Source organism: Stegodyphus dumicola, chromosome X1 (assembly GCF_044657685.1).
Source record: "Stegodyphus dumicola isolate Sdum_Otavi_A_Nest chromosome X1, ASM4465768v1".
Classification (NCBI taxonomy): Eukaryota; Metazoa; Arthropoda; class Arachnida; order Araneae; family Eresidae; genus Stegodyphus; species Stegodyphus dumicola.
In genome coordinates, this window is record NC_140780.1 from 110032922 (window position 1) to 110177100 (window position 144179).

Genomic DNA, 144179 nt, shown 5'->3' on the forward strand with positions numbered 1-144179 from the left:
AACCTTAATATTGGTCCGAATGGCCATTATCTTAAATGCCGCATACGTATATGCCAGTCATATATAACAGTCAATCTAATATAATTTCATTCAATTATCTTTGCTACGGATATCAGAAATACGAAATAAAAGCGAATTTAAGACTTAAAAGGATACCAGTAAACTGACAAATAACACATAATTCATGTCGAAATGCAAGATGTTTTTTCACATGAAATAGCATCAGCTTCCACTGCTATTTGTTTAATTTTTTGGGCAACGTAATTCACATTTCCAGGTGTTATGAAACGATTTTTCTTTAATTTAGAGTAGGCATGGCATAAAAAATGTCTATAACACAAGAGTAAACACAAATTCAAATTATTGGGGATAAACCTGTTGAGGAAAACTGTCAAAAAGGAATGAATTGATATTACTGCTTCGAACGTATTAGAAGTAGTCAAAAACATAAACTCTAGATCCATTTCAGAGATTCAATTTATCACTATAATTGCATATCAATAAACGTTTGAAAGAAAGCGAGCAAGACATGCGTGCGACTGTATATTTCATTCAAGTAATACGAACTTGACGACCTCTGCTGTCAACCAATGTTAATAAATCAAAATTATCATATTTTTTTTTCCATACAACAGAAAAAAGTGTATTTTTAATTTGTATTATGCAAAAGAAATCAATCAGGAGAGAAAAGTATGCGAAAACTGAAATTAATACGTGTGTATCAGAAGATGAAAAATTAATTCCTATTGCCCATATTTTTCGCGTTCTATTCTTTTTCAATGCACATTAAAAGAAACTTTCATCTCTTATGATAAAAATAAAAGGGCAGCGTATTTTTTTTTATTTTTTTTTTATTTTATTTTCCTTTTTTTTTTTTTTTTTTTTTTTTTTTTTTAAAGAATTTGAAAGAACAAGTGGTACTTTCAGTTTTACGTTAGTATAAATAAATGTGTTTTTTTTTTTCCCTAAAGTCCTGACATTATTTTGTAAAAGGCTCAGTTTTGATATCGTCCGTACTATTGTTCTCAAAATTTCATATTAAATTAACGTTCTTCTGAGCGTATGCGTATAATAGCTAATCTTTAACAGATTTCTTTAGCTCTTATAACGAGCGTCTTAAGTTTTACTGGAGACAAAATAAGGCTATTCATCTTAAAATAATTACTTGATTTACAAACACGTAGAAATAGGTTGGTTCAAAGTAAAGAAAATAAGAAATTTCTTTCATAAATAAAATAATGTAACAAAAAGACTGGTGTTAAACTAAGTTTTAAAACTTTAAACAAAACAGTGATATATATACGCACAGAATACGGGATGATTTTTTACAGACATTTCATAATTTGCACAGTTTCGTGGACTGCTTTCAGACACTGCCTAGTATGGAAGCGAGTAGATCTGTAGATCACATAACTGCCTTTATTCATATCCATAATGGGCCAGATTCCTCCATCTCGATGATCTGATTTATTGCAACAGATGATTTCCCCATGTTGTCTTCTTGAATGCAAATAATGAATCAGTTCCTGCGCAAAGTAATTTATTATAAGGGTTTAATTTTACATTTTTATGTGCACAATTTATTCAATTGTTACTATTAAAATATTTGAACAAAGTTTCTCATTGAAAGAAATGGGTATCAAATAGAATTGAAGCAATTGCATGGTCAAAAATGAACTTTGAAAAATTTGTAAAAATAATCTATAAAATGAAGTCTGCAAAAAATTTCAGTTACGATATAAGATATTTCTCCCGCCTTCTTAGCATGCCTTCCTGGTGTAATGGTCAGCACTCTCGGCTCGAATTCGAGAGGTCCGTGGTTCGAATCCCGGCGAGCGCATTACTCATTTTTCATCTCTCCTGCTTCAAAATAACCTAATGTCTCTACAACGAAATAATTCATACGTTTAAAATTTTTTTTAAAAAAGTACGCTCCTTCTTCTCTTATAAACAATAAAAGAACAGAGCAGCAAACCTGGAGAGAAAAACATAATAAATTATGGAATTCAAAAGTAGAATTTGAGTTAAAAGAAGAGCTTAAAATTTTCTTGTCGCGTTTTGAACGGAATGCTGTTTTACTTCTTTTGACTGAAAATTCTTCTATGTGTATTAAAAAAGGACAGACATCAAGTTTAGATATCCCTTATGTGATGTCCTAAGGTACCTTAGAGTACTTCATATCTTTTCACTAATTTCTTTTAAATCTCTACCACCTCAGGCCAGTTAATGATTTAAGTAACGGAAAAGAATGAGCGGTGGGTTCGGTATGCTTCCTTTAAAATTAGTATATAGTCCTCTTTCTTTTATATTTACACAGAAATCTAAGGCTAAAACCTTCAAGAACCATACAAAGGAGAACTTAGAGAAAAAAAAAATTGTTATATGACATTTTTCATTTTTGAGAGTAACAGAAAAGGTTTTTTTGAACAAACAATAGGATCATAGACAAAGAATTACGATTAGCATGTTCTTTTAGTTTTAGCAAAACATTTTTCATACTTACAGAAATAAAAACCTCCATGCTTGTAATTTGAAGACTTTAATTAAGTGTATACAAAACATGTTTCACTTACCTTTAACCTTAAAAAAAAAATTATGCTTTTCACCCTAGTTACATATGGAAAGTATTTAAACAACATGTAAAAAAAGATGCGAATTTTGTAGTTGAGGAACTCAAATTTAATCTGACCTGAGCTCTCTGTTCTCACTAAATATTCACATATTGTTAGCGGTGCTACACATTTCACTTATTGAAAAGTTTAGTTATTTGCCACACATTTCACTTAAGATAGCACACTGGGCTATGAACAGCTAGACTGTTTAAATTATTATACCTTAACATAATGTCTGAGAGTAAAATTTTGTAAACAATCACTTCCCTTTCAAAAGCCTTTCCCTTTCCTCTGTTAATTTAAAAGTACATTTTTTCTAAACAATTAAACTTTATGCTAAGACGAATCAAAAACTGAACTACAATGAAGACTTTTTATGTGTTGTAAGCAAGCCTCACGTTTAAACCGCTTGATTTTAATCCAATTTTGAATCTGTAGTGATTTTATCTCATTGAAGATTTAAAAAAAAAAAAAAAAAAAAAAAAACTATTCTTTCTCTAATTTTAATGGATATTTAAAAGTATTTTCCTTCAGAATCAAATTATAACTTTATATCACCATTATCATTTCTTGAAAACCGAAAAATATACAAGGTATAAATTGTCTACTAGGCTATTAAGCAATGAAAAAATTAGGCAATTAATTAGGCAATAAATACTAGCTTTTATTAAGATATGTATTATGTTGGAAGGAAAAAATACCTCTTTTTCATTACTGTTTTGCATTTAAGCCACCTAATTAACAAATTGGTAAAAGCGGATTCTGATTTAGAACAATTATCCAACTTTCACATCTAAACGTTCTATTTTCAATTAGAATAATTATGAAAATATTTAATCCTGTATTATAAGCTGCATACGAGTTTTACTAAATATACTAATAATTTTTAAAAGATTTTAAAAGATAAAATTTATCTATCTCTAAATTATTTCAATATGTATTCAGTTTTTCCTTCGCGATTTATTTGAATACATTTTCATACCGGGATTGGATGTAATTACACAAATGAACTGCAGTACAATATTTTTCATATGACGTTTATTACTGATATTTGAGTAATTTCTGAATTTTACACTTGATATGTACACACTGATTTCATATTTACACTCACTTCAGGTTAGAAATCAGAATATTCTTTTTAATCTTTATAAAAACGTTTAAGAAATAAAAATTTAGATGTAATACATTATATACTCACGAATTAATTTCATTGAAAACATCAAATGGTACACAATTCTTTTTAAACTCAAAATATTACACTTTAAATTATCTGATTTAAAAAACAATGTGCTTTTTATATGGGTACTCATGATTCTTTAATATCCAATATAAAGAATTTTTAATATCCAATATATGGATGGGTTTCACACCGAGAACATTTCTCGGTGGCATCTTGAATGTTTGGAGTGAAATCCAGGCTTAACCCGTCAGGGTATCATGGTAAATGTCGATATCGATAATTGCCAATGGTTTTTCAAAGGCAGCACCTTCTCTTAAAATCTGTAGAATAGGCATTGAATTGAAAGTTGAGATGTGGTAGTATTTACTTTTTTTTTTTTTTTTTCAACTTTGAAGACATCGACATAATTGCAATTAACACATTGCTCCGTATGGTCGGGTCGGGGAGGATAGAGTTGAGAACACTTACAATTAACAGAATTGCAAAAACGAACGTTTATGTATTTGGCTCCAGAGTGACGAAATATTACTGGCCAATGTAGCCCGCATGAGATGGACGATGAAATCGTGGCTTTTTCTTGAGAAAAGTTTGAGTTCACTGCACTCTCTGACGATAGATTCCCCGGCCACTTTCTGCCGAATTTCGGAGAAAGTATGTGGAAGGTAATACTGAAGAATCTCCTCTGCCCAGCACACCTTCTTGGGGAGGGGGTTATGAGACGATGGTATAAGAACACAAACATGTTGATCACACCGTCCGACAAGACAAAGGGACCACTCATGTTGTTTGGTAACGATTAAGTGAGAATTTGTTGATTCATCGAAGGGTCCGTCTGGTGATACCAGGAGTATTGGGGCATGTACGTGTTCGTGACGTTCATGGCTTTGGACGAGGCCATGTCCCACGAGGAGATGGGCGGGCTCATGGCCGGAGGGCTGACGGTAGCATTCGGCATTCCCTGGGCCGATGGAGGCGGAGGCAGGATGGCAACCGACGGCGGGCTGTGAGCGTCGTGGGACTCGGGTGGGGTCTGCGGCGTCGACGCTGGATTCGGCGGCTGCTGCATGTTCGGAGTGCTCCCCGGCGTTTGTTGATTCGGCTGTTGGTTGTTTTGTTGCTGTTGCTGAGCTTTAAGCATCTTCTTGTACTTAGAGCGACGATTTTGGAACCAGATTTTCACCTGAAATCAAACAAAATATCAGCAAGCTCTCAATTGAATTAAATTGTTTCTTCAGATATCCTCTACCCAATATACAGATTTTAGGGCAGGATTACAAAAAGTCCCCTTAAGAAATATAATACTTATCTTGATAACATTAGTTTTGTTTTGAATTAAAAAGTTCATATAAACACGTTTATTAGCAAGAACTTACGGCGATATGCTTTACAACATTATTTTTATAATATATAAATACACTATTATTAATTGTGCACTAAGAGGACAGGATCTTGAAATAAGTCTTCACTAAATCTTCATAAACGGGGATATAACGAGCAAATCCGAAAATGAAATTTCATTGTTCAGTGAAACAATGAATCATTAACCTTTCTCATTAGCTTTTTCTGAAATAGTTCCCATTTTGCGTCGATCGTATGCAACTTTCTGCAGCATGAAGATGAAAGGAAAGGAAAAAAAAAAAGATAACATATGATCGTTAATAACAGAAATATATTTTTTTTAATTCGGTTAAATGTTCTTCTTCTGTAACAACAACAACAACAAAAAAAAAAAAAAAAAAAAAAAAAAATAGTTGAGATTAAGTAATGACTTAAATTTAAACTTTTCAGAAGCTTCAGAAAATTACGCATCTTCAGATTTAAATAAATTATTACTTAAGGAAGTTTCATGTCTGCTCTAATGAGCTGTAAACAATTAATCCATTTTTAAACTCTATATCAAAAATTTAATCAGTAGAATCCCTTCATACTGAGATATGTTTCAATTCGATTGATTACCTGATGCTTCGATTAAATATCGGCGATAGTAGTATCACGTTTTGTCAAAATTGTTCTGGTTATGTTTATATTATAGTAATAATTTTAATAAAGAACCTAACTTAGAGAAACATGGATCCTTCTATAATTCTAGTCATTTATAATTTTACGCATTCCGAGTCTAATTCCTGATATAAGAGTCTAAGGTTGTCTAAAAATTGCTCAAAAATTACCTTTATTTGTATTTAAATTTATTTATAAATGAATATTCTTATATACATATAAACACGACTTCATCTATATTCATTGAATGCTTAAATAATGCCTATCTATATTTAAATATGTGTAAAGGCCTTATTTAAAATGTGAAGTAAAACCAAGGAATTCACTTATTAATTCAATTTAAAAAGTTGAAAACAAGATCAAAATATTCTCCATTTCTTATTTTTGGGAAAAAAAATTGCATTAATTATGCCGAAGAGCTGGGAGTTTCTTTGAAAGAGCTTATCTTATGAGTAATTTTCCTCCGTCATGAGAAATTCGAGCGTTCAACAATGGAACTATTTTTAATGCATAAAGACTACTAAAGATCAAAAAGCGATAAAAAGCATTACACGTGTAACTACATTCTTTCTAATGCTCTTTAAACTATCATATATTTAAGGCTTCTTTTATCCCAATATGTATCTCTTCATTTTACTTCTGCCTTTTTCCGCAAATGCTTCACATTTATAGTTTAATCTACAAATTCATTTGAATCCCGAAAGACATCCTCAGTTATTTCTAAGGTGAAAGGGAAGTCGAAGCTCTTTTCTTTATGTAATCTTTTAAGCTGCTATCCATCACCGGGGAAAGAATCTTCGATACAAGTCAGTGCCTTTCCAAGTTATTCGTTCCTCTTCGTGGTTCGAGAAAATCCATTCCACTTCGTCACTAAACACCGTAAATGAATGGCAAAAAGTTTAACGTTCCGCTGTATTTCATGCTTTCATCCAACGCTTTGCTACGCAAAATGAGGCTTGCCGGCCAACACAGTTGATTATTTCATTTAACACAGTGCTTTTCATATGCGAGATCACAGCGTGCGAAAATTACCTCATTCGCTCAGTTTCAAAAGAAAGGGATTTTAAGACACAGACATTTTCAGTATTCTCAAAGAGTTTTACAAAGAATACTTATTTGATAAAAATATGTTAGATTTTCCTAAAGCAGAAACCGAACTATAGGTATTACTAAAACACCCATATAACAAACGGAACCTCTCATTTAATAATTCTCTCTATTTTATCCGTATTTTAATGCTTTATTCTTTTATTTCTCTGCTTGCACAGAACAGAAATTAAGCTTTTAATGGGTTCCTTTTTAAAATCTTTTCTATTATCCGTCAGCCACCTGAAGCAGTCCGACAAACTAAATGAATCTTGCAAAACGTCTGAAATCCAGGAGCGAGACCAATTTCTAGTCATAACCAGATTTATAAACGGAAAATAATGTAATTGTTATCTAGTAATGGTGGTGGGAGGACATACTGTTATTTGCCTGTTCTCTTATTCGTTTCGACTAAGGCTTTGAGGGTGATGAATGATCGAGATTCCACTATGTATGTGTTCTAAGAGAAAACATAAAAGCAAATCAAACGGAGAAAATATTTTTATACTGCGATAAATAATTAAGCATGCTGAAAGCATGCTATACTTCTAAAAAATGATTTAAAACTTTATTCTATAAAAAGAAATATTAAACTAATTGGGTATAAAATTTTGCTCGATTTTAGTTTCTTTGATAGCATAGACAACTGTAAAATCCTCTTAAATATTGCTTTTAAAATATTAATTGTCGCTGTTTCGGGAAAAAAAAATTAAGATTTTGTTTTATAAAGAGTACTTTGTCTTCTCTAAAGTAAATACGCAAAGCCAATTAATAAAAAGAATCTAATATTTTTATAATATTCTGGAGTAGACTTTAACTCCTACGATGTCATAAAATTTCCTTCTTTTGTACATGTAACCCAAACAATGATATCAAAAAGATATCAAATGTCATATCTTAAAATTTTGTTTCTATAACTCTCAATTAATATAATAAAGAAGGTAATTTGATGTTCTGTGTGGTTGAATCTCACATATCAAAAATAAGATAATAATTCGAAGTTTCAAGTAGGGATAAGGTTTTTAAATATGAAATTCACAAAAAGACAAACAGAAGTTCTTAACGTAGTTCGAAGATATCAGTACAGGCACCCTATTAAGAAATTATCCAATATTTATTATTTTTTAATAGTAGAAATTTACTTTCTTTACTACCCTTAACATATATTTTCAGGGTTGGAAATACAAATACTCCTGAGATATAATGTCTCGTCAATTATTTATGGAAAACTATGCCTTAGAGGTATGACAGAACGAAAAAGGAAGAAATGTCCATGCCATATTTGGATATATTTAAGTTTATAAATATACATACATGTGGTGTGTGTGTAGGGGCAGTTTGAGCTTAAATCGTCAGAATGCTCTTTTTCTTCATCATCCCTTTAAAATATATTTAAAAAAAATAACTATTCTATTAATTTCCTCTCTACGGTCTTATTTTGTTAACTAAGAAGGAAAGCCTTTTTTTTTTTTTTTTTTTTTTTTCCTGAATTTAAATTACCCTCCCTCATCATGAAATTTAAAAGATTTACCTGAAGAATTTTTATGTGCAAAGATATAGAAGTTGGTACCTTTCCAGCATAACTTAAACGGCCATTTAAATCCGTTCATTTTGCTTACATTAAAGCCTAGTTTAACGTATAATTCTCTGTTAGCCTTCAAAATTCTCTCCCAAATCCTATTTTATGATCAAGTGGCTTCATGTTTGCACGATTTTCTATGAAAACGGTCTATCCGTGTGGATCAATTAATGAATATCCGAATCCAGCTGAAAGATGGAATGCTCAAAGATTTCCAAGCGTCTGCACAAAGCCGAAATATGTTTGAATGTATTTCAGCAGTTAAATTTATTCTTCTCTACAAAATATTTTATTTGCAATAATGCAAGTCTTCGTGCAATGTTCATGTACTAAGATGTTAAATTTGTAAATATGTGAATTCACTTTTTTCGCTTAAAAATATAGACATTAAAAAAAAAAAAAAAATAAAAATAAAAAAATAAAAAAATAAAAAAAAGAAATGCACTGCATTGATGCAAGATATATTGCTTCTTTTAAAAAGCAACTAACTAAATATTAGCATAAATGTAACGGACATAAACATGCACCTATAAATGCATATATATGTATATAATATATGTCCTGTGCTATTTGATGTCAAACTCTTTTATGGTAAGCGAATTTTACGACCAACATATATCATTTAAAATAGTTTTTAAGATTGATTTTTTGTTTATTTTTAAACTAATTTAAAGCGCAATTTCATCAAACTGGCAGTGATAATGGTCAAATATTCTGCATTATTATGCATAAAAAAATTAACGTTTTAACACTACATTATTAAAACAGTCCCCTTGCTTTTCGGATCCCTTTTTATTTTTATTTGATAAATCGCTAAATGCGATCACAGTATTTGACTTATCATGAAGAATTAATTAACAGTATTTTAGCATAATACTTTAATTATTATTAAATCAGCAAATTTTACTTTCTGTGCTTAAAAATTCTGTTAAAACTTCTTAGAAATCGTCAAAATATTTTTACTTTATTTTAACAATTGTTACTGAAAATTTATTGATAATTCCTACAAAGCCTTAACTCTCCTGTAGTCGTTGTCATCGATCTGAGCATCAGATCAGAATCTGAATATCGACTGCATATCACTGTATATGGGGGAGTACATGCATACACAGCTGCATCTTTAGTTTGGGAGGAGTAGTAGTCAAACACAGTTTGACAAGTGGACACTGGGTAGGAACCTACGTAGTTGATGTGCGGAGTTTGAGCGAAATGCTTATAACATTGCCAAGAGATAGGAAGCCGAAATTCAGGCATTGTTTCACAATAGTAAGATGTGGATTGAATAAGTTGGAAGAAACTGCCCTGGAAGTCAATTACCGATTTCTTTAACTGAATTGTGTCAGTCGATTAAAATTTTGAAAAAAAAAAATAATTAACATATTACACAATTTGTCTTTTATTCACTTTAAAAATTCCATGTAAAATTCTTTCTTTTTCTCTCTATATATAATAGAATATATACGTATATGCTTTTACACTGACAGAATTTAGGCAAATCTTTTGATGTCATATGGAGAAACCGCGAATGCACATCCGTTCTGGGACTGATGAAAAAAACTGAAGTGTAATGAATATTATTGAAATTGAATTTGAATCACTATTATGATGTTTTCGAATACGGGAACGATGCTGATTTTTGCTTGCTTAAACCAATAAAATTAGTTATGTTTCTATTTCATTGAAATTCAGTGGGTTAATTTCACTTTTTTTTTTTTTTTTTCTTCTTCTTCTTTCCATTTTGTCCTTTGTGACGAGAAGGGAAAAGCTTGGGATGTTTTCTTATTTTGACCAAGTCTGCATTTTGTAAACTTCCACTTACATGAAGGATAGCATTCTCATCCAAAAAGAGGGGAGGGGGGCAGATTACTAAATTTACTGCTCTTAATATCTTTGTTCCTTTTTAAAGAAGAAATTCCTTCACAAAATTCATTCCTTTGCACTAATCTTATCAATATATCGTTTTTCATAATCATTATCTATCTTTGACTTCCCTCCCCTCAGTATCTCTCCTGTAATAGCATTAAGTAATTTTTCATAGCTATATATAATATTTATCATGTTCCCAATGTTTAAGGCAGAAAAATTTATATAAAATTAAATAAAGTGTTTAAAGCTTAAACCACTATTGAATTGCATTTTCCTTCACAGTAGGTAAGGAAGGGTAAAAACATCACCAAATCGTTCTTAAACTTAAAAGTCTAAGCCTGTTTCTGAAATAATTTGAATGGTAATACTTCTGTTAAAACAATGAGAACTAGAACAATGTAGATGTCTTAGCATCAAAGAATTCTAAGAAAAATCTAACATTTTTCGAAAGAGAAATAAATTTAATTCTTAAAAATGAAATTAGACGACAGTTACATATGATGTTTCAGGAGAAGGTTTTGATTTGGTTTAGTTGATTATGACGAAGCACACCAGGGTTATCTGCCTAAGGGAGGGATGCCTTCGTGGAGGTTTTTCTGAGGGAAACTGGCTCGTATACACGTTACTCATAGAAAAAACCATGAAAGCGCCCATGCAGCTGGGCCTTTCGCCTGGAATTGATCGTAGGTCGGAACTAACGGTGACCAGCGATTTTACCGCTTGGCTGCTGGTGGGCCTCAAAAGGAGAAACAGGGGACCAGGATGTTGGCATTGTCTCTTATCTTTTCGATACCTATTGGATAAATAGATTCCAGAAGCTGAACAATTTCGTTACAAAAGATGATGATAATAATGGAATAACACTACAAATTCAGAATAATGTAATAAACATATTTCCACTTTGAACAATGTCCGGGACAACAGAGCAAGTTACACGGAATTCAGAAATTTGAGGATATTAATTTGTATATTACTCATTTAAGACATAAAAAGTGACAAGCAGGAGTATTTTCCAAAAGATGGTTTAAAGAAATTTGACTATCGTGAATATTATTCTGCACAGATCCTTGGCTAGAAAAGAAATTATATTTTATTTAATGCTTTAAATTTCTTAAATAGAATTCAGACTTTAAAAATTGACTGTCAAAAGAACGTAACCGCTAAATGATGCAAAATTTATTCTTAAAGCAACCCCAGCTTCAGCTAAAAACAGCAGTAAAATAATCAGTAGGGGTGGAATAGACACTGAAATATCGGTTTCCTATTGCAGAAGCATTGTCAAAGCCCAATTCAAAAAGACTGCAATTGATTGGTCGCATGAATATGTTTCTCACCGTACCAGATACTTTGGTACCTGGTGTCAAAAATATAAAAATTGTGTCGTTTTGTCGATTGCTAAAGACACTAAATATGACACGAAAGCACGATTCTTCCCCTTCCCCTTCTTCAGCTTGCTGCTATAAAGAATAATATTGAGCAGTCTTTAGATGATTAGGCAAAACTCCTGATTTTCGAAGATCTTCTTTACACAAGCAAAAATGTTTCAATTTTAACTAGTTTCAGTAACGTAAGATTTTTTAGTTCATCTTTTTGTAATTATATTGTAAGTATTATATAAGTAAGCTCCCATTTTTCCGTACAACAAAAGTTAAAAAAAGTCAAAATCCTGTATTCAGCGATTTTCAGTTAAATTATGGAGAAGTTAGTAAGTAGCGGGAAAACTGGTGCATTTTTTTAAACTCATTTTAAAATGGTTAAAAAAGTATAAAAACATTTAAACCATAGCCATTTATATCTTTAGCGATGATTATTTTACTAAATAACATACTCTAATAATGGTTTTGATTAACCTAATATGACATTTCGGTTTCAAATACGACTGCCATTTTGTTTATTTTTTAACAAATATTTGCTTCGAATTTATCGGCCTTAGAAACGAAAGCTTTAACTTTTTCAAAACCATGTGCAATGCCTATTTGTACTGTACGGGCCGAATAACCGATCCGCATAAACAACGAAAAGTCTGATTCCTACTTCTAGCGATGAATGTTCTATGTATGCTCTATGTATTGTAAAACTGTTGACTCAACTCAGTTCAGTAATAGTATGCCAAAAAACTCAGTTCAGTAATAGTATGCTGAGAAATCGCCTAACTTCTAACAGTCTTTTAAAAGTGATTTGAAATAAAAAAAAGAAATCCTTTTCACATTTATAATTATTTTATAATTAGTCGAAACCTTTTCCTTTGTCATAACCATATTCCTTTGTCTCTGCATTAGTTTTAAAGAATGCGTTTCACAAATTTTTAGCCTGAAAGTTAGAAAATGACTAAAGGGTTCTTAATTTCTCTTAGCTCAAGATATTAAATATATTGGTTAGTAGGAATAAGAGGACTGCGCGAGAGTTTAGCGTCACTTAATACTACTATGATATTACATATTTCTCATAAAAAAATCCAGTGGGCCAAGGATAGCTATGCTGTAGTAAAAAATTTTTACAGAAGCCATACAGTGGTACTCAGGCAATATTAGGGAAGATAACACTTAAGGAACTTAAACAAGAAACTTTCCAAATTTTTCCATTTTTCTCAATTCCAAAATTAAGGGGACTAATAGTAATTAATATATATATATATAAAACTCAGTGGCGCAAACAGCCCTAATGGGCCAAGGCCTGCAGTGCCCCGAAATCTGCTTTCTTGACCATGGACCCCTGGGTGCGTAAGCATATGCCCTGAATAAGTGGTCAGCTTGTCGCAGGACCCCCAGTGTTTAGTCCCCAAGCGAACTTGGTACTTATTTTATCGACTCAAGGGATGGAAATCAAGGAATGAAAGGCTGAGTCGACCTTGCCCAGCCCGAGAATCGAACCCCGGACCTGTGGTGCTGCTGCGCGATGCGCTAGCCACTGTGCCACTGGGCCTAATATGTATATTATATATAATGTAAGAAAAGCTATATGTATATATATTATATATATATATATATATATATTAATATATTATATATAATATATTAATATAAATATTGTAATATTACCTTTAAAGCAGTTTATCCTGTGTTTCCTGTGTTTTAAGAAAGTAACTAAATCATATTTTATAATATGGAATTTGACGCAATATTTATTTTTGAAAGCATAGGATAACGCAGAGCAATATTCTTTTTCTTTTTTTCCCCGAGGAATGCAGCAAATTGACGATATAAGTTAGAAAACAGATGTAAGTGGTTTTAGAGAATTTCTCAGTAATCGACTTCAATAAAATGAAAGGAAACTTACTGAGGATTTTTGGAAGCAAGACATTATTAGGTTCTCTCTCCTTAATGACGAATTAATTTTGCACAGGAATATGGAAGGTGTTGTTATATTAAGGGTAATATTGTATTGATGAATCAAAATAATGAAGTTCATACAACACAGATTTTACCTAAAAAACAGGAAAAGTCATTTCGTATTCTGTAGAGATTTACAATCGACAGCTCTTAGTTCTTATTTACATTAAGATTATTAATGTAATATGACAGTAGAAGAAGAATATGTGTCGAAATCAAAATCATACGAGTAGTTTAACAAAGAGAGGACTGCAAGAATTTTCGATAGAATATGGATAAAGTTTTCAAATGAATCAAAATACTGGAATACATTTAAGTTCTTCAAAATGCAACATTTACATTTAACTCACACTTATTTCTAGTTTTCTAGCGCTTATTGGTGCAAATGCTTGAAATCATTAAAGCTAGGAATAATTTACAGGGAGTTGATTTGTTTGGTTTGGTTTATTGAAATTACGGAAAAGCACGTAGGGCTATCTGCCTAAGAGGAGGGATTCCTCCTTTCTAAAGGAAACTGGTTCGTATACACGTTACACATAAGGAAAACCATGAAAGCGCCGCTGCAGCCAGCCCGTTTGCCTGAATTTGAACCCGGGTCGGAACTACCAGTGCTCAGCGACTTTACCGCTCGGCCGCTGGTGGGTCTACAGGAAGCTGAATTACTCCTTGTAGAGCTGGAAATCTGTTATCGAAGGTTGTGAGAGGTTTGTCCGCTGCAGTATATAATAAGCAGGTCAATATGAATTTGTTCTGTAAAATTTGAAACACATTTGTACCTTTGAAATTTGTCTTAACATACTGGTTTGTTCAACTTTTTAAATCTCAAGTGAAATGCACTGTACAGTTTTTAAGTTTTCTGCTAAAAAAAAATGAAGTTATGGGTGTGAAAGTGGGTTCGGAGAGTCACGAAAGCGATCTTCGTAATTAAATCATTGAAGAAATGATAGATTAACTTCATTAAAAGAGTTTTCACTTTTAGAAAAACTTGTGCTGTGAAGCAATTGATACAAATGCTTAAAACAGCCATGGTTTAGTTGATGAAACTAGAGGAAATGTTTGTTTGAGACAACATAGATAGAACAAGGTAGCCATGGTTACAAATTCTGCAAACAGAAAACTCAAATACCTCAACGAATCTTAAATATGACACTTTAAATATGCTATTGTTCATTTAGGAAATGAATTACTCGGAGACCTTCCGATACTAAACTCGTTGGTAGTTTCAAGTAACGTTTAAATAATTAAATGCGTTTAAACAATATAAACGATAAATAATTAAACAAGTAACGTAAATAAGTTAAATAATTAATTAATAAATATTCTCATAAATTGTGCTATAATTTTGCATCAGCTGTCTTTTTTTTTCGTATCCAGATATTTCAGCCCCTTTTTATCTATTATATCAAATCTTACGTCACAGTTTCGTTTTTATGTTTTCAAACTTAGAATTTTCAGTTCATAGTGATAAAATTACGTTACTAAGCAATGGTAACATAATCATTATCAAACGATAAGTTTTAGGTTTTCATATAATAAATAATATTTACTCTACCAAAATATTGAATTTTAAACTATAATGCAAAATTAATTTTTAAAATGTCTAAAGCAACTCTAGTCGTATCCAAAACCTTAATACCATCATATTAAAGATTTAAGTTAAAAATTTCGAATATTACATGCCAAAATAAAATACTGCAAAATATGGTGTCTGCTCAACACTTTAATGCCAACCACTCTTCTCCCGCCAAGCTGAAATCTCAGTGGCCGCCCTCTTTGTGTGGAAAATGGGTACCCAGGTGACGTTTTTATCTCGGGTTAACTTCGTGCATATGCGTTAATCCTGCATGAAGGGAGGTGTAGTGCACACAGATAAGGATAATGAGGGGATACTTAAGGAAAATTGAGATATCCAGGGAGAGAGCGGAAAAAAATTGTATCTTGTAAAACTTTAATGGCGTGAAGGAGTAGAGGTTGCACTTTTACGTTCCTGTCTATTCACTGATTACCTTTATATTTCCATTTAAAACACTGACAAGTAAAAATCCGTTGGCTTGAGGATAGAATATAAATTGTACAGCTATAATGTTGTTTAACTGACATGTTGTGAAGATAATATCAACTTTTACAGCTAAAACTCACATATAACATACAATTGTTCAAATTTTAAACGCTAAGAATCATGTTGAATGTATACGAACTTTTTTTATTATTGTTGTTGTCATTATTGCTTAGTGGGCAAGACCTGAGCTTAGTCTCAGATTCGAGACAGGTGACAAATCATCCTATAATTCTTTATTATCCTTCTTTTGTGTGATAAAAGCTGGAAAAGAAGGCATTACATATCGTATAAAAACTGTATCTAGGGTCTCAAACTATCTGAATCAGGTCTTTTTTTTTTTTTTTTTTTTTTTTTTTTTTTTTTTTTTTTTTTTTTGTTATCAGTTTTTATAGGACACTAATTTACACCACCAGTTCGAAAATTAAAGGGATAAAACACTGAAACACTTTTCCCATTCTCTTGATATTTCTCAGATAATTGCGGGAAAGCTAACACATGTTTTTCTAGAAAATTTCAAAAGTCAAATGCGAATTGCTGTTTACTTTCGTAAGAATGGTCAAGAACATCATTTAAAAATAATACGACTATTAAAAAAAGAAGAGGAAGAAGGTGTTATTATGTTTCAGACGCTTTCTTTCATTTAAAGATGAATTCAAAATTCACGAAAACTTATTTTACACAGTTTCCATATTTATTTTGAAAGAACACTTTCTTGTAATATACGGCAACGTTGGATATAGTTCGTGAACAGCTTGAAAGCCAGAGAGATGGTTAGGGTATCTTGGATACTGCAAAGAAATTGAGGACCTATTTGCCTAAAGAGAATCTTAGCGGAGAATATTTTCTGCGAAGCTGGCTGGCATTAACTTTCCAGGTGGGGAAAACCACAAAAAATACCTGGGCAAAAAGAAAGCAAAAGAAGATCATATGTAAAAATACAGTTTTTTATAAGTTGATTTACATGACTTGTAACTTTCAAGAAGAGAAAAAAAAAATTATACATCTATTGCAGTTGCTACCAATCTCACTTGCCTGACAGTGGTAAGCACAAGCCCATGACATCCATCGGGGCAAGAGGTCAAATGCGCCTGTCTTTGGCAAGAGCGTTAAACACCAAACGGGTGACAGCCGATTTTTATCTCAGTTCTGCCCTTCCCCCATTTTTGAGACAGACAACCACGGATGACCGGTCCTAGGGCCTATCGTTCCTCTTCCTCTATCAGCAACCTCTCAAGAGAACGTTCGGCTCGCCGCATATTTAGAGTGCCCCCATGCCGCACAAACAGTATGCATAAACAATCCATGCCTTCTCCGGAATTCGAACCTATACCCTTCGGTACGGCAGTCAAAGTCACTAACCACTATCACGGATGGGAAGATTAATATAAGGTATTTCAGAGTAACATGACCAGTTGACAACACGCTTGATCTTAAAATTTTTAGACACTTACTAATCTCGACCCATAGTGTACTCTGGAAAACGTAGTTTCCAAAAATTCAATAACTTCAGGTTTATATTGCGAAAGAAAATTGCACTGCGTCTTTCATTAGAAGAATCGGTAGCAAACTCATTCTGTAAACAGCAATAATTATCTCAAAATGAGAAAAGAACTAGGGGGATAACACAAATAACGCGCACCCTTCTTCGAAACCATGCGTATTTTACATTTTTATGAGCAGCGTATTTTGTTTATTGCTTTCATTTTCACGAACGTATCATGCAAATCATATTTTTCTCCAATTTGTTTGCTCTAATCGTTATGATAGTTAATACTATGTCATCGTCTGCAGCCAGCAAACATCACAGTTAAAAGGACTGTTTTGAGGGGGGGGTTATTATTATTACTACCGTTTTTCCTCCTAAAAGTGTATTTTAAACGAAAAAAAAAATCATTTGCGCTTTATTTTAACGGAACAGGGAAACTGCTATCATGACAATAGACGTAATTTTCAAACATCATATTATTTTATATTTTATTTAAGCTTCATTACTCATGAAACAAGTTTTGAAAAAAGATGGTTTATGCAAACTTTTCTGGAATTTCAAGTACCTGATTATTAAAAGGGGGTTTCTTCTTTCTCTTTCTCTCTCTTTCTCTTTCTTTTCCTGTGGGCGCATTGTGTGTACGCGTAAAGACACACATACACATATCAATAAAATGTTTCATGCAATTTAAGATTTTTAACATTAGTTTTATTGAATTCAATTCAATTCAGTAGTATTTAGTAACTTTTAAATTAATTGAAAATCCGCATTGCTTGTCTTTTAGTTGAGTTTCATCATACACAGTATATATTTTCGCTAACATTAAGCACAGAAAGTAAAAAATATTACTCCATGTCAGATCTAAATTCTGGGTAGTACTCTGATATCTATGTATCAACCAATACTATATGAATTCCTTAATAATTCAATAAAGAATGGTAATCTTATTTATCTTGTCTATCTTAGTCATCATTATTATTATGGATTTTCAACATCATTAATCTATACTTCCTAGACTGATTTTGTTTGATAAGAATCCTGTACTCTTATTTTTTTCACGGTTTGAAAGGAAAACTTTGTAAATGTCTTTCAGGTTTAAAATTAAAAACTCAGCATATTTAATCATTTAATTTACTTTATCCGAAATATTTTTGATTTATTAATAAATAATTTTCCTAATTCAGTCCACAAACAATATCTTACAAATGAAGCAGAATATTTATATTTTGAAAGCTTTACGTTATTTTTTGTGTTTAGGGAATCAAATGTTTTCTGAACATAGGAATTTTGCTTTCATTCATATTTAAATATTAAACTGATGATATCAATGTAATTATGCTTCACAACTTAACCGCCTGATGTAGCTCAACGATTGGCTTTCCATTATCCAATTATGTTTCTCGAATTAATAAATAACTATGTTTTACACTTAACTAACCGCTATGCGGCCAGCTTCGTCTGGCTTTTAAATGTACCGGAAAACAAAAGGCCTCTCGACAAACGTCCTATCCAAGTACCTCTCGACAAATGTTCAGTATCCGACAGAAACATTAAACTTAAGAACTGCACAGAATTATCGCCCTCATTTTTCCGAGTGACAACAGTGCTGATATCAGCAACAACGGCAACTGGGATATATCAGTAACAATGGCTGGCGAGCCATTATTGCTGATATAATGAGAGAGAATTGTCGATTTGATGCGATTTCATAAGAAAAAAAAAAAAAAAATCTCTTTCGAATTTTCAAAAACCGCTTCGAGATGCACTGGCTCTTGTCTCGATGCACCCTATGTACCAAATTTCGTAGCCCTGGGACTATTAGCTTACGCGCAGCACGAACGAAAGACTCTTCCTTTTATTATATGTAGAGATATGATATTTTTAAAAGTGGACAAAATTTCACATGCTTTATATTAAAAAAAAATGACGGGGGAGACAGAGGGAGAGAAAGGAGAAAAAGAGAAAGAAATCACGATTTGTTGAGTTTTAGACATTCTGCTTATTAACCCGTTCAACAATATATGCTTATAGTAAAACAAGAGAACAAAACGCTAATATAAAACTTTCCTGTTTCAAGTCAAACTTCCTAAAAAATTAATACTTTTGAGTAAATTTTGCTTTGTACTGTTTTTATCTGACTCATTCTGAATTTAGCTGTTTTTCTATCGGAAGCTTAAATTTTTTCTTCCTGCCCATATCTCTGAACATATAAGTATACAAAATTTTACGTTCACATCTGAATAATTAAACATAAAGAAAATCACTAACTGTGATTTGAAAATAAGTTTCCCTGCATGAAAATTTATATTTGTCTCTAGCGACTACGCTGTTAAACATTACATTTAGTCGAAAGGTCTTATGTTATTTATTCCATGAAAAAAGGCAATCAATGAATGTTTTATTGAAAACTGATATTCTTGTAAAGCATGCTATACTACGCCATCTCTTTACCTCATAATTAAGATGTCTTCCTTAACAAAGTAAATTTTCCAACGAATGCATAGAAATTAATTTAACTGTTCTCATTCTTAGAGTTAGAATTCGTAAATTTTATGTTCTAAAAATAATTATGAATTTAAATAACCGAAAGGAAAAAAGTCGCAGCAATAGAAGCTCTTGGATATTTAAACAAGTTATGTAACAATAATAAGCTTTAGTTTAAACTTAAATGCGATCCCATGTACAATACAGCCAAAAGAGGCGTAAAAGCAAAGATATCTGAAATTAAATCTGTCGAAAATGGCTCACAAAAAGTAATGTAAAATCCCATTATCTTTCAGGGAGGAATTTCCTTGCAGTAATAAACTGGAAAAATAAAGCCCGATTATTAATAATTTAGAAAAGGTTAAAGATACTTTCCATTGTCATTTTAATTTTAAACATACAATAAAGACTGTAGGTTTGAAATTGTGGGACTTTGGGTAGTTTTAAGTTAGAAAGGAACTCACACTTACTTTTCAAGAACACCTTTTTTTTTTATCATGTACCTGTATTAATATTATTATTTAAACAAAATTTTAGAATTTGATACTGCAGGAGGGAAAAATCATTTTTCTTAAACATGTGCATTCGCAATCTTTTCACTTTGAGTAATTTAAAGTCTCCAGAATTATAGGATATATTAATTACTCTCTTGAAAGATAGCTGAGATTTCTCACACTGAATGGAAAATCCGCTTATCTCCAAAAAAAAGTTACAAAATGCAGATTTTGGATTACGTGATAGCTTAGTCATGCGCATGATTTCGGCAGGGATGCGACGGACCGCGTGCCACAGGGTTTTATTTTTTCCCGTGTATGTTTGAGATTCACTTTTCCAAGATGCATATTGCCAAGAGGAATCTTCAAGATTAGACTTCCTGATAAATAACTAAACCTGAATTAAAGCAAACACTGGATGAAGAAAACTGGTTTATACGCTACTAAGGGATTAAGCGGTGTGTTTAGTCACCAGCTCATAATATCATCCTGTTAATCTGCAGCTAATACTGAACACGTTTAATAACTGGATTTTGTAATTATTTTATTTGCTGCTCGCTGTATTCTGTGAAAAATCTCTTCGTTCTTTGTTGTTGTTTTTCAAAGAAAAAAGCTTTTTCTTTTGCCATTTGTTATCTTAAATGAGTCTTGTTTCGAATTCCAAAACATAATAGCATGTTGTAGGCACGTGTAATCGTCCAATCTGTGCAGAGCTAACAACAGTATTTATTAACAATAAAAATGAGCAAGTTGGTTAAATATTGTGTTACCTCAAGACTGGCATATTCTTCAATTTTAAATATGCCTTCTAAAATATTTGACAATGAAGTTTTGAAATAATATTTTGCATTATTAGTGGCTTTCATTAGCTGCGATGAAGTTAATTTAAAATAATTTTACAAAAAGAACTAAAAATGGAAATGAGCAGCATCTCAAGACACGCTTTAGGCAAATGGCTGTTCACCCAACCATTTAAATTTCGCTGTTGCTTTTCCCGTCTTCTCACCCTACCTGCGGTTTATGATCGCAATTACACAAGTCTATAGATAGATGACACACACATACTTATAATTTTCCTTGTATGCGCATTAGCATAAATATAAAATACGTTACCTTTTAACGATGTTAACAACACTAAAGTTTTCAGAAAATTTTATTATTCAAGAAGCTTCATACTTCATATTTTTCAGTTTAATATAGAAAAATTTGCATCACTAGTCTTTATGATTGGAAAAAAAAAAGGAAGGAAAATATTTATTGTAGCTGAAGTTTTGTATCCTTATAAAGTACTTTAGCAGGGTTTTAATCCTGCTGGAAAATAAATATCGAAGGCAATTAATTATCTTAAACAAACCTTGGGAAATTTAAACATTTGGCTTAGTTTTAAAAAAGAAATACTGCTTACGGTTCGATTAGGCTAGGCAGTATTAGAATGGTTAACCAAAAAGAATTGATTTGAAGTCTACAGTTCTGAAGAGATTTTCTTACGCAGAATATTTCTTATAATAAACCCCTTAATTTGCAACCAGTCCCCTTCAGCTGAAGGTTGCGGCTAACTAAAAATACGCTGTTCATTAGCCTACTTACTTACTCCAGTGTTTTTAAACTTCGCGATAATCGCGTAGAACGGTAGCTTTAAACTCTTACCGGAAAGGCGTAAACCTAGCTATCACACTTTCTGCTTTACATGAAACTAAGAAAGGGAGGGGGGTATAAGTACATAAATAAAATAAATATAAAAGCCAGCGGAAGCAAAACTCGTAAATATTCGAGCTGAGGGGATTTTTTTTCCATACCGTCTTTCTGTCCATTTCCTTCCGGTCTGCAGTTTTTGTAAGTTTTTTGATGATGCCCTTAGGCGCAAAACGGTTGAGGATTTTTGCTTAAAAGGGAAACTCAAAACGGACTGAAAAATTCTTCTTTATGTCATAACTGACCGTTTATATCAGATCATTAGCTCATAGGCGTGTTGTTTTCAGTATTTTCTAAAAGAGCCTAATCTTGATTTGCTTGTTTCTGATGCCTAATGACAGTTAAATATCAGAGATGTACTTTTCACAATCACATATTTCTCTTCCGGCGTTGAAGCAAAAAATGTTAAGGCGGATTAGATTATTTAATTGTGGTAAATCGCGTTAGACCTGTCTGTCTAGAAGAAGACGTGACATCGTGGAGGACTTTTATAAGTGAAACTGACTCACATTTATAATACACAAAGCCCTAAAAATGCCATTTTTTAAGTTTATGGTGAATAATGTTATTAAATGAACAATCTTAGGCACCTGTTTCTCGAATCCTGTATTTAATTGTCTTAACCAGCTTTACTGAACAAAATCCTCAAATTAAATAATGCGTCTTTAAGTTATGTGGGAAAAGCCATTCAGTAAGCTTTCTAACTAAACGCATAATCTTGTTAGCCAATGTCTCGCAGTTTGTGAGAAAATTTGGAAATTTTTCTTGTGCTACAGTAATTTATTTTCAGAAATGAAAGAACTCAGTATTAACGAAATTTCCTTTGCTTAGAATTTATGTTTTGCTCATTCACCTGCCAAATTATTTTATACGTTATTTAAAAAGCCTGGTACAAGTTCAGAGTTAATTTCGTATTTAAGTACGGGCTATAAAGCAAAATCCTGAAGATTTTATTTATGCCTTTGCATTTTAAATTAGGGAAATTATGTAAAATTAAAAACTATAATTTATAGTAAGAATTCTGTTGTGCGTAGGATTATTTACGGCAATTTCAAGTCAAAGCATACGGGATTTACATCATTATAAACTCAAGCTGTATTTTTCAAAACACGTCTCTCTACTTTCTTATGCAAACAAGTTAATCAGGAAGATCCTTGAAGTGAACTAATATTCATATCTTAGCTAGTACCGAACATACGTAGTTCCATAGTTCGCATACAGCATAAGTATCGGAGCTCTGTTGATGCACGGGTGAGCAGTAAACAATAAAAATATAAACCAAAAGAATAACTCCAATTGTAAAATCAATCAATTTTATTTGCACTAATCTTTTAATTCATATCTAAAATTTCTAATTATTTTCTTTCTCTCTTCATAAAAAATGAAGTTCTAAGGAGAGAATGAAAATGTACTTTAAAAAAGTTGCCATGTACTATTTTAGCAGTACCAAAATACTCTTTCTAATTGGAAGTCATTCGCATGTTCCATTTACCTCAAAACAGTTCATAATAATTTTCTGCTGGTTCGTGAATATCTCTGAACGATGAGTTCATGTCCTTCTTCATGCAGTTTAATTTTTAAATACAGTCCGAAAATCATAAAATTTGTAAAATTCTAGCAAAGGTTTATTAATTGGGACAACTTATTAGCAAAAAACGATAAGATAGTTAAGGTGCAAAAGAAGATTTTCTCTTTGTATTTACTTGCTGGTTTCACAGCATTAAAGAAAGCTCACTAGCACTTTTTTGTGATATTTTCATTTTGAGTCGCATTCTGTTTTGAAAGGGAAAGTAAAGTTTAATTTCAAATTCTTTATAAAAATACATATAAAGAAGAAAAAAGGGGGAAGAAAAAGAAGGAAATTTTAATTATTTTTTGTATTCAAGTAGCTAAAATGATAATGAACTAACTACCTCTACATAGGCTTCAGAATTTTCAACAATCCTGTTATTTTGCTACTGCTAATTTTCATTTTAATTAGGCACTTATATTACTCTCTGTTCTAAATAAAGTCACATAAAAATAATATAAGGGTAATTAATTTGAAGTTTATCTTAAGGATAAAAATTTGTGAAATTTGGATGGTATGGCCATTTTATAACTTAATGAAAGCTATTTTTATATAGAATATTTCATAATTATTCCTAAATCTGAGGTAAAGTGCGAATTCTTGTTGTCAAGTGTATTTTTATGATGTTATTTTTTATTAAGTATTTTAAAAGAACTTTTTAATATCTATCTGCTTTAGAGAAATGAATTGTGATACATAATCCGGGGCAAATGTGTAGATGCTAATAAATATAAGTGACAATGGTTGAAGCTGCAGTCATGATAAAAAGTTTCTTCCTTCATTTTTCAATTTCCTTTTTGATTATACTGCATGAAACTGTAAAAGTAACTACATTGTAAAGATCTTTGTTTTGTTATTTATGGTTTTGAAGCGAATTAAGAAAATGAAAGAGCTTTCAAAATGTAGAGCGTTAAGCTGAAAAGTTATTTTTTTAGTAGAATATTTTTCAATATCTTGAGTGTGAGTCACAACTTTAACATCTTTCCTAAAATCGCTTTCGACAGAGCAGATTTCGAATTACATGCTCTATGGAAAAAATAGAGATTTGAGGTAAACAAATAAGGGAAAAAAGATAAACGAGAACATCCAACTTCAAAGCGTGAGAATGCTCCAGATAACTCTAGTGTGACGATGAAATGTACTTTACTTCCGTATTCTCGAGAAAGTGAAGGAAAACTTGTTCTTCGCTGTTTTATTAAACGATCTGTGGTCCAGTTCCTTGAAGTGAGTTTTATTCATTCTCAAAACGTATGGCTGCGAATCTGGAATCGCCACGATTTAAAAATAAAAATTAGCCCTTTCTTCTTTTCCTTGTTTATTTTCTACGCTCAATTTAAGATACGATGCGGATTTTCAAATTCTGACGAGCATGTTTTTTCTTTTTCCGTATGCGAGAAGACTTTTTAACGCAGGTACCGGAAATCAAAAAAAAAAAAAAAAAAAAAGCAAGAAACTTACAACAAATATTCGAAAACTCCCGAAATTTGCATTTAAATATAAATATACAACGGTTAAATTTTCTTTACTGGTTTACTTTCCTATGCATCATGAGGGTAAAAAGTTCTGGTTCCTTTTGCTTTAAGATATTGAAATATTCATTTATTAGTATGAGGGTTTCAAAGAGAGATAAAAAGAAAAAAAAGAGTGTTTTATAATTTCTCCAAATACTTTTAAACGAATTAATCATGCATGTTCATTCAAAATGCTATAAATATGTTATAAATATTCAAACAAGATTATTCACAAAATCTTTTTAGAGACGTTTTAAAATATGATGAAATTACTATCATATGTAAAATAGCATGTTAGCAAAGAAACGAAAAACTAAATGAGATTTCAGGTGATAAACAGATACCAATGCCATATTTTGAAAAAAATTCCTCTTTTGGAAAATGCCGAGGGTGCAAACTTAAAATACTAACAGCATTAGCAGAATTTAATAGAGACATTAGGTATTTTTTGGAAACAGGCAAGATGAAAAATTAGCAACCACTTTCGAATCGAACTGCGGACCTCTCTATTACACGCTGAGCGGGCAGACAACTACACTACGAAGGCTCGTTAAGAAGTCGGGAGAAATACCTTATACACTCCACCTTTTAAAGGGCGACTTGGGCTTTCAGGGGACCCATTCGCCAAATCCTGGGTGAGGAGAATCATCATCCAACACCCTTTTATTTCGGGCGCCACTGTAGAGACATTCGGTATTTTTTGGAAGCAGGCAAGATGAAAAATTAGCAACTGCCTTCGCTGGGAATCTAACCGCTGACCTCTCAATTAAGTGCTGAGCGTGCAGACCACTACACCACGAAGGTTCACTAAGAAGGCGGGAGAAATACCTTATAACTTTCCCTAATCAAAACTAATGTTAACCTTTGGACTTGTAATATACAAGACAGTCACATTACAGTATTTTAAAATGCCGTATAGGTCTGCGCACGTATGTTATGTGTATAAATACCATTAGTATAAAAATTTTGTAGTGTTATTATTATTTTAATTAACCAGTTAATCTAATTTTGACCTTTACTATAACATCTCTTTCCCATTTCTTCACCAGAAATGTAAAGGAATTAGAGAGTATTTAAATCGAAGGTTTTGAATTGTAAGACAGAGCGTGTTTCTGACTCTCGAAGCCACGTTAGTAGGTTTCGCCAGTTCTCATAAGATTTGTAACTCTTCGGCTTTGCGTTATTGACGCCGACGTTGAATTGTTACGATGGTAAGACGTTCTGAGCCAAATTAGAATTAAAAATTGTGTAGTCCTTGAGTACTAGGCTTAGTTTAACGTACAAATTTGCACGCAGAGAATGAAGACTTCCTTGCTAAAGCTGTAGCTACTACTCCTAATTGCCAAAATACACTACCCGACGATGAATATGCAACACCAAGAAGGAGAGGCCAGAAATTTATGCAAATTTCAAGGTAGACGCGTTATGCGAATCACGTGAAACGCGCAGCTCTCCAGGGCACTTTGAAGAAGATATAAAGGAAGGAACCTGCAAAATGTTCAATTTTCGTGCTGTTATTTCTACTAGGGATATCATCGTAGAAAATTTGTTCTTGTCTCACAGGACACGTGTAATAGCAGAGAATGCCAGGCCGTCGTCAACGGAAGGCAGTTCCAGCAGACAGTCGGTTTTACGAGGGGCATGGTGACCGGACTGAGAAGGGCAGATATGTTCATACGGCAAATCTCAGCTGACAACACATGGACACGTCCACAGTGCACCGGATGTGGTAACTATGGTTGGAACAAGGAAATGTGGCAAGTTCGAGGGCTGCCGGTGCAGCCAGAGTGACTTCAGCATGCGCGGATGGACGCAGCTGCCCACAAGCGGTGGCAAACCCGCAAGCCACTTCTATCTTCATCCTGCAGTGTATTCAAGACACCGTTTGGATGTTCTCATATCGACCAGAACCATTTGCTGTCAATTGGCTGCTAGTGATATGCACTCATGGCGTCCGTTAAGAAGACTGTCATTGAGCCCACATCATAGACGCCAATGCAATGGTGCCGGGCTAGAGAACCATTGCAAACCATTCTTAGAGGAGTCACGCTTTTCTGTTTCTCAAATGATAGTCGCCGCGTACGAGTGTGGCGTCGATGTGGAGATAGGCCCAATCCGGCGGCAATAGTGGAACGCCCCACCGCGCAACAACGCGGCTTCATAGTTTGAGGCGCAATCGCATAAGATTCCAGGTCACCTCTAGTTCGTACTCAGGATCATGTGCTGCGGCCGGTGACACTCCCCTTTCTTCAGGAAGTGCCCAGTGTCCTTTATCAGCAAGATAACGCCCGATCACACACACTGCTTGCATCAGCCAACTTGCTTTGCAGTGTGTACAGATACTTCCCTGGTAGCCGTTTTCTCCTTATCCCTCACCAGTTGAATGCATTTTGAGATGTGACTGGACGCCATTTTCAGACCTTACTATTGCCGCGTTCAGAAGACTAACTGTGGCAAATGGTTGACAGCGAACGACAGGAATGACAGAACCATTTCTTAGGACATTGTAACCGTAACATCATTGTTTCTTTACCTAGATGTGTTGCTTCATGTATCGCTGTCCAAGGTGGTCCTACAACCTATTGAGCCGACCCTGTTCTCGCTCTGTATTAAGCATATTATTTCGAAATAAAGATCACTTATTGTTCGTTGCTGTCTCTCTCTGTTTACTGAGTTTCGCCACTTTCTGGCCAATCCTTCTTGGTGCAGCATTTTTAATGTCTGGTAGTATATGAACTTAAAATGGCTAAGCGCACAAGAAAATAAATCAGATCTGGCAGAGCGAATGAAACCCTGTTTCCCCATGGCAGAAGAATGCATGAACTAATCAATGTAACAAACGGAAAAGATGTCTCAGTAACACCCATATAAATCAATTCAAATCTAGACACGGACCCTTCCTACTTAGTGCTACAAGAGAAATATCTCGGCCTCCGACAGCTATGTTTGTTGCGTCAAGGAAGATTTCCAGAGCATTACTCTTCCCATGCCCATTATCACAAGAACATCACAGCGTTAGACCAACTTCAAACGAACTCGAGTTTGGAAATATATAATAAATAATCCAAAATTCATCACAAAATCAAAAATATTGCAAAATACCTTCCGGAGCAAGGGCAAAATATTTGTGAGCAATAACTTTCGCGAAAATGGCTTCATATTAGTATAGAAATTCCTTTAAATAACAACTTCTAGAAAGAGCGTGCAAAGCATTTTTAAGGCTCCGCGTATGAACCTATTTAAGCAATTTTTTTTAATAAATAAACTTAATTTTTTCTTAAATCGAAATATTCCTTAACTGGAAATTTTAAGCAAGTTCTACTATGTAAGCACATATCATATACATACATACACTCACATATATATATATATATATATATATACTCAGTACACAAAACTGGTTTTCATTCGGAAAAGAAACATAAGTTAATATTTAAAATTAATATAGTTTTGTTATTTAGTTACCTTATAATGTAACTGGAAATTTTTTGAAATCGTACTTCCAATGACATATATGGAATCAGAGAATAATTTTTCAGGAACATAGTATACATTAACTGCATAAGTAATGATACAAGGTGCAAGTAAATAATAAGAAAGAATTACAAAGAAATGTAGCAGATTTATTTGTTTTCTTTAAACTAATGAACTCAGTAAGTCTATTTTTTAGGCGAACATTTGCTTTAGATTAGATTGTTTAATATAGCCATTCACTCATCAAGAGTTGTTTCAGAAATGATGACGTTGCAAACTGGTCCAAGAGGTTCCAAAGTGGTTGTAGTAACGTCTTTGCTACGTCATGTGCTATTTAGGATAACTTGGTTTAATACATTCTAAAGAGAACTGGTTATTATTCAAATTGCACATTAACCGCTATAACCGCTATTGGGGAAAGCTCATAAACTCCTAGCAGCTACTCACTTCAGTCGCCAGAGACGTTCGGTTTGGTTTGGTTTATTTGATTAAGACAAACGACTCAAGGGATTCCTGCCTAAAGGAAGGCAGGCCTTCATGGAGGACTTTCTAAGGGAAACTGGCTCATATATATATATTCGTTACACATAGGAGAAACCACGAAAACGTCCATGCTGCAGCCTGCTGGCGAGATTCAAGCCTTGAACCGAACTACCAGTGTTCAACAACTTTAACGCTCGGCCACTCGTGGACGTCGTCAGAGACGAGCCAATAGCTAATTACTAGTGTTCCTTGGCTTATCCATCTGGCGATTCATTAAGTCCCTAGTCGAAAACAGTGGATAAAAATTTGCGATATTAGGCTTTTTGGAGAGCTCCGTGGATTAGTATTAAAATTAAGAAAATAAGCTTGAAATAAATATCCTCAAGAATGAGAAAAAATATAAAGTCGGGCTTAGGGGAAAAATTCCTAAAAATTAACATAACGAGAGCTTATGTTCTATGTTAAAGGCGCAATAGTTTACTGCACTAAAGATTTAAAGAAAATGTGCGATCAGTGGTTGAGTTTGTTGAAGGTATAACGAGTTTGCATTCAGAAAAGAAACGTAAATTTATTCTTAAAATTAAATAATTTTACTATCATTTGCCTTATAATGAGACGGAATATCTTTTGAATGCTTATTTTAAATAACATATATGTCCTTAGAGAATTATAATAGTGATTATCTCATGAATGAAACATTTGAAGATGCTAGTTAAAATTTAAAATGATCGTTAATAAAAATGTAAGTGAATGCGCAAAATATGTGCCAAAATATCTTATTACTCGAGCAACTAGATGGTCGGTTGATTTAATTACGGCAAAGCACACTAGGGCTATCTGCCTAAGGGGAGGGATGCCTTCGTGGAGGACTTTCTAAGGGAAACTGGCTCGTATACACGTTACACGTGGGGAAAACCACGAAAACGCCCATGCAGCCAGCCAGTTCGCGGGATTCGAACCTCGGACCGAACTACCAGTGTTCAGCGACTTTACCGTTCGGCCGCTGGTGGGCCCCCGAGCAACTAGAAAAATTATAATATTTATGAAAAGGTCTCATTGGAAAATATGTGACAAAAAAAAATACGATTTTCCAAGAAACAATTGCGAAATAAAAGTCTGCTTAAATTAATTTCTTGAAAATATAATTCTGTTAAACACAGTCAAAAATTTTCCTACTATGCTAATAAATGATGTAACGTGTGCGGTTTCACTAATACTCCTGAAATATGAAATATCATTACTTACAAGATATTTGATTATCTTTTTATTCCAAAGGCCGTTAGCTCAGAAGGGTAACGCACAAAACGTTAAAAAAAGTCCCTTTGAGCGTAATATAAAATCTGAAAACTGAGATTTTTTTTTTTTTTTTTTTTTTTTTTTTTCATTTTACATTTAATGGACATATGTGTTTTATTAGTGAGTACCATACTGAGTATTTTTTACATTACAGCCCGTAGTCAAAATTTTCGTAAGGTATCGATAAGAGCCTCCGCATTCATTTCAATAGATCATCTAGTCAGAAGATGTAACGAGAGTTTTCCTGTTTTTCGTTTCTTCCTTGCTTCCAAGCATACATGATTCGCATTTAAAAATTATTTTGGAAATGTTTCGTCATTAAAAGGTATTTTATAATATTTGGAACGCAAAACATATTTTTACTTGTCATGTAGCAAAAAATTTGGAAATATGTTTTTCAATGTAAGCACGTAGTAAGATATGTTATACTACGACACCACGACTGAAATAACGCTATTTCGCTATAACGCTATCAAAGGACATCGTGCTGAACTACACGAAGCATCTGTTCATATCCAAGATCAAATGTTAGAGCTAAGATATATAAGAAAATATTTTAAATAGATGACGACAATAAATATTTTGTGAATAAATACTTGATCGTAAAAGTCATCGTGTTTAGCGGTAAAATCCATAAAATTATTTATAACCATAATTTCGCTGCTATATACTGTCTCCGCCCGCCTAGGAGAAAAAGATAAAAAAAAAAAAAAAAGAGAGGCGATTTTTCCCATCACAAGCAATTTGATAACTGCTTTGACTTTAAGAAAGGTGACGAGCCTTTTTTGATTGGCAGGGAAAAATTTGTATTATTCGCCTTAAAGCTATCTAATTTGTCAAAAGGAAAATGAGACCTGATTTTAATCTGACGATAGGTTATTTACAGAGAGTTTTCTTGCAATAAGGATTATTTTAGAACACCTATATAGTTAATTTAATAAACTGATTTTTTTTTTCTTCTAGCACAGCAACGCAATATATCAAGCTCGAATTTAATTGTGAATTTTTCACAATTAAATTCGAGCATTAAAATACCCAGTTTAAATTCCCAGTCGAATTTAATTGTGTCTTTTTTTTTTTTTTTTTTTTTTGATTTGCAAAGTATCCCCTCGGGTGCAGCCCATTTTTTGCTCTAAAGGGATTTTACATTCACAAGGTGGGACGGGCTGCGCCCAGATTTTAACTATCTAACTAACCCCCCCCCCCGCTTTCCCCTTAAATTCTGTTCATTAAAAGAACAGAAATCAACGTCGGGAAAATAAAATGCATAATTTTCTCTTTATTTCTTTCCGAGAACCATCACTCAAAACATCAATGAAAAATATGTTATATTTTTTATACATTTCGGAATATTTTCCATTGTTGCGCGCTTTAGAAAATTCGTGTATAAAGTATTAACTTTCACACAAGACTTAGAGACTTAGACCAAAATTTAAATTCTGGTAAATAGTACGAACTACGAAGTACTGGTTTACAAAGTATCGCATTATTCATTAAAATCGTGGTTAGTGAGTTAATGTAATTCGTGAAGCGAAATAAAAGCATAAATCATTAATCATGTGGAAATTGTTCTTAGAAAGTGAATAAAAATTAAAATTCTTTATTAACTCAAAAAGTGTTTTGATTCTCAATAGCTAACGCATAAACAAGAGGTGTTTCATGTGGTCTTCTGATAAATTTGATTCTTTGTCTTATTGTTATAGATCCTGTTGTTCGCACTGTTATTCAATATTTTGTATTCTTTTTCAAACAGATCTTGCATGGCAACAAACAAAAGTAGTTTGCGTTACCCAATGTTTTCATCTTTTATATAAGCATTGTGTTAGTGCATTGTTAAATACATTGTTATATGAAAATTAAATCAACTGAAACATAGTTTTCGTTTTATTAAAATGAAATGCAGTTAGAAATTTGTGACAAATAACAGAGAAGTTACACTATACTACAGAATTTTAAGTATGGTTAATGACTGGATTAAGACAGAAAAATATTGTTTACGAAAAGGTGAATAATTCTAGATTGGATTTTACTTGTCTATATTATAATCCGATGCGTATTATTTAAGTAAATGTTTCAAATTTATAGCACTTGTTCCGTTCCGGATAAGACTAGCAGAGGCTGCTGTATAATGGTTTTCTGTTGTAAAGGTGTCAGCACCTTTATGCAAGTCGGACGCTGTTTACAATGACAGAAACCTTTTTATGCATGCCCCGGCAAAGAGATCATTGCTCTCTTTCGAAGATCAATTTGTAACTTGCAAAAAGGCCCGTTTATACCGGAATAATGCTACGCAAGTATGGATTTAATTTTGTAATCTTCAAATGAAAATTCGATTTGCATAGTAAACCCTGTCATAAATGTCTCCGCAACTTTACGAAGTTCTCTTTTTCAAATCAGAAATAGGAATTTACTAAATTTCGGGCAGTTTTATGAAAGAGCTTTCTGTTGAAGGTTTCCGTTGTTTCAAAGAAGAATAAAAGTTAACTGGAATAAAGGTGCCGGCATATTTATGATGGAACACCGTTATGAAGGAGTCTCTACAAGAAAGTGTTGGCTAGCCTGCCGGCGGACTTAGTTTTGAAATCCAGAAAAGGCACGGATATTTGCGACTGTAATGTCTCTGTAAAATGAGGTCACCTAAAGTACTTCGATATGAAGCCGTATAGAAATTTTGTGGTATTAGAAAAGGGGTACAAGCCGCTCGAATTCCACCCTCCATGGTACACTAGATAAAAAAAAAATGAGATATAAATGAGCATTCGTGCACACTTTGCCGTAGCTGAAAATTCCAATCCGATTCAAAATAACGCAGTGGACATTTTTTAAAGAAAAACATTTGGGGATTTGAGTCAAGGGTCTAAATCTGAGCTTTGTAGGAAAATAATGACATGTATAAAGTCTCGAAAAAGACGTTTATTAAGTCTCGTATAATATCATGGATGTTTTCTAAAGAATTATGTATTTCTAAGCACCTTCAACTACGCTTTCAAAACCACGCAAATGGATCTTCTTTGATTGCTATCGGACTTCAGTCTTAAATTCCACTTCTTATACAAATTTGAAACCAAAACAATAAATTGTCTGTCAGCTCGAATCCAGAATCTTGTAATCGATATAACTTAAAGTAGAATGAGTACTACATTTGGAAATACAGGACAGCATGGAAACAGCTTTGTTTTTCTCTTCTCTAAAGCCTCTAAAAATTTAATTAATATACCAAAAGCTCTTGTCTTTTATCTTTGAAAGATGATAACTGATGGGTGCAGCCTTGAAATTTTTGACAAGTTCAAGCCTCGATGAAATTTCATTGGTTCCCAATCATCGATGCCAAAATTAAAAACATGACATAAAATTATAATATGTGAATAGAGCTTCCCGTATATGTTTCTGTTAACCACATTTTCTCGAAACTTTGATTACAGCAATCTAACCAAACACGAAATCAAAGTTTTCTCTTTACTAAAATTTAACCATACGCCTCTACAAAACCATTGGCGTGGAGACTCATCAAATCATTGTGGGAGAATTTCTGTGGCAGCTTATCCATTGTCAAGAATAGTAATGAGAATAAAAAGTGAATTTGGAGCTGGTGTACTGCATGAGGACATATTCATTGATCATGCTTGGCTGGATGGTAAGAAAAAGCAATTGATATCTGAAACGATGCGGGGATTCTTACCCATTTATCGAGATTGTCGACTGAGAGTGGGATGATGAACATGCGTCAATGTGATGGCATCAGGAAAACTATTGTGCTTGTATATTATTATTATTATTTAATACGTGTTTCTCCGTTAGACACAACACAGCAAGGGAGGGATGCCCCGTGGATGACTTTATAAAGAAACTGTCTCGTATCCATGTTACACATGAGGAAAACCATGAAAATGCCCTTGCTGTCAGCCTGTTCTCTAGGACACAAAACAGGGACCGAGCTACCAGTGTTCAGCGGCTTTTACCGCTCGGCCATCGGTGGGTCATAGCGATTGTATGGTGCTGTTATTTTTAAGAAGGGCTAAGTGCTTATAAATATATACATATGTATATGAAAATATCCTAGAGATTGAAGCGAAGTTAAATATAAAAAGAAGAAAGAATGGCCAAAAAATTTACGCATTTGTTCCATTAAAAGGAGGCATACGCGCAACTCCATTGGCTGCGTATCTGATATCGCCACTCCACTCATGCCAGTTTCTTCAGTTTTATGCACATTATATAAACATGTACGCTTTATTATCTTTTCTTTTAACTGAAACTAGATAACAGTGTAAATATAAGCAACATCAAAACAAATAAGGTAAATAACATATCTAGGTCGATAGGATTGAATAAACATTTATATTAAAATTTGTGCATTCTATCCGCTGATCAGTCAAATTTGAGATGCTCGTAATATTCAATGGAGAACGCAGATGATACAAATGTTTCTTCTTCGCCAGAATAGCACATACATTTCACATTTTAATTCCCTTGTACGAAGTAAAGGAAGTATTGTAATCGCGAAAACTTTTGAGTGTCATATTTCAAAGGAAATGTCCATTTTGATCGTTCCCAAATTCATTTGGACAATTTTTTTTTTCGTGATTTTGTACGTACGGATAGAATGAAGGGCATATTTTTCCCAAAGGAATTTAAAATCAAAAGGATTCTTTTATGACGTCTTTACGTACGTATGTATGTACGTATCTTGCATAACTCAACCGATTAGCCGTAGAATGTTGAAATTTTGTATATGGGCCTGCTTGGTCTAAGGTACCCGACACAGCAGAATTTCCAGCATCACTTTTTGATCTTTCTCATGATTTTCTCTTATCATCCTGTTCTATGGCTTTTATATATGAAGATGGAAAAGGAGAAATAAGAGTCCAATTTTGGAAATTTAAGCTTTCTAGAAAAATTCGGTTGCAACTTGATTTCTGAAATTTTGAGCTCAATTTTGACTATATGGGAGTGCTATTAGCATCTAGTTCTGCACCTTCTTTTTTTATTGCAACAGGCAGTACCCAAACGCATATATATATATTTATATACCTACTGCCTTATCCAGCTTAAAAAGCACTTCCCTAGCCTTTATTTTCGCAATTGCTGGTCGTAGTTATATATATATATATGTGTTCAATCACAGAAATGTTTTAAACGACTAAAAGATTCATGTTTTGGTAATATCAAATTAAAAAAAAAAAAAAAAAAAATCAGGCAAATTGTGAAATCTAGCTACATACATAATAACAGTTTATATATTATATAGTTATAGTTAGTCTAACAAACAGTTTATAGTTAGTCTAACAAATAAATATTTAATAATATTTAATATCAGTTTATTGTTGTAAATATCCAGCAATATTTAATATCAGCTTATTGTTGTAAATATCTAGCAATATTTATTATTAGTTTATTGTTGCAATGAAAAATGTGTATAAATTAATAAACCATACAAGGAAGATAATGTGATGTCCACATCATATTTTTTTTAGATTTACAAAGGTAATAAAATATTTATTTTGCTATAAATTTAATATAAAATTTATATATATTTAATTAATACATTTCGTTTCAATTGTACATCGAGATAAGTGATAACACGTAAATGCTTTTTCATAAAAACCTTTCCGCTTGTATCAGTTTGAATTTTTCGATATCAAAGTAATAATAGCATTCATATGTGATATAGTAATCTGGATTCGTTGAAAATAAATGTAGCAGCATCGTGTATCAAAACTCTGCATCAGCCCTGTTAATAATAATAAAACGATTTATATCTATCTAGCGGTTCCTTCTTACAATAAAATGAGGAATCCACATTTGAAGCGTCCATTTTATCATTTGCAAAAATGGAATTTAAAGAAAACATGTGACTTAGCTTATATGATAAGCAAATCCTAGTCACTTTTTCCGTAACCAATATTTGATATTATAAGTGGTCACAGGTATACAAACAAAGCATTATTGTTATGCGTAATTATTGCAATGAAACCGATAATATCATGCACATGAAGATGAAAGTACTTCTTTCATTCCGGAAGATATCCAGAGAACCCATTTCTTATCGCTGAAATAGCTGATGAGGATGCTCAAATACTTTCAAGAGAGAGAGAGGGGGTCTTTTATAAAATATTGGCTGTCTCGCAGTTAATGGGAGCAAAGAAATAACTCTTCGCTATGTTGTTATCGGCACGGAAAATTAGAAGACAAATGCTTCTACGCTTCGATTCACTCTCCTGCCATTTCAAAAAAGCGGAACGCCAATTTCTAAAATACGAAACCGTATCGAAATCTTTTGCTTGCTAATCATAGATGACGCTTTGTGTAATGAAACTGTTTATTTTATATTCTATTTTACCAGGTAATTTTTTCTTTTAAATATGCATCCTCACTGTTTTGGAAGGATCAAAGAAGATTATCCCAATGGTAATAGTCAGAATAAAATGATTCTTTACACAAACATAAACTTATATTTTTCACGTTCTTCAAAAAACTACGATAATTTTTTCATATTTTCCTTGAACATTTTGTTGAGTGTAATGGAAATCCGTTTTGAAAGTTAGCGTAAGTGATGCAGGAAGGAGGAGTGGCTGTTTCCCAAATTTTTATCCTCTGGAGAAAATAGGCCAATATTTTCAGAAACAAAAGGCACAGGAACTGGGGAAAAGACAAGAAAAAATATTATAAATTCAAAAATGTCCGTTAACGTTTTCAAAAATATGTTTTGTCTGGACACTTTTCTTTAAGATGAAATGTTTCGCTACAGTGATTCGTGTAAATATGTAAAAATGTATTCATGCATTATTATGCTTAAAATGGTAAACTCCTTGGCAAAGCAATACAAACAGAATATTCGTACTGATTTTATTTTGCGAATTCAGATGAATCTTATGTACGATTAAAAACTGAAAAACAAAGAACTTTAATGACCACAATCAAGACAAGTAGGCATAACTTAATTTTCCATTCTATAAGTACAAAAGGGGCTTGTTTAGGATCATTAGCTGAGGAACAATATTTAAACAAACAAAAAATTGAAAAAATAAATAAAAATAAAAACACTCTTAGCGTCCTCTTTTTTTTAATAATAAAGTGAAATATAACATGTATATTGAGAGGAATGACTAGTTGGAGCAAAAGCATAATTTACAGAAGGTGCAACATGATTCAACCCATCCGTATTAATCTCGTAAATAAATTAATCTCTCGAATGAATAAATAAATTCATTCATTCTGATAACTCATCAAACATGAACAAGTGGTAAAAGCTTTGTGTTTTAATTTATTTCACACTGAATCATACTTTAAATAAATAATTTCTTAATTTTTTGCCCATATCACTAAATTTTATCTGATTACTATCTTTACAATTTTTGCCCTATAGAGTATCATAATATTTATGAGAATTTTCCTTTTATTAAAATTTTCATTACGTAGCGAATTAAAATTGTATGTTTAATATTTTCAGGCATCTTGTGCGTTTTTATTATTTTAGCCAAATCTAAAAATCTGTTAGTGTTTTTCCAAAATAACCACAATGAACATACTTGAAATATGGGTCAAAAGCGATATGAGGTTCAAATTTGATGATGAGCTTCAGTTTATTCTGCGGAAAATAGGAGATGAAGATCTGAACATCATTTGAGTGCAGTTACGTTTGCATTGAGAGTTGCAGACTTGAAGGTAACGGTTTGCGAACGGTTTCTAAGCGTCAGTTCTACATAGCTTGAGTGAACCCTCATATTTCGGATAATCTAAGACTTTATATTTGTATTTCCGCCAGACGGTATATTGGTTAGGGGAGAGCCTACTGCAATATTCAATTGGCCCAAGTTCGAATCCCGGAGAAGGCATAGCTGTAATTGTAGGAGGTAACGGCGACCTACCTATCAGGTGCTTCTACAATAAACTAGCCACCACTTTCGCTCTTAGTTGTAGCTAAGCCTAAGTCAGCTGATTGCCCGCCAGTGGGGGGGGGGTGTATATTTCCTATTAACTTTAATAAGACTGTGAGCTTCCAAAATATTCTGCATTTGTTTTTTTTATTTGTTTATTTACTACATTTTTAATATTTCAAAGTTTAATGTTTGCCATCCTGTTTATTTCTGAAGAAGCATCCTAAGCACTTATGTTTGGGGAAGCTGAAAAATGGGGCTCGCACTCTTGCAGCATTTCGTAATTTTGATATTCTAGACAGTCAGAACATCGTACTTTGCGCAGAAGTGCAACTGTGAATCGCTCTTATGCATTAGAAATGTCTGAAAGATCCTTTAAAAAAAAAAAAAAAAAAAAAAAAAAAAAAAAAAAAAAAAAATGGGGTCTAGACACTAACTTAATATAAACTCCAAATTTGAAGGACGTAATGAAGCTTTTAAACAGACTGATCAATAAGTCGGACACATCACAGTAAGCAAATAAATTTTTCTGATTTAATACACAAGTTATAAGACATACTATCATTTTTACTAGTGTTTCTTGCTTTGCATTTTACAAACGCAACATTAAATGATGTTTTTACAACACATACTCGAAACTGCAGCTCTGTTCAGTAATGGATGAGCGCTCTTTATTTATATTATACTTAAGACCTCTTTATGAAGTATAGATCCACGAGCGGCCGAGCGGTAAAATCGTCGAACACTGGTAGTTCGGTCTGAGGTTCGAATCCCGCGAACGGGCTGGCTACATGGGTGTTTTCGTGGTTTTCCCCGCATGTGACGTGTATACGAGCCAGTTTCCCTTAGAAAGTCATCCCTCCCCTTAGGCAGATAGCCCTCGAGACTTTGCCATAATTAAATAACCTAACCTAACCTTTATGAAGTATACGTATTCTGATGTTTTTAACTGCTGTTAATGTTTCATTTTAGGCTCTTCAACGTTATGCGGATTATTTATATAAACATTTCGTTTACTCGGGTACTCCTTCAGGAAAAATTCTGCGGCTGAGCCAAAAAATCTGGTGAATGCGGTGATCATAATCCTCTTTGGTAATCATAATTTGATTGCCGAAAAATATGTGTAAGAACTGTACGGTCTCATAGGATGTGTGGTAAGCGGCACATCTTGTTGGAACCAAAACTCATCGTCATCGAGTTAGAGAAGTGCAATAAAATACGTAATGATACCTTGGTACATTTCATGTTCACTGTAGTTTCAAATACTGTTCAACAAGGCAAACTACAATAAAATACTTTCCAACAATGAAAATTCACTACTTTTATTAAACTAACATGTCCTCAAATGTATACACCATATGCCCATTAGACGGCAGATGACGTGTATGCGCCTTGTTACTACACTTAAAACTCCATAACGTTAGACGATACAATTTATACAAATGCTGTTCAATTTACGTATAATAAGACATTCACTTTATGGGCTCGACTTTTCCATCTCTCTGTAGTCTCTGTATATTAATAAGAGTATTGCTTTTGATGAGTAATTATTTTTTATGTGAAAGTTTTACGGATAATTCAGCAGAATTAGCCCTTTCACAGTTTTCTGGAAAGGCTGTTTAATACTACAAAAGGTTTCTCCTCAGATTATTATTATTACATAAAATTCAGGTATCAGTATAATGCCTTTCCATGTGAACAAATTCTATTGAACATACTAATATTATATTTTTCGTAAAATAAAAAGGAAATATATGAACAGGTCAGAAATTCAGTCTTACATTTTCTTCTCAATAATATGTTATCATTTACTTTTATTTATTGGAGTTATATATCTACACTCCTTAAGTTTGGACTTTAAAATTTCGTCGTAAGAGAACCAACGGAGGCGGTATCGATTAAAATTTTTGGAAAGGAGTAGACGTGATTCTTCGAATGACAAACGTCAACTCATTATTACCATTTTTCAATAAAATGTTAAGCAAAATGAATAGTGGCAATTATTTTTCTGCTCTTGCGGCTTACATTGAAAGCTCGGAAGCAATTTATTTACTGGTCCAAACATAATGTAGAAATACTGCGCATATTAGTGATAGCTAAGAATTAAATAAATAAAAGGAAAAACGCGAATACAACAAATATAAAAGCAAATTGTCTTGGTTAAAATCGTTCGAAGCAAATAATTCAAAGAAGCTGTTGTACTAATCGTAAATTATTGCTGTTTTATTATGTGTGTTAACAATGCAAGAAAAATTTTCTTTACCTCAGTGAAACTAGCATTCACATTCCCGCTTTTATTACCTCGCCAGTAGCCCTGTAATTAAGATTGCTGCACACGAGTATCATTTCGTTTCAATTTTTTATTCCTGTGGGAACGGGCTGGTTCCATAGGCATGCATAACATAAATACGAAGGAATTTTCCTTAAAAGTTCTATTCTTAGTAAACCCAGAAGACTTATAAAGGAAGCTCTGAATAAGACTCATTTTACAATGAGAATAGTCCTCATGGACTTTTCCACAATCAAACACCCTTCTTCAGGAATAACTTCACAGGTCTTAGAAGTCTATGCTTGAATTCGATCATTTAAATCACTTGCTAGATGTATTTTCACGTTTGAATTTATTTCTTTTATTTTAATTATATCTAAGTTCCCCCCCCTGTTGGAGGCAAAGAAATTAACATCCAAATTAAGAAATCGATGGCATTATTAATGAATCAATGGCATCTTAGAATCCTAGTATGTGGGTCGAGATAAATTGCGAATTCATATATGAGGGTCGCGAAGTTAAGCAAATTTTGGAAAACTGGCTTAAATATTCATGGCTTAGTAGTTTTCCAACCTTTTCATTTTGATTAGTGTGAATAGAAATGTTAGTTATTTTATGTGAACAACAAAAATTCTAATCTCCGCATGAAAAGCTTCATCTGTAATGGCCTAATAAAAGTCTATGTTTAATAATAAAGTAAGAATTTATGGCATGCATTTTCAATCTTTTTTTATTGGTTTATAATAAAAGGTGTGAAAGATACTGTAAAATGAATTTGAATATCACATAAGAATAAAAATTTTATCATATCAAACAAGTAAACTTTTCAACAGCAAATTATTATGAAATATCAAGAGAAAGTAGCATATTAATTTGTAGAAATTCAGCATAAAAATCGCTCCATATATCCATAAGAAATTATCAGATTTCAAATATTTTTTCATTTTCTAATTCAATTACCTAAATTCGAATAAATGCTAGTTTTAATAATGGAAATGTTATTTAAAAAATGGCGAACTAAAACACGAGCCTTTTGGTGAGGTGATATGGTTGATTATCAGATACCTGTTATTGTTGATTCTGGAACTAATTTCAAGTTTGGAACAGAGCCTCTTCAACGTTGCGTAATGAAATATACGTTTAACTAGCATAGTAGTCTCCCCCACTTTTTGTTTTTGCTTTTTAATGTGGCAACAAATAATACTTCAGCGTTATTTGTACATTTGAAACTCATCTAATGTCTGTTCTAGTTTCTTGTTTCTACGGGGAAAATGAAGAAAAGTAAGAAATTCGTTTCCATTACGATTGTTGCGACATTTATGTGGCCTGAAATCGCAAATATATGTCACTATCGACAGCGGAAAAGGAAACATGGCACTTAATCAAAATTCAAAATCAAATAATTCTTCCGTGCATCGAATTTAATTACGGTTGCGAAGAAGGATTCCTTTTTTATCGAACTAAGTAGGACTATCAAAAGAATAATTTTTACCGATCTTGAATTTTCCATATTTAGGCAGCACTGCCTACAGTGTAGGTCCCCCTTTTTTTTTGTTTTTGTTTTTGTTTCTGTTCTGTTTTGTTTTATTTATATTTTTGTTTTGTATGAAAAGTAAAATCTCTTAAAGTTTAACAATTCCTCTAAGAATTAATTGTCTTTCGTGCAGAATATTTCATTTAATAATCTGGTCTTCTAAACTACCTAAAATTTACATTTTATCAGCTGTCAGAGTTACCATAATTTACCTCAGCTCAACTAAAAGATTCGAAATGGATCTGTAAAACACTGGTAATGCAAAATATGGTTAAAAGTGTGCTTACAAATGTTACACTGATAATAAGTTGCCACACGACATTTTTGATAAAATCGGAATAATGGTTTACAAACGCAAATGTATGAATTTCAATCTGATCGATGAAGAAAAAAAAAATCTGATTTCACTTTTGTAATTTAATTTTATCAATATACTATATTATATAAACCCCAGCATATTTATTTTTTTATCTTTTTTGATTCCAAAATATCTAGCCCTTTCAGTAAATCGTATTAACTTTTTTAAATACTTTTTTATACCTTAATAGTCTTGTGATTAGCAAATATTTGAATTTTAATGTAGTCAAAAATAATTTGTACGATGCATAAAAAGTTCTTTAAATAATATTTTATTAACTTTAATTTGGACTTTTTTTCATTAAAATTTACAAATGTTTCTTACTAAAAATTCTTTTGAATGTAGCGTTATAACCTTGTAATTTTTTATGCATATTTCTCTTTAGGTAACAGTTAAATTAAAACTTTGATATTATCCCAATCTAACAAAACTAGAAGCTGCAAAATGTAAAGAACTTAAAGTTGCATTAGAAATGGTAAATTAGGATGTTGAACGAGAGTATGCCCTCTTTTCATTCGAATTATAGATTCGTTGATTTAAAAACATGAGTTCTTCAATTTATGTTTACTTAAGCAAATACAGCTCTGATGCAAATAACAATTCCGCACGCACAAGCCATAAAATGTACATAACTCAAGGATTTAGAGCTTCCCTCTACGTAAGGAAATAATGTTTTAAGTGACATCTTGTGGTCTATCTCCGAATTACTTTTGCTAGGCCATTGACATTGTTCTACGGATAGTTTTCGGTAACTGTACTTTCAGGTTGTCATTCAATGTACAGTGCCTTTACTCCAAAACTCAGTTCCTGGCAAATAATGTCATTTCGTGAATAAACCTGAGAAAAAAATAAGCGCAACGCTTTCATCGAAAAAGAGAAAATTCTGTAGAAGTTTTCTGACTTACACAGGTTCAAATTCTTCAGAATAATCCCTTTAAATAAGGGCACTGAACTGAAGTAATTTCATCCACGAAGGTAAATTTCATTCAGCCATTAAAAAGATTAACAAAAAAAAAAAAAAAAAAAAAAAAAAAAAAAAAAAAAAAAACACCTCCTCCCATCCCCATATTCCGATGTTAATACTATACATTTGTACTTAAATGAGGAAAAAATGAATGCAGACTGCTGCTCATTAATACGCAATTCCTTTCAAATCATCGCCTTTTAATGAAATTATTATCTAACCTACTGGAAACCAATGACTGTGAGGAATTAATACTCTTTATTTTAATAAATCTGTTTTTAATAAATAAAACTCCATATTTTTAACTTCCCCCTCCCTCATCCCCCAAAATTTATTTATGCAGGACTCGTTGAGCTTCTTAAACTCGAAGTTATACAGACTAAATGTACAACTCTTTCAAACAGAATTTAGATTTTAAAAAATACGAAATCAATTTTTAAATAAATTAAAACTGAATACAACCTCTAAATGCGCAGAGTTTTCTGTACGCTTAATTTTAGTCTTAATTTTGTCAACTTAATTTTGATTGCATTTAATTGTTTTAAACTGACGTGCTTTTCTTTTCAACAACCAGGTGATATGTTTAGTATGCCGTTAGAAGAATTATTTACATGCACACATGCGCCCTGAGTTAGTCATATTTAGGTACATAATAAAACAAAAAATACATGCCACAATTTATTTAACAACAGTTTTGATTGTAATGTGCTCTTCATGCAAAAGTTGTTTTAAATGTAAGATGTGTATGTGCTCAATATATACATACAAAAGATAATAATATTATAAATCTAATGATAATTATAAAGCAATTATTTAAGCCAAAATACAAAGTAAATTATTTAAGCCAAAAGATCAAATTGCTCTGACAGTAGATATTAATTGCTGTACGATTCTTATAAAAAGCTTCCTTTCACAAACTACCCACTTCTGAATTACTGAATTTAATTTAATATTTTGACACTGGAGACGTATTTAGCTAAATCTTTCAAAATTTTTTGGGCAGTTACATTACGTTACGTTACGCTACCATGATAATTTTCGTCTACGAAAAGCATTACTATTGCAGAGAAATTTCTTTAATTCATTTTACTGTCTTTGGAAATGGCAAGTAATCTACTGCCATTCAACATTAGTCGAGGTCTGTAGTTTATCTCACATCTTATAAATGTGTAGCTTAACAAACACGCTAACACGCTAATGAGAGTAACACGTTAATGATATTAAACGCAAATGGTTTTAAAACGGACTACTCTGTTGTCTAATTTTTGTGTACTGTAGTTTTTGTAAATTCAGATCCTCTCTGTTTTGTATTTTACAAGCGTTCTTAAAATAACATGTGTCTAAACTGCTAAAAGCAAATTTCATTTGCAATAAACTTAGAGTTTTAGTTTATTTTTCATCTTTGCGCATTGTATGCTAGTGTTAGAATATAAGCATGAGTTAATTTTGAAAAATTTAATTAACTATCTCCGCTCTATGTACTACCACATTTCATAAATTTAAAATTTTAGGAAAAAGAAATTAATTATCTTCGTTTTCCTTATATCCATGTACAGTTAATTGTTTAAATTATTATTAAAACTGAGAGAGGAAATACCCTATTTTTAATAGAATGAACTGGATTCAAATTTATCAATCTTAATAGCAGAGTTATTGGTATTTTGCCTATTTATTTATTTATTTTTTTTTGTACTTTTCATAATCATGCTATATTAATTCAAGGCCAGAAAAATGCTTTGAAAATATCTATTCGATAGGTTAAATTCGTTTTTCGTGTAAGGAAGGGGGAAGTTCTTTTTTTCAGATAGATAGCAACCACAATTCATTAAATCGAACATAAAAAAATTGAAGATTTTTCTTTAAGACGAAAAACTTTCGTGTTAAAGAGTCATGATTTTATCTGTGGAATCGAATGAAATCTAAGGAGTTTGAGGAGCTGAGCTTGATCTGATTCTTTGAGTTCGAGGAGCTGTACTTTCAGAAACAGTAAAGATATCGTAAATAATATAGCAAAAATAGCTTGTTTCAGGCATTATATGGTCACTTTACTTAGCATGTTCTGCCAAACTAAGTTAATGGCACTACATGCTTAGAAAGCCATCCTAGTCGTTGCTAGCAATCTGACGGTCAGGCCGCCTTTCTACATTTTACATTAATCTTCAGTTTATTGGATATAATTCTTTTCATTCACTTGCTTCATTATCTCTAAGATGCACTTGTTGCAGTATTAGTCCGTGATTCGTACATTTAGCGAAACTAAGTGCTATGTTGGAAAATACTTCAATAATATGTAAATTTCAAGTTGTTTTTAATTGTTTCATCTATATCAACCTCACAACTAATAAGACCTTAGAAAGGTTATAGCAGTATGCTTGAAGTATATTTGCACAGTTGTTTCTTGAATGCAAACTTCAGGATATAATGCACAAATTATAGAATTTATTGATATAATTGTGTGCTATGAAATGAGAAAAAATTATCCTTCTTTTCAATTTTGATACAGTTGTTCACTTTCAGTGTTCGCTTTTATTAATATGCATTTTTTTTTTTTTTTCATTGGTTTACAATTTTTTTTTTTTTTTTTTTTTTTTTTTTTTTTTTTTATGTGCTTAGTTTTATTTTGTTTATATTTTGCACCCAACTTTTCTTGACAAACGAAATATGTTAGTCAAAGAAGCTGTTAGTGGTCAAACCAGCAAAACAATAAAGAATTATACTAAATTTGCTCAAGCAAATTTAAAATAATCCTTCATTGTTTCGATGGTTCACTCTAGTAGTCCTACATTTCTCCTTGATAGGATAAATATATAAATAAGGCAATGCACCCAAACAATAAAGACATGTTTTAAATGTGTTTATTTAACTGATATCAGTTTTATTAACATGTTACCTCATTTCAAAAAGAAGTTATATATTTATTAAAGCATTACATCAGCTTTGTTAAAACGTTGTTATTTTTCGTTCGATTTATTTGATATCTTTTTCTTAACCTAATGTTTCTATATTTGAATTAATTTAAAAGGAATCAAGTTTAACGAAAACAGTATTGAGCTGGAATTTTTTTTTTTTTTTTTTTTTTTTGATAATTGTTTAATTCAATAGTACAGTTATTGCAATAAGTTTTTTAAATACTAAGCCACCAAATTTTCTTTTAAGTTTTGTTGGCTTAATGTGTTTGTTCTGTGAGGGATGCCAATAAAAGAACATTAATAATTGATTGTTTAAAACTTTAAGCATTGATTTCAAATGAAAAACTATCAATGCATTTTCCTCCTTTCACGATTATTTTTTTTAATGTTTATAATTACGAATTTGGAGTTTTATTGAATTTTTAATAATTCTTCATTAACTACACTCGTTTATTAGACGAATATGTAATTATTTTGTTTAATAAACTGTTTGCTACAGAGGATAATGTAAATACTAGATTTTTGTTTTCAGCTATTTATTATTTTTGTATTAGCTGTTTAGTTTTTCCCCTTTCTTATTTAGCGGAGTGTATTCCGACTTTTAGGAATTATATTTTTGATTTATAACAAACTTAATATTCCGTGTCGTGCTGCAAAGTAAAATAGAGAAATTTTGAAGAGGGGGGGATGGATTAAATAGCAAAATATATGTTATATGTTTCATATTTTAATTTGTACAATGCAAAGTGCGGTTTGGAGTAATAACCAACAGCAATAAAAAGGATTGCCATAAATTATATTCATAACAGGAAACTGCCTATCCCTAATTCCTAATTTTATGTGTTTCAATAAGTATCAGATAAAGAAGTATGCAAAAAGTTATTCATTGTAACATTAACAGTAATATATTAATCAATTCTCCATAATCCTTTTCTTATAGTTAACCGGAATGAAAATTTTAACTGTGCAGGCATGCATGGTGGATTGTATTTAGGAACGTTTTGAATATTTTATGCTGTGCGCGGAAAGCAAAGCACTAATGTGCTCACAGAACTAAAATAAAGATTTGTAACTTTTATTTCTATTTACAGAGGAAAACGCACGGCTTTCATCTCAACGATTTCTGACAAATTTCGTATAATTATAGACAACCATAAGCTGAATATGTTTGTGAAGGAGCGCATTGCTCAAAAAGAAGCAAGAAAATTCAAGGTTAAATTTGAGTAATATATGAATTACGTAAGTCCCCTTCTCTGTTGAAAGCCCCAATAGTCCAGTGCGGAGGAGTCATGCATGCTGTGACTTTAGTCCGAACCCCATTTCCGGCAGCACTCTGCTTTGTCGGTATCATTAATTAACTAACCGTTATCTTATCTAAAAATATTCGTGAGAAATAGTGTTAAAGTTACAATACAACTCCGTAAAAACTCCGTAAAAAAAGCGTATAATACAAAAATTTCATTCAAAATTAAATTTTTCATTATTATTATTATTATTATTTTTTTTAATTTACTGCAATTTTCTGTTACTTCATTTACAACTAATGGGATGGTATTTTTCGTCAAATCATTCAAAATGTGAATTGTTTCAACATCGAGCGCTTTAGATAAATGTTGAATTAACACAGTTCAGTAGCATCTACAAGAATTTCTTTATCTTTCTCTGATCCTGCTATAAAAGAGAACATTTAGGCATGGCTCAAACAGCATAGCAGTCTGTTGAAGGTGTATCAAAACATAATTTCTGAATGCATCTTCTTGTGAAGATGTATCTTTCACAGTTCTGAGTTATAAAAAAATTACAATAGTACTTACTCAATGAACGACGCGAAAATTACGTGACTGAAACAGTCATAAAAAGTTATTTTCATTTTTTGATTTTCATTTTCCCCTCAAAAATACTTTTCATAAACATTCTTTTCAAATAATTTTAAAAGAACAAATAATGCGACTGAAACGAGAGCTATCAGTAGCAGAACTCGAATTGAAGGACCTTCATCAACATTAACCATGCCACCACTCTTGTTTCCGATAGCAAGTGGCAATTAAATAATAGTATATATGTTACTCAGAACTTAAAGTTCAGTTTTCTTGTTTGTTTCTTAAAGGAGTGCAAAGCACCTTCACAAATGTATCCACTTAAATGCTTTCTATAATTATGCAAGTTTGGGCCAATCTATTAATTCAAGGTCGTGCCCTGTCTTATTAAAAGTTTTTACCATATACGAAAATTACCAAAAGAGAGCTGCCGGTAGTGAGGTTCGAAGAGTTTACTCGAATGTACGGTATACTGTGAGAGGGCAGCAAAAAATACTAACGTAAATTTCAGGTATTTGTATCACGGTAAGTATAATAAATGAACTCCAATGAAAATAATAAATGAACTCCTATAAATTTATCAGTTGCTTAACTGGATGATCATTTATGAAAGTATAGCATATACAAATATATTCATATATGCAGAAAGAAACTGCAAAAATATTTCCTATTACTGCCCATTTACGCTGCATAGTGCAAATACCAAAGTATATGGCTTCATATTTTGCAATAATTTGAAGTTTTTATACTTTTTGTTACATACACAAAGAAAAGACTAGGCGCTGCTATTATCTTGAAATTTTACATTTTCTGCACTAATGTTAAATAAAAGCAAGTAATATACTTTTGTTCACTATATGTGCTTCAAATTCTGTTAAAGCTGATGTCTTCGTAAGCAATATTATGTTTTCAGTCGAAAGAAGAGTGAAGTATAACAAAAGAAGTATAACTATCGATCGCTAGTTTTGTATTTTGAAGTGGATAACTGACAACTTCGTTATTAGTTTAACGTAATTCTTAATTTCCCTAATTTAAATCAGAAGAGTTTGCGAGAACTTGTTCAGGAACAAGCAAATACAGCTAACCATTTTTACAAATTTTTCTCCAAGATTCTATTAAAAGAAGTTAATGTTCGTGTATGATTTTTAATGCTTAGCTCCAGTTTGAAAAGTGTTATAAATTATTTGAGAACTGATTTGAGTGACAATCTTTAAATATGTATTTGCCCTCTCTTTGTAATAACAATTTAAATGCATAGAAAGAGAGCTGAAACTTTGCATCATAAATTCATATATCAAAATATAACCGGAAGGGTAAAATTCAAATGATGTTTTATCTCTTAATAATCATAATGAAGTGGAAAGTAGATATTAATCATTTTGAGCATGACAACGAAAACTGAAATGAACTAATGTCAGTTTTAGTTTACACTTAATGGCTTTCAACAATCGCATATTTAGTAATACTAACGCTATACCACATTTAGTGAATAATATCACGTGCATTACTTCTGGGAATCCCCGATGGTTACTTGTAAAAAAGTAATTTATAATTTTTGACCTAAAGTTAATCTTGCAGCTCATTTAAAATTTTTAATTATTTTCTGTTAATTCCTTTTAAGTATTTTCGGTTTTATATGATGAATTTTCATTATCAATGTCTTCAATATGTACATTATAGGTTCCCCATGTGAAGTAATTGAAATTGCAGAAAGTAATTTAATCTATCTATGCATAGTGCCATTAGAGATGTCTTCAGGCAAATAATTCTGACCTTCAATTTATCCCGATTTATTAGCATTACTGTTAACCGCGAGTTGATAATACATATGACAGGAGAACTGAGCCATTCAGAAATAAATTGTTAATATTTTAATAATTTTCGTTGCCAACAAAAGAATATTTTTAAAAAGATTAGGTATTTTGTATGTATTTAAACTATAAACATAGTCAATAAAAAAACTTGACTAACTCAATACTTTACCTATCTCGGTTATGAAATTATTTTGACTCAGTGTTCATCTGCACGCACCTCAGCAATGCATTTCTATACATAATTTCGCGTAATAGTCTTTGTTAAAACGCTTCTGTATTTCTTTACACATAATATTCCTGAATTAGTCAATGTTTCATGGAAAAAAGGAAAAACTTTATAGTAAATTACGAAATTAATTGTCCTTTATCTAAAAGGAATGGGAATTAGTTAATGCTTATAAGTTTTTAACTTGCTCAATATCATTTGCGTTCGACTATCAGTCGTTTGAAAACAATGATCTTAAGTTTCAAAATATTGCTTTTTTATGAAATACTGAAAATACCGGAATTAGATTAAATAATCTTTTTTTTTTTTTTACTGCCTTGAATGAAGTAAAAGAAGAATTGCAATACCGAAAAATTTTGGCTATCATATTTCAGCGGAAATATCTATTTCGACCGTTCGCGAAACCATTTGAACGATTCTTTTGCGTGACTTCTGTACGTACAGAGAGAATAAAGGACTCTTTTTTTTTTTCCCAAAACGCATTGTAAAGTGAATTTAAAATGGATTCGAAAGGGACTTTTTTGTGTACGAACGTACTTATATATGTATGTATGTATCTCGCATAACTCAAAAACGATTTGCCGTAGAACGCTGTAATTTTGTATATGGGATTTCTATAATATCTAGTTGTGAATTATTTTTCATTTCGCTTCATCTTATTTTTCGTTTATTGCAATCAGCAGTGATTAACGGTCACCCCCTTCCCTGCTTAAAAGTCCTTATCCGGACTTTATTTTCGCAACCGTTAGTGGTAATCATGAACTTCTAACTACAGATGCGTTTTAAATTATGAAAATACTCATGTTTGGAAATGTCACATTTAAAAAAAATTAAGTTTCGACAAATCACGAAATCTAACTTTAAATGCGATCTCCAGGTTTCTGTACTTATATTTCGGAAAGTTTTATACTCGTTATTTGAAAAAATAAAATTATAAAAAGTTTGACTCCCATACGACAAAAATTTACCAAGATATTTAATTTCAAAATTTACAGTTTTTGATGTCATTTTCAACTTATCCTGAAAGACGGGTAAGTTAGAATAAATGGAAATAAGTTAAATGAAGCGCACCAAAAAATGCGCATAATTTAATAGAACGTACAAGAAAGTCATGTGGTGTCCACGTCATATTTTTTTTTTTTTTCAAATAAATGAATATATTTCGAATCTGAAAATTTTGGATTGAGATATAACACCTTGAAGGTAAGTTAAAAATTAAAACTTTTAAACATTAAAAAATAAAAAACTATACTAATATTTCGCTTATTCCCTTAAGTAAGAATATAGTACAATATTGCTAGATCGTAAAAATAAATCTTTACAGTATTAAATAAAATAAAATCAGGAAAAATTTAAATTTTAAAGCTCCGACGTTTGTTTCTGCTTTTCTTTTTGATCGTAAAATAATATAAGCAGGAAAATATTAAAATGTTATAAAAAGTGTAAAGTTTTTATTTTACATACAGTTTTCCCACCAATCTAGATTTAGGAGTGGTTCGACTATTTTTTCCAAAAGAAATAATAGAAATCATGAGATTTCCTGCTTGCTTATATAGCTTAGTACTTCATTTACAGCAGTTAAATCCAGTTTCCCGAAACGTTGTACCAAGTTATGACGGATGAGCAATGTTAGTTGTTATTTTTTCTCTAATGTGATACTTTCTGCCCTCACCGGTGCTTCTGCAGCCAAAAAAGAAAAGAAAAACTTTTTAGCTCCTCTATTGATTATTTATTACTGAATATAAATTATCTTTAAGCAGCTTAATTTTGACGTGCAAGAGTATATGAAGTTTACTCACAAAAGCTCAAATTTCTGACAGATCAATTTTCGTCTAAATGCCTAATCTAAATTTAAAGTACACTCAAGAATTTATCTTTTGATTTAACCAGTATATGATTAAAGGAAAGGAAAGTTAAAGATTTTGCCAATGACAATGGCATTCTACTAGAACAAGTGCTCTTTTGCGTTGTATTCCATAAAAATGCACATAGATTGAGCCGCCTTTCTGTAAAGTTGGTTTCTTGATTGAACTTCTCCATGTTCAATATCATGACTGGAAGATTATTCTTAGTACTGGCTTTAAAGCCTTCTTTCTAGAGAAGTTAGATAAGTCATCTCCATCTGTGTGGATAACAAACTTTTAAATAATAAAATGGAATAATTTAGATAAATAATTAAAATCTTTCGAAGAATACTTTTCAGCATTTTCATCATACAAATTTGTTTTGCAGTTAATTTATTTTTATTTATTTACAATATTTTTAACCGCAGTTATTTTAGCTCGGCTACTTTTTGTATAATTCATTTGTATATTTCTGCTGGTCGTATTATCTGTCACTGGATGACTGTTTCTAACATCGTTTTCGAAATGTCCGAATGCAGTTTTAAATCATTTCTTGTCTAAGAGCACTGAAAGGAGTTACTGCTCTAGTTCCTGAATTAATATTTATGTACCATTCCTAGTACCTAACCTCAAATATTAAATATTTAATATTAAATTCAAAATTATCAACCTTATTTCAAATATTCAGAAACACTGAGAAACGAATATTACATAAAGCACGAAAAAAAAAGGAAAACCTAGCCAAGTCTGATGGACTTTTGCGTAATTTCATTTAGTTAAACTAATAATGAAAAGGCCGTAAGCATATTCTTGCCATATTTCCTCTAGCATATCTTTTATAATTGTCTCTGTAATAAGAACAATGCGAATTTTGAGGTCATGTAAATTGTGGATAAATTCAGCAAAGAACAATGTAACATCTTTCTAAAAAAGAACAAGTCGAAAGATGTACCATGATGTGGTGCCGTAGAAAATTTATTATGAAATAATTTAGTGCAATTTAAGGCAGGGCCATTTTTATATGTTATTGAATTTGACATTTCAGAATCTTATCGAACAAAATCTTAGCGCATCCATATAGGAAAATTTGGAGCAAAAGTAATTTTTAATATTTCTACCATATCCTATTTAGCTATTATTTAAGCTCTTTTCGGGTTTTTTAAATAAACTTTTTATGACGGTTTTTGTAATACGTTTAACTTCTATTCACAATGCCTCATACATTACGGAATCAGTATTTTAAAGATGTATATATATGTATTTTTCACTATAATTATATATATATATATATGAGAAGAGAAATTGTAGTTTGCTCGCTAAAATGTTACCAGGAACTGTGGCTCCAAGAAAAAGTTCAACACAGTTTTTAAAAAACAATGACATTGAATGAGGTGAAATATTAGGCTACATGCGAAATAAAATGTAAATTATAAAACACAGTAAAATACTAATCGTTAGAAACAAGTTAAAGGCAAAAAAAAAAAAAAAAAAAAAAAAAAAAAAACAGTAAAAAACCAATCGATAGAACAAATTAAAAACAATTTATATATATATATATTGTATTGTGTTGAATTATTGAATTTTTGGTATTGTGTTGAATTATTGAATTTTTGGTATTGTGTGTGCCAATATTCACTTTATGACTGCATTAAACGTTTGCTTACCACACAGCTTAAGACTAGAATTTTAATAATTTCAAATTTTTTCTGTATTAAAGGAAGAAAAAATGCAATTGTTTGGCAAAAGAAGCCATGCAATAAACTTGTAAATATATTTATCGGAAACTGTTGCAAAACATATTATGTTTAGCAGTATTTCAGAACCAATCTACGCAATTAAAATTTCTGTAAATAATTTTCATGTTAAATCTGTATTATAACGGAAAAATTCGAAAATCGTGAATACGAATGTTTCCTTTTTATAGAGGTACTACATGTCCACTAACCATATTAAGTATTTCTTTATTCAATTTTAAAAGTTTTAATTGTTATTTTATGATAATTAAATTACGAAAAATAATGCATTAATTAATATATCAATTATACTTAAATAGTAAGGATTAATTACTATTATACTAAGGATTGATTAATATTTTTCCTAGAACTCTGTATGTTATAGGAACATAAAAATGTCTTTTAACAAAAATTACTTAAGTTTAAAATCAAAATTATGTATTAAATCGTTTCTGCATAAAAATTTAACAAATTATGTTATCAGTTTTTACATTTATTGACCTTCATGAGAAATCCATTTAATTGTTGAAGTCGCAGGCCTCTTTTACAGCGAACAAATAAGGAATTTTTCTCTTTCCTTATGCCTTTGATGGTGTAATTAGAAGCATGCCCGGGTTGCAGAAGTTAGCTTTCGGAAATAAATTTGGGTCTTATATAATTCTGTAAACATTTGCAATTTTTAAGCTAATAGTAAGTAGTTGCTGATGAACATGTAACGATCGTAAAATTTTATTTAAACTCCGACGTTAAATATTTTAAATATATATCCTAAAAATATGAGATACAATTGCAGCATATTTAATCAAAAATCTTTTTTTTTAATGTTTGATTTCGAAATTCAAATAAAGTTTAGTGCTTAAAAATTAACAAAGTGATTTATAACTTTTTTTCCGAAATACTTCTGATTTAATTTTTCATAATATACATATACATCCCAATTGAAGAAAAATCAGTTGATCTATCTCTCCTTATATCTCTCACTATCCGGAATGAAAAGCATACATTTATTACATCTGTATGTTTGAATGTCCTCGCTGAGTGGATTTCATAAGAAGTACCATTTTGGCAAAACTATTTATATTACTAGCATAGAAAAATTCTAAATTTGCTTTCAATGTTCCCACTCCAAACTATTTTAAATTCGATTTTCACTCGTTTTGCGCGAAGGTTTAAACAAATTAGCTCATTTTATATACTGTTTGACAACTGCTAATTTTGGGATTATTAGTGGCCTATTAGTGGATTAGACCGCTAAGCAATCTTAGATCGCCAAGAGCTCACAGTTTTTTTTTTTTTTTTTTTTTTTTTTTTTTTGTATGTAAGATAAATAAATGTGAGCCAGTTCTCTTTAAAAAAATAATAAATAAAAACCTCTACGAGAGTATTTTTCTTCTCTTAGACGTACTTTGCTTCCATTAATTAGCCAAGTATTAATTTTGTGTAGTGGTAGTTAAATATTTATAACACATAACATTTTGCGTAAATGACATGACTGCACTTATTCCATTAATGCAAAGGTTTTAATAAATAGGAAGATTCAAGAGGAATCAATACTTTTCTTTACGAAGTAAAGAAACTGATAACGTTTTCTTTATACAGGCTTTTGGCAATACTCAGTTAAATATCTTTCTTATAAATCAGTGCGCTTAGAATGAATAAATCCAAAAAAGAGGTTATAAAAGCATGCATTTCCTCTATAAAAATACATGTCCATTAGTAGCAAGATACTGTTAAAAAAGCGCAATATTTATAAACTTATAGGGTTATAAGAACAATCTTGAGGCTTATCAAAACAAGGTAATTAAAAAAAACACCAGTTTTGCTTGTTAAAAGTGAACATAGTTAGAAAATTTTGATCTCAAGCATATGGTGAAACAAAGCTTTTTTCAATTGTGTTCTAGATCAGAAGCATCAATCACATAATTTCGCGTTTTTAAAAATACTCCTCACAAATAGATATCAGAAAATTGTGGTGTTAGTGACTCTTTAAAGAATTCAGCTGATAATGTAGTTTCAGTTCTTTCTCTACTATAAATCTGGGCGTACACTGCTCGAAAATTGAAATCCCTCACTGCATCGTAGTTTGACTTATATTAATTATCCTTGTCTTAATGTCAATTCCATCTGTCTTTCGTGCCAATCATTTGCTGTGATGTCTACCTGTCGCGACACCGTCCGCTGCATCAACCTTTCAGCTTTTGCCCTTCAATCTGCCTAATTGCACGACTAACATGGGCAAGGGGTAATTAGTCTTTTTATAGGTTACGCTTAATTAAGTCTACTTTCCATCTTCATTTCAAATGGAGTCTGTCGTTTTTGATTCTCCAAAGTTGCTCCAACGCACAATAGAATGAACTTCCTGGAAAAATGAATTAAGTCAGTTGATAATTTCTCCGTATATATTGTGTGACTGGGAAACACACAAAGGAATGCATATCTTATTCCGAACCATCGTTCTTCCAGATTTTCATGTTCCGTTTCTTATATTGGACCTGTTTATAACTTAAACCATAAGCAGCGAATTTGATCTGCTCTTAATCTCGCTTTATTCCGTAAAAGAAAAGCATTAATCTTATTCAAATATATGGTCTAACTATTAATATTCATGATAATTATTTTTTTTTCGCATTGGCTAACTTATGCCAAGCTTAAAGAGAAAAGCAATTTTCCCCCCAACTGCTCTAATTTATGGTAATATTTAAATCCTCTTTAAGCTTGTTGAAACTTTCTTAAGGCATGTCCGTTTTCCATAACAGTATATGTGTATTAATACATAGACCCGTTAACGAAGATTAGAACCGGCAATTTTATTAATTTTTTTCTCAGAATCTCTATGAAAATTTGACTGCAATTTTATTAACGGTGGCCCGCGTAGTTTCAGTGGTATCCTGTATTACAGTGAATTATCACACATGCACGCAATATGAAAATGAAAACTGATTATTTGATATATTTTTCGAAAAAGAAAAAATTGCTCTACTGAGCATTTCAAGTTGACCGCGAAAAATACGCAAGTGTGACCAGCTGGTAGTCAGCGAATGCTGTTTGGGACAAACCAAGGGGAGCGTGTTTCCGGAGCTGTATCTGAAATTTCCGCTTTTGCTGGTCCTCTATGGTTGTGCAACGGTTGTTGCAAGTGAGACAGCTGCCATCCACGGGTGATATGCACGATATCATTTTTGGACACAAAGTGGCCATTCTACAGTTCCATTTGTATTATTTAGTACCGCTTTCTATCTCTGCTTGATTTTTTTATCTTCATTCCTCCCCCTCTCTTCTCTTTCTGTTCGGATTGCTCTTGGGAGCAGTCACGCTCGAAATAATAGCGTGCGTTTCTGAGCAGCGCTCTTATAAAAGAAAAAAATTGTTCATTTGAATCCATTTAACACTTACCCAAGATAAACAAAATCAACGCTTCAATTGCATTTGGAAAATATTTATGTAATTTACATTATAATTAGTACAAATTTATAATTTGCAAATGTAGAAGAATATGAATAATAGACAAAGATTAAAAAAAAAGGAAACAAAGAAAAGGAAAAGAAACTTGGAATTTGGGGCTGAATATATATGAAATTCTGAGGAACAGGGCACACATATACATATATAAACGTCTTGTTTCTGAGAATTTTTTTTTTTCAGTGGAATTAATTACATCTATTAGTGTTAGATTCGTATCTTGAAATAAGAAATATTTTTCTCTAAAAACAACGCGTGTGAAATTAGTATTTCTTAATTTGTAACTGCATTTTAAATGACAAAGATGCAATATTATAACATTTTCCCCTTGTCACATAAAATTCTGTAATATGTAAAAATAGCGCAATAGTGTCAACAGATGTGCTCGTCTTCGTGTATTGACTCAAGAATTTTCTCCACTTGCACCTTATTGCGAAGTCTCTTCAGTTACTTAAAATTGGAAAAATGAAGCTCTAGGGGGATTTTACTTAAAACGGATAGTAAAGGGATTTATGTACTGTTTAATAAAGATAAATGATCGAATTAAACTTTTCTTGCTTAAGAAATTCTGCTGTTACAGCAACATTTAACGCATGCTAGCCTGAACAATAAGGAGTTGAAAAATTCGATTTTTACCTGACGTTATGTTTAAATAAAAAGGCTCAGTGCATTTCAGGAGATAAATGACGCATTTTTCCTACTTCAAATCAGTTCCGAGTAGGCTCATTAGTTCACTGGTTTTTAAACAAATAATACATAACGCTTAGGATCATGTGGCAGACAGAAGTAAAAACAAATTTATTAGCTTTTCTCTTATTTAATTTCTATTATTTTACTCAAAATATTTTTCTCAAAAAATACTAATTGTGTGTGTGTGTGTGTGTGTGTTTTTTTTTTTTTCTGTTGTTTTGTTTATTTAATGCGACTGAATTAATACACGAAATAATTTTCTTTCGTAAAAGTAAAATTGCCTTGTTTATCCTTGGGTTCATTCATGTTCAAGACCTTGATTTGAAATCAATTCCCAAATTATTATTTTCTCAGTTATAAGCTGTGTAAACTCATAAATGTCAGACAAGTATCATATCAAACAGATATATAGCAAAGAGGCATTCATTACGAAAACGCTGCTTATATTTATTAAAGTATTACGGAGATGTTATTTGTTAAAGTATATACTTAAGCGTTTAAATGTGTTGAAATTTCACCATAGTTTCATACTTCACCACCACTACCATTTACAAACGAATTTTTAACATCCTTTTACCTTTTACAAGCAACGAATCTTTTTTTTTTTTTTTTTTTGCCTTTCTCATTCACCTTACGGGACATAATCAAATTTTCTTCCGTATTACTTTTCGTATTTTTGTTATTCTTACGGTGCGCTAAGATGTATAAACACTGTTCTTTTGATTCGCAAAGACATACAGCGTCGTTAACTGATCTTTGGGCTAAGTTTTTGCTTCAATCAGCAAAACTGACCGCTTGAAACGCAACCCAGAATTCGAATGAAACCTCTTCCGATTTACGATCAAGATCTGTGGGTTATAAATATTCGCACGTGTAGGGAGTATAAAAGAACTTTTCTTGCTTCTGCAGCTGTTGAACACGGATGTTTCGCGTCCTCAATCCAAGTAGCTCAGATCTATTTCGATTTTGCATGTTTCTCTTTCTGCTACTTTTGCATAAAGAACGCTGCAGGGACTACCTTTTGTATAAAGTTTGATTTAGAGATTTTCTGAAGTTTATACTTTGTTATAGAGATTTAGATTATTTAGTTTTTACCTGTTCCCCATTTCCATGCGAGACAAGCAAAGAACACCCCTTGCGGAGAGAACAAAGGTACTCCAAAGACAGACGGACAATCTATCACCTGCTCTTCCACAGGTTTTGTGCCTTCCCCCTTTTTCCTTCCACGGAGTGTGGCCCCTCCTTTTTTTTATTTATTTTTTCCTTCTATCTTTTAGTTTCGGTCCGTCCCTGTCCCGTAGCCGAAAGCGGCCGGCCAAAAAGTTGTAATTCCCCTCATTTTTCACCCCCTCTCCATCAAACCTCCCAGTGTTGCTCGTTCACTCGGTTTGGAGCCAAGTTTGAAACATTTTCAGGGGTTATTCATAAAGTGCATATATTATTCCTAGAGCCTGCTAATCAAAGCCTTGCGTATGTTTGTTGATGGTTCCTAATAAGAAACATAGGAAAAACCATTCATATATATTCCAGCTATATATGCAGAGCAACGATCTGAACGTGTTAAGTAATTTAGCTCCATTTTGTTTTTAAGCTATATTCACATATAAAAGGCGTATTCTATTACGACATTGTAAAACTGCTTAACGCACAGATTATGCAATCAGTGTATTCAGTTGCTCTTATGCTTCATAATATGACATATATTTTTATGACTTTGGACTCCCTGACACAAAGAAAGAAACACCAAGGCTTTCTTTTCCGTATTTAAATTTTCTCAGACAGTATATAAGAAAAAAGATGTTTTTTCCCGATAAAATCGAAATAAGGCAACACTGAAGATTATTATTTGAAACTCTAATAAATGGATTAAAAGAATTTAGATATTTTCAAACTAAACTCAATTACGAATTTGGGTTTATGATTGAAAATTATTTACTTTAAATTGTAAAATTGGTATTGAATGTAGTATGCAATTATAAAGAAAGAAACAGTCTAATAAAACCCACGAGGCAGTTTGGAATAAAAGTTACTGCTTTCGTAATAATAAATTTGTAAAAACTGTTACTTCCAGTTAAACGATTTAAATAAAACTGAACTTGTACCTGGAATGTAGTTAGGAATCTTATGTTTGAAATTTACTGTTAAATTTGTATGAATCTCACTCTTACTAATATTCTGATATATTTATATACTCCCACATAAAATATGTGAATGTCACATGAGTATATGCTTATATATACATTTATATGTGTGTAGAAATACCTGCAGCAAGAAACTAATTGGTTAAAAAACGCATTTCGTCCAAAGTCAGGCATATTTCTTTCATATTGTAATAATGTTCTGTAGTTAAATGTCAATCATCCCATTTCAGGTTTTCATTAGATTACGTCTTCTTTTATTCATTTGGATAGGGATTATTATTACTGTATAAGTGTCTGAGAATTCTGTGTAATCATCTGATAGTCAATTAAGAGATGAAAGGAATTTTAACATTTTACAAGTAAAGTCTAAATAACGGTGAAAGTACTGGTATTATAATTAAAATGCTTTTGGGGAAATACGCCCAATTCGCTCGGAGTTTTTAGAATAGTATTATCTACCACATTTTAATTATCCAAAATTTTACACAGATATTTGGATGCATAGATTAGAATAATTAACATTCCGCTAGTAAATGTAATCCTTTACAGAAAGAAAAGAAAGTCCATCAGGCGCCTGTGAATTTGCTTATAATCGTAACAAATTTCATTCATTCAAGTGCGATTATCTTAGTGAGGATTGCTTTAAATACCTTCAGAAGGTAATTTTTTTTTTGAAAATTTCATTGAATTAAAAAATTTAAAGGAGTACTTGGTTGTATTTTAGCTAACGACGTTTTTAATTTAATTTAATGTCGACTTATACTGTCAAAGTTTTGACTCAAAAAAGTGAATGAAATTCTGTCTGAATGCAATTTGGATAGGATCCCTCAGCAGAACCCCGGGGTTTTATGGTAGACCCCTCTCGGAACAGTTTACAGAACCCTGGAGAGACTAGTGGTTGTGGCACGCGCTCCCTTGACAAAGATATCCTCTAGAGAACTTCTTTCAGAAATTTAACAGGGATATGTTGTCTTCAATGCTATTTAGAAAAAAGATAAAGTGTAGCGATTTTTAGCCGCAGTTGGGTGTCTGAATTTAGTGATGAAGTGGTTTGGATAACGAATGCTATAAGCTATAAAAAGAATAGAAACAAAAACTTCATGCTCATTTACTTTTTGCTGAGCCCTTAACGATTGTAAAATGAATTATTTAAAAGGATAGGGGAAAGAAGTTGATAAAAGTATGCATCATAAAGATTTAGGATCTTGTTTCGTTTTTACCGTGCAAAATTTAGTAGTTTTTCAGTGGCATATTTTCTCATTAATTTCGCTTTAAAATCTGGCTGACCTACATTTTGATTGCGTATATCGTGAGTAATATGTTTGAAAGTCTATAATGTGTCTCAGAGTTTCAAATACTATATTTCTCTTGGATTTTACTCACTTTTTCTAAATTCTAAATCTTTTTAGATAAAGCAAATGAAAATGGCCCCGAGTGCAGAAGCGAATACTATGAGCGGCCTTGGTAGTTGAGCGTGCTAGACAACAGTCGAGTAAAGGTACGAAAAGGAATAAGTTGTTTCTCTTTTTCTGAGAACAGGTTGAGTAAGACTCAACTTGCGTAACGGCCTGTGGAGGCTGCGAAGCATTGGACCGCATCGGAAAGGGGGTTGACATTTCACGTGTTGCTTCATCCCCAATATTCTCCAGAAAGCTATTCAAATTTTTTAAATTTGTTTTAAGAGTCTTCCTCGGTATCTCGAATTTATGTTTCTGAAAAGTAAGAATGTTCCAGCCTTATAATTCTTCTATATATTATGATAAATCTCATTCGTGAGAATAGTTTAATGAATGAAGTTAGTCTCTGTTCGCAGAAACTGTTACTTTTCTGGAGAGCTAACGTTTCCGTTTCTTACTATTATAAGAAGCTTGTACTTTCAACTTCTTTAGACTACTGGTTTTGTTTAATTACAATGATTTCCAAAGTCAATTACTATTTATTCCTTTTAGTTTTACTTTTACATACCAAATACTGAGATATTTTTACTTAATTTATCTTGTTAATTGCAAGTCTTTGGAATTTAGTACGACTACGGGATAAGCAGCTGACATTGTAACTGAAATTCAGTAGCAGAAGGTATTTGAAATAGCCTTTACTTCAGTGTTACTTTAAAAAACGTGTTTTGAAGTTATGTATTGCATACTCAAAAAAAGGGAAATAATGCATTAGGTAATGTTATTTTTGAAAACGATATTGATTACTCTAATGTAAAATATTTCGAAGCAAGATAATTAAAAAAATCTGCACAAAAAATCCTAAGACATGATACATATATCATATATACTTCACAAATAAAGTAATTTTATAAAATTTTTATCTTAACTTCTATAAAATATTAAATAAAATTTTCATACCATTGAAAATACATGTAAACAAATTTATAATGATATAATTTAATTGATTTTAGGAAAGAAACATATAAAGCACAAATCAAACTAATCAGCATACTGTCAGTCTACACAAAAAGCATCATAATATTCAAACAAATCAGCAATTTCTGAGAATATTAACAGATATTTGTCTTACCATATTAGATCATTAACATAGCGTATGATTATCATCCTGTTTTCTCTCTCATCGGCTAAATAAGTAGATATTTACGTACCTTTCAGAAATTTTAAAGACCAATAGTCGCGGAAAATGACCTCTGAGACCATCAAACTTAAAATGGAAAACACTTACCATTGTTTTCCGGTTCAAGATATTCCCTGGGGTTTCTCTTAAAGTAATAAAATTGCGGCCATCTTTACAGAATTTTCCCTAAGAATTAACAACACTTTGCATTCATTCAGCTCAATGAAGGTAATGCTATATAACCAAATATGCAACACCCCAACTGTAAAACGCGATTCAAAGTTTATATTCCTTCATTATGCTGTCTATCTGCAGCGTATTGTAATTCACTAGGGAAAAATCCTGTAATTGTTGAATGTAACTCATGTTAATAAGACTCGAATTAAATTTAGAAACAGAAATAGTTTTGTGTTTTAGAAACAAAATGGGATTACTGTGATATAATTAAATACTAATTGCTTCGAGATTATTTAATAAATAAGTCCTAAGAAGTCACAAGCATAGCACATTAATCCTGAGCTTCTGCTATGGTATAAGGGAAGAGACAACATTTATTTTTATTTTATTGTATTTTGCTTTATTAATTTTAGAATTGCGGGAAGAAAATTTTGAAATCTGATAGTGAATTTAAATTCTGCCTATAGGTATATTACATTAAAAAATAGTGTGTGAAAGGAAAATGATTTCTTTCATCGACCGACTCGATGTCCTTATACATAAAAAAAGAAAAATTGCTGAACAGACTGATCGGTCAGTGAGAAAAAGAATTAACCTTTTGACCGCAATATTTGATTCCGCGACTCTTAAAGGGTGGGTCCGTCTTACCTGTGTTTGTGTGAGGCCTAAAGAGGCCGCAAGCTCAGCTCGCTCGGGCAAGGCGAGGTATTGGGTTCTTTGGAACCTCCTGTTCAACTGTTGCAGTTGGAGGCTAGAGTAAATTGTACGAGGCTTCCTCATCTTCTTCCCTTTACCGTTCACGCGCAACGTCTCTTCCAACTGAGATTTATCTGCAAGGAAAAGAACTTTCATTTAGCTAACATCCCAAACTAATGATAATAATAATAATAATAACAATTTGGTACAAGTTAAAAGCAACAAAACAAAAACTCTCATGAACATATTTATATGAAAATACACCAAAATTACTTTCTAGACTTGTATTATTTAAATTCACGTTTGATGTCTGAATAAAAAAACGCTAGGTCTTTTTTTTTTTTTTTTTTTTTTTTTTTTTTTTTTTTTTTCTTTTTTAAATTTATTAATGTTTGCAGCGATTCGAGCCTCTTCAGTATAAACACATTTCAAATTTTCGAATTATACCTGCGATTTTCAAGAGTAGCCAAAAGTAACCAATGCTCTTTAAATTCATGCAGATGTGGACTAACTTATAATAGTTTCTCAATCGAGGTACTTAAATTTAAACAATAATGCATGTGACATTTAAATATCAGCAATAGTATTCCTTGAACGTGTATCTTGAATATGAAGTTCTTGCTATCATCTTTTCATAACTATTATCTCTCAGGTTGTGATATTATAAAGTCTCCTTGCAACTTCTTATAATGAAATACCAATATACATGATTTGTTCTGCTTAACTTATTTTATTTCCCTTTCTAGTAGTCTACAGGATTTAAATTCATGTGAAGGGAATTACAGTTCTGATATGAAAGTATAAACAGCAGTTGACAGTTAGTTACATCAGAACCTCAATTAGATCCACGAAGGTGTTTAATGCGCTTTCAAAAATATAATACGAGAAATGCTTCCTCAGCATTGAAGATCATGCCATAATCTTGATTAAAGTCATTAGTAAAAAAGAGTTATACTTTTTCTTAATGCCAGGCTCTCTTTTAATCTTTATAATACCCCCACAAGCATAATTGTTTTTTAATTATGCTCAAAGAAAATAAAAACTTAAATGAAAATCATCTTTCCTGCATTTAAAGTAAAATTTAAGCATCTTATGCATCTGAGTTATATCCAAACTGGAAAATCCGAAATTTTATGGAATTACAATTACGTATTCTACATAATTAGAAAAAATTTGAAACTAGCAAAATGCAATCAGAATGCCATTCAGCAATTCAAATCAAGAAAATATCTTGCAATTATTTCACATCAACTGCGCTCAGAGCTACAATTTGGCTTTCTATCCTTAAGTATGACAAAGAATGTGAGGACGCTCGCGATATTTTGGCCATAATCATGGATATCCAAGCACAGTGGGTGTCTGTTGGATGAGCCAGAAGGAATAACAAAATGAATTTACTCAAGATGCTGGTTTTCTGTGTGCAAGAAGCCTTCAATGTTGTTGGAAGGCGTCCTAACTGATAACCGAATCACTCAAGTCAGCTGCAATAAAACAGACTATGGAAACAGGGCAAGATCGCATAAATGAGACTAACTGCCAAATTAAGAATTATTTTTATGTTAACTAAGATTTGCATTGCGATCAAAATACGATCTGAGTTCAGACTGCGATTATAGACGATCAAAATGTTGTCGTGTTCTATTGTCATTTTCAGAAGCAAGATTTCCTTGATTCTACTGTTTACTATTGCTTTTAAGTGTTACATATTTCAGTTCCTTAATAAAATTTCCAATTCTTGTCATACTTCTTTATCTGTATTTAGGTTTGCACTGTATAGAAAATCTAGATAAAGTACAAAATTCCTAAGTAAAATAAGTAATATTAAAGTAAAATGCACGTACTTCTTTATAAATGGATAGGCATTCCGCACAGTGTTTAAGTATTTATACAGTACCTGAATTTCACACAATGCCAGTAATTTTTACAATGAAGAAAAACGCTATATAAAGATATTACATGATTTAAATTCTTAAAATCATGTTCTCTTTTAAGCAAATCATCCTTTACCATTTCAACATGAAGACTCTAACAAATAATAAGTCGACAAAAAATTATCTATGGTGATTGACAGCAAGCAGAGCTGCGTAAATGTTTCGGCTAATATTTTAATAAGAAGGATGCTGAGTTTCGCAATAAACACATAAAGATAATTTTAAAAATAAATAAATACGTAAGTAAACAAAAGAAATCATAGTTTTAAAAGGGGTTTATTTAAACCATTTCTTAGTTTCTTAATACGAGAAGTAAGTCCTTATTTCATTATTTAAGGATGCTTCAAAGGTATCCTGCGAAACATTTGTCGCGTATATATGGTGGTATCCTCGTATCTCTGGATAACATATTGTAACATCTATCGCTGTTGTATTTTGACCGCGAATAACACATTAGTGGTATCCTGAGAAAGTTCTGTCACGTATATACGGTAGTATTCTCGTATCTGTGGATAATATGTTGTAAGATTACATTTTGACCATGGATAATATATAAGAGATGGCCTGAGAAAGTTCTGTCGCCTATATATGGTAGTATCCTCGTGTCTATGGATAACTTGTAAGATTTATGGTGGTTACATTTTGACCGCAGATAACACGTAAGAGATATCCTCAGAAATGTTCTGTACCGAATGTACGGTAGTATCCTCGTACCTGCGGATAAACTGTTGTAAGATCTACTGCGGTTACATTTTGACCACGGATAATACATAAGAGATACCCTGAGAAAATTCTGTCACATATATACTGTAGTATCCTCGTATCTGTGGATAATATGTTGTAAGGTCTATCACTTTTACATTTTGACCGCTGATAATACGTAAGAGGTATTGATATAATGAACATAAATATATTAACAATTAATTGGCAAAATATACATGTTACTAGTATTAAATGATAATAAAACGACATTTATAGTGTACTGTCTCTTGTACTTATGAATAAAAGAATTCTAATATATAAGATTCCTTATTAAGGGATTACAACAAAGAAAATCCCTAGACTTATGCCATTTGGTGTTTCAAGAAAGGAAAGAACAGTTAAAAGCATGATTTTGCCAAAATATCACTGCATAATCAATGACTCATCTATCCAAATAATGCATGTGATATGTGCTCACGAAATTTCCATGGAAAGACGGCGCTGGTAGATTTTGAGCAGTTAAATTTCACCCTGATAAGACCCATTCTTGCTTAGCATATATTTTGTAACTTATAGAACATTTTCAAATTTCAAGGGCGTGTTAAGCCTCGGATAGCAGCAGCAAAGGATAAGGAACATGAATCTATTCCTAAAAATCCTCCTTCAAGAAGAAAACCCTTTCCTTTCATGCATACTTAAATTCCTTTCATGTTTGGGAATTTTTATTTCGAAGATGGACCTTCATCCTGGTTCCAGTTTTCTCAATACGGGTATGTATAACTTAAGATCAATATCCAGAGAGGATATTTTTGAAGTCCAAAATTTTAAAAATTCATATTATATTACTATGTATAGCTTTTGCTTAATGAAAAATCTCTACTTCAAGGAGGAAAACTCTAATTAGCCTGTTAGTTCATTCAACTAATTTTCTAGTATAAAAATCCTAATTATCATATCATTATACATACTTTGTTTGTTTATCAGTTATTGCATTACCTAAGGAATTTTTCAATTTAATTTAAGACAAATGTAATACACGAAAACATATATGATGTTTTTGGCAATAAAACTAATTAATTAACTGAAAATAAAACTTTATAGATGCATCTTTTTGTTCCATACAGTAATTTGCATTATAAATGTGGTTTGGAAAAATTAGTTGCTTTCTAAATCCACTTTTCATATCTAATGTTAATAATATTTCGTGATAATCACTTTTCTAATTGTTACCTGCAATTAAGATATGGAATTTGCTGGAAATCTTAATATTTTTCTGAGATACTGGATAATGTCTCATGTACACCTCGCTAACATCAATGCGGAATAACCAGATGGGAAATAAAATAAAATCACATATCTTTGTAGACACTTATAAATCTTTCTTTCTTAACATTTTTTTAAAGTATAGAAAGGTACAAATGTCTTGTGGATAGTATCATAATTCTCTGTACACAAGGCAGAAATACAGTTGTAATAATATGTTTTACAATTACGTTCATTATAATTTCGAACAACTAAGCATTAAGATATTTTGCGCAACTAATATGAAATATCTTCGTATTTTTATTTCGCTGAATGGTTAAAAACAGTCCAGTAGATGTGCTATAGTACGCTTCATTTAAGACTTAAAGGGGTACAGAATTCTTCTTGCTAACCACTAAAGTTCTTGCAATGTTCAAGGTTTACCACTGTCATCAATTCATTTCATGAATAAGTTTACATTTCTGACGAGAGAAAAAATATCTCAAAAGAAAAGTAAGACGCAAAGTCATTTATACTGCTTATTTTCACGTAATTAACATCACGTGCCATTAAATTTGAATTTTCATTGAATCCTTATTGCATTTATATTTCTACTTGAATGCTTTTGGTTGATTTTTCTTCTATATGTAATAAATTCATAACAATTTTTTGTTTATTTACATCAAGCGGAAGCTATCCAGTCTGACTACGAGCATCAATAAAATTGCCTCCATTACGAATTCAATTATTTTTCGAAGAATATTTGTTTTTCAGCAGTTTATTTAAATAAATCTGGAGGAACAATAATGCAAATCAAAACTCCAGAATCGAAAACCACAAGTAAGCTTATCTTGTCTTGCATAACGTTAAACTTCAATTGTAAGTAGGATAGGTTTTTATTTTGCATGAAAGTGCAATTAGTTGCTGCTACTCCAACAATTAATTCTCCTTGACTACTGTAGGTTAATTTTTTTTTATCTCCACCTCTATTTTTTGTTCCTTTTTTTTTTTTTTTTCCTCGTGGAGGAAGACTGGTTTCTTGTGCGTCTTAAGTTTCTTATATTATGAAAATCTTAATTTTAATTTAAAGAGGAAAAACGTATTTATGAGAAATTAATTTTACAAACTGCTATACACAATATCGTGAGAAAGTTGTTTTAAGCCTGCGCATTGTTTTATGATATTTTTCCAACCAGATTGCGCATTAGGGTAAAAATAATCTAAAAATATCCTACTGCTACTTCAGTTTGAAGTGTAGAAGTAAATGAGATGGAAGCTATTCGTATCACTAGTTGTTCAAAGACAGTTTCCTTAAGTAAAACGGAAACGAGTTCAATTAAATGGATACTTGCTAAATCGATACTACTGATTGTGATGATTATTTTACTTTGACAAGTGCTTTCAAAAAAGCAAAGTACAGAGTGTTAAAAAGAGAGGGGATAAAAATTATATATTAGTTTAATATTTTATACTTCACAAACAGCATGCACAAATGTAATAAACTTTAAATCGCTTTACGACATGCAAAAATATAATTTATTTATTTATTTATTTATTTAGATTTATCGAAATAAATAAAACAAGTTTACAATATCAAGCTGAATTTTACATGTTTGAAATACACATATTTAATGCATGGCAGATATGTTTCATTCACAATTTTTCAAAAGATATCCTTCATGCCATTGATGGATATATATCCTCTTTATATTATATTGAGTTTAGTTACTCCACTGCGCTTTCTTAGCATCTTTAAATGTCAGAAATAAAAGTAAGATTGTTTGAATTATTTATGAAATGTAATTTATTAAAGCATCTGCACTTAATTTTGAAACACCCTGTATAGATCGTGAAAATATGACATGCTAAGGTAAATTTTTTTATAAATTTTAACTTAAGCAAAATTTAGTACTTTCGGGCCTTAATTTAATACAAATTAGAACAAAGTTGCGGCTGGAAGGCAACAAGTTTATTTCAGAGCAACTTTTTTCCTTCTAATATTCCAACTAATATTCACATGCATGACATTTTGCTTTGATAGGAAATTCGGAATTAACTCAGTTTATGCTTTCACTACTAAACTTGCAAAATATTTGGACTCATTGTAAAGTACCGTAACTAAAAATTAATTTTTGCTAAATAAGTATGCATTTGTTATGTCATTAGGGCTTTTAAAGAAAAAGGCTTGAAATATCTACTACAGTCTCGTAGGCAGTCAAACGCGGACCATAAGACTTTCGGGCTCATATATTGAACACTTTATGTCCAAAACGTATGAGAGGAATCGGAGGAATGAGCCCTTATACATTGGTTTATGATTTAAGCAGAAAAAACACGTAAAATATAAAAATTATATATCACTACACGGAAATAAATGACAGAAAAATCGTGTAAATAAAATTTTATAGCAAGCTTATTTTATTTTATCACACTGTTAACGTTTCACTGTAATACTATTTTTTATTTCACATTATTATTTTTGTATTTATTTTTAACATTACTTACTTTTATCAACTTTGCTTCTAAAAGCAAATGTTTAGTTAGAGGCAAAGTACGTGAAAAGCATCTTTTGGGGGAAAAAGAATGTCAAGTTAACTAATGTTTTTAGGAAGATGAATGGGAGAATGTGTCGCTAAATATCTATAGGAATAAGAGAGAAATCTTTTTAAGGAGACAATATTTACGTTATGCTACATGTGATAAAAATATGTAAAATCTATGCATTAAGAAAATGATAGAACCATGAGTTAAAGTATTAATATTTAGAAGTTGTATTTGGACATCTGTACTAGTAAACTGAAAAGCACTGGAGTACTATGTAAGTACGCTGAAAGAACTCTATAGTGGTTTGGGTACCCTACTTTAGACCAATCCATTAAACAAATAATCTTAAAATATTCTTAACATGCTTTTAAATCGTATTGAGAATCATGATGATAATGAATACTGAGAAACATTATATTCACAAAAAGCGGCGCAGAATGGGCTAGATTTCAGTTTCCTCATTCTCTTTAAACATGCTGAATAAACTCCTTCACATTCATAACATTTTGGGAAACCTTCTAAGTAACTTGGCAAATAAAATTAAATTGAGTACTATCGATAATCATGCCCCACAGGCTGACTTTCAACTTACAGTTGCAAAATCGTTACATTTATGTTATTTAAAACTAGTCCATCAATCATAATTTTAATATTTCAAATTTATTCATGTTCTTTAAAATACGCCATTCCCATAAAAGTTTTCGCTTAGCAATGATTTCGAAATCAAGATTTAAATGTTCTTTCTCATTGCCATTTCCTCTAACATTTACATGGATACAAACAAAACAAAAAAAAAATCATGAGGTTATTTTTAATTATTTTATTTTATTCTTCCTCTGTAGACTGTGGAGAGTAAACGTAAGTCATCATGTCCTCTTTTGGTTCAAATAAGATTAAACATTTTGATATTTAGTTGTAATAAAATATCACCCCCCCGCACTTCCTGTCGCAGTATGCAAGTAAACCGTTAGATCATTCAGTTAGCAACGGAAAATTTCCGTGGCTCTAATTCTAAAGAAAGCGCAGCTACTTTGTCATGTTTCTGCCTCCGAAAAACCTAATCTGTACAGATTCAAGTTTCAACTGTATCTGTAGAGATTATTAGGTTGTAGCTTAATAAATGCTGTAATAATCTCGACTGAATCTGTAGCAATTAATCTGTAGAGATTATTAAGCAAGACCAGCCTTCGTAGGCGCATTAGGTATCGCCGAACCTTGCTAATTGCAAAACTTCCGCCCCAGTTGGAATTCCAAGGTAGAACACTCACGGGGGGGGGCGGTCCGAAGTTCTTCCAACCCTCTTATTCAACTACCAGTCTCTCGAAAGGATCTTGGCTCACAGTGTGTTTTGAATGCCCCTTAGCCGCACAGACACTATACGCTTACAAACAGGATATCTAGGATTCAAATCTGAGATCTTTGGAACGACAGTCAATGTCACTAGCCACTCTATCATTTGGACGGTTAATAATTTCTACAGCGAGGCCCCAACTAGAATTGTGGTGGATGATAAAATGTCACCTCCTGAACTGATTCAACCGGGTCTAATTGCTCTTCCCAGTCGTCCTTTTAAGAAAGAGTACTATAGGGAATCATTGTAATCTCTCGTATATGGGATATATGATCTCGTATATTTCATGGGATATATGATTAGCACATCCATGGGGCTAATTAGAAGATCTGCTGTTAGAATCCCAGCGAGGGTACAGTTAATTTGTCATGTTTAATGACTTTTAGAAACCTAATCTCTGTAGAGTGGGCAACCCATAGACATTGAAATCCATTTTCTAAAAAATCCCACTTATAATCCTTGTTTAAGCACATACTATAAGAAAGGAAACAAGAAATGAAAGTGAAGAAGTATTGATATACATAAGGCAGTTTTTAGGTTAGTGGAATGTCCGGTATCTGCAATGATTCTTTCTTATTTTCTGTTGATGCAACTGAAATCATAGTTCACTTCATTTCCTAATAAGCTCATGCAAATCCAATTTCTGGTCAGTGGTAGAGAAACTGTCGCCTTAATTGAGAGGCGTGGAAAAGCTACGCTTGGGAGCTATTGAAATCCCTTGGTCGTCATTGCCTCGGATTACCTGCGTTTCATGACGTAAGAGTTTTGATTCACGATTGCGCAACTTGTTAACTTTTTGAAGGCCACCTCAAGCTTGTAGTTAAAAGAGATCATAGAAAGCATTAAACTTATCGTTAAAGTATCGTTTACCTTCGTTTTTTACTAAAGTTTGTCTTTTGTGATATCTTTGCTTTATTTGTCTGCAAACTATGATAGTAAAGTTGAGTGGAAAAAAAAAATTCTGCGTAAACAATGAAAATAATAGATCCAAATAAAATAATTGCTTAACGCTTATCCAGAAAAGTAATAGCTTACTATTACATGCCAATCCCAGTATTTAAAATAAATACCGGATGCGATATACAAAATTTCAGAAGAGTAATCAAATCTAGTTTACATTTACAAATTTTCAGTTCGTAAATCTCATTTTAACTATGGATGTTTAGGTTGGAATACTTGAGAATTCTTTTTCATTCCTCCCAAATTTATTCAATTTTGATTCTTTCGTCGCAAGAGTAGAAATACAAAAATCTCAGTCGATTGCAGGTCCGCCCAGATGGTATAGTGTTTAGGGCAGCCTGACTGCCATACCGTAGGGCCCGGGTTCGAATTCCGGAGAAGGCATGGATGTAAGATTGTCTTGTCCTTTCAGAGGAGGCAATGGTGTCCCACCTATTATGTACCTCCATAATAAAGAGACCACCGATCTGCCCTTAGGAGTGGCTGATATCGGCATAGCCAAGCGCCCGCCATTACGGAGGGGGGGGGGGAGAATTCGATTGCAGAAGTTACCACTTATCTTATTATTTTTTTCTAACTATTTGTTCTCGCCCCATACGCGCCAACTTTTTTAAAAGGGGGTTGGTTTTTCCAGATCATCTGCTAAATTATTTTGCACACTTTTCTTACAGCTCTTGGGTATCAGCGTTCTTAGTTAAAACTTTTAAACCTAACATTTCAGATGCTATTCTCCGATTGAGAGCTTTTCATTTTAAAAACAAATTGCTCTTTTTTTTTTTATTTATTTCAAACATTATTCTATGGCATAGTTTTACACGTAAATTTCTTGTTCCTACGACTTATCTGTAAATGCCTATTACTTCCAATCAGTTTTCTTTCAAACGGATAACTGTACATTGAGAAGTTTTGTGTATTTATAACCGTCTGATGAGGTACAATTGTTAATTATTTGTCGTTCAGTTTTCAAAAGAAGCGCTTTGACATGAACTGTGAAAAGGAAAAAGAATTAAGTTTATTTGGTTACAAAATGCTGTGCTAATTTTATATGGAAGTAAAGAAAAGAAGAGTTAATGAATGTATGTTACGGATATGTATCAATATTAGAGAGGTAACTCTGTGAGCAAAGTAGCCCGTAAATTTGCTTATTCTAAGTAAAAAAAAAAAAAAATAGAAATTAGAGAGATTACTGCTAGGAAGACGTCAACATCTTTAAAAAAAATGTACAAAACTTGTGCGCCTCTTGGCGAACTGAATGCGCGTTCTGTTAATTGCGGTGCCTGATTCGGTCATGCGCTCATACAATCAGTTCCGCTTAACTCCTCTCTTTATTTTCAGTGACAAGATACGAATCGGATTACAATGGAATTAGATAAAACTGGATTACAAGTGAAGCGTCTTAAATTGACAAGTGAAGCGACGTAAAGGTGTACGATGCCGGATTAAGTGAACGGGATAAACGAACCGTGCGGATAACTCAAAAGGCTGTTCGCAACGAAGGCTCTAGTATTAAACCATTCAATAAGTTTTTAAAATGGCAACTAGAACTAGTTTTTGATTATATAAATTATTTAAATTACTGAATCAAACTCTACACTATTTCTAAGATGTAATTTTGGAACTACCTTTGACAGTCTGACTCTAACGTTTTCTAAATTGGTATTCTCTATAACCATAAAAATGATTTAAAAATGCTTAAGTTTTCAAAAATATTTCAGTTCGATGAAGAAAAATTAATGATTATTATGACGGTAACTCACCTATGGATGGCAGGGATCCGATTTCTCGAAAAGGACTTTTGGGAAATCTAAAGCTTCAATTTGATTCTTAAGTTTAAGGCTGTTTTCGGAATATCGCATTAAATCCGATTTAAGGCACTTTCCGAATTCAGACTAAAATATTTCCAAACTTAAATCGAAAAAATGATATTTTTTCTTTCTAAACTCAGACTCAAGTCTGGTGTACGAATTATATAACTAATATTTTACTCGATTAATATGGATTACTGTTTGAAGCAATAATGGAAAATCAACCTACGATATGCGAATCTGATTAAATAGTTTTGAAAGTTGTCGAGAAATTGACTTTCGTTAATAATTCGGAGACGAATCAAACTCAAATCAATATTTTTAGATTGCTTTGAATGGGTTTTAAAAGTTAATTTTTATAAAAGATACTCTAAATAAAAGAACCGTTTAATAAAAATACTTTCTCAACTATTGGAAATCTGCCTTGTAAATTTCAATAAAAGTTACCTAAACCTTTAATTAAAATTACTGTTAATTTTCCCCTTGAATGTGAGTTTTAGGGGTATGGGTTTCTTTCAGGGCTTCATTTAAATATAATTATTGTATACTTTCTATGTATGGATCGTTTAACTAAGTTTCCATTTTGACTTGGTTTTGAATGAGGAAGATATGAAATCAAGTCTTAGTGGTGGAAGAATTTAGCTTTTCAAAATATTTATGCACTGCAAAGAACTTTTCTTCTACAACTTTAAAAAATCCAATAATGAATTATTTATCTATACAACTGAAATTTAAGATTTTAGATTTTTTTGTTTCTTTTTATTATCTTTCTCTTTTTAATAATATTTTAACTCGCAATCATCAATAGTCATATGCCTGCATTTCTAACAATAGAATAAATATTCCAGCTCAAAATTTTCCTCAAATAAAATGTGCGTAGTTATAACGTATATAATATTCCACTTTTCAGTACATCAAGTATTTTTATTTCAAAATAACATGAAAAGTAATGTAGCCATTAGCATGTATTTTAAAGTGTTATTGCTTAAAATAGCGCCTTTAATTTAAACATGTTACGTAACGTCTTCATAATGTAGTTTTGCTCGCACGTTTTATCTTTCTTTATCGACACTTTTTTCAATAGAGTTTTGTAGCACCATTCACAATATTTTATAAGTTTTCAACTAGTTATCTCTACACTTTATTGTTTCTAAAGCCCAATTCTATCAACCTTTATTTTGGAACTAAACAGACTATGCATTTACAAAATGCTGGATGCGATAATTAATGCTATCCATTTTCAAAGTAGGATAACGCGTTTATTTTACGTAGCAATGAATATATCTGAACAGAGTTAGACAAGATTTGAATTCACAAAACAAGTTTTTTATAATACAAGGTCTTGGAAATATACTACATGACTATCAAGGCATTGCTGCCATCTTTAGGGCACATTAACCACGATGAGAAATAAAGTGTCTTATGTAACATTCACAGTCTCCTGAAGAGTTTCACACTTTAAGCTGCTTATAACATGTGAGTGAAAATTTAAGCTTTAAAATACCACCTTAATAAACAATATCTACTGCATTTTAATGGAGTGTTTGAAGACTCAAGTTTTCAGTCAAATCCTAGCTGACATTAACAATTTTAAAAATGTAACTCCTCAGAAAATTATGAAGATCTAGTGGAACATTTTACCTTGCGTTATGGCAAGTGCACCTAGGAGACAGCAGCAATGCCTTGATTGTCATGGAGACATCTTCAAGACTCTTTAAATAGTGGTATCTATTTTCTAAATTCAAAACATTAACTTGCCTAACCGTATCCAATTTAATTTATTGATAAATGTAATTAATATATATGCTAACCCTGCTTAGAAAATATGTAACATGAAATGTCGCAAACTATACAAATATAGTTTAAGTGCACTTATATGATAGTTTACCGAAAAATTTCGTAAAATACAATAGAATAACTGTAGATTTTCCTGTAGATTATTATGAGAAAATACTTTTTTAAACATTTGTATTTTACCATTGATGAATTAAGCTGTAGAAAATTCTCAAATAATTATTTACTAAAATATTTCTTCAGCAATTCTAAAAGAAAATGCAAGAATACTTGCAGTTGGTTTCTTTACCAGCTCTCTAATCTATTAATTTCGTGAATTCAAAAGACTAATCTCAAAGCCTTGAAATATTGCTTAATCTTTTGCATCTCTTTTTCATTGCAGTTACAAATCATATGAGTTTGCAAAGAATTGCGTATATACGTTACATCTGAGACAGTGAACAGATATGAATAGCAAAAACAATAACAGATTTTTATTCCGAAATAACTTTTCTAGAGTTTTTATTAACGTCTTCCTTAATCCTTTACATGTTTAATAAAACTCTTTTAAAGACAGAATAAACCTTGCCTCAGTATGTAATATATCAGTATCTCTAGTATGCTGTATTCTTCGATTTACTCAGCGACAAGTCTCCTGTAAGCGAATAAACATTAATAAAGTTATATGCTAGCTTATGGCAGTATTGTGAACGAGCTTACGGCAGTATTATCAAGAAGCAAGCTTATGGCAGTGTTATCAAAGAGATAAGATTTGTAACACATGTCTCCAGCTTTTAACAAAAACTTTCGCAGTTAAAATGTCTTCTAGTGTTTTGCATTTATAGAAAATATTTTGAATGTTTACTCGTCAGTGTTACAGATGTGTTAGAGACCATCAGAAATTTGTGGAATTTGAAACATGAGAGTGTCAGTTATTGCCTCACTGGGATTCGAACTCCGGACCCTCCTACTGCTACGGGGATGTGTTTTCCAGTTACATCACGAAAACATGGGTTATGGAGGTAAAAATGTTAGGAGAATTCTGTTAAGTTACTGCTCATATCATTCACCTTTATATAGTACAGGGAGTTCGCAATAGCCATCTTCTCAAAGTAGATCACATAAAAGAAATCATTGATGCAGTTGGCTGAATGATTAGATTATGACAAAGAGCACTTGAGAACCATATATTTGACACGCTGTGTTTTCCTACAAGAGTTCCTAAGGCTCGCTTTCATATTATATAGAGTTATTATGTTTTTTGATGCTGGAAACCTGAAAAATGTGCAATGCCCTCGCTGGGATTCGAACTCCGAACCTCCCGAATACGCTTCGAATGTACTTTCAATTACACCATGAAAGCATGAGGAAAAAAGGAAGAAAAATACCTTATAATTAATTACACATGAGAAAAACATGGAAATACCAGCATAGCAAGCCCAATAAGTTATCGGGAATCGAACATAACAACCAACACTCAGTAACTTTACACAATTATCGATTGGTGGACCCATTAACAGGGAGTGTCTCTCATTTTATTAATTTGAATTTAATTATATTATTAGTTAATAACTATGTAACAATCTTTAGACAACAACCACACCAGCATAAAGTTTTTAACATCCGAAACAATTTTTGAAAGCAAAATTTTTAATTTCAGGCAAACGAGGAGACTTTGAATGCTGACCCATTGATACTGATAATCAGATAAGACAGAAATAATATGCCGCCAAAGTTTTTCAAGGCACAGACATTTCGCTTCAGTTTTAGTGAGGAAGAGTACTCTAAGCACTTATACATTTGAGGAGATAGACGAAAATTAGAAAATATTTTTGTCCAATATTTCCTTTCATTGTTCCGTCCCCAGATAAAATTTGCCATAAGATATAATGTTAGTCTTACAATAAAAGAATTCATTATTTTAACCATCGAAAAAAAAAATTTAGATGTATTTGAATAAATTTATGATTCTCGGCAATTTAAGCATCGCATCATCTATAAGCGTTGTGAACACAGTATTACATTCATTTGCATACAGTATTACATTCATTTGATTCTATGTGTTATTCAAGGTTTATTTCAGAACGCAAATACGCAGTTCCCAGAATTATAATTAACGTGATTTTACGTCTAGATGGTAAAAAAAATCCAGTTTTCAAGAAACAAGATAAAATTATTTAATAAATATATTAATTGGTATAGCAAGAATGTTATCTCGTTGAAGTGAAAAACAGCTGATACAATAAAAAATAAATGATTTTATGAAGAAGAATTCCCGGTCCATTATTTAGAGATGCCTATTAATAAAATAATTAATACTGTTTATATTTTTATGTTTGTTTATTTATTAAAAACATACTTAAATCCTATTAATACCCCGTGTTTATAGTTATCTTTAATTGATATACTACATGGCAAAATGCATGGCTTCAGTAAGAAAGAAATAAAAGCATAGTTTTTGAAAAGAGTGTATATTTACTGCTAAGCTAGTACGCCCATTCTTAATAATATTAGCTAATATAACATGCAAACCTGATAAAATCGGAAGGAAATTAATATTAAGAGCATAGAGTGAATGCTACCCTAAATATGTGCCTGAATGTAAACTAAGTATAAGTACTGTCAAGCTATAACAATCTGTCACATTCTACTCCCGAATACAAAAGCTGTGTTACTCTCTCAAATACAAAAGTTGTATCCCACATGAATATAACTTTTGTATCACTGTAAAGTTTTCAACCCGTGACCTGTTTGTTTAGATGTATTTGTTATAGGAAAGTGAATTGATTCAAATTGAATCAAAGTAAACTTTTACGGAGCAAAAGCCAATTTTCTACTTGGCTTTGTAGATTAAGAAATAAATGACAAACTTTTGCCATGAAAGCTTAAATATAATTAAGAGAAAGTAACTATGATTATTCTAACGTTAATTAAACATTTGCAAAAGGTGTATTAAAATCATCAGTGATTAGATGGAGTTTTGGATTTATCTTCGTAATAAACGCGTAATGCTAGTTTAAATACAGATTTAGGAAACTGTGTTAAATTGATCTTCAAGTGATTTTAAACACATGAATTACTAATACGGTTTCTAACTTTCCTTTATTCTGTTTGTTTTAAAATATTCTTGTTAGAAATGGCAGCATTATTTTCATACATGAACAACACTCAGAAGATACGTTTGACAAGAAAATCGATCCAGATAATGTCCGTATTCCATTCATAATTAAAAAGTAATCGAAAGAAAGTAAAATAGAAAATAGTAAGATGTGCTAATAAATATGAGCTTCTCAGAAATAAGCAAATCATTGTGACCAGCAGTTAGGTAAGCTGTAAAATAGGAAAAAAAAAAAAAAAAGAGTTAAAGCGCAAGGACTTTGTTACGAAATTAAATGGCGTTTCGATGCATATATTATTGCAAATTCTTGGAAAACGATGGAATAGAAAGATGTAACTTTCTATTCCACAAAGATACAAAGATAGAAGAGCACAAAGATAGAATTAATAATGGTAATTCAAACCATTATTTATGCAGATTCTATTACAAAGATATAATTAATGGTATTAATGGAAAGAGTCGCATGAATTCGAATAATAAAGATACTTCTCACATCAAACAGGCTTTGTCTGGAAAGAGTTTATTTTAAGTAAAGAAATATTTAAGCAAATGAAACTGAATATCGAATCCTTATATTATTCACAGAGGCATAGCTGAGACGAGACGTAAGACACAATCTTTTTAATATAACAAGGCTTATGGTTTATGTGATAAATAATTGCCATTTTCTTCCCTTTTCCTGCAAAAATTACCTTCACGCAGTGAAAATAACAAACGGGTAACAAACATAACGGGGAAAAGTTATGATTTCTGCTACTTGATCATCTTGAGTGGATTTAGATAATACAGAAATCTTAGAAACAAAAGAGCTACTTTTCTCGTCAATAAACTTATCTCGATGTAAAAAGTAAAAAAAAAGTAAAATCTAAAAGCAATCAAATTTTATTTTACTCCCAAAAGGTCCTTTTTTTTTTTTTTTTTTTTTTTTTTTTTTTTTTCCATTTACAGAAAATTCAAGTTTCAAGAGCATTTGGGCTAATGCCACTTTGGCTAAAAATATTTCAAAACAGCATATCTTTAGAATTTCCGATAAGCAGTCTCGTGAGCTGAAGATAATAATAATAAAAAAAAAATATTCCTTACAGTGTTGCCCTTTCAAATTGGTGAGAATTTTAATGAAAAATTTCTTAAAGTTTTACAAAATATGAAATAGACAGTAAAACTAATTCGAAAGTCCGAATTCGGGCTTCCAGGTGCCCATGTTCAGGTTGAGGACTATGTTATACAAAATTTGAGGGCTCTAGTCACCGTTATTTTTTAACAATGCGAGAAACATACATACATTTATACACGTTCTTCATTATTTAGTTTCTTTAAATATAATACAGGACGATAAATGTGGTGGCAACAATTTGAAAAGTGACACATTGCATTTAAGTAATTCAACGCAAAACGCCTTGGTTACAGTGCTCATATGAAAATGGTTGTTGGATTTTTATGAATATTGAACTTATGATGATACTTTTCTTAATAATGGACACAATGTGTAGAGACATTAGGTATTTTTGGAAGCAGGTAAGATGAAAAATCAGCAACGCCTTCGCCAGGACTCGAACCGCGGACCTCTGGAATACGCATAGTGTGTGCACACCACTAAACCACGAAGGCACGCTAAGAAGGCGCGAGAAATACCTTATATACTTCCCCTTTTTAAAGAGCAACTGGGATTTTCAGGGGACCTAATCGCCAAATCCGGTGTGTGGAGAATCATTACCCACACCCTTTTAGTTCGAGCGCCACTGTAGAGACGTTAGTTATTTTTGGAAGTAGTTAGGATAAGAATGAGCAACGCCTTCGCCGGGAATCGAAGCGCGGACCTCTGATATACGCGCCAGTGTGCAGACCACTACACCACGAAGGCACGCTACGAAGACGGGGGAAATACGTTTTAAATGTAATTTTAACAATATCACGGTTTTGCTTCCTTATGTTATATTTCATTTATTGACTTGTCTTCCCATTTTGTTTAAAATATGTAAATCTGTTTGAATACAAAAATTATAACCGCATTCACGGCGTACATTTTGCGAAATGGATATAAAAATTAATTTCAAACAGATTGCTGCTTCCTAAAGTGTATCATTATACCCATGAATTTGTCCTGATTATTTGGCACAATTTGTTTTTTATAAATTACATAAATTTTAGCTTTTCAACAATTATGTTGTTCAGTTTCTCATTTCTTCTCTAAACATATTTAAAGCAATTATTTTAACAGTAATACATATTTTGAATTGCTCAGTATTTACCTAAATACTTTACCAAACAAATTTCGTTCGTTCGAAAATTAAAGGTAAGTAGAATGGCAGTTAATGTAAAATATCCCATGCTTGAATGGGATAATGACAACAAAGCGTTTTCGACACAAACGCAATAAAGTCGGTAGGCCTTTAAAGGTAGTTTTAATTAAGTAATTGGTTTTTTTTAAGTTATGATAAACAAAGCCTGACAAAATATCGCTTTTTCAGATTCCGTTCGGAGTGGTTTAACACTATTTTTGGAAGCATCAGCGAATAATTACAAGTCTGATTATTTGAAATTCAGCCAAAATTGAGATAGCCCTTTTCTAACTGCTGGTCAAGCTCGCTGCTGAAATATTTGAATCGAAAAACGAAATGTAGACTTCGCAGCACTTTTAGAAACGAATTACAAGCTTTGAATTTTAACTTTCAGAGTTTTATGATGAATGCAGATCTGTTGGATGATTGGTTAAATAATTTTAGCAAAGCAGACGAGAACTACTTCCTGTCATGTAGTGGTAGGGGAGTATTCCCAAGAAAGATTTTCTAAAGAATATAGGCTTTTATTTACTCTATACGGGATAAAACTTCGAAACTCTTATTCATCTTATAGTGGAACAAGTTTCATTTTACAAGTTAATCAACCCGATCATTTTAGCTCCTGGGAAATGAACCCAGTACGAAAAAGGACTACAGTATTTCAGAATTCTGGCTTTCCGGCATTAAAAAATTACAGAATTGTTTTGGCATATATCATTATACTTTTTTCATTAGGCTCTTGTGTCATTTTCGTCTGTTTCTATGGTTTTGGTACAGTTTTGCTTACGTAAAAGTGTGCTAGCCTATGTATTCCGTAATCCTGTAACTTACAGGTAACTATAAGGAAAATAATATTTTGGCCAGGTAAAATATCAGCTTTATATCGCAGTATGCGCTGTTTGTTTTCTAAGTGTAATCAGGATACATTAAAACGGTTGCAAAATATTTCTTAAAATAAAGCTATGATGCGATTATTCCTTTTATGCCTTGTTTATAGATAAAGCTATGATGCGATTATTCCTTTTATGCCTTGTTTATAGATAAAGCTATGATGCGATTATTATGTATCCCTACCTTCAACATCTAAGCCCTCAATATGGGATTCATCCCTTGAGCTCCCTTCATCGCGTACGAAACCTATTCACAGCGCATGACGCAACAGTCAGTATAAAGCACGCGAGTGTTTGAAAAATAACACTTGCACGAACTTGCCCTTATAATCGACGTATGTAATCTATTTATTAAACCCAAATAATTGCGTTAATATCGACAGAAATTGATATCCGTGCAAATCAGTAGCCATTACAAATTGCCCGCAAGAATTAACTTAATGGGTTCTGATTGGAATGTCTCGAGATCAAATAACGAAAAAAATTATTAATGACTATATGCTTTATGATTATCGAATTTCACTTTCAACTAAATGGAACTATAAATAGTTATAGAAAGATCATGGAAGAGTGGATTTTTTTTTTGTTCGTCATAGTAAACAGTTAAGCCAAATTTTGTTCTATAGTAATGCAATTTTTTCCTGCCTGGTTAAATTAGCAAGATTGATTAGATGATGAAGAACAACTATTTTGAAGAGGTATTTAAAGTTTATAATCAATCTCATTTTTGTAAATGTTAGAAATATAATTAATATATACATACTGAATTCTTAAACGTCAGTATTCTGAACACTAAACGGAAGTCTTTTTAATTGCCTACGTTAATCACGTCTTTTAATGTTATTCTCAAAGTAATCAAAAGTCATAAAGAAACTACCTGAGACAAGATCCTTTCCCACTGAGGAATTTTATTTATTCTTTTACAATCCTAGCTTAACCTTCCTGCTTCATTTTATTTTTATCATTCATTTATTTATATAGTAAATGCAACATATTTTCAAACGCTTTCAACCTCATAAAACATATCAGAGAGGAAATTTGTAACCTCTTTCATATTCAGTATCACCTTATATCCTTATATCCGCGCGGATTACTAATACAGACTACAGGGTGCAGAAATGTAGTTGCACGATACATTATTTAAGTCATCATGCTTGTTCTATATGCTAATGCTCTGCAACTGATTGTTTTCGAAGGAAGTAAAAGAATCTGTATAACTTTACAAAGGACATTGCGCAGGCAGGTAGGTTGGAAAGTTGGTCATATCTAATATTCAGTAAAACGCAGAAATATTTAGTACGTTTTTTAGACAGATTAAAGTATTTTTAGGGAAAACTAATTTATTCAGTTAAAGAGGCTTAGAAGCTTGTCATAAATATTGGAGGAATATGAGTTTTCAAATTCTTAATCCTTCGAGATTTTAATTTTCAATACAATGTGACTTGCTAATCTACGTTTTGTTTAGAAGCTTTCTGAGCATTCGCAGAAAAAGTAGAATATAAAAATAAATTTTAAATTTAATATCATGAAAGAATTATGCACAATGTAAACAGAATTCAGATATATGTGAAATGTGCTTTCACAAATTAAATAAATAAAATAAAATAAATGAAACAAACTAAATTAATTAAAAAGTTAACACACATGCATAAGTATATGTCAATGTGTTTATACATGTTTTTATACATATCCTAGTTTAAACACGTACTGAAAAGTATTTATTTGTTGCGTATCATTTTGTAATATTAGCATAAATAGTAGCCAACTATGAAGGTCACATTTATTTCTAATTGTTAAAGTTAAAAATGATTAATTTTTTCTTTACAAGCGAATTCTACAAGTAAAGAGCTCAAAATTCTGCATTATTATTTTCTTATTATTCATTAGATTTGAAATTTATTTAATAATGTATAAATAAACGAATTATCCGCAGAAGAGCAAATGTAATATATACAATTATAAATGCTTCTTTAACTTTAAGCGTTTATGAGATTTGTTAAAGCAGCTTATTATAACTTGGTTCGCTTCTTATGCAATGGTTTTAAGAGAAACTGAGTTTATTGCTTCTATATTAATTGTGTCTTATGAATAAATATGTATACATTATGATTTCCTATTAAAACATGCATAAGCTTTTTAAAAACGAAAATGAAAAGATAAAAAGAAAACACTGTAGTTAAAAACGGCACTGCTCGCACAAATACATGGAATCCCGCTCTCTTTATTTTAACCTTTTTAACACTAAAATATCCAGCTCTTGAGAAGTTAATAAAATACACGTTGTAAGACCCTGTTAATTTCAAATTACTATTAATTCATGCTTTATATGCACTTAATTTGAAATCCATTCGACCTTAAATAAAGTATTCAAGCTATATTATCACCATTGCATTCATTCTGAAGTTGCTAAGTTAAAATTTGAATGAAATTTTTATAATAACACCTCTAATTACAAATTTCTGTTTTTACTGAAAAGAATTTAAGGTTTACAATAGCTTAATAGTCATTAACTAACTCAAAATGTAACCGAAATATCAACCAAAATTCAAGTTAAAATGAGTTTTGGCACCTCGACTGATATAACAATATTTACATAATGCACATCGGCTGAAAATTCAACACATTACATTAATAAAAGATATTAAAATGATTCTGTATTCTAACGGCATGAAAACCTTCTGAAAAAAGATCACCGCTATTTTTCCTCCGAGCTAGGTCCTTATCAGAGATCGCGAAGATCACTCACTCACTTTGCGAAATGAATTGATTGATACAAACGAATTAGAAAATAAATTAATAAGAATGCATTAATAATCCGCAAAAAATATTCGTAAGTAATATTTTATAGCATTCTTATCCCATAATGACAGTTCTTTCTTTTTCATTATATTTTCAGGTTCTTAAAACTTTTAGCATCTCTAGTAAATTATAATTAAATATTTGAGAAACTGAGTGCTGTGAGTTAATTATTCATGAAGTGATGAAAATTGCAGTGGGTGTTCCATGACTAACTAGAAGCAGTGCCGTGTTTGCATATAGGTATTAGATAGGAATGGAGGTTCAGGCATACCTACACCCATGTCATAGTAACCAAGATCCCACTGTGGTTCGTCTTTAATTGACCGGGAGTTGTACTTGTATGGAGCACTGCCCATCATGCGGCTCTGGAGGGCAACTAGGGATGAGGTGGCTGCAATTAAGAGTGGTTCGTTTTACTATCAACGTATTATTGAATCACTACACAGAATACACCGCATCCCATTCAAACATCAAACATTTTCAGAAATAGGACTGAACGTTTTAAGCGAATCATAAAGAAATGTTAAAATAAATAATTCGTTTTAGGTATTTTGGGGATTTTTATCTTCTATTACATTTCATATTTTATCGGTTATTACTGAAATCATAAATATCAAAATATATTAGAAGAGATTAATTCGGAGCTCTAAGTAATATAATATCACACTTTAACTATGAAAGACTGGGGTAAGGTTTAAAATAGCAAATTATCTATATACATAAAACCAGCATTTAAAAATTATTCAACGATTTATTTAAATCACAGTTAAGGATGCAACATTTAACATACGTGTATTTCTTGAACTAACAGAACGTACAGTACTTTTTTTTTTTTTTTTTTTTTGGTTGTTTTTAAATCTGCTTTTTCACAAACAGATGATGATTTCGAGACGCGCATTTAATACGAAGAATTCTTCTACATGATATAATAATAATAATAATCCATAAAATCCATTCTTAAGTATTAATCAGTTAGATATTATAAAACGCCGGAGATTGGTTTTTAATGTTTGACGGTTATAAAGTATCATTTACTTTAAATAGGCTCAGTGTTTAAAAATAGATTTTCTCCCTTCTCTATTCCATCACCTATTTTGTTACATTAACCACTAAAAGATTATTAGGGCCACATGTAAATTCTGAATAAGTCCTTTCCTCAAAAGTAGAATAAAGAATTTTATACCACGTATTTATCACAGTATTAAATGCACTAGCAAATCAAACACGGAAATTCTAGTTGATACACGGATAGTTACTTTCGCATTGTTCTCCCCCTCCTGTTTTGCTATATGAATCCAAAGACGTTAAAATGTAAATTAATCTATGAAGATTACTTTTTAATTTTTTATTTTTTAAACAGTTAAGTTATACTTATTTAGCTTAATGCTTGCAAATTTCATAGTTATTAATTAAATAGTATTCAATGCGTTATGGGCGTGCAGTCTGCAAAATTCATGTAAGGCGAAAGAATAATAAGCATATTTTAAATATATTTTTGCAAGAATATCAATATGTTCAATTTTGCACTGAGATACTATCATCATGCAAGATGTGTGAAGTGAATTCACGTACATTTTTAAGTTCTCATCTGTAATCCTGAAGCTTGAATTTATTTTTCATCTATCTATTATTCGCTCTGATTCGTAATCGATATTATTCAAAACCATTACAATTAGATTTTGTAATAATTTTTATAATTTTCGGTTTAGATAGTCCCGTTTTGTGTATTTCTAAATATTGGCAGATTAATGTATTTAGCACCACACACCGTAAACAACTCACCTACATAAAATAAAAAAGGGCTCGGTATTGTGAAATTGTTTTTCTCGAGAAGAACTGGAAGTACATGTATAAATCGTAGGATTCACTTTTTTGTAACAGTTCAGTATAGCGTTTCAGAAAGTTGTTAAAAGATGCATTGAACAAAAATACTCAAATATAGAAAAACAATGATACATGCTCTATGATTCACAGAAAATTTTTTGGAAACTATAGACATCTGGAATTTCTAGCTTCACGTAACTTAGATTTATTGTTATTACATTTGATAAATTCAAATGAGCTTTAATAATGCTATCTGTTTTTTTCTAATTCCTTTTCTTTTTGTGCAATGAGCCTCATTGTGCAGTTGCCTATTACTAGCTTTTTAAGCTATCTAAGCATGCCTTAACTTATATAAAAAGTCTACAAACAATAATGTATCGGTGCTTCTACATTTCCAAGCTATTTCATTACAATATTTTAGAATAACATTTTGATATCCACTTATCTGAGTCTCATAAAAAGCTAATGTAATATTATCTACGACAAGAAATTTATTGATTCTATTTGCGTTTAAAATTATTTATGCAATAACTAATCTAAATCAAATTTTCAACGAGATGATAATTTCAAGTTTTGTTTGTCATGTGATGATTTGAAAAGAAAATTTACTGCTAAGTAAATAAAATCAAAGAATTAGAAAGAAAGTATATCCTTCACAATGAGACAGCTTTGTTAGACGCTTCGATATTGCCAAGTAGTGAAATGAGTGTAATTTTACAAAACCCATTTATCTCTCTGTTCCTTGATTAAACTGTTGTATAATTTTGTGATGCCTACTTGCACAAAATGGTGTTTATAATTTTTTTCAGAACATTTTTAAAAAATGTATTAAAATGTTAAAAGTGTTCCTAGATTAAAAAGTTAGTAACTAAATTGACTATAATTTAACAAGATATTTTTAAGCTGGAAATTAAAAGACTGAGTTTTTTTCCCCAAACCTGGTAGTGCTTCACCGAAAAGTCAGCTCTTTCGACAGGAGCAAATCTCACGATCAGTGTTACATAAAATTGCTCATAAATATTAATATTTAAGAGTAACATTTTTTATGAATGAAGCTTGCCCCGAGTCAATTAAAAAATTCATCTTTGTAAAAGCATATACATATATGCATGGCAAAAATTAAGTAGTTTTTTTAAACTATTATACCCTCTGCTAATATTTATCAGATAATTTATATTTTTATGCGTACAGACAAATGTATGGAAATTAGCTGCGTTATTCATTATGCTGCCATCGCATGACAATATTTCGCTCCCTAAATCATTCCACTTTTCGGTCTTTACTTAGTCATTTTGTTTTCTCTCAGCTCATCAAATTGTAACTGAACGATACATTGTGAGCGAACTACTTCCACAGTAGACAATGAAACTGCAGTTTGCAAAAAGCAACGCACTGAATGGAAACATCCTCTCGGCCGTGAAAGAAACGTATCGAGACTGTGAAATGATATTCGACCAAGAAGACATCTCGACATAAAGTACCACACAATAGTTTCGGACTTTAGCGTGACATTAGTGTTTGACAACTCTGGCGGCCGCCAAGCTCTAATGAGGATCAAATCACGTGAATGATCTGTGCGTGACTTAGATATTTTTTCACAATCGTGAATCGTACTGATCAGTTTAAAAAGATTACGTCTGGCTACTGTCTTTCTTTCACTCTCACTTTTTTCCTATATTATAATACTGTTAAGAATAAAGAAAATACCATTAATATGTTAAAAAAGCAAACTGGTTGATTCGGTAAACGAAGATGATTTAATCCTTCCTATAAAAGTCAAAAGAAGTTACAATTTTGGGATGAAATGATAGCAATAAAAGCTTTAAGTAATAAGTTTTTTTACTGTAATAGGTTTTGTTTTCTGAGAACAATATCTGCAGTTTATTTAGTATTTCTCCGACTCATAAATTGGTTACACTTGTTAAAAAGTATAACGAGCATAGAACAGCAACTGTACTTTTATTGCGTGTAAAGAGAATAAATAAAACAACTTTAGCGTAATTCTTACTCATCAAATATGGTTTTCTTTAATTAGCTGCATGTCACGAAAGCTCCTTTTCTGCATCAGAAGCGTTACCGATAAAGTTTCGTATTTTAATTGCGAAAATGAAAATTCTATTATTTCTTGCTTACTTGTATCCATTCAGGAGTTAACTTTGATACAAAAGAATGCCCCTTATTTAAGGACAGAGAAGAAAAGGGGAAAAGAATGCTGCTTCAGAGGTTTTATTATATATTAAACTTATTATATTAAATTATATATAATGCTTTGATCATATTATTACATCCATATTAACGACAAACTTCGCAGTTTAGAACTAAATCCTAATGCTGAGGATTACTATGAGATACCGTATTCGTACAATATTCGATAGGTTTAGAATATACACTAATCTGGTTTATAAAAGCACAGATAACAGCTCAATAGGTGGTTTAAATTTTTTAAAATGCTTAATAAATATATTGTTTAAGAAAATAACAAGACTTCAAAGCTCAGCTATTATGCAATATTGTGAAAAATATACTTTCCCTTTACTAAAACGAAACACATCCTTTATGATATTTAGATTAGTTTCAGAAGAATTTTCTTCCACGTGTGCAGAGGAATTTTTCACCAATACTAAATAAATAGATAAAAGTAAAAATCTTCAGACTTTTTTTAAAAATTTATGGGCTCATCTGAAGATTTAGTTTAAATTATCTGTTTAAAAATTATTCTCTACAGACACTGATGATCCCAGGGAGAAGGGTGTAAATACCGGTGTACTCGGACTCTGGGTCCAACTTCCAATACTGATTTGAATTTTGAAGTCTTTTAGAGAGAGAGAGCCCTGTCCAGAGCAGGGTTGCAACTGAATTTAGCAATCCTTTAGGCAGTCTGAGGTTTCGAGCTCACAAAAGACTTCAAACTAAACCAAACCTTAACGATCTCTCACATCAACACTCACTGGTGTCTATTAATGAAATCCCATTGTTGCCTATTCTAGTCTTTGAGGAGTGGGGTGATAGGCTTTCTTCAATAGTGATCAGTCACAGCTTTGACGTTAATGGTGACTAACCAAATTTCATTCACTTTCCCTCTGGGACTCCTGGGAAGAAGCAGTCTCCGTTTGTTTAGAATGAGGGGGGTCAAACTTTTTCAGAGAAAGCTGTCAACAAAGAAGTAGAACATTACAATCTCCCGCAGAAAAGTCGCGTGCTCAGCGTAAGCCACAACTCTTACAAGAGATATAGCACTGATAGGTAGGTATGTGTTTTGTATCGCAACAAAGCCATCGAAGGAAACTTGAGCCCGTTGTTTATTTTCCAACAGTAAACCTTCTTTCTACTACATCGCTTTTCTTCCACACTTTATGTGGAATAACTATAAATTATGATTTTAATCACCTAGAGCTTTTTTAATAGAATTAACTTTCAACTGAAAACTGCAGGAGCTCAAGAAATGCGTCTTGTATTTAAAATTCAAATTTCAGAAATCAGAAAGGTTATTTACGTATGATCAGACGGTATTAACTTTAAGTCCTCTAACATTCTTTTCGTACCCATACCTAGATATAAATATACAAATTAAGTATACATATAATATACATATAGTGGCTTTCCATATGAATCACCCAGTTATTTGAAATTCTTCCACGAAGGCGTCATTTCCAAATCCAGATAGCCCTTGAATTCCGTGCCTTAGTTATATAACCAACCATTCATGCATATACATATATTAAATAACCGTATTAAAAGCTAAGGGGCCACCGCAGGGACATTTAAAATGAACGTGATATTGACAGTAGGAATTAGTTTTAATAATGCTGTCTTTATGTACGTTTTCTCAATTGAGGATTAATTTATTTCACAATCTTTAAAAACTACTTTTGGCTTCATCGATTGTTATTTAACTCAGGTATTAGATTACAGATGCTTTTATATTTCTGTAAGCATATAACGTAACGTTAAGTATGTATTTACATATATATACACGTGTGTGTATGTACACAACCATATATCACGCACATACAGTGAAGAGGGATACAAAGTTTAAATAAAAACTATAAATAATTATTCGTCCACGTCCTTTCATTCTTTTTCTTCAGTGAAAATTAGTTTAAACTTGCAAGTAGAAACAATCCTTATTCATGATTTTCAAGTAAAATTCACTTAATCTCTTGTTTACAGATGTCAAAATGACATTTATCATTGTTTATAACGATCACCTAAGCAGCTACGTGAATATGTCCGAAATAGATCCTTTTTAAGGAAAAGCAGCATTTATACTTATACTGTTTGTATAATTTTTCGTTCAGAAACAACTTTCTGAAGAATGCTACCGTACATTAAATAGAAAAAAATATCTGCCACCACCGTCACCCCAAAAAGTAAAATTATATGAACACGTTAGATGTAAAAGCGCATCAGTTGCTTTATTACTAATTGCTGAACCGACTCAGTTTATTGAAATAATATATAAAGCAAAGCACTCTATCATTTTTCTGTATCAAGGAAAGAAGGATTAGAAATTTGGAAGATACTAGAAATAAAAGATGCTTCAGTTAACCTGGGATATCATTGGCACTTAATCGGTAAACTGCTACAATATTAAATATGATATAAAATGGAGTGAAAAAGAAAGCTGTGGGGAAGTTAAATCAATCTTTTTTGCGTAATCCTCCCCTCCGGCTGAAGTAAAGTTCTTCGAAATATAGTTTATCTAATATTTTACCGAATAATGACTTGTTCCCAATTTCCGTAAATTTTATCAGATGGACTGGAGCTTTGAAATGGTTTGTTGAGTGGTTGTTCAAAAACCACGTGTTAATATCTTACTCCCAAAACTTTTCTTTTGATCACAGACATAGGATTTCCGCTCTTTTGACATCATAATTACCCTACTTTTCTAATTTTGTTAAATTTTATTAAATATTAAACGCCTTTGTAACGTTTGTTTTTGAAGATTTTTTCTAACTTGTATTTTGATTCTTCTCTATAAATCATGTTAAATCCTTGTAAAACGACACATTGTATAGTTTACGAGTTTTACGAACCAATTTTCATTTCGCACCTAATTCATTATCTGTACTTTGTAATTTTCTGTTGTCATAATACTAATGCCATATCACTTTAGATGAAGATTTTCCTTTCATCTCTTTACCAAAATATGTTAATTGTCGTTTAGTACCATGAACTGATATTTCTTTTTTCTAGTAGTCCACATTATATTATTTCGTTAAATTTAACTGTACATGTGTGCATTAATCCATACTCGTGTGCTAATTTGTTGCTCATAAATACGGGTACAGTTAGCTTAATTAACTGGGAGGAGATTAACCGAGCCCTTCTAAAAACGTTAAGTATGTTTATTGCGGAAAGATGAAAAAGGGATATCGATCTTAAAAGAAATTTCTGCCAAAAAAACAAAAAATTTTCTCGCCGTCTCTTTTACATGAGTTTGAACTTAATTATATTATCAAAGTTCTGTTGTAAATATTGCTCTTGAATGCCATAAACCTAATATGTATGCTAATTTGTTGTTCATAAATGCAATTACAGTTGGCTTCCAATTAATTGGGTGTTGATTAACCAGATGGAGGATTAACAGAATCCCTCTAAAAACGTTAAGTTTGTTTATTGCAGAACGAGAAAAAGGGATACCTATCTTCAAAGAAGAAATTTCTGCCTAAAAAACAAAACAAAATTTTCTAACCGACTTTTTACGTGGGTTTGAATTCAATGATAAAATATTGCTCTTGAACGCCATAAACTTAATTTCTTCATTTCGAACGATGTTTATTCCCTCATTATTCATTGTGTAGTCTCTTTGCTTTAGACACTGCCTTAAATATATGTAACTAAGAGATCTTATTCGCCAGGTTAAACTGCTAAAAGCACACTTAAATTCTTAATAATATTTTTCGATTAATTATAATATTGTTTGTTTTTGTTTCGCATGTTTTTAACTGTCTTTGACTCAGTTTTGATTTTTCATTAACGTACGCGTCTTTCCCGTTATAATCCTGATTAATCGGAAGACTAGTATGATACGCATATAAATACACATTTCATTTGAATACTTGAACGTGAGAGCATATACTTGAGTACGCATTCATATGCAATTATTACAAATATGGAAACGTGCTTTCGCATGTACGTAGCTAGAGAGAAAATAAGATTAGAAATTATATAAGTAATATATAAATGTTACTATATAAAAAGAAAAAAGCTACATTACTGTAAAATAAAAAGTCTAGGTTTATTTGAAAGAGCAAGAAGATAATTTATACCAAACAGCTTTCAATAGGAATGAGGTTGTTAAAATTTAATTCTTTTTCTGAGACATCTTGAGCTATAATAGTACAAAATTCCAGTTATGATTCTTTAAAAAAGTTCATGACAAAATTCTTAAAATCAAATTTTTTCACGAGTTTGTTTTAAATTGTAATTTTGCTTTACGAACACTCAGAACTCATACAATGTATAAAGTTAATAAGTTCATCAGATGAGTAGCTTAAGAAAAGTAGTTTTAATTACCCTTTCAAAATCACTTGAGTCAGATCCTTAACAAGCACGCAATTAATTATAAACTAAAATGCCCCACCAAGCTTCGGTTCAACAGTTGCGGTAAATAAATGTATATGCTATGGTAATATAATCTGAATTAGTTTTATAACGAAGATGAGACAGAATATAGAGCAATATTTGTTTTGTAAGATGTAACATAATTAAGTAAGTAATATGTGTTTAAAATAGTTAAGGAAGAATTTTGTTCTCACTGAAAAAATTAGTTTTAAAGTAAAATATTTTGATTTAATATATATATATATATATGAATGCTTTGAATAAGTATGACTACAGGAATAAAAGAATGCGTAAGTAATTTAAGAAGCAGAGATAAAAAGCTATAACACTCATATTTATTAAAGTTAATTAAAGTTAAAAACAGGAAGAAAAATATGAAAGCCGCGAAAACCCATGTGTAGCAAAAAATACAAATAGATAGATACATGTTCGCACTCGTGTACACGTTTTTAAAGAGATAGTTTTAAAAGAATACAATTGCTTTTAGTCATAAATATTAGTAAATAAAATTCCACAAAGTAAGGGAAAAACCAAATAATATACTTAAGCAAATATTTAATGCCTAAAAAATTGTTGATTAAAATCCACATATATTAAATTGAGGTCACAAATTATTTCTTGACTAGTGGGAAGATATCCTGGAGTTTTTCATTCCACTCTGCTTCTCTCTGTGTGTGATATAAACATAAGCCAGTTTTCCTTAAAAAATTTTGAACCCCTTAAGTAGGCATTTCTTTGGTACATTGTTAAATTCAAGAAACATTTCTCTCATCCATTGTATGTTCGACATGAATTTGCTATCGACTTTTGAAAAAAATTTTCTCGCCAGGGAGCCTTTATCGTAAGTCAAAATTTTCCATACTTTTATTTTTATGAAATTAAAAGGGCATACAGAATGAAAAACATGTGAATCTGATAAACCGTGACTTCATTTCTTGGTTTGATTAGCTCCAAAAGATTTAATCTTCCTTTAAAAGAGCATAATTAAAATAATTTGATTAATTCAAAACTTGCTACAATACTTTTCTCAGAATTTAAACTTGTGCATGACTTGTTGTTTGAAATATAAATGAAGAGAAAATTTATCATTAGAAATTTAGGTAAAAAAAGAAGTATCGGCTTGTAATTTTGCTTTAGCCTTTTATATCCTTTAGATGACAGAGTTTACAGTAGAAATTTTCGCCCAGAATTAAAAATTAATATCATAAAATTTCCAACTAAAAAAGAACTTGTTAATGCAATTTTTTAAAAATTAAAGGACTCAAAATAAATTTAAACCTAATTCGTGGCTGAGGAACGGTAAATTTTCTTTTTCATGAGTAATCTTTTCATGCTTCACTGAAGACATAAGCTTTTTTTCAATGAAAATACTTTATGAAATTAAGGCATCTCTTATGCAAATTTTTTTATCGTGGATTTATGAGTCATCATCGCTCTCGTTTTAAACTATCGTCTCTGTTTTCCCGTCCCCCCTTCCATAGTCAATAAAGAAAGTAAGTGTCTTAAGTCAGTAATATGATTCTAACCATTGTTCGTTACTTGCTAAAATTTTCTCAACTATTTTTACATTATACCTGATCTGATTAATCTGTTTTCGATCGAAGTTATGCGGCTTAGAATTAATTTTTAAATCATTATTTTTTATTCTATGGAGTTTAATTTGTATCTAATGATGTACATGAATTCTGAAATACTATAATTCATGATTTCGAGATCTCATTTACATTAAAATGCATTTTTTGCTTCTTTCTCATGAACTGCGTTTCTTCACTGAGTTTCTTTTCAAGGAAAAAAAAAACTGGATTTTTTTCCGGAGGGGGGAGAGGATTGGAAATTCATGCAGTATCTCTATAATCATTTTGTTAAATTCGTTTCCGCCTTAGATTCGTTTACTGTATCTGTTGAATGGCTTGTAACAAATTTAGAAGAACATTCTACAATCGTTCGAGAAAAGTATTATTCTAAACACATTTCAATTGTTTAGAATAATAATTAATTTAAAGTGTCAAAAGATTCCTCTTCTATATTTAAAAAGAAGCTGTTACCGAAACTTTAATTACATTTTATCTAATAAATTACCTCTTTTCAATACATCATCATAATCCCTATAAAATGAACTTTGCTTTTCGAGGTTTTCGAAACATATAAACACTAGTTAATGAAGGAAATAAAGTATTGACAGACTCGCTAATGCTTAACTGAAATGTTTTTGCATGTATATGTCACATTTTCGGGTAAAATTTAAAAAATTATTGATTCTTAGAAAGATTCTGAAGTTTCTTTTTACAACTAGACTTTGATATTAGAAACACAGTTTAAATTGGCTAACCAGAAAAGTTCTTTTATGGCTTTTCTGGAAATAATAATCAGTGCAAATAATGGAATAAATGCGAAACTAAATCATTTATGCTTGAGTAAATGTAAAATATAGGGGCAACAGTAAATGTAAAACATACATGAATTTGCAACCAATCAGAATAAATCCTACTGGCTTAGAATACCTCAAGAGGGGAGCAGAGGCAATATTCGAAATCAAAACAACGAAAGAATATTTTCCATACCAAAATAAATGAAAAATAAAAACAAGCACATTTGCTGCTAATTTCTTTATAATTTCATAACAGTTCAGTGAATTACTTTGGGGGATATTACCAATACTAAAAAATATATCTTTTAGACTTAACTATCAATATATTATCAAAGAATTTGAGGTTTATGATCTTTTTGCCACTGCTTTAAATGTCTTACAACGGATTTTTTTTTAATCAATTAAATTTGAATCTAGTCAAGATGAAAGAAGGCAATATGTTCGAATAGGCAGATAAGGTAATTATTCCATTAAGTGAGCCTATCTTCATTTGTGACGGAAAAACATAAAACAATTTGACGCTAATGGAAAAGGGAGATAGCTGAAGATTGTAACTAGACGATGTAGAATTCCTATTCGTTATCCAATAATAGTTAAAATCTAGGTTAAATGGATTTCGCTTTTAAATGAATCCTTGCCCTCACATTACTTACAAATATTTTTAATTCCTCAATATTTGGAGATTATAACATAAAGCCAGTTTCAGGTTGCCTAAAAAATTTATATTAAATAATTTTATACTATCTTAGCTAGAATAAACATCCATTTTTCGAAAATTAATAAACAAAAGATATTTTCATAGAAAAAGGCAAAATCAAAATTCCTAACAATATATTCAGCATCTGAAATTTTCTTTTTGTAACGTCTGAGGTAAGTTCATACCTACTAATCACAGTTATTTTTGGACTATATTTGTTTGATCTCAGTGTTCCTCCATCTCCCGAAGAAACGTCGCTTAAGCCGATTTCCATTATCTCCCAAACAATCTACCCCGGTTCGCGTTAAAGAGATAGTCGGACAAGGGCAATCAGATTTACCTGTTACGGAATCCATATTTCTGAAAAGTTCTTTAAATGTTTGAAAAGGGATTTTTATGCATAAAAATATAACCTAATTTCGAAATACTCATAAATAATTTCGGAAAGAAAGAGAGATGGGTAATTTTAATACATTAAGAAACTGCAGGACATGAAACTTAATAGGTTTGTAAAGTTCTGAAAGAGAAACTGATAAGCTGTTCTGATAAGAAACTCATATTGCAAATGAAAACAATTAACTGTCAATAGCTGCTCAAATTTTTTTAATTAACAAAAAAAAATAAATAAATAAATAAAATAAATCCCACCTTAATAATCCGGAGACACAGAGAAGAACCCAGTAAGCTATCTTGGAAATCAAAGTACAAGCTCTTATTTATCGCCAAAGGTACTGTTAATTGCAAAGTAAGTAATTTGGCAAACTGCATGTTTTATGTTACGTTTCACATTACAAAGTACAAAGCACATGTACAAAGTTCTTTTGATCCAGAAATAAGGGTTTACTTTTTAGGTATAACTATTTTTCTTTAATTTACGAAATTACTTAACTTTCTGTTTTCTATTTTTATTTCCTTTCTTTGTGTTTTTTATAAGAGAATACCAGACATCTTTTGGAGCCATAAATAATAAAATTTAAAGAAATTAGTATATCAGTACCAATCTAATTTAGAATATGAGAGATAATTACGTTACCTAAATAACACAAGCAATTCCTTCAATTCCCACCTGTCTTTCAGTTTGCCTGCTTGAAGATTTTGTGCATAGTGTTTCGAGCATTTTGCAATTCTTTAAGCTTACTCTTAATTTTGAGTCCCCTTTCTCATTTAATTGGAGCTTGGTCTCGTATTATCTGATTAATTTCTCAAGTAGTAATGGTTGCAATAAAAAATATATTAATTAAATTACAATAACATAATAAATTAATTAAACTAAAATAAAGCTTGCATATTTTTCAGTTCTTGTCTACTTTATGTGCAACTGAAGAGGAAATTTCTTGTATAGTTTCAGATCTCAAATGATAACTAAAAGAAAATGCTGTGTTTAAAATTTTCACCAAACGTAAACAATTAAGCTGCCTTTTTGTTTCTAAAATCAGGGTAAAAACTGAAAAGTATCTTCAATTTCTATTACTTTTAGAAATGGCTGAAATTCAGTTTCACAAATTTAACTGTTCACTGTAAAGTTTACATTAGGCTTCTGCGACGTTTAAGACGCGAAGAAAATTTTTATCCCATTTTGTCTAAATTTAATTGATGAAATGTATGGAACGTATGCAATAAAACCTCTGTATAAAACCATTCAGTAACAGATAATGGTGCATACGTTTAACGGATAAGTTGGTATGTAAGCATTTATTTTCTAGCGGAAACAAAGTCTTACATAGCGATCATACGTCACCACTTTACACAAATGTATGCTTTATATATATTAAAAAAAAAAGTTACCTGTTCTACATGTGCTTCTCAACTATCAGTTAAAAATAATCTGCTAACTTTTTAGACGAATCTTTTTTCCCAAATCCCGAATGATCCTTTTGGCATTATATCTTTAGGAATGAGGAATCAAGTATATTTTCTGCCTTTCTTTTTGGTAAACAGAGCGCTTTATAAACCGATTTAGTTAGAAATTGTGAGTAGGAGAGAAACCATACCTAATGACACATTTTAAATGCTAACACAAAATTGAAAGCTGACTTAATCTGAATTAAACTTGAAGTGTAAAATTACAAAAAGATATGTAAAAAAATTATAAATGAACATAACAGCTACAATGATATATATGCTTACGTGTTATTTTCCTCGCGGGAAAGGGGAGAGGAGTTAATATCGCTTTAAGAGAAGTAAATTAACTGTCCCACCAACATCTCTTGGAGCCCTATGTTTATCTATGTAAGCATCTATGTATCCACATTTATCACCTATTTATTTTATAAGTGCAGACGTAGATTTGTTTAAAGATTTAGTTAAGATATACTAATCATATATATAATAAATTACTAATTATGAATATAATTATAATTAAATTCGTATATAGTAGTTAGACAGGCAGATATCTCGAGATTATATACGATGTTAATTTAAACATATCAACTATTGATAAATCAACAAATAAATAAATACATTTAAAGGATAAACTAACATTCGTAAAATTCGGTCCTATAAATTGACCCAAATTCACATGGGCATAAAACGGCAAAAAATTCAAGCGCAAGCTTATTTGTTAAAAATTTAAAACGTATATACATTCAAAAATATATTCGTGAAGCGTAAAGTAATTGACTGATTTATGGAACAAAACTTCCTTCAATGATTTATGAACTTCCTTCAATGAGTGTATTTTCTGAAAAAGAAGAATTAATGACTGATAGCTTCCGCATATTAACACAGAACTTATTGACTGATTTTTAATTATCGATAATGAGGTACCTGAGGCAATGTTTTGTAATCCCGTCATAACGGATTTTAGGTATTATCATGTATAACACAAAACATTAAGCAACACATACTTTTAAGAAATTACACCTATTTCAAAATTTGAAAGGGAAGTTGACTTTTTCTTCCTTTGTTTTTTAATTTGCGACAATTGGCATGTAAACAACCTACATGAAAATTTTTTACACATTGTTTGGCGACTTTTTTCAGTAACATAGAGAATTTATTACTATTATTACACTTGTTAACAAACAATGCATTTGTAACGAATTTTGTCTAAAAGACAGAATCAGGGCTAGAGATATGCGTGAATTCTATAAGCTACTTTTAGAGACAAATAGAATAAAGTCAAAAATTTATGATAATTATTATCAAATCATTCTTATTTTCTCTGACTGACAGGAAGGCTCCGTTAGCAACAATGTTATATTAGTAAAAAGCACCTAAAAGCCATTTTCAGTCATTAAATAAGAAATTCGACCAGGCTTGTAATTGATTAAGAACATGACAGTCATGCACATACGTTTCATAAATTTTGTGTAACTTAACCCTCCTCATTCACACACAGTTATTTCATCATGAGTGCTGCTCAAATATCATAAAAATAGAGAACATAACTGACGCTTATCTAAAGTGCCACTTAAATGAAACAAACAAAACAAAAAGGGGGTATAGAAATACAGACAGGAGAATTTTTGATTCAAAATGACTATTTTTGATTCATAGACAATTATTATAATCCTTGTTACTAAAAGTAGTTTTTGAAAATCCATGGAAAGGTTAAACATTGAAAAACATTCTTTACTATCACTTGGAATATGACCTAACACTTAGAATATGAATACAGCAATTACTTGTGGTAAGGATGAAACACGTGTAAATAGATGAAAGTCAAATGACTTACCGTCTCTAGGAGGTGATGGACATGGAGGACAACCAGGTACGTTCGCCGGGTAGGTGCTCAGGTATGGATGACTTGGATGCGAGTAGGTGTTATGGAGGCTGGTGTTCAACGGGTTATAGTTCATAGGGAAAGGGTTGGCTCCGAGGGGCCTCGGGTTATGCGCCGAGGCGAACACGGCCTCGTGTTGCGACGGCTGCGTCGAGTAGGTCGAGCGGATCGGGTACGCTTGGGCATGGTGGGGCATTCCGGCCAGCCCTTGCTGTTGAATTTCCATGAATGCTGACTTGTTCGTGCCGTCTTGATCAAGGCCGTCCGCTGCACCAGCCATGCTGGAATAGGGGGCCGAAAACTCTGTAAAATTCAACGTGGTGGCGGTTTGGTGGAGCACACCGGGTCTAAGAGAGACTTTTTTCTTTGTTGTTTTGTTTAGAGGCGATTAAAAATTCTCCCAGCGCGACGAGCCGACGAACGTGCTGCCTCTCGCGCTACAAAGGAGCAAGTACTTAACGGCGGGAGAAACGGCCTCGGTCCCAACGCCACGATGAATATGGATGAAAGCACTCCGCCGTCTCCGCCCACCGACGCCGCGCCATTGGTGCCCGTCGTCCCAAGTCCCGCCCCAGCCTGTCAATCAAGTCTGCGACTGCACCGCCTAGCCCTTCTCTTCCCTAGGGCAATTACTGGCTACTAGGAGAGCCCTGCTTCCCCTCCGGTCACAAAAGTGAAGTGTATCTGATAAAGTGAAAATAATGCTCATCAACATGCACTCAGTTGCACCTCAGCTTCTGTATCTAGCTTAATTTGCTTGAGCGCACGTCGCAAAAACTTATTTATTGCTCAGAGCTTGCACTCGGACCATGTCGGGAATTCATCACTCCTCGATCAAATGGTTCGCTTTTCCTAATCCAATGACTAAGTAACAAATGAGTGTGTGGAACTTTTATGCTTGCACTATTGTTATACAATTTCAAAATACAAACAGATGAATAAAAATATTACTTTTTATTTGAAGAAAGTGGGCCATTTTGAATAATTTTGAAGCTTACCTGTGAAGCATGCACCTGTTGTGCGTTTAATAAGCTTACCAGGAACCACAGAAAATGCATTATTAATAAGCCTTTATTAATTAAACTTTCTTTGACCATCTACTTGTCTTGGCAGGGATGAAGTATTTAAAATGACGCAATTAATATCGATATTTACTTAAAATATCGATATTATCGAGAGAGAATATTCTTTGGGTGTTCTAGTTATCTGCAGGGCACTGATCAGTAGAATCTCATGCTGCCGAGTAACTCTCTTCAATCGTGGGTAGATCATGAATCTTGCAGATTAGTGACATTTTCCTCTTCCATAGCGAGTAGCGGTTTTCACATCGGGAAACGAGGCACTTTTCCTAGGTCTCTACTTTAAAGGGGGCTTCCACATCCTCCGATTATTATTATTATTATGTTTATTATCCCCCATCTTAATGTTATATTATTTGGTCACTTTTAAGCCTTCTATACCGGGTTGTTCTAGGGAAGGGTTTTGCATCATTTACTTCGGAAAATGCATCAACAACAACATTAGAAAATTAACATTGTTAATATTCAAAACAGAAATAATAAAAATTATTAATTTCTTTTGAGTTGCTTAAAAACCAGAAAAACGTAGAGCTGGTATCTATGAGTCTTGCTAAATCTTCTTATTCTTGATGTCTTATGTAAATAAAATAGCAATGTAGTTAAACTGAAGAAAATTCTAAAATAGAATCTTAAGCAAATAATCTGAAATTGCACTTCTTACTTGAAAAACGGGTTAATCATTATAAAATGTTAACTTAAAAAAAAAAAAAAAAAGTTTTAATTATTTTGAATTTAACTTACGAAAAAATTTTGTAAATTATGCCATAGGTTAATATTAAAAATATGTACTCTACTTAAATTTGAAAGATTCAACTAAGAATAAGTGAAAGTATTTTTACATTCAGGTAAAGACGTGAAATATGTAAATTATTTTACAATCGTTTCTAAATTCCCACCTAAAAAACTTCTCACAAACTAAGGGAAATAATAAAAAAAAATATATATATATAAAAAGGATATGAAACCACATGTTTAAAAGGCGTAAAACGAATTATCCATGTAGTAATTCTTTTGCAGGGATGAATCTATGTGCTTAATGATGCATCGAGAAACCTGTTATGGATTTTGATTTGCTTTCCGTTTTGAAGGCTTCTTTGCTTTCGACGTGTTGAGCTGAAAGGATTAGAAAAATGAACCGATTCATAGATTTCTCTGGTGAGATAAATCTTCCCATTATAGTTCCCCCCCCCTTTAATAAATTTTTTGACTTTATCGGATGCTGATAAACTGAGATCTTGTTTTACACGCTGTTTCTTTGACTCACGTAAATGAAAGCAAAAGGACTATAATTTACTCACTTTTCATGGCGTCTTTTTTTTCTCTTGCAAGAGAAAAAGTAGAGTTTTCGTAGGACTATTTGAATAATCTTTTTTATCTTTTATATCGGAGAAAATCTTTTCTTTTTTTTTTTTTTTTTTTTTTTTTTTTGTTTGTTCCATTTTAGTACTGTTGTATTTGAATTTTTCTTGCAAGCACACGATTGGATCATTTTAAAGGCGTTTAATTTCTTAACTCAGGCCCTTCATGTCTCATAATTTTACTGCAACTCCAACCCACCAGCCTCAGCATGACTAAAGTTAATACAGGTTGAACAAACTTATGCTACTACGATTTTATTTATAAATTTATTTCACATTGAATATAGTCCAAAAATGTCCATGGATATTTTTTAGTTTCCTAAGATGGGCTATAGAACGTTAGCAGTAAGCCAAACGGCAGGAAATAATGGCCTGCAGGAAGTAATAAACTGGTGAAAAAAAGAGCTTCTTATAAGTAGCACGTATCCTTCAAATGTTCATGTTATGGTAGAGGGTTCCGCAGCAACAAGCTTATTTAACTTTTGATAAAGCAAAGTAAAGAATAAAGAAATGTGAGAAATATTAAATAAAATCGGGAAGTTCTGCAAACAAAATCGAAGGAAGATTGAAAAGAAAACGTTACACTACGTAATGACGTTGCGAATGGAGGGGAAAAAGAAATTTGTGTAGTGCGGCTAATTTGCTTAGATTAAGCTCCACTTACTCCTAATGCTGCCTATTCGAAATGTTCCGGCTGATGAATCTTTACCCGGAGAAATATAGCTAATGTGACGCTGATTAAGTTACTCGTTTAACAGACTTTTCTGCAGACCTATCGAGATGAAGTAAGAGCAAGAGCTTCGGATAATCCACCTTGTAATATTCCTTCGCAAGGCGTTAAAAGCCGATTACTCGTAAAGTAAATCACGGGAGAGTTCAAAGGCTCTTCTCTACTGCTGGGTACTTCACTCCGTGAGCCATTCTTCAAGGGCGCGCGCTCGGCTCCCCGTGTCACGTGACCCGTCAGTTGGGCCCTTCGTGCTAGCTCAAGGTAGTTATTGTTCGGTAATCGCGGCGATTCAATAGCGAACGAGAGCAGAGGAAGGGGGGGCGCCCCCGCTGTTCCGAACGCTCAGCACCTAACCATGAATACTTGCCATTTCATTTCACGACTAGATTATTTTCCCATTAACAACCGAAACACATACTTCGTGTATCACATCTCCACAAAGACGTCAATGAATTTAGCACAAAGCTCAAACAACGTCGCGTCGTCTGATGGGTGCAGGACATCTAATTACGTCTCAGCTCTTTTTTCTTTTCTTTCTTTTTTAGATAGGAACGACAATTAACGCTTTGCAAGTGGGGGAGTTGGGAGTGTATTACTTAACTTAATAATCTAAAATACCAGCTATAAATATATGGCTTTATACAGCTAGTGACATTTGATTGCTTAACTGCACTGTGGGGTGCAACTATGTAGTTAACACGTGATTTATCACATATTCTCCGGAGAAAAATTGTTTTCTTTGAAGAAAGGGAGAAAAGTAAATTAAAGAAAAATATTTACGCACGGAAGATATATATATATATATATACAAAATTTGTCATCTGATTTTTAGGCCCCAGTTTAACATTCAAAATGTGTTATAAATTAATTAATTATTACTGGTAATTACCGAGATAAAAAGAATTTCAAAGCTTTTCTTCGTGCACCAAAAATTGTCTCTTAATCTATGCTTCGGGTACCACTGGTATAGATATTGATAAAACAAAAAATTAAAAAAAGAAAATAAATAAGTAAATAAATAAAAAGTTGAGGGTAATAGAACATTCTTTATTCCCATAATAATGAAATCAGAGATGACAAGTGAATTAAAAATACTCTAATAATAACCTTATTGCAATTGAAAAGTACCAAAATATTACCAAGAAGCACATTTTGTTTTTAAATCTTACACTTTATTACAATAATGAGCAATGAGGTGACATAATTCGAGAAAGAGATGTAATTTGTAATGTCCCAGTAATATGTTCCTTGTAGACTAATTAAAATTCTTTTTTTTTTTTTTTTTTTTTTTTTTTTTTAAAGAGGATTTTTTTTCAGTATGTAAAAAATTCGCCTTTCAGTTTTTCAATAAAATCATACATTTTACAGTGACGTGTACTACATCGGTGTTAAGGTTGTATGATACGCTGAAAAATTCTCCTTTTCATTGTTGTAAATTAGTTTCTAAATACAACATTATGGAAATCAAGTTCCTAAATGCATCGAACGCTGAAGTCCCCAGTGCTTAGAAGATGAAAATACCAGTTTGTACTTCCCTGAATATCATTGGATACAGAAGTCTAAAACTAACCATGTCTTTGTCGAAAACCTATACCTCTAAAATCGTGCTTTAGTGTTTAAATAGCTATACATGTCAAGTATTTTGGAAATTATATGCAATGAGTGTTTCTTTAGAGTTTCTGCCTTTTTCTGGACATGAAATTAAAAAATTTTCGAACGAAATTGAAAAATTAATTCTAAGCATTGTACAGCACAACATCTGACCTTGGTTATTTTACTTAGTTATTTATTTTATTGTATTTTATAATAAAATAAATTCTATTTTAAAGCAATAAATTACATTTCGCTTATTATATCTCAATCTTTCATCAGTTTAATAGAAATACTCAACCGAGAAACAAGAATGAGATTATCCATTCTACAGTTTTCTTTGTTCGGCTGCTTGGAAACATAAATCGTGTTTTCAGTCACACAGAAGAGGCAGTTTTCGTACCCACTTGGTGTATGAAACCTAACTATGAACTACAATAGATTAGCTGAGAAAATCTCCTACAATGGCACCCCATATTAGTAAAATGCCATCCTGGATTTAACTTACCCATCAATTTCTACTTAACATTATTTCGTACCTTTAAAAAAAAAGTCTAAGTTACTGCTTATCACAATGAGAAAATTTGTCAGAGCATTGTATAATTTATCAATATAATCAGTCTACAGTTTTTTAAATAAAGTTCCATGTATTTTTAAGCATTCCTCCTCGGAACTCTTAGATTATATTGTCTAAACGCGAAGCCTTCCTTTACGCAGTTGAAAGTATAATTGAGGCGAAGCTTAAATCTTTCATTTTAGTACTAGATTTATTGCAGAAAATGCAACAAGGAGAAACAAAAATGAATATTTCTTCTCAATTCTTTAACAGAAAGCAAAAGAATCATCAACTTGCAACATTTTTTTTGTTTTTTGTTTTTTTTAGAATCACAGGCGATAGATAGTTGCTAATATGTGGATAGCCCTTTTATGTTCCTGTTTCTCGTTCCGAAAACCAATTTTTTTCTCAGTTTAATTTGCCCGTTCATACTGTCAAATTCTTCAAACTCAGTTTCTGAAAATTAGATAAAAAAATTAACAGCACAAGGACTAAGATTATAAACTTAACTTGCCAAACTCTTTGAAATCCTAGGCTGTAATAAGTGGGCTTCTGTTCTTAACAATTCAAAATATTGTAAATATCTGAGTAGATGTGTAAGTACATTTATCGATTCTCTTTTGTATTTTAGAAAAATCCCGTGGGATGGATAATGTGCATTACCTTTAGCCTTATTTTATCCTTATAAATGTGATCTGACTGATTTAAAGAATGTTTCTACTTAACACCATACATTGGCATGAATGATTTGTGACCGTACACATAAAATACTGAACTTAAGAACTCTCAATCCAATAAATTCAAAATTTATTTAATTTGCTGGTAGGTGGGAAATTCAAGGACTGGAATAAGCTGACGAATGCAGACTTTTGCAAAAAAATACTTTACTGACTGCATTTTTTTTTTTTTTTTTTTTTTTTCAAAAATGAAGAAATTATTTCTGCGAAATACAATGCGAGTAAATGAAACCGGGACCCATCTGTGAACAAATCCTTTTGAAGTGAACTCGAAAAATGAATGGAAAGATCTTATGTTTGTAATAAAATTTTATAGCTGGCTTTTAAATGCTCGATCCGTAAAGTCACTGTAAGGGGAAATGAAAGTTCTTAAAAAAAAAAAAAGAAAGAAAGAAAAACTATTCCAAAGTTCTTGATCTGTCTGCATAGAGCTAATGGACGTTTTCTCTGCCCCATTCCCTCCACTAACCGAAGTAACCGCACCTGCCTGGCGCCGCGATCAGCACTCCTCCCCTTTATTAGAACACCGCAACTCCCCAAATCTTAGCCTCTTTGACAAACCTCGCAAAAGGATCCTCAAAGAAGTAAAATAAAATAAAACAATAAATAAATAAATAAAATGTAAAAATAAAAGTAACAATTAAGATATTAGATTATAAGTAACTGCTTAAGATTATTTAGCTGTCTAAACGCTTTTTAAAAGACCGGAAAGCCTCCTCCTTTTTATTTTAAATAAGAAGTAAAATTCGGAAAAAGACTTCAATTCTTTTGTAAAACGTTATATCGGTAATGTCACCTTCGTTGAAATTGAAAAAATAAAGGGCGCTCGCTAGAGTAAATATTATTAAAGCATTAATGCAGTTGCAGGTGACGTCGAGTGAATAAATATCTTTCTTTGTAAACTTTAAATTCTAAAAAATTAACATCTGTATTATGTGTAAATCTCAGATAAGAATTATTTTGTTTAAATTATTAGCCTTCCAGCTGTTGTGCAACTTATTAGTACCGGCGTGAGCATTGTGTCTTAATAATTTGTCTTATTTATTCACACAAAGAACAAAAGATAATTAGTAAAAATTAGAGCAATTTTAATCTTTTATGAAATAAGAATCATTGTTTTTATATTTTTAGGCTTTATGATAAATGAAACAATCTTTCATTTATAGTGAGATTTTGTTTCAAAATTTGCAATTATTTTTCCTCACATACAGCGAAAATCATATTTATCGGTGATAACAGTACAGCTTACTTTAATGCAAGCTATAAAGCATATGAAATAAGCACAGAGAATTTTTATCATTTTACCAATATTAATTCTTCGTAAAAGACCCTCAGATTAGAGAAAGTTAGCGGATAAAGGTTACTTTGCGTTTTAGATAAAACGGCGTCATCTTAAATACATGTCTTGCACTTGTAGTTTCTTAACCAAAAAACACTGTGTGCTTGCATGATTTTAATTTTCCACTTTTAAATTTTTCTTTAAAAATGTTTTATTAATTTTTTTTTTTTTTTTTTTTGGCAACACTAAGTAAATTTAATTCCATCAGAGATCAGAGTTATCTTAATAAAATTCTAGCTTCCTTTATACACCAAACAAAAATCTTAATTTTTTTCATGGATTTCTTATTTAAATTCAGGACTTATGAATTACTTTTGTTTTATTCATTCTAAGCCATTCCGAGATCTACTGAAAAAGAGCAGACTACGAGAAAAGCCGCAAAGTCAAATTAACTTTAGAGGTGTGTTTTAGAAACTGGACTTCCCTCACGAAGCATTCGATGTATTCGCTTTTAAATAACTGAATGAACTCTTTTTACAATCCGTTATAGAAACTGCTCGGAGCGTATTTTCTTTTCGCTAACCCAGACAGCCGTCCTTTGACGGCATCTCACGGCGCCGTGAGTATTATGCCTGGTGGCACTCATGTCAACTTGCTGCCCAGCAGGCTGTTTGGGTTGCTATATTTGGCAGTAGTTCTGATCACACGAATGTCTACAAGGAGAATTTACTGATCTGTAATTAAAAGTGAATGCCAATGACAATCAGTTTACCAGAAAAGTTTATTTTACACGTAAGTTTACGTTTGTGTCTAACATAAAATCCCCCCATTACCTTCTCGTCTTTACGAAAATAGTGTCTTATTACTAAAGTGAAACACATATCTTCCACATGGATCATCTCTCCTTTTCTTTAAGTAAACAGTGTTACGTCTCCCTTCAGAAACTAAATGATCTTCCTGTAATATGTAGACATTATTACTATTTTTAATATCAGTTTCTACTTCCACTTGATTTAGTTAATATTCCTTATCAGTCGTATAAAGAACTTTATTTCCTATATGTGCATTAACAAAGAGATTCAATGATTCAAGTATCGAGAATCTGAGTTACGTTTTCCTTTGTATGGTTATGAATTTCTCCTATTATAAACAATGAAAATGAAAATTTACCTCAAACGAAATTTATTTATTGAATGGTATAGTTCTTACGTTATTCCTATAATTTACTAGATAAATTTAATTTCAAAATTTTCTGTATTATCTGCACTTAATATTTTAGAACAATTTTGGGTAATTCTTTTGGGAAGTTTAGCCTCTGTTGTTTCTAAGTGTTTAGTAGGCATGTTTGCATGATTAATGCATGTTTGCATGATAAAACTAGAATGTGTTTTTTAAAATTTTACGAAATTGAATAATAAGTTTTAACACATATGCCTAGTTTCATTCCCAAATAGCAACACAGTATTATTTATTTATTTATTAGATGACGTAGCAACCTTATTTTGCGACATATTTTGTATAAAACTCAAAAGATTTAGAGGGAAATCGGACACATTTTCATCTTCTTCAGGAGCTAACAAAAGTCTGCCTATTGTAGTAACCCCGCATCTATAGGTAATGCTTTCCAAGACTTATTGAAGATGCGTGAAACCGCGGACAACAGCAAACACTATGTAAAACAGGATATTTCTATAATATATATAATTATTTGTGTAACATCTATAATTAGATTTAACAAATAAATTTTACAAATAAGACTTTACCCACATTAAATAATGTAATAATAACGGATTTCGTATTTAGCACTATATTATATCCTGCATTTAGTAGTACAGTATATAATGCATTGTTATGTGTGAAATATATTACACATGGAGGGTAGTCTCCCTCATACCCACGATACTTATCACGCTGGAGTGCGATAATTGTCAAGCTAGAGTATATTGACCATCAAATTGGAGTGAGAGCTCAGAGTCTGAGGGTCTCCCCCCCCCTGCAACCTGATAACAGAAACAGGGATTTTTAGCGAATATTTCCATTCCCGTGTTTTAGTTATATTCTCCCCAAAAGTTCGCTCAGGTGTGTTGGAAGACAATATTGGGCATACAATATTTCGACTGTGTTATTTGTTGTCACTTGCCCTGCATTTCGAAACGAAACTCACTACAACAAACCCACCCAGCCTCTCAAATAATACTACTCAGAACCGCGTGTGCTGAATCCGCGGATGCGGGGTTATGACTGACTAATAGCAAGGTAAGCTTTTTTATCACAACAACAGAAAATTCTTTGAAAAAATAATTCTTTTGGGACACACATTTCTGAAAATCAGTCTTAGAGTGTACGAAGGAAAGTTACATAGATATATTGCTTCAAAAGTTCACTATATACATATATGTGTGTGTATATATATAAAATCTATAAATATAATATATCCATAAACAGCTATTTATATCTATACAGAAATACCCATATACGTATAACATTCTGTAAGAATGTACAGACATTGGTGAAGAGATTCCATAACACTTCACTTACTTCTATCGCATTAAAAAAAGTCATATAAACTTCTCGTAAAATTACTTAACATTCGTTTATTTATGATTTTACATGTGTTGCCTATACCCGATACAGACTTATTGAAACATAATTTTCGCAGTTGTGAAAGTCGTAAAAATCCCTTTATGGAAACAATGAGAACATGATTCGTTTGCACTTTACATTGTTCTATACTAATCCTATCAAAGTATTCTTCATCATCTTTGCAGTCCTTGCGTGTTCAAACTTTCTACAACAGCTCTTGTTCTTTTAGTCGGATAAAACACGTTAAATCAGATGAGCATTGCAGTGCTAATCGTATGCTACTTCGGATAGGCCTAATTTTGTCTGCCTCTCTGAAGACTATTTTTTTTTCCCTTCCGATTTTCTTTCAGTATGTAAATATAGGAATATGCATATATAATATTTTTGCTATTAATTTAATTTTGATTTAAATTTACACAGTGTGTGTGTGTTAAAATAAAATCGCTAAAAGTATTAAATGAATGAATAGAATATAAATAATTGTGCTTTTTAAAAGAAGTAGGTATTTTAGTATGTTATCATAAAGATGTCAAATTCGATGTCACACTTTCGTAAGTGAAATATTTTTTACAATGATAAAAGTGTTTGCTTTGAGGAAATTGCTGTTTATTTTGAAACAGCTGTACCGTTGAGAGATATTATACAGAGTGAAAGGGGTATATTAGGGGGTAAAACAGCAAGATGTTTCTCATAGTAAATGTCTGTAACACGCAGACTGAAAGTCAGCTCCAAGCATTCTTCTCCTAAAACTTATTATTCAATTTCGTAAAATTTTCTTCTCTTAAAACTTATTATTCAATTTCGTAAAATTTTAAAAAGCAGAGAACTAAAGCCTGTAGATTTTGAGTCACTTGCTTCCCAATGAAGCAAGTTCATTGCTTTTTGCCAGCATGTGCTGAATATGCCTAATGCAATGTATTCAGATTAGGAGAAGAACGATTTGACACTAAATCCATACTTCTGCAATTATTTTTACAAAAGTTGTCTTTCTTTTGGCCAGATTTTGTAAATTTCTCAAAAAAAGAAAAATATTTAGTATGTCGACAACGAGACTCTGAGCAGAACTGAAAAACTGAGGAGAAAACTGAGCGGATGATATTGTGAAACACATGTTTTGTCAGAACAAATTTCACGGTTTGAGAAAAGTTATGCATACACATACATCTATACAATACCCATATACATACGTACACACATATGTTGTGTGAGAAATATATATATATATATACAGGGTTTTCGCCTGAGACGTAGCACATCTCAAAACATCACTGTATCAAGTATTTGTAGTATGCAAATTTCCAGTGAAACGAAACAGTATCGACAGTTGAAACTAAGTGGCTTATAAAGATTCAATAATAGGTCAATCGAAGCAAACGCTGTTCATTAAAAGCGTCACATCCTTTATACTTCATATTATTACCGCGATAACACCATCCAAAACGATTTTCTGAAACCTATGGAAGATTATACATGTGACGTACTGGGGACATATATCTAATGTACGGTCTAGCAAATGAGAATTATTCATTCAAGTTTACGCTTTTTTGATATTCTGGAAATTTACATTATTTTTTTTTTTTTCCATGTGTAATTTGATAACGAGCCGGTTTTTCTTAAAACGTCCTCTCCGAAGTCATTTCTTCCTTTAGGTAGATAGCCATCGCTTGCTCTGTCGGATTCAAAGTAAACTAAAATCTAGGTTTTAGCATAGCTAACTTTCCCATTGTCCGTTTTATTGCCATCACCAGCGTCTCTGCAATTTTTATTTTCTCCAGATGCACTCCTCGAATGATTTCTTCTTCACTCCAAAGTTGAAAACTTAGTTCGCAGCTATCTACATTTCTTCATTCCAAAGTCTCTTTCTTTTAGCCTTTGATGCAAGTGTATCGCGATAAATTCATGAACTAAAAGATGAAAGCAACGCTAATTGACAATTCAGTTAGTCTTGTGTTAATCTTTAACGCATGTAAAACACATTTTTTTAACTGTAAATAGCAATAGGAAGCTGTTAAATGGCGTGTCCCTGATAAGAAAATTTGCGGATCTAGCTGAAATTAACTGTCCTCTTTCTAATGTTACTGCTGTCATGTTCCAATGCTACGTTTTTCCAACGATTTCTTAAATTGATTACGAGCTCAGTTAACAGAGACCTAGGCTTAAGAGGCCCAATTAATAAACGCTCTGCTGTACTGAAGATTATCAGTTCTTATAAAGACTTGCGTATAAAAGAGAGATTAAGAAAATGCTCAATGAATTGCTGTTGCTAATATTCTATTCTATATACGCGAGTTTGAAGAAAATAAATTAAAAAATAAAACATTTGCTTCAATTCGTGGTCCTGACTGCCCTTGGTCAGAGACCATAGAAGAAGCAAAGCATCAGGGCGGATCAGGTTATGGTAATCCTATGATTAATATACACGCTGCTGTATCTTATTACGCGAAGTGTTGCTGAGACGGGTTGCCACATTGTTTTATTGATTATCAATGATACGAATTAAAGATGGGCTACTTCCGACCAGCAAAATGAGCAAGTATATGTTTTTCACGGTCAGCTCTAGCGGAAGAATCGTTCAAGCCGATAGAATTTAATCCTACTGTAATATGCGCATGGCTTAAATCGTAAGTACAAAGATTATTTAAGCATTTTTTGACTTGCTGTCTAATATTATAGCAATATGATTATATTCCAATCTAAGCAAGATCGAAGACTGAAACAAAGTATTGAAAAATCCAGCTTCTTGTTTCAGGTATTTATATTACTGTACACTTTACCTAAACAAAAACAAAAAATAAAAATAAAAATAAAAATAAAAATAAAAATGTAGTGTGACTTTCTAATTCTAGTAAGCGATAAAATTTAGAAATTGAAAAAAACGAAAAGATTAATTTCAAGGTATTTTGTTTTTCGGTAGGCAACAAGGAAAAAAAGGTTAAAATTAAAATTAAAATGCAAAAAGAAAAAGGTTTTAATAAATTTTCATTTGCAAATACGAAAAAAATAAATAAAAATTTATTTTCGAAGTTAAAAACAACGATAAGGGTAAAAAAAAAAAAAAAAAAAAAGAGTTGAAAAAGGAAGGGCTTTTGTGGAAAAAAAATTAAAAGAAAAATTAAATCTGTAAAAGTAAATATTACTTTTGCAAAATAAAAAAAGGAAAACGTTAAAGAACTTTATAAAATGAAAAGTGAAATGTAAAAGAAAAAAAAAAAAAAAAATTCCAATTTCTAAAATAAAAAAGGGAAAATGAGAATGAAAGTGTGGAAACAAAAATTTATTTTTATAAAAAAAATAAATAAAATAAAATATCCCACTTGATGAAACAACGAAGAACGACGTATTCCACTGAATGAAACGGTGAAGAACTAAGAATGAAGCAACGAAGACCTAAAAACTAAATCTAAACTAAATCTAAAAAAAAACATTCAAATAGTAATACGAAAGCTATGTGTCCCTTCGATTCCTCCTCCTCCAGATGCTAGCACAGTCATTTAGTAATTAAAATAATTTTATGTATAAATAAAATCCCAAATTTTAACCGAAACTGAATTTTCAGGTGAAGCCATACTTGCGAATGAGAAAAAAATAAAATACTTGTTGATGATATCACAGAATTTCAAAATCAAAATAAATATATAAAACCTTTGTCAACTACTCACAATCAAGACATATAGCAAGTAAATTTCCTCTTTAAATAATATTACTTCAAAAATTTACTAATCAGTAATTGCTCCAAATGTATGCAAAAGACATGTCTTGCTTCACCGCTCACTCTTCCTAGGAAAAATGCATTTCTTTTGAAATCACAGAAATTAAATTTGATTTGTTAGTTAACTATATTTAAAGTTAACTACGCTGTACTACAGCACAGTTAAGTGCGCTGTACTACTAATAATGTTGGGTACAGGAAATAGCATAGCAATGGCGGTCAATAAATTTGAATCCAATAATTCGAAATCTATATCAAATTAAGCAAGGAGCATATAAACAAAATGAATGGGGAAAAAATAATATTTTAGCACACAACCAATCTTGCAGAATTAATCCGGCACGGTTATAGATGCAGAGAATGCAAAAACAAAATAAACTGATTTAAAAAAAAGAACTTCCATAACAACAATAGAAATTTATCCCCGAATAATGTATAAAGAATTATAAATGTTCTGCATTGTATCGGATTTACGTTTGTCGAGTATTAGATAATTCAATGGAAGACAATGAATGACGCTGAAATGATTCTAAATTAATGCCATTTGCAGGTCACATTAGACGCCCGTCATTACCGTAAATCTTGAAAATACGCGTCCATCAATTTAGAAATATTATGAAACTCTGCATTAGATTTAAAATGATTTACGGCTTCAACGCCATATGCCCTATTAAGAGCCTTATTCAATTTATCTCCGTTTGGTAGTAAGGAAATTGTCTCTGGGAAAGCACGCGAGCGCTATTTACCTTGGAATGATTGCATCCATGTGGGTCTTTCTAAGAGAAACTAATTCATATTTCTGTTAATAATGAAAAAAATTCACTGATTGATAACTCTAATGTATTCGTCCCTTTCCTGGAGAAACTAAGCCCGAATTAAAAATAACTCTGTTCTGTGATTTTATCGAGTCGGCTAATTAATCCTAAGAGCTGCGGTATCTATAAAAAAGAGAAACGCTTATCATAACTTGTTAGATTCTTATACTTACAATTAACAAATGAATTTATCACCATAGCAAAATATTTTTGTCTTTGTTATATAGATTTTTAATAATGAAATATGAATTAATAATGGACTATTGAGCCCAAATCTAGAAAGTCCTGTAAAAATTTATTTTACTTTTTATATGAAAATGTTTTAAAAATGAATAAGAAAAAATGGTAGTGTTAGTCTCTTTAGTTTCACTACCAGAAATGAAACTGCAATCTATTTTGAGAAATTTCAAACTTCTTTTCAAGTTTAGTGTTTAGTGTGAAATTTTCTTCTTTTTTTAGTTTTAACCTTTCTTTTATTGGCAAAAATATAATATGGCTGTAAGATTTCACTTCCCTCTATTACAGACAAAATGGTATAATATCGTTACATTTATCGTAAAAAATAGAAACAGGCTTATAAAAAGAAAAGAAAAAGGCAAATATAATATTTCTAATAAATTTACTAATTATAATAATGTTTTCAAATCCATATCCCTAAACAATTAACCATCAAAGTTTAAAAAAAGTCCCCTCTTAAGATAATGTTTTGCAAAATATATGATGCATAACTTAGAAGATAGTGATAAGATTTCATAAAAGTAGAGTAGATCTTGAATTCCGAGAGAAATTTAACAATATGGGTATCTACGAAAAGGTCTTAGTGAACAGAAATCAAATTGAATTATCACGTTATCCAAATTAACCCTTCATTTTATGTTTACTTTATCAGAAAACCGCAACAGTATGGGAACCCACGAAAAAGACTTTGTGAACGGAGCTACTTTTTTTTTTCTTCTTTTGCTTGTTTTTATGGTGTGCAGTGTCCCATGAATTTAAGTACATGAAGTTGATTAAATAGGCAAAATACAGAAAAAACTTTGACTAAAGTTTTAAAAGTATAAAATGAAACAAAATCTAAAAAACTCTTAAGATACACGATTATAAAAACATTCATTTAAAAAAATAGCTATTGCAACAGTTTTTATCATATGAAGCTAAAAGTAAAACCTTGGAGCACCCCCCCCCCAAAAAAAAAAATGAAAGACCTTTAAAAGTCGCAGTTGATGCTTGCCTAGTGACAAAGTGAGCACTCTCATTTACTTATCGGTTGAGCAATTGCAGTAAATTACACTGAATGTCACAGCTGAAAGAATAAGTAGCTCCTTTAGAGACGCATAACTTAATGTAACATACTAAATGTTTGTTATTATGAAATTAATTTTTAACACAAAGCCCTCTTTGAAGGGGGGGGAAACTCCCAAAAGAAATCTTTTTAAAATTAATATGGCTTATTAGTAGAGATTATCAATAGACTAGATGGCTTAAGTTGAACAGCGAAACATCTATAGGATACTAGATGAATAGACGTTTAGACTAACGTGGGACCATTATATAACTTCTGTACCTTTGAAAAGGGAAATACATACATATATATATATATAAAGTTATTCTATAAAAATATTTAATAATTTTAATTAGATACGTCATGGATTAAATGCATTTTTATTTAAATCAATAGAAAAGTAGAAAGATAATATTGTAAAGAACTGCATCTGTTGCTTTAAATACGTTAATTTCTTAATCAACAACAGTCAGCTGAAAGATATAACAAGACATAAATGCGGTAAGAAATGAATGCGATCTTATATTTTGCCGTATAGGAACTGACTCGAGTGAAAATTGAAACAACGCATTAAAGTGTCAACGTATAATCATCTTTCGAGGCAATAACATTTTGGGTTAAAAAAAGATTAGAAAATAAAAGACTCAAGTCTATATAAATCAAAATTATATATATATATTTATAATAAATGGAAAAGAAAATATACAGCGAACTGGTAATTAGACGAAAGACCTCCGACACTTGCTTAAATCAGTGTCATTTAAAAATATTCAGTATTACTTTCCCATAAATAATATACATTCCTAACTAACTAGGCAATGATCAACTGAAGTTAATACAACGTTATTATGGGAGCCTCAGAAGTATGTTTTTATCTTCTATGACCAAGAATGCTGGGTTCGTTTGTTTAATCGAGTAGGGTAAGGCGCGGGAGGGGTATTTAGCTAAAGAAAGAGAAGCTTTCATGGGAGACATTCTAATATTGACATTCACATTGCACGCGAGAAAAGCCATCAAAGCATCCGTCCAGATAGCTCCTTCTCCGGCAACCACTTGTGGGCCAAGGATAACTTGATATTTAGCGCTGGAGGTAGTTTTCCCATTTTAGGGCCTTTTAATAAAATCTTGTAGATTAAGGAACCGATTTAGTATACATTTTTTCTAAGGTGTAAAGCATTTTGTTTAAATGAAAATCTTTAGAACTTAAGTCTGCTTTATGATCTGAACAAGTATTTTCTTTGCAAGGATTATGTTTGTAAGGATTGTGTTAATGTATGTTTGTTTGTATAATTACGTTACCCATGTTTATTCTTTTATGGATTAGTTAATTTTATTAACAGTTAAATTTTGAGTTAAATTTCCTTTCCTATCGCTTCTTAATTTCAACTTAGCACTTCCAGCCAGAACATAGTTTTAGAATCACGTTTGGATGCAAATCGAGGAAGAGCGGTATTTAATCGCGAAGTTCTACTGTCTTAGTCAGAGAGAACCAGAGATTCTGATTAGCACGCGTCCGCCTTTTTAGGCTACTCTCTCTTAAGCTATTATTACGCTCGGCCGTACTTTAGGCCCTTGATAGCTTCGCAGTCAATTAGCGTTACTGGGCCAACTCCGTTAGAAGTTTGATAGCTTCGGCTATATCTCTTTAGTTAAGATTAGTTTAGTTTAATTCTTACTTTCTTAAGCCCGAGTGTCGGCTTTATTGTACAAGTCCAAGACGGAGTTCTGTTAAATCTTATTTGAATAATAAAGGGTCTTTTAACACTTTCCAAGTTTATTTACTGTCTCACGAACTCAAGCGATTATTCGCTTACTAGTTCTTAAGAATCTTCACATTCAACTGTAACTTAGAAGTACACAGTACAGAATCTTACATCTTTATTTCTAGTTTAATACAAGTACTTAGGCTCTTTTAGATCCACAGGATCTATGCGTCTTGAAAAACATTTTAATTCTGTTACTTAAAATTTATTCTCTCTCTCTCTCATATACACATGAACACACACGTTAAAAAAAAATGAAACAAAATATATATCGTCTGTCGTTGTGTATTACAGAATATCAATATTTTTCTGTAGTAGATAACGTTTTTCTGTAGTAATAGCAATATTTCAAAATTATTTCCTATATATATAGCTAGATAGATAGGTAGAGATGGAGAGATAGTTTAATATAGTGGATAAAGTGGAAAGTCATAATTCCAAAAAAAATTTTTTTGACCTGTGTAAACAATAGACATTTCAACCAAAGTAATTTTATTCAAAATATTAAAATACTAACTTCTTTATTAAAGAACAAAATACTTGAAATTGTATAAAAACAAATTTGTTAATAAATACCAAAGTTTTATAAATTTATAAATTATAATATTCTAAAATAAATTAAATAGTTAAAAATATTAAATATAGTTTAAAAGTTTTATATTATTAAAATTAAATTTTTAAAATATAAATTACCCTCTAAAAATTGCTGATAATTTTTGCATCATTGATTTTATGCAACTTATTTTTTAATTTTATGCTTCTGAGCAAATTAATTTTTATAAAATCTTCCAAAGTAATGAATTCCTTTTCCTGTTTCAAATGTCAATGTTAGAATTTTCCAATGCGCTAAAACCTTAGGTTCAATAATTAAAAATCATAACCTAAGTTATCACAACAGTGCTTGATACTGTCTTGATTCCAAATTTATTAAAGTTGTTCATACTTATCATTATCATATCATTACAAAAGACTTAAAAATTACTGATAATCTTAAACTTAGAAATCCTATGCAACAAGTTAGGCTTGAATGAGCAAGTTAAGCTTCAGTGCCCAGGGAAAGCATCTTCAGCCTAAAACGATTTAATTCGGCTTCTTTTGGTACATAAAAACTGAAAGCACCTGAAAAAATATCAGAAAGTTACTTAAAGGTCAAAATGCAGCAGCTTAAAGTACCTTTTATTGATTAAGGTTTTTATGAACAGGGTGTTTGGCTAGAAATTATAGGTATGTTAGACAGAACTGAACAATGTAAACCAACGCGACGATTCTTTGAATGAAATGGCAAATTATATTCCCAAAAATGTACCTCTGCGCTTTCGGTGAGCTCCAGTTTGAGCCCTGACCTACGAAAAGACGGAGCCGAATTCCACATAGAAATTATACAAAAGGTCACTGTATAGACTCTCCCAAGAAAGAAGAGAATTTTTTAATCCCCATTTCTCATCGCACTTCCTCCCATCAGCGCCGGCGATGCTCCATCCATCATCCATGGCTGTATCCATCAATCATCTATCCATGCATTCATGCATGAATGAATGCATGGAGCAGGCGGTTCAGATCAGGAAGAGGACCAAGATGGAGTTTCCATGGCAACCACGTGACCAGCATTGAATAGCGAGGCCCTTGGAAGATATCGAGTGGGCGGAAGGCTCCTAGTAATCCATTAACCACAGTGTCTTCAATCTGTTCTGACCCGCTCGAGTCGCACCTTCCGGGAAGAAAATAGAATAATGCATTCTGACGTTTTGAAGTTATTAACTGATTAAGCTGCTGGGCCCGTATCTCACACCCCTTCGCTACGAGAAAAAAAAAATCAAGTTACTTTTTTTCGAAATCGGTAGGCAACTAGTGAGAAAAAATGTTGTTTGCTGTTTTAGTTTATTCCAATAAATAATATTTAAATAATTTACGAAAATAAAGCTTCGGTCTATAAACTTATCTTACCCAGCAATCAATCTAAACAAGACAGAACTCATTCTATTCCTCTGAGGTTCTTTCTTTATGAAAGAATTCCTAGTAATGATTAATTATTGTTTGGAAAAGTCGTTTAAATTGTAAATTTTAATTTATTTTATGTGAATGACAAGTAAGTTATCGTTCGAATTAAAGAAACGCATGAAAAAGGAAAGATACAGCTGTTGAATAGGAGAGATAACCTAATAATTCATAAATAATTTTAAAAGACTAGTTCCAGATAAATGTGAGAAAGACAGTAAGTAAGAATAGAGAGGGTAACTCATGATGTCAGTACCTTTTAGGGAGGGGGGGGGAATCTCCAGCTGTATAAGTAGGTAAAACTTCAAAATATTTTAAGCAAACAATATGGACTATATTGGTAATTTTGGTTTATTTGTGAGTTTCTAGTTCAGAGAAAAATTGGTAACTTACTGCTGTTCTTCATACACGCACCTTTTTAATGTTTATGAAACCAATTTCTGCCTCCTTAATCTATCTAAACTTGCTCTGCAGAGTCTATCCAAACCTGCACTGCAGAGTAGCAGAAATCTCAAATTACATTTTTTGCATAAGGATATTATTTTTCTGGGATCTACATTAAATAATAAGCTTATAAGGTATTTTCTCCCTCTTTTCTGCATGCCTTCTTGGTGTCACGGTAGCACACTCGGCGCAAATTCAAGAGGTCCAGGTTCATGTCTCGGCCATCGCATTGCTCATTTTTCATGTAGTCCTGCTTCAAAATAACCTAATGACTCAAGCTATACTAAAAGTTTTGAAATTTTAAAACTGCAGTAAATGACCAGTCGCTAACCAAGTAAATGTCCTCAGAATTATGAAGCGTTCTACAATGTTGGTAAAGCATGCAAGATTTGGTTGTAATTAATGTATACTTTTTAAGTCGCCATATCTTTATTTACTGTGTAATATATTTGCTTTATTTTATCTTAGCAAATATGTTAGTTAATACTAAATGCGATTTTATGTTAAATTTTCTGAAAATGAATATTTAAAGGCATTTAGTTGTTCATTCCTGCATATTCTAAATATGTCTGCAAAGTAATTTTTATGCACATAAAGAAAGAAATGAATTTTTTTTGGTTAATATTATGTAACGTATCTCAGAAACTCAACCATTCCTTTATTTGCAGTAGAGCTGTAAATATCCGGACTTCAAATTATCCTTATAATCTTTATTTTGGGTCAAATTTAAAATAAATAAATCAATAAATAGATTTCTAAATAAGTTAAATTTGTAGTCAATTTATTCACTCGTCCATAATATTTTCTCTAATTTAAAGGATAATACAGGATTGTCGTATTAAAAAAAAACTATTCAATTAATTTAGACAAATTCAGGCACGGTGTAGATTGACTATAGTGTTTGCTGAGTAGATTAGCTACAATATCTGAAGTGCTACACTTTGAAACTTCTCTTGAAATAAAATGCAACAAGCGAAAAAAAGTAATATTCTAATTTGCATTTCAGTAAATATGTGTCTGGATTTAAAAAGAAGTAACCTACCTGCCTGGATTTTTATAACATCTGAATAAATTCTGGTATCAGCTAGAATGAATATTTAGAGAACTAATTTATCGAAAGCATTGCTTGGAGTTACCTTGCTTGGAGTGCACCACAGTAAGTACTGTGCAGACAATCAAGAAGGGCGAAAGAAGACGAATAAATAACCAAGTCCTTACGTAGGACTTAAGCTCATGCCATTGGTTTCAGAGAAATACTCAAACTTCTTTAACCCCATCTTTAACCCATAACCATTTAATTTCGCGGATGGCATAAAGATGAATATGAGGGCTTACAAAATGTAAATGCTTATATATGTATATATATAATAAAGTTTATATCCTTTTAGAGAGATTATATTTATAAAAGTACTAGGATGTCTAATGGCTTTCTTATTTCAATAAGTACTATTCGTAGGTAGTATTCAATAAGTACTATATGTCTTAATTATTTCCTTCAGTCTATCTTTCATACTTCGATCGACATGATCTTCACAATAAGATTTATAGCAATGAACAGAGCTAGAAATGAGTGAAAAATTTTTCAGTGCAGTAGTTGTTAGTTCAATCAAAATTCAAAATTCAAAATCAATCTCACTGAAACTAACTAAAGATTTGCCAATTAGCTACTCAATTTTGAAGGCTCCAGTTTCAGCAGAAGTTAACTTATTTCATATGCATGCTTAAAAGACAATCAATAATGTTTATTTCAGCGAATTGCAGACATTAAGTATCCTGCAGGTTATAAATTAGAACGAAGATTGATTTTAAACCCGCGTCAAACAAAGGCTGAATTATGTCTAATTTTGAAATCGGGTATACTTTCTTTACGTCTTACAGTAACTAGAAGAATTAAGTTTTTAGCGAATGATCATGTAAATACTTTTTCAAAGGGACTGATTTAAATTTCTACGCCATTCTTACACATTACAAGCAAATCTGTTTGAAAAACATTAATCAGTCATTAAAGTGTTTCCTTTTGTCCTCTTCGTTACACTTTTATTCTTTCGCCTTCATCATCATTCAAAAAGTATGAAGGGGGGAAAATCCTGTTATGAATTGTAGCGTACGTATGATTAATTGCTTCACTCGCTTGGTTTTCCATGAGTCTACTGACAGTTTTGTTTTTGAAAAAACAAAATTTTGAGTTTAGTTCATTAAAAGGTTACATATTATGAAATGCACTTTAAATATGGTACATTCGAAAGTACTCGTACAAATTACGGTACTACTATGGATATATTAGAATTATAGTTTCATTAAATTAGCATCACCTTGATTTACATAAAAAATTATCACGCAGCTTCGTAATGTAAGGTAATTTAACATTTTTAAAGAATAAATGCACTAAGCTTTAGCTAGAGAATTCCACATTCCGTATAGTTAAATAGTATATCGATGAAGGAAGGTAATTTAAAATTAGTTTCGTTGTTAATTCCGCTTGTTTGAGGCTTCAAAAACCACAGTTTGACTTTTTGCTGGTATAAATGCTATGTTCCAGTAATTATGAATCTCCAAGGTAAATTACACACTTCCTTGAAAAATGGGAAAAGTATTATTTCCGAAAATTGAAATAACATCGCATCAAAATTTTGTGGATAAATAAAAGTACCGAATGCAACATCCTTGTCATAATCCAGTTTTACTGAATACAGTTCATAGCGTTTGCCCTTTTAACTAACAGCCATGTTCATCAAAACTTCCCGTGCCAAACAAACTACAGTTTTTTTCACATAAAAGCAATTAAAATTAATTGATTTAGTAATCTATATCCCATTACATAAAGATAATGCGAAATTAATATCTTTTTATATCTAATTTCGTTTTATTATCATTTATTATTTTAATTTACAAGTAAATTATTAAAAGATAAAGTACCGAAAACGTAAGTATAGCTAAATCATAACATCACCGGCAATTGAATCCAGAATGCAGATTTCTATACCTACTGACATTTCTCGCTCGACAGCTAATTCATATTTACGCGTATGTATTCGAAAAAGGCACAGGATGCAGTTTTAATATGCATCATTACAACCATGTTATTTGTATACTTATTATGCAAGACTTAAATTAACTTTAGAAAACTTGAACATTCAAAAATGCAGGCAATCGGTTCTAGTAAGTACTACTTTATATTGAAAGTAAGTGACTGGCACTAAAAAACATCTATGAAGTAAACACGTTGATCAGTATAATTTTCAGATATAGATAAAATATTTAGTTAGTTAGCTTTTTATTTTGAAACCAAAAAGTAATTAAAAAGTACAACATTTCGATTCCAAAAACTGACATGCAATTTTATTCTTTACCTTCTCGTTATTCTTTACCTTAACTCCTTTCGTAATTCTTGTATGTTAGGATGGTAGGGGCGGGGAAGAATGATGCACCATGAAATAATATCTGCTTCTAATGAAATTATGTATGAGTAAACCCCACAGATAGATAATGAAATTATTATAATTCCAAGATCCTAGGATATTTTAATAGCTACAAGTTGCATATTAAATGTTACAATTATTAACTTTTGAAACCTCCTCTCTCCTAGCTCCGAAGTAAACTGCTACACGGAGAGATAAGAAATAATAGATTCAAATTGTCCTGCGATAGATTTTTGTGAGACGATTCTAGACTATTATTCCAGGTCTTCGAAGTTCATTTGAACTTGCACTTGACTTCTTAGCATGCCCTGTACGTGTTCAAATGGTGAAAGATCGGTAGGGGGATCTTGCTGTCAAGGAAGAGTTAAAACAGCAAGAAGACATTCCAAAAATATGCTAGTAGTAAGGTACTGAATGTTATCTTGCTAAAAAATGCCCCCCCCCCGAGTGACGTGCCATGGAGAATAAGATAATTAGCTGCAGTATGTTATCAACCTATCGCTGCGCCTTTAGAGCTGTATTCATGACGATTTAACGCAACCTGCTGAGACATATTATTTCAAAACCTCACGTCAAGAGCACTGACTATGTGACTATGTAACTACTCAAGCGAGATAGAAGTTAGTAACGCTGACTACCGTACCGAAGGGCCCGGGTTCGAATCCCGAAGAAGGCATGCATATTTGTAAACGTATAATGTTTGTGCGGCAAAAGGACGCTCAAAATATATGGCAAGCCGAAATCCTTCCGAGAAGGTGATGGTAGGAGAAAAGGGGTGGGATTACAACACGGATTGCTATTTCTCAGAGTTCCACCCGAGATGGAAAATTATCAGTTGCCAAGGCCGGCTATATTTAATATGGCTTCTTGTACTCACAAGTGCCGACCTGGTTTCAATCTGTGTGCCTCCGCACAACAAGGCTGCTAAAGCGCTAGCCCGACTTGCTACATATGTGAATGCAATGATCATCTGCCTCAAGATTGAAGCAGGATTCATCTCTGCTAACAATGCTATGTCGATTAGCAGCTAAATACTTATCAGTAAAATCAAGAAAAGTTACAAGTTCACACATATTATCATTAATTACCTCTGTAAACGTCTAATTAATTTTTTTTCGTATATTGGCATATGTTTTATAATATCCCTTTATCCACATCATTATGCGTAAAAATTTAGTTTCCAGCAATTCACTTAGCCAAAAACTGCATTAATTATGTATTTTCTAGCAGAAAATAGTTGCCATAGTCATGCCTAAATCATAAATATTTCATTCATTTCATGATCTTCGCCTTGCTTCACGGTTGTTTTTGCACTGCGCTTTGAATGTATTCATTATTTTTTTTTTCATATCTGGCGCTTTAACAATCACCTCCTTCTAAGCATTTGCATCGATAATATTTTTTTTTCGTTGCTTGAATGGCATTCATTAAAGCAAAGCAACAAAACCTCAAAACCTCAGTAAAGCCCATCTCCATCTTCGCTCTTTAGAGCACTGATTTTTTTAAATTATTTATGTAGTTTCTTAAAAGATAAGTCACAGGAAAATGCATTTATAGCCTTGAAAGTATAGGACATGTATGCAATCTTTCTTCATCCAAGCCCCCAATAGAAATGAAATTCTTAATGATCTTTAACAGTCACTTCTTTAAACAAGCAAAACATATCTAAATTGAAATACTGGTAATTACATTTGGTTAAGAACAACACAGAGAAGTTGACACAATACAAAGCAATGAATATGAATCCAACAGCGGGTCTCAACAGCCGATGTACTAAAAGCCCATATAACAGGTCGCCTTGTCTTTACGGCAAAAGTCAGTGGCTAACTATGATGCTCGGACAAGTCACCCTTCCAAATAACGTGGTCTATGTTGCGGTTGGAAAAGTTGTCAACACTACAACGTCTTCAAGGGAGATGCTGTGACCCTGAATCATTCGAGAGTCTTGAAAGTCACTATAGGTATTATGGAATGTTGAGATATTTGTAATCGCATTCTTACTGGTTAAAAGGAAGTATAGCTTTCTGTCAAGTCCGAAACATTCATTAGCTTTCAGCCAGGTCCGAGTTATTCTGAAACTAAATCCCATTTTGCATGTTACTTTTGATTGGTTATTTATTGTGTCTTGTTTATGATTTGTTAAACCATGATCTGTTGTAAAGTTATATATATGACCTCTGTAACCGCTTATCGCTGCTTAGTATTATTCTGTTATTCTGCTTGCTTAGTATTATTCTGCCTGTACTTATTTATCTGTGCTATTGCTTGTGCTTAGTATTATTCTGCTTGCATGTAACTCTGCGTATTACTCTGCATATCTCAGTAATAAATATTTGTTTTGCGAACCACGGCATTTTCTATGGTTAACAGCAGAGCGTGGTTCCTTCAAAAGTTAGAATTCGCCGATAGTTCCCTAATTGAACCTTCAGTGTAATAATTTATCGTTCGCGTGATTTTGATTTGGTATATTGTGAATGATGGCTTTTTCCGGAGGTGAAAGGGTATAACGTTGCGCGCCTCTAACTAGCACGCAACCAAGAGGTTACTGTGAAAGCTTGTATAAACCACAGAGTCTTATAAAGGGTTTAAGTCCCTTTTTATTCAACGTACTAATTTACAATTGCGTCCTCTTGACGCTTACAAACTTTGCCAACTAGGCAGTCAAAATAAAATAATAACCTGAAAAGAAAATAAAGACAAGATTCTAACTACGAGGCTCTCTAAAATAACTAACTCACCGCGTTTTACAAATACCGCAGCTAATTCAGCAGACTTGAAGCTCACTGGAACAATTGCAACTACTTCCCGCCAAGCACATAGGCCGCAACGCGGGGTTCTTTAATTCTCGATTTCTACCTCCGCGCTCGCGAAGTAAGAATACTCTCTCACCGAACTCGTTTCCTTCTATTTAAATCATACTACTTCCGCTGATAATTTGAATGCTTGCGCGTTCTACTCAAATTTACATATTCTGGCATTGGCAGTTCCAGGGGAAAGTAAGGCTTGACAGGAAAGATAGTTTAAACTTAAAATAAATGTTAGTTAAAATAAATATAAACCCTACATTTGCCGCTGCCAGAATTTGGAAAACTTGGAAACAGGTCCTACAAACGACCTGTTGTAAGTTTATCTAATTCTGAACTAACTGGCGAAAGCCTCGTTTACACAAAAAAAAAATCTTATGTAACAATTAAAATTATGTTAGTCGTTACAAAGCTTTCTTCTTACAGCAACTTTTCCTGGACTTCATCAATCAATCTTGGTCTTTCCTTCCAGCATCTGGAAGGAATAAGTATCAGTATCTTTCTACATACATTATAATTTACACTTTCTTGACACAATAAATTTTTGTTTTTAAACGATTCGTTTTTCTTATTTATTGCTTAAATCACATTCATTCAATTTTTCAAGCATTAATTTAACTTTACCCTGGCTCTCCACCGTGTGTGGTGTCAAACGGGAATGTTCGTGTTTTAGTCTTACAACACTTCCCCTAACCACCATGATTTGTTAGAATTCAATGACCAAATAGACACACCTTACTCGACATTCTACAACTCAATGAGCTACTTTAATATTCTTAAAAAATTCAAATGTAGGTGGAGAACCCTACAAAACACATTCATTCTAACTTCCCCCTCATTCATCTTTAAACATGCAGGCTTTCGCTCTAAAGCATGACTTTACAGTTTAATACTTAAATTTTGACTTCATTGCTTTTAAGCATTCACTTTTAGCATCTACAATTTTATGCTTCTAGACTAAATTCTACTTTTACATAACATGCAAGTATTTACATACATTTACAAATTTTTAATACATATGCTTTTTACAATTTACCATAAAATGAATAAGAGAAAATAAATTTTTACTTTACTCATTCTTCGCCAAGCTGGCGGCACTGAAACTAAAATTCTTATTAGTACAAGAATACGAAGTTATTTTATCTCCGGCCAAATTTTGGCTTTAACATAACAGAATTAGTCTTTCGACCAACAGAAAATGCTTGTTTTTAGCTTTTACACTTAAAGAAAATAATACTTTTGCCTTAGCTAAATAAAGTAAAACAAAACTAAGTCTCAACCGAGACATATTGACAAAACATAGAACTTCGTACTTATGCATAACATTTCGGAACAAAAGAGAAAAATATTTATAGAAGGTTTTAACTTATCTTTGAGTTTTCGATGCTTGAAACTCCGTCATCCGTTTTTGACAAAACTGATCCCAAGTTAGAGGTGTCATGGATGTCAATCTTCTCCTTATTGATCGCCGAGTGTCGTCCCCGTTGCTCTTTCTTTTGCGTCCTCTGCATGCTGGCCTCTTGACGGAGTAATCGTCTGGTTGTTGGCCTTTGCGTTTCTGCCTGGGACGGCTGGTCGTGACGTCCTCCGGTCTGGAGTCCTTCTTGAATTTCTTCTGTTCGTCGTATTTTTGTGCCTCCTGTTGGCGTTTCAGTTTCCGGAACGGCGGCCTTGCTGGTACCTGACTCTGTGGCCGTGTGCGCGTTCTCCTTGATGTGTAATTTCTCCTGCCATCTTTTGTAGGTGGTGTTTTCGTCTTTACCACGGTTTCTTTACCCGGTTCATCTGTATTTTTGTTTTTCTTAAACGCCGGAGTTTGAAAATCCTTTTTTCTTTTTGATACCGACGTCCGGGTTGTAGAAGTGCTATGTCTCTCTTCAGTTCTCCGTTTCTTGGGTGGTGGAATAGTTGTTGCAGTCTCTGGCCCTTCTATTTCGTTTAGACTTGAGTCCTGCAAGAAACTTTTAAGGATTTCAAAATCATTTGGATTATAGTATTTTTTCACCTGGTCGGGACTTGCTTTACAGATTTCCCCTCTCTCGTTTTTAAGATATAAGACTACTCCTTTGATTTCCTGAATTACATAGGGGCCTTCAAATTTTGGAGCTAGCTTTGCCGTAAAATTGTCTGGGGCACTTGATAAAGAAAATTTCCGTTTCAATACTTTATCCCCAACTTTAAAATCTGCTTCACGGCGTTTTCTATCATAATATAACTTCTGTCTATTTCTTGCCGTATCCGAGGTTTTAAGCGCCTGATCAATTAGCTTTTGCACGTCCTTTTGTCTAAATTCCTGCTCTCTTTGTTGCACAAAGAATAATTTATCTAAAGGCGTAATTAACTTTCTGCCTAAAAATAATTCTGCTGGAGTTTTTCCCGTAGTATCATGATGTGCCGTTCTTAAAGCATAAGCTAATTCATTTATGTAGCCATCCCAGCGCTTGTGATGTGTGCTAACGTAACTGCGAATTATTTTTACAATGTTTTTATTAACTCTTTCTGCTATGTTAGCCTGTGGTCTATACGGAACCATTTTGATATGGCGTATATCAAGTCCATTGCATATGTTTTCAAATATTTGACTAATGAATTGTTTTCCGTTATCGCTAATGACTTTTATCGGTGCACCGTATTTTAAAATGTATCTGTGTAAGAATGCATCTGCGACTGTTTTGGCTGACGCGCGTTTAAGTGGAACAATTTCTATCCATTTTGAAAAATGATCTACTATTACTAAAAGAAAACGATTTTTATTTAACTCGCTCTGGGGGAAGGGACCAAGGAGATCTATGCCTAAAATTTCATTCGGAAATGTAGCGCGAATGCTATTTAAGTACCCGGCCGGGCTGTAATTAATATCATTTATTAACTGACATTGATTGCAGGACCTGACATACGCCGTTACTATTTTGTATAATTGCGGGAAATATACCGCCTCGCGTACCCTTTTTAAAGTCTTTCTGACCCCGAGGTGGCCCGCTGTTTTTTTTTCGTGCAACTCCTTCAAAATGCTTAATCGAAGCGAGGCTGGGATGACTGGCTTATACTCAAGATTTTCGTTCGTTGTTTTCGTATAGAATAATAAATTATCTATTATTTCATAGTTTTTTGCTCTATTTCTTATCGCATCGATATCTGTATGCTCAAAGCCTTCGGGGTTAAGCATAGATATTTCCAAATTCAGGATCAGCTTTCAGTTCAGTAATAACCGTATCTCTAGAATCTAAAATTTTTGAAGTCAACACAGCGTATTTAAGTTCATTACCTTCATCGTCCAGTTTTATACGAGAAAGTGCGTCAGCTACATTGTTTTCCTTACCCGGTTTATATTTTATTGTGATATTATATTCTTGGAGTTTTAAAGCCCATCTTATTAACCTGGGCGTTAGGTTTTTTCCCGAGTAAAGTCTACCAACAGCCGCATGATCCGAAAAGACTGTTACTGGCGATTTGCCGAAATAAACTCGAAATTTGTGTACAGCCATTAATACGGCTAATGTTTCTCTTTCTGTAGCTGTATAATTCCATTGTGTTTGATTCAATGTTTTACTAAAAAATGCCAGCGGATGGTTATTTTGCATAAGAACCGCACCCACCGCATAGTCTGATGCATCTGCCGCAATTTCCAGGTTTTCGTCCCCCTCAGGGAATTTTAAAATATGGGCATTAATAAGCGCTTCTTTTAATCTTTCAAAAGCCGTGTTAGCTTCCGCTGTCCACGTAAATTTACTCTTTTTTCTTTTGATTACTAAGAGTGGTTCAACAATATTAGCGAAATCTTTTATGAAAGATCGATAGTAAGAACATAGTCCAAGGAAAGACGAAAGTTTCTTGGCGGTGTTGGACGGTGGGAAATTCTTAATAGCTTTTATTTTTGAATCTTGCGTTTCTATACCCTTTTGCGAAATTTTATAACCGAGATATTTAAGTTCTTTAGTTGCGAACTTGCATTTTGAGGCGTTAATTGTAAGACCGGCCTCTTTTAATAATTTAAAAACTTGTTCGAGGTCATTAACGTGTTGTTCCAACGTACTACTCGTTATAATTATATCATCTAGATAAATTAAAGTTGATTTTCCTAGGACAGGCTTTAGAACAATGTCCATAGCTCTCTGGAATGTTGATGGGGCCCCACACAACCCAAAAGGCATGCGTAAAAATGCATAAGTGCCCGATTTTGTTATAAACGCGGTTTTATGTTTATCTTCGGGTCTCATAGCTATTTGATAGTCGCCAGACGTTAAGTCCAAAGTAGACATATATCTTGTCGATTTGATCTGTCTAATGATCTCGTCTATAACCGGCAAAGGGTAAACTGGGAATTTAGTTATGCTATTTAGTTTTCTATAATCGATAGCAAACCTCCAAGCCCTTTTATCCGAAGGAGGAAACTCGTTCTTTTTCCTACATAGTACGACTGGACTCGCGTATTCACTATTTATGGGCGTTATTATTTTATTCTTTAACATCTGCTGAATATGTTCTTCGATGATTACGTCTTTTTGTTTGTCATAGCGGTAAGGTTTAGTCCTACAAGGTTTTTCGGCATTTAATTGAATCTTGTGAGTCACGATCTGACAGTTTCCCGGTTTTTCTGAAAACAAATGAGAAAAATTACTCACCACTTGCTGTATTGCTTTACTTTCCTGGTCATTCAAATGGCTAAGGTCCAATTCAGGTGTCTCCACCGGTTCCACCACCCTCTGGTCCATCTCCAGCACCACGGAACTATCTTGAAAATTTAATTTGGCCCTCGCGGCCCTTAAAAAGTCCATACCTAAAATAAGAGAGTGTTGGAGGTGTTTCACCACAAAAATTAATACTTTGAGATTTTCCTCTTTTACCTGTATGTTTAATGATACTTTCCCGATGCAGTGACATGTTTTTCCTTGCGCCGCTATAATTTCCGTATTTCTGGTTTTAAAGAGTCGTATCCTATAAAAATTCTTTTTGAAGAACTTTTCACTCATGAAATTTCCTTCTGCTCCTGTATCGATGAGGGCTTCTACTGGTACATCGCCAACCAGGACTTGTATAATTGGTAGCTGTGAGTTTTTTACGATGACTGTATTTAGATGTCTATTTGAGGGTTTTTCTAAAACTTCCGGGGTCTGGACCCTCCCTTTCACAGGCCCCTCTAGTCGTTTAAAGCTTTCCTTTCAATCTGTGTCTTCTGGGTACGCGGATGCTTATTTTCAAATTTCCTTTTTGGGCCTTGACCTTCGAGTTTCGATGCGTTAGCTTGATAGTTATTTCCCCCATATGAGCGATTTCCATTTCTTGTTTCCTCCTTCCTTCTGGTACTTTGAGAATATGTTTCCCCTCTCGCTCTTTCCGCGATTCTGCGATTTTGAAACTTCACCGCCAATTCGAAAAGTTCCTGCAATGTGGTTGGGTTTCTAATTTCAAAGTAGTCTTGGACAGCGGGTAACAATCTTGGTAATATTATTTCAATAATCTCCGCATCGGGTTTCTTGCCATACAACATATCCGTTAGCTTGATTTTTCGTAAAATAAAGTCCGTCAATTCTGCTGTATCCCGTTGATAGAAACTATATAGTTCGGCTTCCAGCCGTGCGCGATCTTTCACTATGGGGAAGGCCTTTACTAACGATTTTTTGAAATTTTCAAATGTATACGTCGGGCTTCCAAATTCACCTAGTAGAAATTTTCCTATATTTTTCCACCATAGCGCGGCCTGTCCTCTTAGTGCTGATGTGGCAATAGCAACTTTTTGTCTTTCAGGCACAGGATAGAGCTGAAAGTGATTTTCTATACCTTCTAAAAATACGGACACCGAATTTTTTCCGTCGAAATAGACGTTTGGCTTGATTGATGCTCTCAAAGTCTGGACCAGGTATCCAAATCCTTCTAACTGCGTTGTCATTTCTTGGTGTTGTCCAGCGGCTTCCATCCAGTTTTCGGCCATTTCAGTTCGATAAGTGTTCGGGCGCCAATATAACGTTGCGCGCCTCTAACTAGCACGCAACCAAGAGGTGACTGTGAAAGCTTGTATAAACCACAGAGTCTTATAAAGGGTTTAAGTCCCTTTTTATTCAACGTACTAATTTACAATTGCGTCCTCTTGACGCTTACAAACTTTGCCAACTAGGCAGTCAAAATAAAATAATAACCTGAAAAGAAAATAAAGACAAGATTCTAACTACGAGGCTCTCTAAAATAACTAACTCACCGCGTTTTACAAATACCGCAGCTAATTCAGCAGACTTGAAGCTCACTGGAACAATTGCAACTACTTCCCGCCAAGCACATAGGCCGCAACGCGGGGTTCTTTAATTCTCGATTTCTACCTCCGCGCTCGCGAAGTAAGAATACTCTCTCACCGAACTCGTTTCCTTCTATTTAAATCATACTACTTCCGCTGATAATTTGAATGCTTGCGCGTTCTACTCAAATTTACATATTCTGGCATTGGCAGTTCCAGGGGAAAGTAAGGCTTGACAGGAAAGATAGTTTAAACTTAAAATAAATGTTAGTTAAAATAAATATAAACCCTACAAGGGAAGCTTTTGGTGTAGCGCCATTTGACGGTGTTAATAACTTTACTGTTTGGTGTCGAAGAGTTCGAGCAGTATTTACGGCAAGGGAATTGGATACGTTTTTGGAAACAGAAGCAGTTGCGGACAGAGTTGCAGATGTTTTGAAATCAAAAAAGGCTTATGCCTTAATACTTGCCCTTCTAAGTGACAATGTTATTACTTCTCTTCAACGTGAAGACACTGCATGTAAAATATGGAAGAAACTACAAGCTACGTATAGCGCTAAAGGTGCAGTGAGTCAAATTTTAACGCGTAAACGTCTAGCTACCATAAGGAAATCCAAGGATGTGTCAATGAGACAGCATAGACAGCATAATGAACCTGGTGAGTAGTCTACGCGTCTCTGGCTCTGAAGTAAGCGATTTTGATATTATTATTTACATTTTAATGTCTTTGCCAAAAGAATATGAAAATATTAAGGCATCTCTAGAGAATCAGCCAAGCAATAATTTGAGTTTAGATTTTGTTACAAGTAGACTTATTGATTGTGAATCTCTTATGTTTGATTATAAAAATGAAAATAAGTATTCTAAACCAAATACAGATAACTCTGTTTTTATTAGTGCTCGTAAAGAATTGTTTTGTACTTATTGTAAAAGAAAAGGACATTCTGTTAAATTTTGTAGGAAAAAGAACTGCGTCTGTCATAACTGTGGGAAAAGTGGTCATTTCAAAAGCGAATGTTTTGATAATTCTAAAAAGCAGGCAAATTCAAATAGTAATAAGTATGCTTCCCCTGCAATATCTTTTATGGCTGAAAATCTTGTTCATGATCAATTTATTATTGATTCTGGTGCAACTTCTCATATGTGTTCTCACAAGGAATGGTTCACCTCAATTAAGCCTAAGACTGGAACTGTTAAGTGCGCGTCTAAGTCGGCGGTTTTAGAAGTGGAAGGAATTGGTGATATTTGCGGTAAAACTAAGAATGGTGTTGAAATAATGTTAAAAGATGTTCTTTACGTTCCAAAATTAAACGGAAAATTAATTTCTGTTAAAAATATTGAAGCAGCAGGATTGAGAGTAATTTTTAAAAATGAAATTGTTTATATTGAAAACAAAAACAAGCGTTTTAGATTTGGATACTTGGATAAATGCGGACAATATTTTAGTGATTTTTCACCAAATTTATTTACAGCTTTAGCAGTAAAGAATGATGATTTATGGCACAGAAGGTTAGGACACTGCTGTGATCAAAAATTAAAACTGATGAATCTTCCTGCAAAAGAATCCTTTTGTGAAGTATGTGTTCGTGCCAAACAAAGTGCTTTGCCTATAGGAAAGGGTCCTCGCATAAAAGAATCCAAACCGCTTATAACTATATACACTGATATATGTGGTCCAATAGAACCTCAAACACTCCATGGGGAAAGGTATTTCATGACTATAATTGATGACTATTCGAGATTTATGGAAATCAGACTGCTCAAAAGAAAAAGAGACATTGCTGATGAACTCAAGCTATTCTTTAAATTGAATCCAACTGTTGCAAAACTGCGCTGTGACAATGCCAAAGAATATGTCAGTGGAGAATTGCATGAAGTTGCTAAAAGAGCAGGTGTAAAAATAAATCCTGCACCTCCCTATACACCTTTTCTAAATGGTGTTGCTGAATGAGCAAATAGAACTGTACTGGAAAAAGCTAGAGCAATGATACTTGAGGCAAAATTGCCAAAATTTCTTTGGGGTGAAGCAGTACTTACGGCTGCTTACATAAATAATCGACTCCCAAATAGTTCAATTGAAAATCGTGTTCCTTATTTTCTGAAGTATGGTGAAAATCCTGATTTAACAAACATGCGTGTATTTGGCTGTGATGCTTATACTCTAGTGCCACCATCGCAAAGAAAGAAACTAGATGAAAATTCTGTCAATGATATTTGTAGGTTATTCCACAATGGGATATCGTTTAATGATTCCAGAAACAAGACGCATCATTGTTTCCAGAAATGTTAAATTTAATGAAGAAAAGAAGAAAGTAGAAAATCTAAAATATATTTGCGATAGTTCTGATTTGAGTGAAAATGACAATGATGACATTAAAAATGAAGACAAATCAATTTCAGACACTGATAACAGCGAATTAAATGCTGCAAATAAGAAGGAGGAACAAAGAAAATCCTCAAGAGAAAAGAAACAGCCAGTTAGGTATCCTGATCCTGAGATTTACCAAGTAATGTTTGCACAAGACACTCTGACATTTGAAGATATTGCAAATCTACCACAAGTAGAACAAGAACCATGGAAAAGAGCTATGGACGAGGAAATGAAATCTATGGAAGATAACGATGTCTGGGACCTACAAAGTTTACCCCCTGATAAAAGAGCCATTTCCTGCAAATGGGTTCTACGTAAAAAACGAGATGGAACTTACAAAGCGAGGCTTGTTGCTCGTGGTTTTATGCAAATAGAAGGCATAGATTATACAGAAACGTTTTCTCCAGGGATTAGTATGTGCTCTTTACGTTTAATCCTGGTAATTATCAATAATGAAGGTCTGCAAACTTTTACTTTAGATGTCAAGACAGCTTTCTTGAACGGTAAGTTAGATGAAATCATCTACATGGACCAGCCAAAAGGATATGATGATATGAGTGGTAAGAAATGTAAACTTAAAAAGAGTTTATATGGTCTTAAACAGTCTCCTCGACAATGGTATCAGAAATTTCTTAATTTTGTTATTAAATTAGATTTTAAGCAATTGGACTCTGAACCATGTATTTTTATCAGAAATTTAAATTGTAAGAAAGTAATTATGGCTCTTTATGTAGATGACTTATTAATTGCAGGTTCAGATGTAAAAGAAACAAATATTATAATATCATTGTTATCAAATGAATTTAAAATGTCAAAATCTGAAAGTGTCTCGGAATTTTTGGGTATTAGACTGAAATTTGAGTCTGGTTTTTATATTTAGATCAGAAACCATATATTGAAAAATTACTTGATAAATTTAAAATGTCTGATTGTAAAACAGCCCAAACTCCCATTCAACCAAAATCTACAGCAGCTGATTTTCAGAAAGGAAATGCATTTCATAGCCCATACAAAGAATTAATTGGATCCTTACTTTACTTAGCATATATCACAAGGCCAGATATTGTATTTGCAGTAAATTGCTTAAGCCAACTGCAGGAGCAACCTACTGATGTTGCCTGGTGTGCTCTAAAAAGAATTCTTAGGTACTTGAAAAACACCTTAAATTTAAAATTGATATACAAAAAGGGTGATTTGGAAAGGGTAAACTTGTGTTTGTATGTAGATGCAGATTGGGGGGGGGGAGATACTCAAGATAGGAAATCAATTACTGGTTATTTTGTAATGTTTTCAAACTGTCCTATTATGTGGTGCTGTAACAAGCAAAAGTGTATTGCACTTTCATCAACAGAAGCTGAAATAATTGCTTTATGTAAAGGTATTCAAGATGTTTTATGGATAAAAAATGTAGTAAATGAAATTTCCAGTGTTAAAAGTGTTTATATTTTTGAGGATAACCAGTCATGTATCAAAAGTATTGTTAATGAAAACTTTTCAGGTAGGTTGAAACATAGATATAAAATTAAAGTTCACTCGTAAGACTGTTAAGGAAAATAATATTAGAATTGAATATGTACAATCAGGTTTACAAATTGCAGATATGGTAACTAAGGCTTTGTCCAAAACAAAATTCTATGAACTGTTATCTTTGAGCTGTTTAAAAATTGTGTAATTCTTTTATGTTTTGTATAATGTGCGATTAAGAGGGAGTGTTGAGATATTTGTAATCGCATTCTTACTGATTAAAAGGAAGTATAGCTTTCTGTCAAGTCCGAAACATTCATTAGCTTTCAGCCAGGTCCGAGTTATTCTGAAACTAAATCCCATTTTGCATGTTACTTTTGATTGGTTATTTATTGTGTCTTGTTTATGATTTGTTAAACCATGATCTGTTGTAAAGTTATATATATGACCTCTGTAACCGCTTATCGCTGCTTAGTATTATTCTGTTATTCTGCTTGCTTAGTATTATTCTGCCTGTACTTATTTATCTGTGCTATTGCTTGTGCTTAGTATTATTCTGCTTGCATGTAACTCTGCGTATTACTCTGCATATCTCAGTAATAAATATTTGTTTTGCGAACCACGGCATTTTCTATGTTTAACATGGAAGAAGTTACAACACGGTGTAGAGTGGACAATGATAATGCTAGAGCAGCTTTGGCTTCTAGCACATATCAGCTGATTTCGTCTCGCATTTGTGTACCTTGGTCAAGATGAGCTTTGTTTTCAATCATTTCATCAATGCGTACCTTATAGCACCCATTGTCGCTAGCAGTTTTAAGCGGCCACATCAGTACTACTCATTTGGCGGCCTATTACTAGCTATGCCTCAGGAGCTTCAAGCATGATTCTCCTCTCACGAAGCCAGCCGATGGTGTAAGTGCTCTAAGTGGCATTATTAGTAGAGTGTAAAAGAAACTTAAGGTGATGAGGAGCAAAATTATTACATCATGCAAATATTAACTTTTATAGATGCCAGTTGAGAAGTTGAAACCCGCGTTGCGATCGAAGTTAATATTCACTGGTCACAAAACTTTAATTATTTACCTACTTGGGAAAGAGAAATTTCCCTGCTGAATTTGGAGTTGATCAGATTATTTTGTCTTTGAGTGCCCCCTTTCCCGGAAAACAGTGCTCATTTTCCACTTTTGTCAAATAAGTGAAGAGACGTATTATGATGATATTTTTTGCTGTATGATCATTTCCGAAGACTTACTTGTTACTAACTTTAGCTCGTAATGTTACTATTCTCCCACCATAATTTCACGTATAATCATCAGGTTATTTCTCTGTAATAGAATACGCAGATAAGTAGGCTATAGAAAAAGTTTAGCATAAAGAACTGTACTAGTGTTCTTTTTATGAAAATGATTCTAATCTCAAAATATACAGGAATTATAAATATTAAGACTTCAGCTCCTAATACAAGGGACAGCGTCTTACAAAAAGTGCTTATACCATATCATCTTGTCTTTCTAAAATTGCTGTCAAAGTATTATATTCGGCAACGTGCGTCTTTTCGACCCGGAGAAAGCTAATGAAAATTTTAGGCGGTCCACCACATTAACCTAAGGTACATTTTGGGAATGATTGGATTATACTATTTGATGACACAAAGACACACTGGGCCTACATTCTCATAAAGAGAAATGCCTTCGTGAAGGACATTCTAAGGAAAGCTAGTTATTTTTATATTTCACTTGAGAAGAAACATAAAGACTTCATGCAGCTAAACCATTTAACCCGCCGAGATAAAAACCGAGGCGAATTACCAGTATTTCGCATATTTAGCACTTGGTCGCTGTTGGAAATGAATTCTATATAAAGAATAAAATGATCGTCATTGAAACTACTAAAAATGTTACTATTCTTGAAGAACTGCAATTTATTTCAATCACGAAAGTTTAAAAATAAAGTAGGAAAGGGAGAAAGTTTCTCTGAATAAAAGCTAATTATCGATATTTATCAAAGTCAATAAAGTATTGAGTTCTTGAAGACCAAAGAGCTAGTATTTAAGTAAGCCATAAGGTTTAACAAATTTCGTGAAAGAAAATGAGATAAGCTATATATAGGCATTGAAAGCAAGATTGTATTTGGGCCTTTCCCAAGTCATCATGAAACGGCGATTAAAGAATCAACTGCATTCTGCTAAATACAAAAATCAAGATCCTTTCAGTTTTCATTCGATGTCATGTTTTAAATATTGACATTGCTATCGTAATTTAGCTTCTGAGTTGAGCGACAAAACAGAAATTGGTAGACGCCTGGAAATTTATTTATTCACATTTTGCTTGATTTTCACTTGATGGTCTCCGTTCATGGCTCGAAAGAATAAAAAAGTTCTACACACAAAGCTAATAGAAAAATAAAGGGGAAGAAAAGTTTTTTTTTCTTCTTTCCCCCCTTTCTTTTTCTATGTGTGTGTGTGTGTGAATCAAGAGAGAGACAGTGGTGATGTCAGGGGGATGGGCTAGGTGGCTTGACGGATCCTTTCATCTGCTGCTTTGTTTCCAAGGTCAGGCGGGTTACTTCTAGCGGCCCACCCCCTCAAGGCCTTTTGCTGTTCTTGGAACATCCTTCTATACTTTCCTTCTGCAGAATTCGAAACGAAAAACAATATGAATGAGAGATTAAATGAAATAATATTTGAATTTAATCTTTATTAGTTATCTTCACCTGTAAATTTTGTAAACTAAACTGGAAAATATTATCTTCCAAAATGAGTCTTATCATAATAACAAATATCAGTTAAAGATGTAGTCTTATTACTTGCTTAAGATAAAAATGTCGCCAGTAGTAAATAGATTCGAATTTTAAAGAAAGAAAATGTTTGGGGAAGATGGTAATAAACTAATTTTCATGAGACATCAAATAAAATGTATCGCATTTACAGATGCAGTTGCCTAAAATGTCAGGCAACTGTATGTTCAGATCCCTCGTTGTAATGTTAATAATATTTTGCAGAAATAAACCAGTAAATAATTTGTAAATAACAAAAACTGACGTAAATTTTTTTAAAATTATTTCCTAAAAGCGAAAGAATCTGTATCCAAGGCCGTTTCTAGCGGGTGTGCAGCGCGTAAAAGTATGCGGGCGGCAAAAATCAGGGGCGGCCGGACTCTCGCGACACCACTTCTAAATATTTTAAATTCATTGTAAGTACTTGTCATATGTACGTACTTTTTATACAATTTTTCATATGTAAGTACTTATTGAGTATGAAATAATTTAAATAATGAAATAAAAAATCTTATCATTGAGCAATTTTTATTTATTTTAAATTTCGGTGAGACAGTCTTAGGAAAATATACGGGCAGCCAAAGGTCTAGGAACTGCCCTGTCTGTATTCGTTAACTTACATGCAGCATTTTATACATAATTCGCATTTAGAGACAAGGAAAGATTAAGTTATGTTTATAAGATATTTCTCTCGCCTTCTTAGCATGCTTTCGTGGTGTAACGGCCAGCACAGTCAGCGCGTATACGAGAGGTCCGAGGTTCGAGTCCCGGCGACGGCCTTGCTTATTTTTCACGTCTTCTGCTTCCGAAATATCCTAATGTCTCTACAAGTTATTCAAATGTGGTAAAACTCGCATTCGTTATTTGCCGAATGGAAGGAGCCTTCTTGGAAGACTTTCTAAGGAAAACTAGCTTGTATCTACAGTACCACATGGAGAAAACTACGAAAATCATTCATCGCCCGGGATCGAACCAGATCGAACTCCCAGGATTCAGCTACACTCGGCCGGTGGTGGGACCAGATAAGAAAAGATGTGCCTGTATATTCTGTAACTTGCAAAAAAAAAAAAAAAAAAAAAGATAAAAGATGCGCACGAATCTGGTCCAGATTATATTACAAAAGTAGGGGAGTTCTCCCTCCCTCTAGGAAGCGGAGCTTCATTTATTGTAATTATCTGAAAAATTTTGAATGATACTGCAATCAATTAAATGGCTGATTAATTGAATGAGGAAAGCACATGAAAGCTACCTTCCAAAGGATGGATGCCTTCTAAGTGTTGAGCTGTTTTCAGCTGTGCATTAGAGTGTCTTAGTGCCATTCACATTCCGAGAAGAAATATCTCAGTTTAACTTTTCCATTCCGTTTAGAACAAAACATTTTCACTCTAGATGTCTCCGTTCAAATATAAAATCTCTGGTCTTAATAGTTCTCAAATTACAATCTTTAAAATTATAAATTTTTATTACGAAGACTCAGAGTGCTTATACATAATCTGTACGCTTATATGAAGGCAGGAGGCTAAATATTTGTTCATGACACGGCGTTATAAAAATTACTTCATGTTCTCCACGTAGTGTTTTTCGAATTGTTGCTCATGATAATTTACAAGTTAAATAGCTTAAGGCTTATTCAGAATCAGAAGGATAGGCAAGCCTTACATGTATACATTATAACAGTAGAAAGTAGTAAATTAAAAAAGTTTTGAGGCCTATTTGGTTTCTTTTCCAATCTATACATTATATATATTATAATTATTATATTCTGCCAGGACATGCTTTCTCGATCGGTCTCGTGTTACCGTTTTTGAAGTGTCGTCGCAAGTGAAATATTGGAGTACGGCTAGTATTTCACCCCACTATGCATGTAACGTAGTGTTTCACTAACATTTTCATCCAAATTCACCATTTCCTTATTTATAGATATTCACCATTATACTATATATCCATTTATTTTTAGCACTGCTGCTGTAGAGCTTTTGACTTCATCTAAAGAACATCACATGCGATGCCTTACCTAGTGTACTAGGCAGATGGGTAATGGTTTTGGAATCTTAGCTTTACGTGGTGCACTTTTATTGCCCTAGATTGAATCGGCGCCACAAATATAAATTGTTAGAAAGTCATATTCGAGGTTACTGAGTAATTTGCAATCCACTTGCTTTTCCTATAATATATTTTCTTCTCGTATCAAATGTAATTTAAGTGATATATAATACAATTTAAAAGCTGAGCTATGTTTGAGGTTTTTAGACACATGAATCTTTTGATTATGTCTGAATCCGATTTATTCATTTTTCTAATGATGTGTATGGATCTCAAAAGAGAAGTTTTATTTCTTGAACACCAGAATCTTCTATGTTCTCACAGTGTATTAAATTAAAAGTTTAACTTTAGTGTAAAGAATCTTTAATTTTGAGGAGAACTTAAAATTTTGTTTTAAGAAAGGATTGAAAATAAAGATAGAAATACAGAATTTGATTTCATCGTTTTCTTTAATGCCTCTTATTACACAAAATAAATTCATTAAAAATTTTTAATTAAATTAACTTTGGAAATTAAAGTTATTCAACGAATGTTAAATAATAAGCTCAAGAGCAGTTTAATGAGTTAAGTTATTCAAGCTGCGTATAATATGTATAAAATAGTAAAAAGAAACTGTTGATAATATCTCCTTTTGTTACTTTTTTAATTAATTTTAAATATGGTAATGGCAACTGTTAAGACATATCTTCTAAGAAAACAGTTTCTCTTTAAACAAAATTATCGGTGATCAGCAAATAGCTAATAATATTGGTCAATTGTTGCAGACCGCAGTAGCGTCGGTTGAATAATTGCGAGTATATTCACATTCTAAGTTTCGATAATGTTGATCCTCGGATTAGATAAATTTCAGGAATGAAGAACGGGGTTATTTGATGACGCGAATTATCATGTAAGCAAATATTTGCCTATTGCTTGAAACTCGGAACTTATTCTCGAGTGTGTTCCCTGACAGCCGCCAGATCACAATTACTTCCGAAGTACTGATTCTTACGATCGAGGCGTCGAAAGTAAATAATCTCTCGGCAGTAAATTGTCTTTCATATGCTATTGATTGTCATTCTTATTCTTTCGCGAATTCTTTTCTACTACTACAAAACGTAAATTAATAAAAACACTAATTCGCGTGAATAGCATTGCACTAACAGATAGTTCTACAGATTTTTTCCCCTTTTTAAATTATATTTTTAATTCTCGTCATAATACTGGCGTCTTTCATGCACTACTGACTCTAACAAATTGTTTTTAATATCAATTAATCAACGGTTTTAAGTAAAGAAAAAGAATATAGATGTAATAGAATCACTGAATTTTTAAATTAGATGAAATTTAATCCTAAATTGGTGTTAACTGTTCTTATACCTTTTAAGATATTACAGACCTTTCTTAAAACAGCTAAAATGTTTTTAAGAGAGACTTATATCAGATACACTTGAAAGGGCATTTCTTTCAATTATTACCAAATATTATCAATTTTTGAACAATTTACAAATCATTTTGAACTGCTCCTTTTACATTTACATTCCTTCCGCTTTAAAACTGAGGATATCTGAAAATTATATCTACTCCATAGAATAGCTGGGAAAAATACATGTCTCCAATATGTTTCACTGCAGAAAAATTCAAAAATGTCTTATAATTGCTTTTTTCTCTGTTTGTAGAGACATTAGGTTATTTCGAAGCAGTAGACGTGAAAAATGAGCAATGCCCTCACCGGGAATCGAACCACGGACCTCTCAAATACGCGTCGAGTGTGCTGACTACTACACCACGAAAGCATGCTAAGAAGACGGGAGAAATACCTTATATACTCCCCCTTTTAAAGGGAAACTAGGGATTAGGGGACCCCGTCGCCAAATTCTGGTGATGGATAGTCATTATCCACCACCTTTTTTAGTTTGGGCACTAATGTATAGACATTAGGTATTTTTTGAAAGCAGGAGAGATGAAAAATGAGCAGTGCCCTCGCCGGGACTAGAATCACCGACCTCTCGAATACGCTTCGAACATGCTGACCACTACACCACGAAGGCATGCTAAGGAGAAATACCTTATATATTAATAATTTAAACTGATGAGTGGACATTGATTTAGCTGTAAACTATCAGGAAATGTTGTGTGGTTAGATATGATTGCAATAGTAGAATAAAAAATTCTAGCGCTTCAACTATCAAAAAATATATTCACCGTTCTTGAAATACAGAGCATTCTAATTGTACGAAACTTAATATCATCTCCTTTTATTACAAAATTGAACTTAATTATTCAAGTTTTCTCTTCCAGTAAAATGTTTAACATAGTTATGCCTTTAACCATTTTATTCCTGATTGGAACTCCTATGAAGTTTAATTAAAACCGTTTGTCATTCTGTTGTTTTTACTTATACAGAATCCACATAGAAAAATTTTATATAAATGTATAAGTTAAAAAATTTATGTTCGCATCTTTCATTTATTTATCATTGCTTATGTTTTAATCTTGCAATAATACATTTTTAGCTGCTATAGATACTAAATCAAGGATAGACTTTAATACTGATGCAAAGATATATTTCAATGATATTACAATTAGAGCAATAGTCAGTATTACTGAAATAATTAGAACAGTATTCAGTTCACTATTAAAAAATTAGGACAAAATTTAGCATTACTGAAATATATTTTTATATCAAAATATGCTAGACAGAATCAATTAGCTGATAGGAAATAATCGATTACCTAATAAAAGTAATCAATTAGCAGATAAAAGTGAAAAGCCTTTCAGAATTAAAAATTTCAATGAAAAATTGAAGCTGTACATAATGTGCACTGTATATGTGCACTGTACATAATAATTCTCTATAATGTCAATTCATTTTACGCATAGCTTACAAATATTCCATTCTGTAAAAATTATGTGAAATGGAGCTATTTCTGAAGAAAAAGTTGCATGTATATCAAATAATGGTTCTTGAAATCTTCTATGCATATATATAACTTATTTTATTAACAGTTCAAAATGCTTTTTTGATTATCCATCAGTTGAAAATCTTCAGAATCCTCTTAAATCTTTATAGTAATTTTCACTTGTTCAGGAAGCAAAGTTAAATTTTTAAATAAAAACTAAGCTGATTCTCGTGAGAATTGGGTGTTTTTAGTCGAAGCTCAGTCCGTGAGTTTGTATTTTAAGAAGGCAATATAAGAATTGTAATATTCAACTATCAAAGCTACATTCTAAAGTTCGATATCATTACAAGATAAGTGCCCAAACGTAAGATCTATAAAAATTGCAACTTGTCTGTCTCACACTTAACAAATTGACTA

General features: G+C 32.2%; 1 protein-coding gene across 3 annotated transcripts; it reads right to left on the reverse strand.

Moving 5' to 3' along the window:
* Positions 1–833: 833 nt before the first annotated feature.
* Positions 834–100408, reverse strand: LOC118197634 (homeobox protein Dlx6a-like). Of its 3 annotated transcripts, none has more exons than XM_085807637.1 (4): positions 99808–100408; positions 84947–85066; positions 63234–63415; positions 834–1526 (listed from the first exon to the last, which is right to left on the reverse strand). In XM_085807637.1, exons 1-4 carry the CDS (start codon positions 100133–100135, stop codon positions 1326–1328), a joined length of 831 nt encoding a protein of 276 aa, XP_085663763.1. In that variant the 5' UTR covers positions 100136–100408; the 3' UTR covers positions 834–1325. The 3 variants fall into 3 exon arrangements, with proteins under 3 accessions (XP_085663763.1, XP_085663761.1, XP_085663762.1); XM_085807635.1 differs by lacking the exon at positions 834–1526 and adding an exon at positions 3634–4972 and having other exon boundaries at positions 99808–100353; XM_085807636.1 differs by lacking the exons at positions 834–1526; positions 84947–85066 and adding an exon at positions 3634–4972 and having other exon boundaries at positions 99808–100338.
* Positions 100409–144179: the final 43771 nt, after the last annotated feature.

What these genes read in the sequence shown, in the direction of transcription:
- LOC118197634 (XM_085807635.1), bottom strand. Translation starts at nt 100,135, where the DNA reads ATGGCTGGTGCAGCGGACGGCCTTGATCAAGACGGCACGAACAAGTCA. An exon ending in TTACTATGACATGGGTGTAG is followed by an intron (nt 63,416 to 84,946) that starts GTATGCCTGAAC and finishes TTTTCCTTGCAG; the next exon opens with ATAAATCTCAGTTGGAAGAG. An exon ending in TAGGCCTCACACAAACACAG is followed by an intron (nt 4,973 to 63,233) that starts GTAAGACGGACC and finishes GTTTGATTTCAG; the next exon opens with GTGAAAATCTGGTTCCAAAA.